The sequence below is a fragment of the Hoplias malabaricus genome, chromosome 6, assembly GCF_029633855.1.
Source record: "Hoplias malabaricus isolate fHopMal1 chromosome 6, fHopMal1.hap1, whole genome shotgun sequence".
Taxonomy (NCBI): domain Eukaryota; kingdom Metazoa; phylum Chordata; class Actinopteri; order Characiformes; family Erythrinidae; genus Hoplias; species Hoplias malabaricus.
In genome coordinates this window covers 23,985,266-24,129,444 of record NC_089805.1, presented here as the reverse complement: position 1 = coordinate 24,129,444, position 144,179 = coordinate 23,985,266, and the positions used below count along the sequence as shown (strand labels likewise).

General features: G+C 39.0%; 2 protein-coding genes across 5 annotated transcripts; both read right to left on the bottom strand.

The window, feature by feature from the left end:
- Nucleotides 1-45,358: 45,358 nt before the first annotated feature.
- On the bottom strand, nucleotides 45,359-48,969 carry edn1 (endothelin 1). Its single transcript, XM_066675325.1, has 5 exons — nucleotides 48,773-48,969; nucleotides 48,118-48,265; nucleotides 47,878-48,024; nucleotides 46,671-46,775; nucleotides 45,359-46,180 (listed from the first exon to the last, which is right to left on the bottom strand). The coding sequence occupies exons 1-5, from the start codon at nucleotides 48,831-48,833 to the stop codon at nucleotides 46,060-46,062; spliced, it is 582 nt and encodes a 193-aa protein (XP_066531422.1). The 5' UTR covers nucleotides 48,834-48,969; the 3' UTR covers nucleotides 45,359-46,059.
- A 4,061-nt stretch (nucleotides 48,970-53,030) lies between these two features.
- On the bottom strand, nucleotides 53,031-117,065 carry hivep1 (HIVEP zinc finger 1). Of its 4 annotated transcripts, none has more exons than XM_066673628.1 (9): nucleotides 116,946-117,065; nucleotides 112,654-112,794; nucleotides 67,941-67,994; nucleotides 59,245-64,997; nucleotides 59,004-59,119; nucleotides 58,735-58,910; nucleotides 57,821-57,922; nucleotides 56,198-56,739; nucleotides 53,031-55,938 (listed from the first exon to the last, which is right to left on the bottom strand). In XM_066673628.1, the coding sequence occupies exons 2-9, from the start codon at nucleotides 112,691-112,693 to the stop codon at nucleotides 54,787-54,789; spliced, it is 7,935 nt and encodes a 2,644-aa protein (XP_066529725.1). In that variant the 5' UTR covers nucleotides 112,694-112,794; nucleotides 116,946-117,065; the 3' UTR covers nucleotides 53,031-54,786. The 4 variants fall into 4 exon arrangements, with proteins under 4 accessions (XP_066529725.1, XP_066529727.1, XP_066529726.1 ...); XM_066673630.1 differs by having other exon boundaries at nucleotides 56,198-56,736; XM_066673629.1 differs by lacking the exon at nucleotides 116,946-117,065 and adding an exon at nucleotides 116,571-116,649.
- Nucleotides 117,066-144,179: the final 27,114 nt, after the last annotated feature.

Genomic DNA, 144,179 nt, shown 5'->3' with positions numbered 1-144,179 from the left:
TGTATGTTTTGCCATTTGGTGTGATTTCCACATAAGCAGAAATGAGAAACTCCAAAATATTAACCCTTTAAAGTCTAAAAGACAAAAAAGAAATATATATTCCACACTTACATCTTCAAAATACATTTCTGGCAGTCAGAGCAGGGAGGCAGGGAAACACAAAAGTCTAGGATGGTATTAAGTGTTATGATAATAATATTGTGTACTGCGGTATTTAAAAACCTGGACGGTATCTGAAAATGAGTATGGCATTTATGACGTGTGTGTGTGTCAAATTTCTGTTCTCTGTCTGTAAGAACAAGGCCATAAAGTTCCTTTATGTGAATTTAAGAGAGCCACAGGGAAGGAGCTTGATGAGTGGTGATGTCACACTCTGAAAACAGGTGGTGGGGGGGATAAACAAGCTCAGTGGCTCACAGCAGTCATGAGTTGAATGAGACAAGATACTCAGAAGATCCTTCACTCAAATTTATCCTCACAGTTATGAGGCTTTTTCCTCTAAATATGTGTGTTTTGAGCCCCAGTTCACTGGAAAATCATCTGCTGTTGTGTGCTAAACCACAAGTGCATGTTAACTGGCCAGCTATGCTTCTAAACAGTGTAGATCCTGCTTTATTTCATTTATTTGCGAACATTTCTGTTCCTTCAGCACCAGTTGCTGAAATTTGCTCTCTCAGAAATGGGTCTTCTATTGTCAACACATGTGTTGGTGTGCACTGTCAGGCTGTGCTGAGCCAAACTGCCCAGTGCTGAAAACCCTTCATTCAACCCACATTCTCAGATATGAGGCTCATGCATCCTGATAATTCACTACCCTCCGCCGCCACACGGAAAATCTGTATATGATGTTAACAATTTGAGACTGTATGAAGGTATGAAAACTGCAGCTACAGCCCATCCATAGTCTAGGTGGAGCTTAACCGGTTTATGTTGATTGTGTTAACCAGTCATGTTCAAACATGCCTGTTGGCTGATAAAATGAACATAATGGTATAATAAATAACATTCAGAACATTGTTGCGCTGTCCTCAGAACCATTTTGAGTAGTGATTTTGCAGATGAGCAAAATCTGCAGATTGTAACGTGCTTTACTGAAAAATAAAGTACCAAAAATTTAATATATAAGCCTTTTTAAGATTAATAACTGAACAATAAACTGAGAGATTTATTTGAATTATTATGAAGTATAAATACTAAATTTTGAGGCTAAAGGTAGTTGATGTTGTCTTCTTTCTGGAATTTTCTCCTCCAACTTGTATACACTAACCACACCATTTGAGGGGGAATCCATTTTAACGAACGCCTGCAGCACCTAAGATATTCTGTAATACATATTGCATGCACTACATGAACACCATTGATTAGAGGTGGTCAAAACAACAATAGCATACTCTTTTGCAGCATGATCTGATATTTCATTTATATGTTGTATCTTTAATATACTAGTATGAAGCACTGGGGTAAAATCAGTGTAATAATTATTCTACTGTCAATCTTACAGAGGTCTGAGGTCTGACCTTGAGCAAATAGACAAAGCTTTTGGGTCAAAACATCACAGCATGCGCATCCTTTGGAAATATTCAGTGTATTGGATTGGTAAACTTTTCAGAACATGTGAGCCACGCATGGCAAACTGTGAAAAACACTCAGCCGAAAGCAGCTTTAATATCTTGCTGCCGATGTGGGAAGCTGAATGTGAGTGATGATTTCTCTTTAACTGTTCATCAGTGTCAGTTATGGCAACTTTTGTTGTCGCTTCCAGACCCATCACTAGGCTCCCTAAGAACTAAATGAAGTGATGAGTGATTATGTGAGCGTATGTTGAATGAGTGGAAGTTTTGCCTGGTAGAAAGTATTCCAGCAGGTGGCTGATATCTAGGCTTGAGTCTGTGTATCAGAGCCCACCCCCCCTCCCCAACCGCTCATGAAGACTGGCTGTACCTGGGGATATGAGTACTACTATTACCGCTCTTCTATTATTTCCTACTGTATTCCTGGAGTCTGATTCAGGGGAACAGTGATGAGAAAGAAAAAATGAGAAACACAGATTTTTTTTAACAAAGCCTTTTGTATACTCAAGCATATATGTGCGTGCATGTGATGGTGTAGGCTGGATATTTCAAACAATGAAATATTGTTAGCATTTTTAGACTAGTTTGCTAATAATATTTTAAGGGTAACCACTATGGTATTATAGCTGTGAAATACAAACTCACTTCTTTCAGTCATATTTTATGGTTACTGAGTCTCATTTTAGGTAATACATACATTTTTCAGAATAACAACTATAGCTAGTTCATATTCTGGTTCAGATAAGCAGATCAGTACTTATGTAATCAGCTGCTGTGACTCTGCCTTTACATCATACTGTCTACATTTTACTCACCCATGGGCAGCTTATCTCAACTCAAACCTCATTTTCCATCCACACTTTCAACTGGGGTAAAACCCATTATCTCCTGCACTGCTGTTCAGCTGTTCAACTGCTCCAGGGGGCAAGTGCATCCATCATCACCTGATATCCACCTGGTCTGGTCCAGAATTATGTTCCTAAGCTGCTTACTATATGAAATGTTCATTGTTATAAGGTAATTTATAACAATGAACATTTCAATTTACAGATTTCTGGACTAGATGACAGGAAATGGCCTCATAGTATTCACACCCACTTGTGACATTGGCACACTGGAGCACATTGCTGTTTGTGTAGCCCACATCAAGGAAAAACCCAGGTGGAGCTGACGGGTAAACTTTGTGGCAAACAGTGGCTGCAACACTACTCTCCTCTGTCTGTTTGGCTTTCTCTCTGTGGCAGTGGAAGTAGTGGCAAATCTCCTTGAGGCATGGGTAGCATGAAAATGCATCGGTATTGCAGTGGAGGCATCCAACACCAAGTAGGGTGCCTCCACTGCAATACATTAGAACTCTTCTAATGTGGCAATCCACTTTTTCTAGTGCTCTGGCTCCATTAAGTTCAAGAGCCAGATTAGGGATGTGTGGTTGGTCTGTAGTGTGAACAACAGAATAGCATATACGTTTTTGGAAATGGTGGAGGCCCATGATTACAGCCAGCAGTTTATGTTGTTTTTTATATTAACTTGTTTATATTAACTTGTCTGCTGCTGGGACTATGGCTGTTGCTCATACTATGGCTCAATTTGTCTCTGGATCTGGTGACCCTGTCACTGGAGCTCTGCCACTGGGGTTGGCACTGTGGTTTGTTCTGCTGTTGAAGCTGCCATCATTGCTCATTCTGCTCACCTCTTAGCACTATCATCACTGTTAATCATGTGGTTGACTGTTCCCATCAGGCCAGGAGCAAGCAACGTACATTATTCTCCAGTTTACCTTGAACTAATGAAATAATGCCTTTCATTTTGTCTTCCACTGAGGTACAGGTCACTCTGTTCAACAGTATCCCAATTCTGACATAATTCGGGGCTGGAAACATTGTACTGTACCTGTGTACCAATTATTTATTTACTTCCATTTTGTTGTTTTTTGTTTATGTTTTTGCTGAAGATATCTGCTGGTGTGGGTGCACCTCTTTTGTCTTCAGTTTGTTTGTCGGATATGGCTGGTCAGGATACACAATGTTATCATTTCCCTTGTCTTATGCAATAATTAAGGAATGCCACTGTGCATTGTATGTGGGTAATGCTAAGGTAGTATGTGTGTGTGTGTGTGTGTGTGACTCATTTGTGGGAATATAAAGGAGGGGTCTATGTTGAGAGCACCTTTCCTTAGGGCTGAGATGTTAAAGACAGCCTTCTGTTTCTTTATCACATTACTTATGCCAGTCTGGAATCCTATGTCCTGCCAGGCCTAGCACTACTAGCTAACAGAGAGAGAGAGAGAGAGAGAGAGAGAGAGAGAGAGAGAGAGAGAGAGAGAGAGAGAGAGAACGAGAGTGAGAATAGCAAAATCCTTCCCATCCATTCCTTTGTTGCTGCCAAGGGAAGGTATACAGTCAATTTTCCTGCTCGAATGCATCTCCCTAAAAGTCAAAGTGATGAGAAATAAAGGTAACCAAACTGTACCAATAAAGGAAGGCTGAATAACAACGAATGCTACAAATGGGCCTTAACACGTCTGTGACTTTTATTGTCTTAATTACATACAACACAGTTGAGGCACAATACAACATTTCTGATGTTCTCTTTCTTTCCCTATTGAATGAAACGTCACGATAGCTGAGACATACACCACTGTTGTAAAAGGAGGCTAAATGTTACAGGCCCACATGACACTTGTCTGATTTCATGTTGACTTATGAAGATAGCTTGAGGTTCATGATCCCAGGTTGGGAAAACATCCCTTTTTTTAACTTGAGCCGACCTATATGTATGGCGGACTAGGATGGAAAGATGGACGTGTTTCTACAGTCTTAAAGTAAACATGCTGGTAGACTCAGATGTTTTAATAGTGCCTTGGAAGGCTTCTAACGGCAAAACTTATTCTGCATATTTGATTTTTTGTTGCTTGGTTTACATCAAAATGGATTTTTGGCTTCCAGGACTTTGGGAATCTGTTTATTCATATCTGTTTCTTATCTTTCTTCTTCTTCTTCTTCTTCTTCTTCTTCTTCTTCTTCTTCTTCTCCATGGACTAAAGTGACATTTGAGACCAGCCTTTATTGCTGGGTGGGCCCATGACTAATGCTGGCTCGCAGCCCGAATATCATCCAAAATGATGGACAGCTAACCTCATAAGTCTCATGAGGGTTTTCGTGACTGTACACTCTAAAGCCTCACCCGCATGGCAGCTGGAGGTTATGCACACACCTCCATGCCATCGCTGTTAACATTACACCGCGTGCCGAACCGGATGTGCTGGAATCACTGCAAGTGTGCCGGGACTGAATCACGCAAAGACGCAGTATACCTAAGTCCCCTATGCTACCAGACATGGCTCTGCAAAATATTTACATTCATGGGCCTAATGCATGAATCCTAATGTTTAACTGCCTGTGATAGATATGTAAAACTGCATTCTTGTGCTGCTGTGTCACTGGTGGGCAGATAAGTACAGACAGTTTGGCAACAATTTGGAAGGGAGATTCACAGGCATATTTAAGACGTGCAACGGTCACAGAGAATTGAGTGGTATGGTGCAATTTGTAATAAATGGTATATTTCTAAAAATTATGTTTATTCTTGAGGTATATTGTATGGTATATTCTTGAGGGCAAAGCTTGTAGAACCTCAAAAGAAAAGACCTGTTCAAAATAATGGGCCAGGTAGGAACAGCTGTAAATGGGTCTTAGGTTACATTGCCCCACAAAAGATCTGTGGTGCTCTGAAAACCTTATCTAAAAACTCTGGGTTTAGTGAGAGTGCTGGGTAAATGAGGGAGAGGGAGGGCCATTTTGGAATCTTGGATGGTTGAGGAATCACTAGTGATCAATCATGCAATCCTCTAAGGATTGTGCCAAAGCTTAGATAGTTAATCACTCAAGGTAACATCAGAGGCACTCAGCACCCCAATGTATCCACTTCTGATCATATCACTTAAAAGAGTTGTTAATACAAAATGTGAGTGGGTCCTAAGGTCAGTGTGTGCTTCAGAAATAAGTTGTAGTTGTCAATACAGACAAGTATGACTTTATGAGTTTCCACTAGATGGTTATAAAAAGTGTTGCACAATTCAAAACAAATAAAACTTCTGGACTTTTAATTGAAGCCCTGGTATCTTCATTGACCTCTATGTTTTACGTAAACGCAGAATCTGAAAGTGAGAGCACTTTGCCAGGATGATGGGAAGATATGCTGCATCCTGCACCCTGTGTGTGTGTGTGTGTCTGTCTGTGTGTGTGTGTGTGTGTGTGTGTGTGTGTGTGTGTGTGTGTGTGTGTGTGTGTGTGAAACTGCTGGTCTGATGTGTTATCTTTGGAGTGTGTTATACCCTCTGCTTGAATGACGGAATCAGTCTATCTGGTCTGGTCTCCCAACCATGTGCATGTTCAGAATTCCAGGGTGGTTTCTATAGTCAGAATTGTCTCCACATGCCTTTTCTCAGGACAGGAACTTTCAGTGGCATTATGCAATACTGATGTGGCTTCTTGCTCCAGATACCCAAGCATATGATGTTCAAACAGTCATAAATTAACAGTCATGTCAGCACCTCATGCATAGGTTCATGATGTACATAAGGTTCATTAACATATATTTCTTTAATATTCATTAGGGTAGGGGGTGGTGGTGGTGGGGTTGGGTGGGGCAGTTACGGTGTGTGTATATACTATATATTATAGGCAACAATTTCGTTGCTGGCTACCTCTCAGTTCTTTTCCATTTGAATTTTATGCTGATGTGGATGGTATTTTTTTATTTGAAATAAAAATATTTTTCCCCTATACAGTCGCAAATTTGACTTGTCACAATAATAATTATAAGTTAGAAGTTTGGTGTGTTCTCCCAGTGTCTGTGTTGGTAGGTGGATTGGCGACTCAAAAGTGTCCATAGGTGTGAGTGTGTGAGTGAATGTGTGAGTGTGTTTTGCCCTGTGAAGGACGGGTGCCCCCTCCAGGGTGTATTCCTTCCTTGCACCCAATGATTCCAGGTAGGCTCTGGACCCACTGCGACCTTGAACTGGATAAGCGGTTAATAATAATAATTATTATTATTCCAACTTATATATTGCCTATCACAAACCCAAGGGTGCTTTACCGTCATAAGTTGGGAGGGGAGGGGTTGAAAAGTTTTAATGATTGGGCTGGCTTGATACCATCAATGTCAATAGAGAAGTTACTCGGGGGGAGTGCACATTTTGTTCCAACTAGCAAAACTTTTTTTTTCTGAATCAAGATTTAGATAATAATTTGGCAGCCACACTTTCAGATCTGAGATGCATTAACTCAGAGCCATATATATATATATATATATATATATATATATATATATATATATATATATATATATATTATTTATTTATTTTTTTTGATAAAGAGGAGAGGTCGGAGAACAGATCCCTGGGGCACACCACAGTCTGCAGGAGCATTAGAGGAATTAGGAATTATGATAGCCAATGTTTATATATTGACATCTATGCTGCTGTCAGGTCAAGGGGAACCAGTATATTAAGAAATCCAGCATCTTTAAATATTAGCAAGACATTCACAACTTCATAACGATCTCAGACACTGTACTGTGAAGAGTGTAAACGCCAGACTGGAAAGGCTTATATAAATTATTAGAAGATAGAAAATCTTTCCATGACTTTAGCTAAAAAAAAAAGGAGATTAGAGATAGGTCTGTTGTTGACCAATGAATACAGATCCAGCCCAGGTTTCTTCGGAATAAGAATGACTGCAGCTATTTCGAGAGAAGGAGGAACAGTACCTGGTGAAAAACAAAGATTTATCGAATGCCTGAGAAAAGAGAGTGCTCTGTGAAGGAAAATCCAGAGTGTCCAAAGAAAAGTGCACATCATACCAAAATACATAGTTCCACTTTTGATCAGTTTATTTTAGAGGGGTTAAGGAGCTCAAATATCATAAGGTTTTCCAAATCAAATTCATATATGCCCTCATCTTAATTATGTGATATACCTTGCTTTGTTTTTATTAATTTACTTCAGAATGATTCTTGAGTGATCACATATTGCTTAATTAGCTAAAGACATGAACACACCATTCAGGCAATATGATGCAAAGGCATATGTAATATGTAATGGATGTATTCACAGGAAAGCAACAAATATGCAAGGCCGCCTGTTTAGTGTTGAAGGACAGAAAATAAAATGTATATGTTTTTCAGGACTCATGAGACAGATAGCAAGTGCAAAGCATGCAATAACCTGTTTAAAAAATCTGCGGCGGCTGAAAGATGCTTATTTCTAAACTCTTATCACTTTCACTTTCCTACAACAGCACACCTGTCAAAACTTCCCCTAAATGTCAGGCTCAAAATATATTCTAAAGAAAAAAACTTAAAACCTTAAGCAGACCCCTGTAGAATATCTTTCTTGCTCATCTGAGATGGAAAGATTTCACTGGAGCAGCAGTAACACCAGCCACAGGACAAACTTAGAGTTTGTAAACAGGCTTTGTCAGAAACATGGGCTTTGGCTGGACTCATTGTTATACAAACGCAGGGAACACAGTGTTGGAGTCAGTGTCAGCTGACCTGGGCTTGCCTAGCTGAGCCCTTGAACTGGAATTCTGTCTTTGCACTGTTTGTACTCTGGCAGTAAGGAGTTAGTTCCTATTTTGTGGCCGTATTGGTTTGACACACCTCATGTACCACAGATGTTCAGAAATGTGAATTATTTACATACTTTAATTAGGCCAAAAGTACACCGAGGTGAGAAGTCATATCATAGCACACGTTCAGAATGCCACAGTCTGGAAAGTTTTGGGTGTGCTTTGAATTTTCAATGTTTGGAGAGGTTAATCAGAGGGCAGACATTTGCTTGTACACTTTGCTGGTTGCTGGTGTTGACTGGTATGCATGAGTGAGCCACCATAAATGCTTAGAGGGGTTAGATATAGGGCACTCATTTTTTGGCACTCACTCACAGTAGCAGTAACATGGAGGTGTGATCAGATTACTGTTGGTTAATAAAATCCATGGCCTTTAAACATTTCACATTTTAACCCTTCAAGGGGACATCTACAATTGTGGGGAACTGCAGTTCTCACTGGTTTGTTTATATTCTGAAGCTCAGTGATTTTAATGTCAAATGGTATGTTTGAGGGGAAAAAAAGATTGGATATGGCTGAATTTTAACATGTCTGTAAATTTGTATTCATTATTAGAATAAAATTACTACAGAAACTCATTTGTTACTCAAGTGTGTAGCTCTTTTGGAGACATTCCACCTTAAGTAATTAGAAATGCAAAAATAAGTATATATCTCCCTCCCATGGAGCAGAAATAGAGAAATATCTTTATCTCAGTTCATGCTTTTAAACACGTTCATTGTCTAAAAAACACCAGATGCCTTTGCTCTGCCTTGAGCAAAAAGAGAGAGAGAGAGTGAGAGAGGAAAATCTTAGCACACCGGAGTATTTTTATTTATTTTTTATTAATTTTTTTTTAACCATTTACTGACACCGGGGATTTGTAAACACAGTAGGCAGGTTTCGAGCATGTGAATAGATTGGAATGTGAGCAAATGGTGAGGAAATCTAAAAATTGTTTTTTAAATTGTGAACATTGCCTTTAAATTATTCATTTTTAATTCTGTGATATTTGGTACAGTTCAATCTTTTCTGGATATTCAGTACATTGTGTCACTCATAGACCAATGAAATGTGTGTTTCAGGTTTATGTTATTATTAGACTATTAAGATTCATATTTACCAGAACAGATATAGATGTGCTGCCTAAGGCAGATGTAAGCTGAAGCTAGCTGTATTAAAAAACTCAAACCAGCCACTCCCTACACTATTCCGTCTAAAATCTCAAATCAGACACACATGTATACGTGTTGACAGGGATAGAACACATTAATGCTCAGAAATAAAATGATACTAACAGATTTTATGAGCATGTGTTTTTTAGTGTAAACAAGTCACTTTAATATCATTTTAATACAGTGGTTCAGTTTTGTACTTTGGTATGAACAGAAAATAATAATAAATAATAAATTATCAAGAAATAGCAAAATTTTAGTTTGTTTGAGCTAGCAAAAATAAAGAGAGAGAGAGAGAAACATCATCAACAACAAAATAGAAAAAGTAACCTGCGTGCATTTACATTAACCTCTAATTCTTATCTTCTTGGTGTGCCTTTGGCATGTAGCCAGCGCCAGAAGAAAAATGCCTGTGATTGCTTGCGTGTCTATATTTATAATAATTCATCTAAATTTGTGATGATTGCAAGGCTATGCACTCTGGGAGGCAAGCCTCAGCATACTGCTGTGTAGTTTATGCCAAGAAACTCTCAGAGCATCTGATTAGCCTTGATCATGCAAATGCTAGTGGTAACCATGGTGTCTGAAGTCAACATTTAGAGGCCTTCCAAAAGACAGACAGTGTTGAAATGTTTCAAGTGGACTAACTTCTGCCTGTTCAAAAAGAACAGGGAATCAAAGAGAAAAACACGGTTCATCATTCTTACATAAGACTTGTGCTGCTCACACATTGCCTCTTGACCCCTCTTTCCTCACTGAAAAAAAATATCCAATATATATCTAGGCCAAAATACATGTTACTGTTTCCATAACATTTTGATTTGGCCAAGTGACAGACAAGTATGTATTCATTTCAGAAGCCAGAGGCAGAATGGAAGGAAAACAGCTCTGTGGTTTCTTGCTTTGTGTTAGACAATGATGATACCCTAATACAACATGATAGCAATAACTATTGCACTATTAGCAGTGGTAGGCATGGAAGATGGTGGCCTGGCATGGCACTGCCATACATAGAGACTTAACTGAAGCTGGTTGGAGATTGGCTTTTATATTGTTAATCATGCTTAGGGCTATGTATGGTTCATTATTTATATGTAAGTGTTTCATTATGTAAGGTAATTTCATTTCAAACTATATAAACATATAGATCTGTAACACTGTGATTTGGTAAATGAAACATACATAGTGTATGCTTGCATTAAGTTGTGAAAACAAACTCACAATGGTAAAATAAAATTGTACACCCACTGAAAAAAAAAAACCAAACAAAAAATAAAACAAAATAAAATGTAGCTTACTACACTACTGCGTTTTAACTGATTTCTTGTAGATGTAAACTACACCAAATTCATTATGTATTTTCCGTACAGAGTTTGAAAACTATTTTAGCCAAGGTGTTTAAATGCAACCAGGACCAATAAATTTTTATTTATTTTATTTATTTTTTTTATTTTTTTTAGAATGTTATTATATATGGTATATTATGTAAACATGTTGTTCGGCTTCTGTCGCATACTGGTGTTCTCCAATAAAATTGGTTTCAACAGAACACATAGTGCTAGAAGATCAGGTATACTTGCACTGGTCAGTCTGACCTCTGAATATAATAAGCAAGTTCCAAGGCAGGATGGCAACATGCCAAGACAATGTGTTTGTATGGCTTTTTAAAAGACACTAAAATTAGACTTTCTGACCTTTATGAATACTTAGTCTAATGTTTGATCACCAGACAGCTATTCAAAATGTCGGAACTCCTAGGTTTTTTTTTATGAATATCAGGTATTGTGTCTACAGGAGTTACACAGTTCAATAGTTGAAAGCCTGTAGGAAAAAACACAGTTGCTAATAGACCTAGACTGGAAATAACCTCCGCTTCTGTGCTTAAACGTCGTCTCATGGAAAACACATTTTATCTGATACATTCTATTGGTTAATGGCATTCCATAGATCATATAAAGATTAGCTGTATTCTGACGGTAGTCCTATACAACCAGGGTGTTATTGATTGTACTGACTCACAGCTCTTTCCTCTCTCGCATCTCCCATCATTTCCCTGTATCTTTAAAAAGAGCAACTTTGTTTAATTTACTACCTGTATTATTAGCATTCCAGTCATAGTGTTTAGTATTATTATTATGGGGCTGTTACAGTAAGGGAGAACTGAGTATTCTATTCAGCATGGCTCTTATCTGCCTGGCTGCAGAGGCTGTTTAGTGGTTCCTGTTATTGCAGTCTCATGTCACAGTTGCCGAGCCATGCGCTGGCCCGGCGAGCTCACAACCTGAAGCTTTTTTCACCACTTCACAATTGAGATTGTATAAAGCACTGTTGCAGAAAATACAAATTGTTTGTTATTACAATGCCAGCCCACAGTAGGCCCAGTGTTTGCTGTTTTGACTTTGAGAACAATAAGTGTTTGCAGTAAAAGAAGGCCCCCCTCCCCCTTTTTCCTTTTCAGCCCCACTTGCAGGTCTTCCCAAATTTTTTAGAAAGTATGACCAGTTTATGCGTCCAGAATATTTTCCAGTGCCTAGAGAGCCACAAGTCCAAAAATGACACAGTCAAAACAACTGTTGTAAGACCCTTACAGGATTTTTTAAGGCATTCCTTTTATATAAATGACTATTGCTTTAAAGTATTCTTAAAATATTACAAACCTAAAACTGCAACAAAACAGGAAATTGTGGTTTGCTGATGTTTGTTTTTTTGTTTTTGTTTATTTATATTTATTCTTATTATTGTTTATTTTTATTTTTGTTTTTTACATTAGTTTACATTTACAAAATGCATTCAAGTTGGTCAAAATATTATAACTTTTTCTTTGTAATTTTGTCAGATAAGAAAAATATTTACAAATGGAAAATCAGAATAAACTTTAAAAATTGGTTAATTGTTCTATTGGGATAAGAGATATTTTCCCTTAGATGTAGTCACCCATAGGAAATTTGCTAAGTATGTTAAAGCCAAATGGTTTAGACCATACCAAAGCTTAAAGCAAACAAGTAATCATTTTTAAACCCTAAATTTAAACTCTCATAAATCAGTCACTTGTCACAAAGGATTGGGTGGGATGGCATAAGCAACATCTCAAATGTGATTGTCCTCTATGGATGCTGCCTCAAACGTACTTTTAAAAACTGCTGATAAGAAATATTCCAAAAATGATGTGCATTAAAGTTTTCAACATTTCCTCTTCTATGTGCCTTAATTTCTAGGAAACCTGGTATGAATATAGCTAATTACATAAAAACTGCCTCAGTAACGTTTTCTCAAAACTCAGTGCCTGCCACACTGTCGTGCTGTATTTTTAGTTAAATAACCTTTGTGAAAAACAAATGGTAATGTTTTTTGCAGTTGAATTTGTCAAACATTTTGCTAATAGTCACCAGAAGCATGTTTTTTTTCTCTGTTGCTGTGCATGCTGTTATTTGTGGAAAACTCTCATATACTGTGACAAAGCTGTAGGCTTCTTATTCAAATAGTCTTTTCAACTTGCAGACATTATGTAACATGAAGAATGCTTCAGGTGGAAAAGGTAAACCATTCAATGTGGAATAAACAATTATAATTGTTCATCAAGAGGGTAATTCAAACCTCAACTGCATTGCACTCTGTGTTATGTACATTTTGTGTATGAGTGTTTGTTAAAGAAAAATTGAGTTAGCCATTTCTTCAGTTTAGCTTCGGTTGAGTTAGCCATTTCACTGATATAATTAATATTATTATTCAAATTGGTTTAGCAAAATCGAATACATTTTATGGGTCACCTTAAAATGGCTCACTCATTTATGACCCAGAAATATTCTTGCCAACCTTGCACCAGCAGAGATTTACCATGGCACGAATGTGATTTAATAACGTAGACTTCATTATGTATTGAACAACTTCAAAGGCTTTAAATAACCTTTTTGACTCTCTATTTTGAAATCTTTTATTTAAATGTCAGACAATAGGTAGAGAGTTTTTGTGTATGTGTGTGTGTGTGTGTGTGTGTGTGTGTGGGTGTGTTGGGGTGGGGGCAGGGGCAGTGTTGGGGCTCGTGGTTAACAACAGGAAGTCCCCTCTTCTTGTTTTGGTTCGTGGGGGGGGGGGGGTGGGGGGGTGCACAAGAGTTTGGAATTTGGCAGTGCTGAATTCACATGTTATGTTCATGCCTGCGCTCAGGTCACACTCCATACACACAGAACTGAATATCTGACATTCCTCGATAAGCAGAGACACGACAAATGTGAAACCCCCAGAGGTGTTGTTTCTGACAGAGAGCTGAACAGACTAAATACGGGTCCCTCGCCCTGGCCTTACATCTTTCCTGTAATGTCACCCATATCATTCAGCACAGAGAAATGTCAGGGTTTGCTCTCAGGTCAGAGAAGCAAAGAAAGCTACATGCCCTCATTCCCTGTGAAGTTTATGCAAGGTTTCAGTTTATCTGCACTGTTTTGGATGGGGGGGCTTTTGTTTGTTGGCACTGAGACTGAGAGCATTTTTGAGACTGAAGGATGCTGCTTATCATCCCAAGCAGATACAACCAAGCGATAGAATAAAACCTGCTGGGACTTGTGGAATAAGTGTTTATTTTTCTGTGTAGTGTGGTTTGCATTTTTGTATTTTTTTCTTTCTTAAGTTGTTTCCCCCTCAGCTCCTGAATACATCACTGTGTGCTCTAGACAAGCTTGTGAGCCTTTGCCACACTTCCTGTGCTCCAGGTCGAATGCAGTCAAAAACATATCTCCCAATTTTATTCTATAATCCCACCCCTCTAACCACACTTGCACTTCATGCACTGCCCCCTCCCCCACCCCTCCAGCTTCTTATCAGTCCTTATTGTTGCAAGAGATGGCCAGAATGATATTAAAGTATTTTAATGCTTCCTATTATTGTGAAAGAATTCCATTTTCTTGAAACCATTGCAGCATTTTCCAGTTTTCAAGGACAGCAGAGGGGAGTATGAATCATTGGCCACTGACGCAGAACCAGTTCAAAATTAATCTTTTTTATTTTCTTCCAAACTTTTAACTACATACAGTGAAGATGATTAGACCATGTGACCTGCTATGTTTAATGTAGCTAAATCAATTTATTAAGCCCTTGAATTCCTACAGTTTATTCATACCAAAGGCTACCACTACTATAACATAAGGATTACATAAATTGCAAATGAAAACGGAGATATATTTATTCTGCTGGAAACAAGTATGGAAATGTCAATATGGTAATTTAAGTGGTTTAATCTGGTATGGTATTGTATTTACTGTAAATGGCTTATGTTCTGTCAACGTTATATAAACAAACCGTGAAAGAATATTGATACTAAGTATATTTTGAGTAAATTGTGCAAATATCCGTAGTTACATAATTATGCAATACAGGAAAAACATTAATTCATTCATTGTCTGCAACTGCTTATCCAGTTCAGGTTTGCTGTGCCTACCTGGAATCACTGGGTTCAAGGCGGGAACACACCCTGGAGAGGATGCCAGTCCATTACAGGGCACACAACACTCACACGTTCACTCACACACTCACACCTATGGACACTTTTGAGCAACCACTCCACCTACCAACCGTGGGAGGAAACCAGAGCACCCAGATATAACCCACACAGACATGGGAAGAACACACCAAACTCCTTACAGACAGTCATGTGGAGCAGGGCTTGAACCCACAATCTCAGGACCCTGAAGTTGTGTGAAAATATATATCTTTGTGTGTCTCCTTAATAATTTTTTTTTTTGAGAGTGTAAAATGGCAGTAAAATTGTTGCGTGCCAAAATTTCTTGACTTGCTCTGAGAAATTGGTGCAGTGTGTGTGGTTTATGCTGTTTTTACTTTAAAGAGATGCTGTCATTATTAGCTGTGTTGTAAAACCTAGGGTACCACAAAAGCAAATCTATTTATTAATGTCCCAGATTAAGCTTTTTGAATGGTCAGCATATGAACGCAAAGTAATTATTTATTCAACCCAATGAAAGTCAGTTTCAATGAGACCATAACAAAGGCAATAAATCCCAGCCTTTCTCACTTTTCTGGCAGATAGATGTCAGTATGTTTATGAAGGGATGTTGTCACTCATGTTCAATAGATTTGACCTCTGACCCTGCAGAAGTGCTTCCAGGTGGCAGCACTCCAGCATCGCCCTTCATGTCACAACGAGGCAACCTCCTGCAGTCAGCTCACACATCACTAATTACAAATATCACATTACCTGCTCGCCCAAATCTCCTCTCTGATCCCAGACATGTTCCAAATTCCTCCAGGAAGTATACACAATTCTCAGTGGTCTCATATTTGAGCCATAATACATGGTTTCATATACTTTTCCTTATATGGAACTTTGGAATTTTGACCAGAGGATTTCAGCAGTAGACAAAAGTGAACACTCAGTTTGGATCATGTTTTCTGATCTTTTTGTGTTTGTGTATGTGTAGGAGCATACTAATACATTATTATGTAATAGCAGTACGCTGTTGCAAAACTATGCATTACTGCCACAAAGCTTAGTGGTATTCTCAATACCCCTGAAAGACAGTATGAAAATATGTTTATTATTGTTCCAGTCAGTCAATTCAGACCTTCTAATAAAGTTATTATCAAATTACTTTGGATTTTTACCATTTAATATGATTAGAATACAACTGTTCCTCTTCATTGTTCAAAAACATACACCACGCTGCCATAAAAGGATGAAATTTAGCCCACCATTTAGCAGAGTGTAATCCATCTTTTGCTCAGCATATATTGTTTCCTCCCATTCACCATCAGGACCCACACAGACCAGCAGGGAGTAGGCATGATTTGGGTGGTGGTATGATTTGGTCTCAGAACTGCAGCGACACCAATGTGTTAGTGTGTGTTGCATTAGTATGAGAGGAGCAGACACAACTTTGTGGTATGTAAAGGCTACATAGTTAAAGTTCGTTTCTTTCCTGTAACTGCATCATCTTGTTTAGGGTCACAGTGGGTCCAAAGCACACCTGGAATCATTGGGCACAATTGGGAACACACACTGGACATGGCACCAGTCAAACTTTCACACTTTCATTCACACACTAATATTATGGACACATTTGCACGGCTTATCCACCTACCAGCATGTACTGGGGTGAACACACCAAATGAGCTACGGTGGGGCTTTAACCCACAACCCCAAGACCCTAAAGCTCTGTGGCATCGATACTCCTTGCTGTGCCAATATGTCAACCATAGTCACATGTAAGACTAGTTATACATTCATTCATTCATTCATTTATTCATTCATTCATTCATTCTCTGTAACCACTTATCCAGTTCAGGTTTCACTTTTTTCTTTTTCTTTTTTGGAACATTCCTTTCGATGCCCCCTCACCATCTGAAATTTCTTAAATGAATTCTTAATGAATCCATTATTAAACATTAAATATTGTAGAAAGGTTTCTTTGAGGGATGACATAGGAGAAAAGTTTTATGTTTCTTTTCAGCAACAAAATGTATTTTCCTTAAACAAATTCAGTGAAGGTCTTTAGGAAACAAAGAACTGCACAGATAACTCTCTGACACCTTTATTATTAAGAGTGTTGGGATGGTGACTGGCTGAAGACATTAATCAGAAGAGAAGCTGTGATTCTGCACCTCAGCGCTTCAGGAATGTTGTTGTGAGGACAGTGAGGTAACTGTGGCAGACAGAAAAAGCGAACGCATGGAATGTTTCTTGCGTGAAAATCTCTGGCAGGTGACCTTCAACATGCACACTGTGTGTGTAATTCCCCCTCGAGAGATGCGAATTCCAAGTCGGTCAACATCAGAACCTTCCTGTGTCTGATGTTCTTTTCTTTCTTTCTTATTCACTTAAGCTTCATTGCTCCAGTGACTCTCCTCATGTATCTTCTGAAGTCCTCCGTATACTAACTAATACCATCGTTACTTAGTTTAAATTGCTCAAGTAAGAGAAGTAGAAGAAATAAATTCATTTGAATTACCATTGCTGTTGGCCCAAACTCCTAAAGAAACCTCTTAATACAGCCAATACCTATCAGAAGTAATGTGTGTTGTTCATTGTTATTTTTGTCTAAATAAAATAATAGTTTTTATCTGAGCAGCAAAGATGCTGTGGCTGAAGTAAAATTAAAGAGAGCAAAAAAATCAGTAAATTAATGTAATTTAGAGCTGAAGAAATTCATTCCCAAGTGTACATTGGTAGGTGGATTGCCCTCGCAAATGTGTATTTGTTAATGAATGTGTGAGTGTGTGTTGCCCCGTGAAGGGCTGATGCCCCGAAAACAAGGGTGTGTTCCTGCCTTGTGCCCACTGTTTGAGGGAAGGCTCTGCATCCCATTGCATTCCTAAACTAAATAAGAGGTTACAGAATGAATGAATATTATTCATTCATTCATTTGTTCATTCATTTGTTCATTCATTGTCTGTAACAGCTTATCAGGTTCATGGTCACGGTTGGTCCGGAGCCTACACATCTTGGAGGGTTCTTGGTCAAATAAATTATTGAGAATTTGAAAAAACTGTTAGAACACACTCCAGCACATGAAACTTCTCCACTGTGCATTCCAGCCTCGCTGAGCGCAATCCTTCATTCTGTCTAACATCCTGCCTCCTGCACAACGTTAGCAGACTAGAGATGTATGGCATTCTAGCAGACGATCAGGACTGTCAGTCATCAAGCATTCTTAATTGCCCTTAAAATGAAGTCAGCTGTAAAATGCCCAGAAGGCTCCTTTCTAAAGAACGAGACACAAGAATAGCAAATCAAGATGTTCCACGTCGAGACTGATGTGGCTAATGTAACACAGATCAGCATCTGTCTCCAAAGATAAATAGCATTAATGAATTACAGTAAAACCACAACACACAAAGATCTGAACATGTGTCAAATGACTAGGGCCTGAGTGCCAGATCTTTACTTAAAAATGTGCCAGAAATTGTTCTTTGGAATGATGCCATTGCGTCAGGTTTTGGTTCCCTAAAACGCCTTTCAGTGAATGGCCCTTATAGAACTATTTTTAATGAATGAGATATGTTTAAAAGCTCTCCAATAAAACTGAAATATTCTGTGATCAATTTAAGTTTTTTTTAAACTAATTGTCAAAGCCTAAAACCTTTCAAGTTGCAGTGATTCTGATTTACAATAATGTTATGTGCTAAAGTATGAAAGTTAGCTTGTTATTCTTTTGATGGCTAACATGAGCATTTATTAGCCAGCTTCATTTTCAGCACATTTGTTTTACTAGCTAAGAGATCTTATTGCTTCTTTCTTCTTATTATACTTTCACCCATATATTTTCACCAGTCATACACAAACTTTCTGGATGGCATGGTGCTGAGTGTATGAATGGTTGAGTGAATGTGTGAGTGTGTGGTGACCTGTAAGAGAAATTCAGTAAATAAATTGTAGGATAATTATACATTAATAATATTTCCTGTACAGGATGTGTTTTATTTACCTATTTGCACTAAGAAAAGGATAAAAGCACCATTGTACCACAGGACTATAGTTTGCTTTCTTTTGCTATTTTTCCCCATCACTGGCCACACAGAAGCACTTTGTAGTTCCATAATTACAGACTGCAGTCCATCTGTTTCTCTGCATACTTTCTTATCTCCATTTCACTCTGATCTTCAATGGTCAGGACCCCACGGAGATGCATGTTTTTTAACCTGACTGTGATAGTATGACCCTATTACTACTGTCCACACTTTTTAGGTTCATCATGTTTTCCCCAGAAGAAAGTTGGAAGCACTGAAACCCTAATGATTACCACAAAAAAATGTAAACAAAAAGAACAATATTGCCTTTGAAAGTTACAGCCTCAGATCCCACTGTACTGCTGCTACCTTCAGTGTAATGCTCCAATTTCATACACAGAGTAATTTCTGTTATTTCCCGTAATTATTGTTTCAGACAGAAAGAGGAATTTCCTCTTCAGTCATCAATCAAGATGTAAAAAATATAGAAGACTTTGCACTATAGATGAAATGACTCAGAAGTTGAGCAATAATTTAAGCACATGCTTTCTGATTAACTTGCAGGATTATTTATATGTACACAGAAAGCTTTCCTTGCACAAGACATTTACATTTCCGAGGCTTTTCTGAGAAGTTCCTGTGAAACTTTGCTGGTGTAATTATACACAGCTCTGAGCTCCAGCAGGAGAAAATGATTTCATTGTGTGTATTGTTGTGTACTGATCTGAGGTATTACAGGCCTGTGAGCCGTACGTATGGCACACTGTTCAGTGGAATATATAAGTAGTCATTTTTTATTATTCCTACTGACAAATGAGGAACTAAAACCTACAGGCTGTTGTTTAGATGTTTGAAATGTGAAAGTTCTGTATAAAAAAATCTAAAATGGACATATAATTAACATCAATAATACATTAAATTTGTCAAATTTTGATTTAATGTCAGAAAAATGTTCCAATGGATGGAGTATATTTATCACAATGTAGCCGTGGTTTTGCAATGATTTCCACTACAGAACATTGTCTTATAATCTTATAAATCTAATCTTATTTCACTGCCACCCGAGGGCCTAAAGATCACATGCAGCCAATGTTGGTTTTGGGCCTTGTCTGTTGCATTTAGAAATTCTCTGAAACTTTTAATGATGTGATGTACTATACATGATGAAATTCCCAAGTTTTTTACTATTTTATGCTAAAAAAATGTTATCCTTGAATTGCTATTTGCAGCAAAATCTTTCACAGAGTGGTGAACACCTCCAAACTTCTGAAAGACTCAGCCTCACAAAAATGCTCATAAACTAGAGATGGGCCCGATCTGATTCTATATTGGCATTGGGTCTGCTGTTGACATCATTCACGGATCAGATATTGGACGATCAAACGTTTTCCAAAAGCTTCTACAAGGTGGAGATATTTGAAAACGCAGTGTGTTTTTGTGGGATACTGAAATTTTGGAATCAAACTGCGAGCTGTGCAGATGTTTATGTTAGCAGAGTGTGTCCAAAATCTCACACTGTTCTGTCTCAGGACCACACAAGTGTGTGTAAGAGAGAGGGAAAATAAAACAGAAAAAAAGTGGTAAAAAGCTTTTGGAATCATTTTGAATTCTTATATAAATATTTGTGGACTGGGCCTGAATGAGCACCTAACATTAGTTGTTGGTTTGACTAGATTATGACCATAATCGAGAATATACATAGCACTGACCTGACAACAAGAGGATAAATGTGTGTGCTTAGATGTAAACATCAAGCTTGCATTGTTACTAATGTTAGTTATTAATGTTAGTGATTTTATCCTTGCTGATAGTATGGCTGAGATAGTGTAGGAGAATGCAACAAGTGTAGGACTGTTATATGATTACATTTCTTTGGAATGCATTTAAATATAATACATTGTGCATATTCATTCATTCATTCATTCATTATCTGTAACCGCTTATCCAGTTCAGGGTCGCGGTGGGTCCAGAGCCTACCTGGAATCATTGGGCGCAAGGCGGGGAATACACCCTGGAGGGGGTGCCAGTCCTTCACAGGGCAACACAGACACACATTCACTCACACACTCACACCTATGGACACTTCTGAGTAGCCAATCCACCTACCAACGTGTGTTTTTGGACTGTGGAGCACCCGGAGGAAACCCACACGGACACGGGGAGAACACACCAACTCCTCACAGACAGTCACCTGGAGCGGGAATCGAACCCAAAACCTCCAGGTCTCTGGAGTTGTGTGACTGCGACACTACCTGCTGCCTCATGATGTAAACTTAAACACAAAACAAACAACAATAATAATAATGTTAAAGTAAAAAAGTTCTTGTATTAGATATAATGTAAATATATGCATCGGTATCTGCAGTTATGTAACAAAATCATTTTGGAACAGAAAAAATGCTGAATGGGCCATTACCGTTTTAAACCCAATTATGTCACTGTTGCCATTTAATTTTAAAAAATTTTTTAATAAGGTATTACACAACTTTACCAGGTGTGTACTAGTCTGTTGTTGCCTCATCCCAGCTATATTTTTGGAACATGCTGCAGGCATCAAATTCCAAATAGGCGTATATTTGTCAAAGTTTCCAGTTTCAATGTCTGAAATACAGTCTTTGTTTTATTTTCAATTAAATATCTGCACATCATTGTGTTCTTTTTCTGTTTACATTTTGCACCACGTCTTCAGTCGACCTCAGCAACACATTTTAAAGCCGTTATATTTATAGAAACAATACTGAAAAAGAGCTGTTCTGAATGTTGTTTTTGTGAGGCCATAAATTTACAGTTTACTATTTAACCTCCTGAATTCATCCTAAAGTAATAAGGAGTATTTCAGCCTAGGACCAGCTGGAAAGATTAGAAAGGAGACAGGTAAAGAGCTGTGTTTTCTTCTCCATCAGCATCCACAGCCCGTGAGTGTGTGTGAGCACATTTCTTAAAGTTCCTCATGTTTTGCTACAAATCTCATACACACCATAACTTATTTAGGTGTAAAAGATAAAAAGTGTCCTTTAAGGTAAGTATCTATTTAAGGGTTCTTCAAGGAAGAAAGTGGTTCTTCCATGGAACTGCTATGGCACTCCTCTATAGCACCTGTGTTTCTAAGAATGTGAGTGAACAAAGATAAATATTTTGATTCAGAAGAATGGAGTCAGAGAAACAGAGAAAGGATAAGTTTGTGTGTGTGTGTGTGTGTGTGTGTGTGTTTGTGAGTGAGCGATAGAGTGATACAGCAGTATCTGATTCAGATGAAGAATGTGGATAAGGAGGTGTTTTTGAACCTGTGGGCACAGAGGAATAAAACATGTCTGAATGGACTTATCGTGTGTGATAGTCTTTTCAAACATGCATCAATGGCTGGAATTAGCAAGTTTTGCAAGGCTTTGCCACTACATTATTCCACTGAGTAAACAAATAGCTTTGGATAAAGAATGTCTGATGGCTTTTGGTAAATACACTCCAAGTGCATTATAAAATAAGAGGATGGTTCATTTACTGCAAGTATTTCTGTGTAAGTGAGTGTGGCCATAGGAGAGGGATTACCAGCATGCAGCTGGGCATGTCTCATGCGGTAGCTAAAACAAAAAAATGTCAACAGTGTGGTTAGTAACAGCGTCTGTTTGGGATTTTTATGGAACCTTCATTCTTCAGGCCACACCTTTCAAAGCAAAACCTTGCTGAAATGCCAGAGTTGCAGTTGATTAAACCTCTGTAAATGACTGGATTGAAGAGGTCTAAAGGCCTATTCACACCAAGTATGATTTGTGAAATAAAAAAAATAACTGATGTGATTATATATGTAGGGTCCATGCACGTAGTGCAGGAACCCTATTATAGTTATCAGTTTCTTCTTCTTCTTCTTCTTCTTCTTCTTCTTCTTCTTCTTCTTCTTCTTTTTATTATTATTATTATTATTATTATTATTATTATTATTGTATTTGTTGGCTACATTTGAAATTACATCAAATACAAAGTAATTGCTTGCATGACCTCCCTTTATCTCATTAACTGCATCAGTCCTATCAGGTAAGAAATACCAGTCTCTGAGATGCTTTTGAGTACTGATCCATTCTAGTTCACTCCTCTATTTCCCTTACTTTTAGAAACTGAGAACTGGACTTGAGGTTTGGTGATATTGTTGTGCATTTGAACTGTGTTGTATTCAGTCTGTTTAGCCAGTTACATACTGAGACCCTGGAGCTGACATACCTGACAGTGTTGTACATTTTAGAGGGATACATTCTGTCAGGAAATTAGCAGACTAGTGTAATCCTTGCCTGATAAGATTGGTGCTGTTATTAAGGCAGAGGGTCCTGTAGCTACTGTTAAACAAGTATTTATGCATGGAATTATTATTGTTCAGAGTTTAGTTCACCGACAACTGTGCTGCAGTGTGGTTTATCCAGTGAACACTAAAGGAACACTAGAGCATTTGAAAGACGAAAATTCATTCATTACCTGTAACCGCTTATCCAGTTCAGGGTTGTGATAGGTCCAGAGCCTACCTGGAATCATTGGGCGCAAGGTGGGAATACCCCCTCGAGGGGCGCCAGTCCTTCACAGGGCAACACAGACACACACACATTCACTCACACACTCACAGCCTGCAGAAATATTTTGTTACAAAAACAGCTCTATTTGTAACACATATTCTTCAACTTTTGCCATAAATTGATTTGTGTAATTTTTATTAATTATGTACATGTTTAAGGGCTAAAACAAATGCTTTGTGTAAGCAGCAACTTTATATCCATACGGAAAAGTTGGATTTCTATGGATTTCTATGAGCTCGGATGACATTTGAAATTTAATTATTTATTTATTTGTTAAAAGTGTTCATATTTGAACACAGAATCACTGACCTCCATCAGGAACTTTGTTTGAAGCTTTGCGATCTGGAATATTTGTGTTAGAAAAGAGAGAGGAGAATAGAAGTGTGAAAAATGTACGTATTAAAAAAAGGTAATGTACCAAAGTAAAATATAGAAGGGTTGTACTCCACAATTTCTTCATATTTGTAAGTAACAGAATCAAAATTTTTCAGTGATATTTTTAGTCATATGTAGTCCTTATGTCTTTGCTTGTGTTTGACTTACTGGGGTCTATGGACGTAGCCAATATTTGAATCCCAATTGTACTGAATCCATTTTATACCTAGCTAACTAACTAACTAACTAAATAAATAAATAAATATGTCACAGTGAGTCGTAGTAATGAGAAAGCTTCTTAGAATTATGACTTAATATGTCAGAATTAAATAAGTCATAATTAAATAAATTAAAACTCAAAGTAAAAGTGAAAATAGCTGCAGATAATGACTTGGATTTCCAAAATAGCCCAGCTCTTTGAAGTACAGATGTAACTCTACACTGAGCTGAGTCAGAAAAGGGCACAATAGGGCCCAACAGTCTATTCACAACATCCAGTGACCAGAGGCCCACCACTGGATTCACCCTAAGCCATAAAGCACAGCCGCCTCCTGGATGTCACTTATCGTTCTGACCCCATCTATGAAAGGACGTAACCCCTGTCTTCGCTCTCTCTTACGTTCCCTTTTGTCTGCTTTTTTTTCTCGTCTCTAAAACATACAGGGTTCTGGTTCACTGCCTCATAGGGAAAGAATGTGAGATGTCAGACAGAATTGTTCATTAAGGGACTGTTTTTGTCATTCTTTATCATTGTGCTGACCCCAAGATAAATGAAGGCTTTTCAGATGTGCAGATTTATTTTATAAAAATGTAGCTTTTACTCTTGTAGGAAGTACATACTAAAATGTATAGCTTCATTCTTAGGTTAGAGACATCCTATATATATTTATCAGCCATAACACTAAAACTAGGTGGCTAATATTGTGTAGGTCAACCTCGTTGTTGTGATGGGAAAATGCAATATAACATTGTAATGAGCTAACAATGATAATAATCCACCAATATATTATATAATGATTGTTATAGACCCATACATCCTGAATGAAGTATAGAATAAATTGTGCTTAAGCTTGTGACCTTAAAGGGCTTATTACACTGTGTCCTCAGGGCATGACCCAAGAGAGAGGGGAACAGGGAGATTAGAATAAGGAAGATAGGTTGGAGATTCTGAGATTAGAATAGGGAAGTGGATCCCTAGATAGATTTGAACTTGACCTAACTGCCTGCAATAATTTTGCTGACAGAAGTGAAATAGAAGATAACAGATACATGCCAGGAAAGGGAATGTCTGGGTTTGTGAAATGAGACATGATGTAATAATGTCCGAATGGTACACATGATGCTTGGTGTATGTACAGAAGGGGCATATGACAGTGGGGTGTACGTGACTGGGGTCCTATATATACTGCATCAAATATTCAAATAAACTAGAGATTGGAGTGAATGCTTGACTTTATTCCTTTGATTTCTCCTCTGGCCTGAGAATTGGTCTTCCTTCCTGGTTGCACTTAGACAATTGCCATTACAGTTGTCATCAAAACAGCTCTGATCTGTCGAGGCATAGATTCCACAAGACCGCTGAATATCTCCTATTAACATAGACCTCCTATTAACATCCTGGCACCTAGACATTAGCAGGAGCTCCTTTCCTGTAAGTTGTGAGGTGGTGCCTCAATGGATCAGATTTGTTTGTCTATCACGTCCCACAGACGTACTGTATGATTGGATTGAGATCTCGGGACTTTGGAAGCCCACTCAACATCTTGAACTCTTTTCCATGTTCCTCAATCCATTCCTGAAATAACATTGCAGTGTGGCAGGATACATTATCTTGCTTAAAGAAACCACTGCCCTTAGGTAATAATATTGCCAGAAAGGGGTTTACTTGGTTTGCAACAATTTGTAAGGATGGTATGTGTCAAATTAACATCAACCAGGATCCAAGATTTCCCAGTAAACAATGCCCAGGGCATTACAGTACATTCACTTGCTTGCTTTGTCCTATTACTGCTTCCTGGTTACATTTCCACACTGAGTGATACATTTATGATCCCAAATGAATCTGATGTGCACAGAGTCAACAGTGTGTGTACATTAATGTGATTGCATTTATTATTTAGATAGGGCATCTGCAAAAGGTACACATAATGAATATTATGACTACTGTTCCATGTCCTAGTCCTAAGACTAGCATTAAAGTAATTAATTAATTAATTAGTTAATTAATTAATTAATTAATATCAAATTGTTATATACAGTAATAAATGTGTGATCTGGTATGTTCTCCTGAAGTATAGGTGCTGGTCATAATATTAGAATATCATGAAAATTTTATTCATTCAGAAAGTGAAACTTGTATATTATACTCATTTATTACACATAGACTGATATGTTTCAAGTATTTATTTCTTTCAATTCGATGATTATAACTGACAACTAATGAAAACCCCATATTCAGTTTCTCAGAAAATTAGAATATTGTGAAAAGGTTCAATATTGAAGACACCTGGTGCTACACTCTCATCAGCTAATTAACTCAAAACACCTGCAAATGCCTTTAAATGGTCTCCCAGTCTATTTCTCTAGACCACACAATCATGGGGAAGACTGCTGACTTGACAGTTGTCCAAAAGATTACCATTGACACCTTACACAAGCAGAGCAAGAAACAGGTCATTGTAAAGAGGCTGGCTGTCCACAGAGCTCTGTGTCCAAGCACATTAATAGAGAGGCAAAGAGAAGGAAAAGATGTGGTAGAAAAAGCCACTCTTGAACAAGAGACACCATCAGAAGTGTCTTGCCTGGGCTAAAGACAAAAAGGACTGGACTGCTGCTGAATGGCCCAAAGTTATGTTCTCTGATGAAAGTCAATTTTTCAAGGTCCAAGAGTCTGGAGGAAGAGAGGAGAGGCACAGACTCCACGTTGCTTGAGGTCCAGTGTAAAGTTTCCACAGTCAGTGATGGTTTGGGGTGCCATGTCATCTGCTGGTGTTGGTCCACTGTGTTTTCTGATGTCCAAGGTCAATGCAGCTGTTTACCAGGATGTTTTAGAGCACTTCATGCTTCCTGCTGCTGACCAACTTTATGGAGATGCAGATTTCATTTTCCAACTGGACTTGGCACATGCACACATTGCCAAAGCTACCAGTACCTGGTTTAAGGACCATGGTATCCCTGTTCTTAATTGGCCAGCAAACTCGCATGACCTTAACCCCATAGAAAATCTATGGGATATTGTGAAGAGGAAGATGCACTACGCCAGACCCAACAATGCAGAAGAGCTGAAGGCCACTATCAGAAAAACCTGGGCTCTCATAACACCTGAACCACTCCATGCCACACCGCATTGCTGCAATAATTCAGAAAAAGGATCCCCAATTAAGTATTGAGTGCTGTACATGCTCAAACTTTACGTTCATAATTTTCAATTGGCCAGCGTTTCTAAAAATCCTTATTTTATTGGTCTTAAGTAATATTCAAATGTTCTGAGATACTGAATTTGGGGTTTTCATTAGTTGTCAGTTATAATCATCAAATTAAAAGAAATAAACACTTGAAATATATCAGTCTGTGTGCAATGAATGAGTTTGACATTTTGAATGGAGTTATTGAAATAAATCAACTTTTTCATGATATTCTAATTTTATGACCAGCACCTGCAGTTTGCCTGATGTAGTTTGTGTGAGGGATCACTCTGGAATGGCTAACTGGTGTGGAGAGGTGAATGTACTTGCTCTGTGTCCCACCAGATTTTCCTCTCTGTCCTAATGAGCCCATTAAATGACCCCTAGCCTCTCCTCTTGAACAAAACCTATGGTGCACAAAGCACTGATCACTGCCAGTGTCTCTCCACACAGACTGCAGCTGAATGAAGGCTCTGAAAGACTGTTTGTTTGGATTCTGTTAGAATAGTTCCTCACTACAAAAGGATACAAGAACTTTGACATGAGACAGCGAAAGGAACATAAACAAACAGTCTGTGTGTATAAACACAGAGTGTGACATGTGTCCTTTCCTCCTTCTTTAAAGGCAACATCTACGATTCTGGGGAATGGCTTTTCTCTCATTTGTTTATATTTAGAAGCTCGGTGTCTTTAGAGGTCGGACTGTGTGTTTGAGGGAAACACGACTATCATTTGTATGCTGAAGTTTAACTTGTCTGTAAGTTTTTATTCTCTGTTTGAATTGCCACAGAAACTCATTTATAAGTTGAGTTGTTTAGTTTTGTAGCACTTTCATTTTGGTTACTTTCATGCAGTTATCAGTGTCTTGAATTTGGCGTCAGATCCATATTAAGTAATGTGAAATAGCAAAAATAAGTCAACAAAAATAAGACCCACCTATGGAGCAGGAATAGACCAATATTGTCATCTTGGTTCATGCTTTCAACATTTGGAGGTCTGTTTTTTTATCTAAACAAATGTTCCTCTACCAGGAGCAGAGAAAGAAAAAACCTAGAATTGCAGTCTGAAACCCAGTGTTTTTTTTTTTTACCCATTTACAGACACTGGGGCTTTCCAGCACACACACAGACTGGAGAGGTAACTAATGGTGAGGAAACATTCTCAGAGTTTCATAAAAAGCAAAACCGTAATGGAATTTTAGATATCTAATCATTCAAGCTTTCATAAATTAGAATTCATCCCCATATATCCTTGATAAATATTGGACTTGTAAAACACTCCAGCCTTGATTTATTGTTCTGAGACATGTTCTGAGACAGGATCCACTGCTCAAGAAAAAAAAAGGGAGCAAAGAGAGTGAAGAGTTGCTTCAATTCTCTCTCTCTTTCTCTCTCTCTCTCTCTCTCTGTCTCTCTCTATCTGTCTCTCTTTATCTATCTTTGGTTTCTCTTTCTTTTTCTCATTTCTCATTTCTTCCTTTCTCATTCTCTCTCTTTTTCCTTGCCCTCTGGTCTCTCTCTTGGTCTCTGATCTATCTCTTGTTTTTCTCAGTTTGTCTTTGTAATTGCCTCTTATTTTCATTTTCTTCCTCCTGGAGAAAGCAGGTATGCAGGTATGCCAGTTTTTTTTTTTTTTTTTTGCCGATTCTTTCTATTGTTGTAACACTGGTACTTGCAAGTCAGAAAACCCCAAATATAACAAAAATAATTCAAATAAAAACAAACAAACCAACAAACAAAATTTTTAAGAACTACCAGACTTACTAAGATGAATTGATATTAGCTCTCTGAGTAAAAAAAAGAAACTTCATATGGTTGTCTTTGCTAAGAGTCAGCAAACATTGCCTGAGCCAGTGCCACAGAATTAATACTGAGTACCAATCTCAGTACATCTTGTCCATTAGTTGATCACTGAGTTCTCACATTGCTTCATGTAACTGTTTGATCAGTAAGAGCGAGCTTGTTGTTTTAACATTTACAATAATAACAAAATTAACAATTTCAGTGATAAAGTATAAAATGGCTGTGATTAGACACACATCCTGATTGCTGCTTTATATCAGTGTTACAGTAAACTGAAAGGAAAAATGTAAATAAAAAACAAAGTCTATTTGAATTTGTGGGACTATCACTTGAATGAAAGCTATAACTGGAACAATAATAATGTCTAGGGGTTGTTTGTGTGTGTGTGTGTGTGTGTGTGTGTGTGTGTGTGTGTGTGTGTGTGTGTGTGTGTGTGTGTGTGTGTCTGAGTGCGTGCATGTGCTTGCACGCAGACATGTCCTGAGTGTCATGGCTAAGTGAGACAAGAGATAATAGAGTATCCACAGAGCAGTAAAGCATACTTTAGCATGAGGAGGATGTGGAAGCCTAAATGAAAGCAATGGATTTGAGACAGGATGCACTGGTCACTTGAAAAAACAAAAGCCAGGAGAGTGATAAAGGTGTCAGTTTTCCTCCTCCCCATTCTCTCTCTCTCTCTTTCTCTCTCTCTCTCTCTCTCTTGTCAGAACTATTTGTCCCCATTAGCTGTGTCCGGCATTCCTTTTTAATCTTTAACATTCTGTTGGAAGAAAGTGTAGAGAACACTGATAGACTCCTCACAAAATTTAAAAACAAATATTTTAGAAAATAGATGAAATATGATAAATGTGTAATAATATATATACCTCTAATAAATGTATACTTTGTCCTTTTCAGCAGAAGTCTTAGATAATATATTCTTATGCAAACGACTGATTCCTTTACTTGGTTTTAATTGGGGCACAAACTTAAATATGGTCTACAAACATCCCCAAAAATATCACAGAGCATATTACAATGTGCAGTTTCCCAGAATGTAAATAAGTAAATGGACAATTTTTGTGCATTAAATGATTGTGCTCTAAAATTCAACAAAACAAAAATCAACAAAACCTACTGAAGCTGGGATGTTCCAGATCTTCCACACTTGCACAGTATTTGTGTGAGATTTTTAAGTTAAAATGTGGCAACACAAAATGAACAAAATCCTGCTCATATCATAATTATGAATGAATGTTGCATGAGTGTATACACCGCTAGCACAAAAAAGAATAGATTCCATTTATTAGTCTTTGATCTTCTCAGAAATAATTTTGAAGCAAAAAAATGTCTTACATTCATGGCTTTATTTTCCTGCTTTTTAAAGCCATGTAGGTGCCAACATATACACTCCATTCTCTCAGGAGCACAGCTTCCTGTCTCCATAGAATTCTTCTTAAACAAACACATGCATAAAGTACAGCCGTCTACCATGCACTGTTTGTCCTTTATAACCCTTTGATGAATGTTAATCATGGGTGGGTTTGTATTAAATAAGACCCCAAAACAATCCCAGTGAACAGGTAAACAAACATGTAGTGGGGAAAGACAGGATGGAACATGAGACCCTACTCTCAGCACATTGTATCCATACGGACTACGCAATGAAGCAAATCTCTGGATGTACAGCAGCACATCTATATTAATAACTTTTCTATAAAAAACTTTTATATATTTTCATTATTATAAATCTTTGAATAATGGCACGGTGGTGCAGCAGGCAATGTGGCAGTCACACAGCTCCAGGGACCTGGAGGTTGTGGGTTCGAGTCCCGCTCCGGGTGACTGTCTGTGAAGAGTTTGGTGTGTTCTCCCTGTTTTCGTGTGGGTTTCCTCCCACGGTCCAAAAATAAATGTTGATATGTGGATTGGTGACTCAAAAAGTGTCTGTAGGTGTGAGTGAATGTGTGTGTGTGTGTGTTGCCCTGTGAAGGACTGGCGCACCCTCCAGAGTGTATTCCTGCCTTGCGCCCAATGATTCCAGGTAGGCTCTGGACCCACTGTGACCCTGAACTGGATAAGCGGTTACAGATAATGAATGAATAAATCTTTGAATATATAAGCTGCTCTTAATCTGTCTCTTAATTTTCAGAATAGATTGACCTTCTCCAAAACCTCCAGTACAAATATTTCCCAACAGGGTCCCACAGGATCACAGGACCACCTTGGAGCAGGTATAATTTGACTAATGGATCATTCTCATCACTGCAGTGGCACTGACAATGTGGTGGTGTGTTAGTGTGTGTTGTGCTGGTATGAATGGATTAGACACAGCAGTGCTGCTGGAGTTTTTAAGCACTGGAGATTCCAAAACATGTTAGATACACCTACTTTGTTGGTCTTGAGAATTTCAAGGGTCAAACAGTTCTGGGTCATCAAGGATGCAAAGCAGGCACATAGTCAGAACATCCACAGCCACTTAAAGGAGAGCTGTTACACATGGGGCATACGGCAGGGCATCCAGGCCATCAGCAACTACAGGATGCGCTGAATGACTTCTACACACTGAGGTGCAGAGCAACGCAGCTGCCAAGAAGATCACTTGTCCTAATTACGACAAGTTGCTGTGTCTTACTGGTGTGAGGAAAACACTATAAAGACCAGAAAACATTCTAGGCAGAGTGCTCAAAGGATGCGTGGGCCAGCTATCAGATGTCTTCACTTGATCTGTGCTCTCGTGCCAACCACCATCATTATAATGCTAAAGAAGTCTCCTGTGTCAGCCACAATGACTACTGTCCCATTGTGCATATATATATAATTTTTTGGGAACTGAGGATTTGTTTGGGAACTGTTGCTATATTGCAAGTGGATTTGTTGACCATTCTCGATGCAAGATATCAGCTGCTGAACAGTCCATGGTCACCACTGTCCACCATTGATTTCTCTTTTCATGATAGTTCAATTCAATTTAGTTTTCTATGTAATAAAGAGTGTTTTTGGAGAGTGTTTAACTGGTTAAACACAATGACATAAAGCAGTTTAACTGAATTTAGGATGATTAGTGTCCCCAGGGTCCCCAAGTGAACATCACAAATGTGACAGTGGGAAAGAATAACCATTCAGAGCATTTGTGTGCCAAAAAACCTTCCTCACAACACTTTAAAATCTCAATATACACCACTGCATCAGTGGTGCAATCATGCAATCACACATATAATCACTGTCCAATGAAAAAAATTCAAGCTGTTCTTCACTGTGTGATTTCATGGTGAATGGACCAATGGAAATGCTCCAAAATTAGATAAAACCATTTCCGTTTCCAAGTTTTTTTTTTATTTCTGCTGTAAATCTACTGGGCAGCACGGTGGCTTTTGAAGTGTTTTGCAGATGTCAACTTTAAATGTTTTTCGAAGTAAAAAATAAAATAATGATTGTCATTAAATAAAAGATTTTTTTTACATTGTTCAATTAAGTAAAGCTTTAAGAGGATGAACAAATCACAGATTCTTTTTTCATCTCCTTTAACAAATAATCTCAACTTTTTAACATGAAATTATAGATAACAAATATTACTGTACATTTTCATTAACAATTAATTGAGATATTATATTTAAGTTGTGCCAGGCTGAAGCTAGGGCATTGCTATTCTTGTTTATTTTGTTGACTGAGTGTTATGAATTTGATCAATGTCAGATACATTTTCATCCACGTCACACTGTTTGGCAATGCTTCATTTCTTATAATCTTTGTTACGAGTCCTGCCAGTCGTTGTGATATTTCCTTACATGTTTATATATGCTGCTTTTCTTTTTGGGAATCGCTGATTTGTTTTGATGTCATACTTCTCCATTTTTGTTTGGGTGGACGACCCATAATCAGTTTTTGGCACACAGCTTGTAGAGTATTATGGAACAGGTTGCTCTTATTTGAAGCACAGCAAGCGTGCCCCAACACAGGCCAATGTGTAGATGGGTTCTCAGGTTATGTCATACATTGTGATGTTTTAAAATGTTCCTCTCTACATGGTAGAGACTGAATTACAAGCAAATGCATTTGTTTCCTTTAAACAGAGGCCTTGCCCTGGCTGGAGTAAAACAGGAGCTGAATAAAAATAGGTCTGGCAGAGACATGGCTTAATAAAATCACAGCATGACACATTGGTTTGGAAAGTCTTTTAGAGCACATTGCATTAATATGCTTTATCTGTGTTGGGTATAATCCGACCAGGATTCACTGTGATCTAATCAGTCCTCTGGAGAGTGGTGGAGCTGACCACTGTCCAAACCACAGCAGCTGTAAGATACCACTTCCCCTCCACTTATACCGACAAATCAGAGTTCCATTTAATACCATTCCTTAGAGCCTACATGAAACAACTGTGAAAAGCTTTGGTGAAATACCACAAGGATTATACAATAGAGCCCCTTCCTCACCCTGTCTAAACAGCTCTGTTCAGTGCAGTCAATTTCAGTATACTTATTTTCCAGCACCCATAGTGTTTCTTTTGCTTTGCTCAACCTTGTCCTTGAACTCTCACATAAACATGGTCCAGTGCTGTGATTGGAGAAACTCAAATGATGAGTAGGCAGGATGATTCTTAAGTGTCTGCACTCTATGTAAGATGCAGCACCACATCAGAAATGCTTATTTTATCCCATGGTTGCAGCCTTAGTCAAAGGTTGTGGTTGGCTAAAAAGTTGGTTTTAGATATTGTTTTCCAAAATTAATTTGGACTGGCATCCTTTCCAATACAGATAAAGATGTAATATTCAGGAGCTAGTTTTAGTTATTTGTAATGAAACATGTATGTTGTAGAATTTTAAAAGTTTATCCACATGTTGATTCTAAGTGTAAACCGTCTCATAATGTTTTCTCACATTTAAAGCAGTTCGCAGATACCAAACTCAAGAAAAAAACAGTTAAAATATTGTTCATCATTTTATATGAAAGGCAACAAATTGGATAGCTGCACAATAACCCCAGGTTCTGTGGAAAGGAGGGCAAAGTAGTAGCATTTAAATATCCATTTGATTATGTCAATAAATAGAAGAGCTATATTATCTTCTTTCTAATGTCTCTCTGATTTCATCTGATAGAATATGAATCAAGGGAGGTTTGATTACCAGAATGGTAAGTGAAAGACTCCTGGCACAAAGTTAGATGAAATCTGTCAAAGATAATGGCAAAATTTACACACAAATACATCATCAGCTCAACATTTCACAGAACACACATATAGTGGAAGTAATTGTTTTGAGGATATGTTGTTCCTTTTTATGTCGTCTATGACAGTGAAACTGGTGTTGTTTGGGTTAATATTCACAAGGAGGAGTTTAGTTGTTGACTAGCCAGTGATTGGCTGTTGATTCTAGGATTGCTATGGAGGGAATAACCCTCAACATCTTGCAGGTGTGCTGGTTAATGTTTTGGGTCATTTGCGAGATAAGATTGTTGCCTTTTGTCTGCCAGGATTGAGTTATGAGAGGAGGAGTGACCTGTAATGTAGACAAGTGAGATCAAATGAGTCCTTCTCCTATTAGGTATATGAAATTTCACATTGTTCAGTTACAGTGACATGGTCAAGTTTAAACACTACTGACCCAGACACTTCCTTGGTTCTGTTTCTATTCTATCTTTATTTAAGTGACTTTGCCTTGAGTAGAGTTCAAGAAAAGTACAATGTGTAACAAAAGAACCAAGTCATGAGACGTGAGGAAGATCAGAGTCCATGTTCTTAAGGTTTTTAATTTCCTCATGATAGCCTTTCATTTTTCCAGGATGTGGTTTAGGCCTAGACTGAAACTAAACCTTAGTTATGTTATTGGATGATTAGTTCTGGATCTCAAAAAACACCCCAGTTCATGCCAAAATTATAGAATGGTATGATAAAGAATGCAGTTCCAGTGCGACACTAGGGGTCTTCATACTCCTCTAGCCTATGTTTTGCTTTGGACAAGTTGAGCACCAATATCTAAATTCACAGATTACAAGACGTATATCCAAACATTTGTAGGCGTGAAAAAGTTGTCTTACTTGTTCACTGTTTGTTAGCATGGAATATGTTTCAAGTGGGGATTTAAAGGTAATTATGTGTAGCAGGAATAGAAAAATGCTGTTTTTTGAAAAGAAACATGGCTGAGAATATTTGTACTGACCTACAGAACAGGATTCCTCTAGGCTAATAAGAGGCTCATACACACACACACACACACACACACACCTACACAGAGAGACACTACATGATACTGTGAGCTGATGGCATAAGCTACAAATTGCAAGTGACTGATGTGTTTTTCTTGTCAGAATTTAAATAATTGCGTGTCAATTGTGCATTTACAGTGTTTTTGCCAGATTTAGATCTCCCTGCTTAAGTGGTGTGTATGGGTTTACACACAAGACTGGAAAATACTTGAGTCACTGTACTTCATTACAGTACTGCAAACAAAATACTTTAGACCAGTAATGAACCTGTGGCAATTGGAAATACTGCCAGCTAAAATCCCTTTGTAAGTCCTAAACTAATAGTGACTCACATGAACATGTTTTGGCTTCTTTAGACTTTACATGGACACTTTTGAAAGACATTCATTTGTGTAAAGTTAGTTATAGGGTTTATGTTATTTAATCTTGTAGCAGTTTTGTAGTAACTCCTTCAGTAAAGAATGCAGAGATAGAACTGCAATTATTTTCTGTTTCTAACAATGAGAGAAGTGTGCTGATCTGCCTTATGCTCATATTTGCAGTGTAGTACTCATAGAGATGTAGGCATATGTTAGGCTTATGAAGCCCTAACCAGTGACTCCCAAAAATTTTGCATTGCCCCTTTGGTAGATAAGAATATTTTCAAGCTACACATATGTATTTTTCTTCAAAGCTCAGTGGAATTTATTGTCAACATTGTAATGAATACATCTTTTTGAAGATAATGTAATGAATCACATTGACAGTGGAATGCATTATGTATCTCATTCATTTGCCTTGCTGTTTATACAGCTGGTGTTGTCCTAAAGCAGCTTAACAAAATTCAAGGTCCTAGCAACCATCGCCTGCCATATTGCCCCCACTTTGGGAACCAATAAGCTACCACAGAGAAAAGGAATCCTCATTGCATTGCTTGTTTTGGGGTGCATTTCAAGAATTTAACAATGTAAAAAATAAAAATAAATGAATAAATACATTCATTATATTGTTGATGTAACTTATCTTGTTGCCTATTGCCCTCAAGATTTTCAGTACTATACTGTAAATGTTTATGCTTATTAACAGGGTCTAATGATGGTTTAGCAGGTTACCCAGCAAGATCATGCACCTGACCAGCCAACCAGCATCCAAAACACCATGGGTAGCGGGCCTATTCTGGCTTTCCTAGCAGTGTCTACACACATTCACTTCACCAATCCACCATGTGTTTTTGGACCATGGAAGGAAACTGGAGCACAAGGAGGAAACCCACATGGACACAGAGAGAACTCACCAAACTCCTCACAGACAGAGAGGAGCGGGACTTGAACCCACAGCTTCCAGGTCCCAGGAGCTGTGTGACTGTTACACTACCTGCTGCGCAATCATGGTGCCACAACTTAAATATGTTAATACAATATCACCACAGTCAGAACAAATCTTCTAACAGCATTTTTTGGCATAAATTTAAAATAAAATATATGGCAAAAAATTGTGGACTGCCTGCTCATCCAACATTGTCTGAAATCAAAGGTATCAATGAGTAGTTTGTTCTTTTTTGATGCTGTAGCAAACAGCCACAAGAAGATTAAAGGGATCAGGTGTTTGTGTGATTAGGTTTTGGTCACACATTTCAATCCAGCTCATCCTAAGGACATTGAATGGTTCCACCACTCCATAGTCCTGTGTTGGAGAACTTCGTATTCACATAACAAATGCATGTAATCCATCTAAGTTATGTGTCATATTTTCACTATGGCAAAGGCAGCTACTTTGTAAGGATCACACCAGGGAAATGGTATTGGAGGAATGAGGGAGATGGCACTGGGGGCATGGATTATGCATTCTTCTACAGATTAGTGCTGTATCTCCATCCAGACAGCAAAGGTTTAGCTGTTGGAGCCTGAAGGAGGCGTTAGAGAGTAAATTGTTACAGCTGCAGGAGGTCACAAAGCTGCCAGAAGCTTCAGTCTTGCATGCTAGGACCCAGTGACGCCACCACAACAAGGTGGAATGCCCTCTGAGCATGTTCTATTTGTGGCTGTTTTCACATTTACATGTTGCTTGGCTGTATGTAATGATTCCTCCCTTCAGGTGCCATGGTGTCAATCTATTACTCGTTTGAGAGACAAGGTCAGCTTAAGCCATAAAAACCTCAATAAAACACTAATCTGTCAAAGAAAAATTCACCTCCAAAATAATCAGTTGACAGGAGAAGGAAAAGAATTTTAACATACCATGTTATATTTACTTCTATCATATTTAACTCAGCAATTAAATAGAATCTATTACATTAGTGATGCGATGTAGAAAACGAGGTGTCATCCAAGTGTACATTATGCTTACCTGAGAAACAAAGCATGTTTACACTTTTAAAACAATGAAACATTTTTTGTCAAAGAAATATTTAGCCAGTTTCATCTTTAGTACACACATGTGCACATCTACACATTCCACTGCATTATTTGCCTTATTGTATACGTGGGGAACTTAACACATGGGGAATGCAAAAACAAAATGTGACGCATGGCATTGTTTGTGTCAGTAGTTATGATGCATATTAGACATGTTATGGATACCTAACAAATTTATCATCACATCAACAGGAAAATGAAAAATATTCTTAAATGTCAATATTATATATTTAATATATAAGTTATTTTAATGTATTTTAACCAGACAGTATTGAACATTTTTAACAAAACTCTTAAAGACTCATTTCTAGTCATTAAATTGATATATTTAGAATATATTTCCAAGATACAAAATACTGTAATGCCTTAAAAGCTGTTGAGATGCAACCCTATACTTTGCTGTCATTGTTTTTACTGGCAGATCTGTGAATATGCAATTAGTCCCTGCCTTTACCTCCACGTGTACCTGCAGCTCCAGATTTACTGGAAGTCCTCACCTACAGGACTGGTTGACAGAATTGGTTCCTGTGGTTTATGATGTAAGAAAACCTGGCTGTCTGAATCTGTCCATATGAGACTTTGGAAAACATTTTATATATGTTTTCTATGAGAGGTTTTCCCATTGTTTTCATACCCAAAACATTGCATTTGACTCTCAAAATTTCTCAATTTTTCGCTTGCTGTAACTTGAAAGCTCTCTAATTCCTTTTTGTTTATACATAGAAAAGACATTTATTGATTCAAACATTAGGTTTTACCATGGTGCCATGTGATTTAAAAAAAAATTGGAGTGTCAGGATTTTTTCTCACCACTTGAAAGGTTGTGGTTTAGAACAGGAATGCTAGCCAAAAGTGAGTCAGTTGTTTCACAAAAAATATTGTATTCAAAATTTGAATACGTGGATAAGAGCACAATCATAGTAATAGCCACGCTGTTACTCTAATAAAGTACTGGTAAATCATAATGGAAAATGTACCTTTAAATTGAACTCTGAATGAGATTACATACTCAATTGTTAAGAAATAAAGAATTAAGAATTGAAAATAATTAAAACCACACAGTGCATCTAACAGTAAAGAAAGTCTTATCCAACTTTCATACAGTAATAGAAGTACCTTTTCAACATGGCCATTTGGTATCACAGGTTTGCTTTTATTTTAAACTGAAAGCTATCTGTACACTTTGTTCTTAAACAGAGTAGACAATGGCTGACTGAAAAAAGAGCTGTAATTTGAATGACATGCAACAATCAAAAAGGAAAAAAAAATCATTTGGAAGCTCACTTGTTTTTCTCACCTCTCTAAAGGTTGTGGTTTACAAAAGGAATGTTAGAATGACTCAGCAAACAGGAACGGTGAGAGGCACTGATTCTTTTTTTTTTTAAACTTAAGTTCAAATATATTTCTTAAAGGTTACTCATTAACTGTACTGTATAAATAATGTTTTTATGCCCACACATTTTTAAACTGTACCTTCTTAGTGATGAATACTCAACTGACAAGACTGTGAATAATATTATCAATGTATACCAAACATAATCTCTTATTGTTTTTTAATGTGAAATATTAATCATAAAATATGGTATTTGTAATGGTGAGATTTATTTATACTTCATTAGTCTTTTTTGTATTCTGTGATATTGTTATAATAATATAATCACTGTCTTATGTAATATCTCCTCCTAATCATATTGGCAATAATGTTGACTCTTCATGCCAAGAAAGCTAATAGAGCGAGAGAAAAAGAGAGAATGAGCTTGAGCTTCAGCAGCTGTCATGTATTTGCTATTCCAAGGAAAAAGGTGATGGATATTGGCACATAGTTTCCAGACCCATATCAGTGTTTTGTGGTCATTTGAGGAATTCTGATCCTTAAGATAAAGATCCTGATGTAGTTTGAAAAGCAGACTTCCTGGAATAGTGATCTAGTTTAATTCTGTGCAGCTTAAAGCTGTTTCGAGGATAATCTAAAGATGTTAAAGACAGTCCAGCTTCCCTGAGTCTAATGATAACACAAAACATAATTATTACTCTGTCTTTGGAGAATTCTCCACTGAAATCAAATGCAGTTAATGTTTTACTTTACTTTTCTCAACAGAGACAAAAGGGATGGTCCCTATTTTATACTGATGGAGTACAGTAATGAAAAACTGCCACCTTTTCTACTTCTGTTATCTGCTCTTTTGAGTTAAGCATGTGATTTCTCAGTGCTGTGGTTTCTGAACCAGAAAACATGTTTACTTACAGTGTTTGCTCTGAGCTCATTTGTTCACTCAAATAAAATATAGTGTATCCAAAAAGAAAAGAAGGAATTTTTATTATTATATGCATATCTTTTATGCAGTGATAATTTTTTAAACCACATTTCCAAAAAGGTTTGGGTTCTAAAAATGCTATAAAAATTAAAATCTGTAATTTGTTAACTCACTCAAATCTTTATTTAACAGACATAGAGATTAAGAAAAGGTTAACTGTGAACTTAACTTCATTGGTTAAATAGAAACTAATATAGGGCAGCACAGTGTCCATATGTGTGAGTGAATGTGTGAGTGTGCGTCACCCTGTGAAGGACTGGCGCCTCCTCCAGAGTGTGTTATTCCAGGTAGGCTCTGGACCCACCGCGGCCCTGAACTGGATAAGCGATTACAGATAATAAATGAATGATTTAACATATTATGATTTTTAATAAAGAGTTCAATCTTTTCTGGAAATGGTGTTTGTATTAACACAGAGTTAAAAGTGTGTTGAGTCAGTGGAACTGAGTTGCTTTGGGAGTATACAGACTGAAGAATACATGTTTGATTCTTGACCTCTCAGTACATTCCAGGCATATCTGGATTTGTATTGGAAACACCTTTTAAGCAACACAACTGTATGTATTGAAGGACTGCATTTAGTGCAGCAGGCATTGGATGGCAATTTTAAATACTGTAATTCTCCAAGGAAAGCGTGGGAAATTGCCTTATTGAATAAGGAATATGATAAAACTATTAATTTTCATTCACTAACAATTACAAACATAAATCAAGGAGTTCCCAATATATGATCTATTGTTTAATTCTGAGGGCAAACAAATACAATAAATATCCACATCTGACTCACTGAGTGGAAAGTTGTCCTTCCTTTTGAAATTTGAAAGAACTGGGTGGATGCTTATTGGCTATCTTCAGTGATTGTGACTTGATAATGTGATGGTTGTAGATCTAAATGTTTTTCCATATCACTGCTGAGCTCTGTAGCATGGTGGTAGAAACAGTAATGTTAGCATATAAATATGGGTGTGTTAACTTAGCTGCACACAGGCTAAGAATTTGCTGCTGACTTCTGATGTATGGTTTCAATGCAAATTTCAGGTTAGTTTGCACTTCTGGAAGAGAAATTCTGTGAATTGCTGAAAACTAAACCATATTTTCTACCTGTTATTCACTGATCCCATGGATCATTTATGCAAATCTATGAAGTTACTTACCAGAGGTTTCTGGGAAAGACTATTAAAACATTTGATGTTATTCTTCTGTGACACATGAAGCAACCCACCTCTTTGAGACCTGCTGCTAATGCAAAGTAACCGGATAGTTCAACATGCTTGCAGGAGAACATAAAGTTCTCTTGTGTGTGTTAAGAATGGCTAGTTAGCATCATGCTAAAAGAGTGTTCTCTTGGACTCCCAGACTTGAATGGCTAAGGTATCATCTGGGACAACAGGGCCAATGTGTAGACGGTTGTATCTGTGCATTAAATATATTACAAAGACAAGCCATTATGCATCTTCTGTTTTATAAATCCATACATCTTAAAGGAAGCCCACCTCCAGGCTGAACTGTCACATGACCTGGTGCTTTTTGAAAAGTCTTGTATTGCACTTCTGTTATGTCTCAATTCTCTTTTATAGTTCTCTTGTTTTTTTTTTTTTTTCAGAATAAAATCTCTGATGAAATGTGAATTTTATTGTAGCTACTCTATCTGACTCAGCAGTGTGTGACATTTTTAAATTTGCTTTGACTTAATGATTTTAAATTCTTTCACACATTTTCAATTGTGCGGATGTTTTCTTTAATTCGGGAAGGCATAAAATACACTGAAATGATAATTCACAGTAAATTGACACATGATATTACATAAATGAGTACGTTTCTTAAAAAGCATTTGATAATTTAACATATTTATTTTCAAGACAGTAATTCATATGTGGCAGAAAAACAATGCTCAATTCTTGCCCAGTATGTACTGGCATTGAATGCAGGAAAAAAATAAAAGCAGGTGGCAATCCTGTGTGTGAGAACATAAAAGAATACATTATGCATATCATGCACACAAACGGTGTATATTTACAAACGCCCTTCTGGAAATTCATATTTCAATGTGCAAAATAATCCTTTTTAATAGTAGTTTTTAAGTTCCCCCAAATTACATATGAACCACTCCCCCATAGCTTTGATAACATTTATTATTTTGTTTATTTATAATATTATTTTTATTAAATGTGGATTTTATTAGCCATTGTTTATTAGTCATTGTTTATAAAACACATTTGGTACCACTTTAGAATAATTTATAAAGGTTTATAAATGGTTTGCAATAATTATTAATTATGTTGCAAATACATTAAAATCATTATGCTCAGTTGAAACACATAGATAGAAAGAGCAACAGTGACCTGTTGTTTGCCAAATTATGGAACCCGCATCCATCTACACTATTAAACCTCAGCTCTGGCGGATACTGACCATATTTTTTCATCAGTCGGCATTAAGCCTGTTGGCTTCAGCACATATTTGTTAATAAGTTGAAATATTTTAACTTATTTTAAAGAAAATAAATAATTAAAAATAGTGCCTCATCATATATCAGTGATAATGTGGTGTACCTCAACATATGAAATGGTTCACATTCTCAGGTGTGGGCTTATTCATTACATTGATATTTTCAGCAAATTCTCTGACACTTTCACTATTCGACAAAAAATAGGTCATTGTATTCCTTTCTATAGATGTTACCAATGATTATTAATTACTTATAAAGTGTTTTAAACCTAATTAATAACCATGTAATAAATGGGTTTGTATACTACTTTTAAACCTTTATAATAATAATCTTATTTTAAAAGGTACTATGTAATTTTAGAATATTAAAAATCATTTGTTGTGGCAATCAAAAACACTTTTTATTGCAAGAAAGATGGAGGCTCCCATTTCATTCCACACTGCTCACTAATACTGAACCACAACAGTTTACAAATTGGTTTACAGAGAGGGAATGGATGTCCAGTCTTTTAGTGTTATGACCACAAGGGGGCCTGGGGAAATCTACACCTGCCTAGCAAACAGGAGTGCAAAGCAGTTATAGCAACTGAGCTTAATTTTTCATGCGTGCTAAATCTTATTTGCTTCTATACTTTTTCCTCTCCTAATCACTGACATATTTTAACAGATTGCTTACATACCTATCAAGAGACACAGATTAAAATGTAGATCTGAATACAGATTTTACACCTTGATATCACTGACGTTCAAACTTTTCTAAGAATGGGCCTTATCAAAGCTTAACAAAGAGCCTAAGCATGAGTCAACATCTGCCTGATGGACCTCCCATTGGTAGAAATGGCAAACAGTGCTAGGTGTGTTGCTTGGTGCTGAAGGCTTCTCTTGTTATTTGAAGTCAATATGTGGCTACAATTCCTATATATATATATATTATTATTATTATTTATTTATTATTACTGTGAGATTTCATAGCTTGTGAACCACAAATTTTACCCATAATACAATAATGAGCTGATATTTTAGTTATTTGGCTTTGCAGGTAGTGTTTAATCTATGTGTTCAAAATAAACCCTTTAAAAAAAACGTATGAGCTGTCTGAACTCTCAAATGAGGGCAGTGTCGTATTTTAAGGGCCTTTGCTCATTAGGCCTTTCTCCGAATGCCATCTGTCAAGAAGGAATTCTGACAATGTCTTGGGGGATATTCCATCATGCATTTTAGTGTATGCCTTAGCGCCAATGGAGATGACTGGAGGCTTAGTGGAGAGGGTGCGTGCATGTGTTTGTGTGTGTGCCCGCTGCTGAGAGGGGATTAGAATCCACAGACAGTGTGTTGAATGATGCTTGTGCAGATTCCCATAATTGACTCTATGAAAAGTATGTCAGCACCTGTAGCTAGGTGAGCTGGCAGAGGCAGATTAATAAGTGAACCTGGGCAGCTTACTTGGTCAGAAATATACGCTACATGACTAAAGGTTGGCGGACATCTGCTCAGCCAGCATTTGGTCTGTAATATAGAGCATAAAGAGGTATTTTGTCCCCCAGTCTGGTGCAGGTGTTGAATCTGTGAGCATGATTTCCTTCAGCTGCAAGAACATTATTGAGATGCTGAGTGATCAGTTCTGGATTCAACCGTTCCCAAATATATTGGGGTGTGTTGGGAGTGGTACTCCATTGGTGTTATTAGGATTTGAGGGTTGGTCAATACTTCTCTCATTTTATGCTTTCACACAATAGTCGCCTCATCACTTCTGGCTCCAGTGAAGTTTGCGTGATATTAGCCTCCAGAGGACCCTGGAATTTAAGCTGTCTCTGCTTTCAGGCATCGTCTGATTGCTTGGGGCTGTGTGTGAATCGTCCAGAGAGTATGCATGTGTGTTTGTGTGTGCAGAAGCTAGAAGGTAGCTCGGGGCGGTGGTGTGTGTTGGCAGTACTCAGGGACGTCAGAAAGCAAAAGCCTGCTCACCCCTCCCAGAGCTTCAGCCATTGTTCTCCGCTTGTGAGCTGAATTCCTGTGGAGTTGAGGAGATTCCTCGCAATGTAATGGGCTATTATGTGTGCTCAGCTTCTATTCAAGCTCTAATGACTTACGCCAGCACTAAGGTCCTTGGAGACTTCCATGCATAGCACGCTAGAAGCAGGCTTTTGTGCCTGGGTTCAGTGCTCTGTCAGAGGGTATTCAACCTCCTCCATGTCCGGCACCAAGCAATCTTTTCCGATTCCCTAGTGGACACATATGTTTCTTTAGAAGGTGTCTGTAAATGAGGGATGTTTTTGTAGAGGAGAGAAGGAACAATATAACAGAAGTAGCCATACAGAGTAACAGAGTATCAAGGTATTGTGGGTACAGCTGGGATTCTACTCATGGATGTGTACTGGATGTCCAAATGCCAAACAAATGATTGACAACTGTGTGCAGAGAATGAGCCTTCACTAACATACCAGCTCAGCAGTGGTCTGTCCCTTTTAGTTCACAGCTGCATTCGTGACATTAGGTTCATATGCAGCTTCTCCAAAGCATTTCTCTGGAGATTATATACACTCTCTGTACAGTGGAACACCTTTGTCAACAATGGGTAGTATACCTAATAAACTGGCCAATGAATGTACTTCAGCAGGCTTTTCTGACAGACCCCTGTCTGGAGCATTGAATATTCTGGGGGTTCATTCTAGAGCTGAAGGGTCTTGAATCAGTTCCTAGGTTTCCAGTGACTTTCCCATAACCCCTACCCCAAATTAAGCATAGCTGCCATGAGAAATAGCTTAAAGTGCTCAGTGTGAGCTTGTAACCCATAAATCCAGTACATCAAATGGTTTCTTTTGTGTTTGGGTTTTACAGCTCTGTTGGACATTTATAACTCTTCATTTAGTTTCACTCTTAAAAGTGAGCACATAGAAGAATGCACTGTCATTATCTTAATGACATACCGTTCAGACAAGAGAGTGTCAAACCCTGTAACTCAGCTTCTGAGGCAGTCAGTTGACAGAAAGTGGGATTTAAAAAATATAATAATGTAAGACGCAGACAACAGAAATCATGTTATAAATAAGGATCATTATTTATTTCCTAAAATTCACACCAACAGTGTGGCTTCAACATGACAGTATTTCATAGAAATGTACTAATGGTCAAAAGGTGGGCCAATATGGCTTGACAAATACAGCATTATTTACCACAAATGCTTTAATAAATATCTGTTCGCCTTTATTATAAAATCAAAGTTTCAGAGCTACGTCATTATAGAGCACAGAGAAGTGAACATGGCGGAGATGCTAAAGTACATTTCCAGTTTTACAGAGAGACTAGAGCCACTGGCAGTGAAGGTCTTGGATGCTTCTAGAGCAACACCACACCCAGTACATCACTCTGACTATTTCCCCAAGTGTAACATTGTTTCATCATAACATGCTTGTTTTAGAGATGTTGAGTTCACTTTGGTCGCTATGGAACTTAAGCGTCCCTGCTTTCGTCCCAAATAAAAAGGTGTCCATAAAAATGGTTCTCCCACAGTGGCCTTAAAACGTAGGCCTGACTGCTGAAACTCTTGGTCTCTTCTGTCTACCATGCGATGTTAACACACCACAGCTTACTAGCCTTGAAGACTACTTTGCAAAGCTACAACCTTAGCAGGTTCTCTGCGTGACGACCCCGTCACACCTCAGGGATTGCAAAGCATCTTTCTCTCAATTGACAGCTTGGGGAGAATGGTCCATTGGCTTTGGAAACCCCTTGCTGAGTCTGGCACAAAGAAGTTCAGGACCTCATTTCTGCCTCTAGGAAGCAGCGTTTTCGGCAGCCCGAGCTTGTGCGTTGTGAAGAAACCTCAACCTCAACTTCTCCAGGAGGACGTGAAGCTGTCTTTTGACCCGTGAGTGGTCAGTTCTTTTATGGACCCTGCACACAAGAAAAAGCAACAAGGTCAACCTATGGATATTCCAGTTCTTTCAACCTGAGAAATAAAAAATGTTGATGTTTCTGGTGATTGTAGATGCCTGTGTAAATTAGAGCCTGTACTGTGATATCTGAGACTCTGGAGTTTGTTATTTGCAGCATAATGATCTGCTAGGGTAAAGAAAAATGTTCTATGGCCTCTTCCTCATACCTCGTAATAAATGACTCGCTCAGTTGTCAGACAACAAGGGAAAATTCCATCACAGCACTAAGTAATTTCTCCTAAGCTATATTCTCTTCAGTGGAATGCTGTGCTTTCATCACATTGTAACCTTTGAAAAATTGTCTCTCGCTATCTAACTCGTCAACCACAACCACAGAGGTGAATTGTGCTTTCCTAGAAAAGGCATGCGCCTTACAGCAGTTATAATTACACTCTCCAATTATTTTGCAAACAGAGCTATGCTAGTCATTTTTCATTGCTATCTCTCACCATTTCATGCTCTGTGTCTGGGCTGCCATGCCGTGTTTGCGCTGTTTTTCGGCACAGTCATGGCCGCAGGCACTGGGGATCACCTTGTCAGGAGCTGCCTTACGCCTAGAGAGAGAGAGAGAGAGAGAGAGAGAGAGAGAGAGAGAGAGAGAGAGAGAATGTAAGTGCATATGTCAGAAATACAAGACGCACCTTCAGTTTTGTGAGAGCTCTCACTAGGCCTGGAAACACACTGCATAAACAGAACCAGAACTTGTCCATGCAAGTCTGCCTAGTTGCACACATTCAGTTCTTTGGCTGCTGGATTTTAAAAACTGTATGCATCTCAGTTATGAGCCAAATACATGCCTTTTAGGTGAGGTTCAGTAGTGTTCAAAGACTGTAGCACATGTGCACAGTTTGCATAATCCTTCATCAATGGTCAGCTACTGACCACACAACCACTGCTGACCAGGTGCTCAATCTCAATACAGACTGCAGTGTGTCTCATACAGTCTCATACCCGAGTGACACCATGCAGCAGTAAGCACCACAAATATAATTAAAAATATAATTGTAATATTGAACAAAACAATAAACTGTGCTCTGCTGCAGTCCTGTGGTCAGAACAAGCCTACAGATGATGAAGTAGACAGCTGTCCAAAGTGTGGTCAGTGTTAGATTGTTAGATATAGTCTGAGAGCTTCTGGAATCTCACCACTATCTTGGGAAATATTTTCCTATTTGTTTTAGTAATACAACTTTCAATAATTTGATATATTTCCGAATTGCAGGCCTACCACAAACTGCACTATGGCCCTCCAAGGCAAGAAAGGTTCAGGCACTACTTTTTTTACCTCTTACCTCTACGTGTTTACCTTGTTAAATCTGAAATACATGCAAAAGTATGAACACTCTTCCTCAAGCCATGTTGGATTTTCACAGGTTCAAATAAGTGGCACATATTAAATTGATTATACGCGTTAAATATTGAAAAAAGTAATAGAATACAAAATATGCCACCAATTTTTTTTTTTTTGCACAGGTTTAATTTTTCAGTGTAATAGATAGATGTAAATAAAAATCAACACATCCAGTCATGACAAGGTGTGCCCACGCTTTTGCATGTTCACAGGGTCTTTATAAGACATTTATCTAAAACAGTGAATGGAACAGAGGTGTGCTAAGCCGGTGGGCTAAGACACGATGAGCGCGTGTCATTCTTTACCTTGGCGGGTAGTCTGCGTTGCAGAAGGAAGCGCAGGCGCCGTCTCTGCTGTCTGCACACCTGCAGCGCGCGGACTCGATGCTGACCGCTCGCGCTACAGAGCGCTTCCTGCGCGGCGCGTTTCCCAGCCCATAGGACACTGTCCTCCTAAGAAGAACGAAGAGAACACGTGTTAGACCACGAGACTCCGGCTAAAGCGTGTTGAAGCCTCTGAAAATAAAGACAAGGACTTGTACTCACTCGGGGGTGTTAACCCAGATGATGTCCAGGTGGCAGAAGTAGACACACTCTTTGTCCAGGAACGTGGAGCACGAACAGCGTTTGGACCTGGCGTGGCGCGCGCTCGCCGGACTCCCCGCTGCCCCGGTCAGAGACGCGGGTAGAGCCGCTACAAACAGTGAGAAACATGAGTGAAACCCTGAGGCACGGAATATTATTGCCTCTGTTTCTTAACAGACTGCTTCAGAGAGGAGGCTAAGTTTGAAAAGTTCACGACAACAACTTTAACAAAGTTTTCCTGATTTAATTCTAATTCTACATCGTAGATTCACACTCCTCCAAAAACTAGTCCTCAGATAAAACGCTTAATATATTTAATTGTGTTGAATTAGAATGCGTACAGTGGTTCCACACTAAATACAGTAACACTAGCATGGTGTACAAGTGACAGTGTTTAAGTCCATTCTTGAGTCAAGAAAAATCACACCTGACTGAGCAACTTTATACTCTTAAGAAAATTCTACTCTCCACATATTCATTTATTTTCCAAAGCGTTCAGCTCTGTTTTCCAGTAAGATTGTAATAGCCTAATTGTAAGTAATTACATAAATGATCTAAACTCATGTTCTAAGTCACTGCGACACACGAGTCCTAATGGTCCAGGTGAACTGTTTACCTGTGTGGAAAATGCCAGAAGAAAGCATCGAAAGCACGGGGAAAATAATCCGCAGCTCCATGATGAAGAAATGAGCTCCGGTGTGTTTCTCTGAGTAATAATCCGAGTTGTTTTCAAACTCTTACTGAGTGCGCGGCAAAGTTGCGCTCGCTCTCCTCTTACGCTCTCGGAGATGAACAGGAGGTTGTGTATTGAGCTTTCACACTCTCTCTCTCTCGCACACACGCCTGTGGCTCTTATATACCCGCGGCATCACCAACCCCCCCACACCCCCCACCACACACACACACACACACACACACACACACCTCTCGCGTGTAAACAGTGCTGTCTGCGGCTCGTGCGGGGACAATGCTGTTTGTTAACCGCCGCAGAAAACGTGGGGCTCGAGATAAGAGTACAGCCAAGTTTCACTCCGCGCGAGATAGGAGCAGTGAACCGGCTGCAATAACACGGAGTCTCCGGTAGATGGAGCCCGAGCACACGGGGGAAAACGAGAGAGGACAGAACAGACAGGATATATGCCTTTGGAATAACACTTGAGTCCCACTGACCGATAATGTATAGTGACAATATAATTGTAAATTGAAAAGGAACGTCCAAAAGTTTCAACAGTAAAATATCCTTCATAAATACTTATGTAAAATACTTAAAAATATTCATTGGATTAAAAAATACCTTGGGTATTTTTTGGGTAAGGTATTACATACGTTTCACATTATTATTATTATTATTATTATTATTAATAGTAAATGGTATTAGGTACTGTACATATCACTACCGCGCAGTGTCTTGGGGTCCTGAGTTTAATCCTTACCTCAGGTCACTGTCTGTGAGGAGATGATGTGTTCTTCCTGTGTCTGTCCATCAGGAGATCTGTTTTCCTTCCACACATGTCGGTTTGTGGATTCGCTGTGCGAAGCCGTTCACCGGTGTGAGTGTGAGAGGGACAGGGTGACGGTGTGTTGGAGTAGTGTGCAGTCCACTGTGTTCATGGCTTGGGCTTAAGTGAGGAGGATTTGAACTCACTCTGACCTTGATCAGACTGAAGTGGTTACAGGAATTAAATTAATATTATTGCAGCAAAGACCTCAGAGTAGAAGAGCACAACACCGTGTTTTCAGGTAGAATGATCATTCTTTTGTAATAGCATTTACCCACACAACAGCTTTAACAAAGGCCATTAAGGCTCCCAGCTTAGTGTGTACTCAACACAGAAAATGGGGAATACAACAAAAGGAAAGACATTTGAGGAGGGTTGATTACACAGTTTTACCACACAATCACCGTTCTTAACACAAAACTTCATAATAAAACTGTGCAGTAGCACAGTGCACACTGGGAGTTGCTTTGGAGCACTGACCCCTGACCCCCACTGCACGTGGAGCACATAATAGACAACAGATTATATTAATAACTAGTTAAACTATAGCTGGTGATAAGCAGGGACAGTGCATGTTTGGTTTGTTTAGGACACTGATAGTCTGGTGAACCAGCATGACCATCTTAACCAACAAAAGGCCAGCAATACTCCAGAATTCATACTGTTTCATACTAAACGCAATCTCCTCTATACTATGTTCAGCTACGTTAACCAACATTATTCAGCATAGAATTTAATTAGAACCTAGGAATGAACTCACAGCCAGGGTTTAAGGTAGTTTCATGAGGCCTATGACCACAAGGTTTGTTAAGCAGGCCTAATTTACACTTCATTTAAATGTAATGGTTTAGTTTTAAAAATTACATTTACAAAACAGAGATGTCAACGATGAACTCTAAAGAGAGAATTACCCAATAAACATAAGTGAAATACCAAGCCAAAATTAGTAATAGTACTGCCTTTGGGTGATACCTTTCCAAAAATAAAAGCTAATCCAACATATCCCAAAAGATGGCGCTCTCTCCACAGCCTACTACTGGAGGCTTTGATATTCCACAAGCACACATTTGTCATTGGGGCATGGTGACCTAATCCACAGTGGGTGCATCAATAATTAAAATGGCTGTGTACAAAAATTTGAACACATGGTGTTTGTGAAATGAGAGGTGATTCAAGTCCAGTAGACCTGCCCTTACTGTAAAATGGATGATGCCCAGCATGTTAACAAAAGCTTCAGTCTGCACTATGTAAGCTCCTCCCAGACTCTGCAGTTCACTGGAAAACTGTGTTCATGGAAAATGATGTCCATCAGCCCACCCTCAGACAACTCAGACTGTGTTCTAAAAGGTGGGCCTACACGATACAACTAATCTCACATACTTTATTAAGTGTTACATAAGCAAGATCTCATGCAGCCTGTGTCTGCTTGTTTCTGCAGCAGAGCAGCAGTTTATTACAGAATTCATCCTAGTTCTGAGGATACAGCATGAAAAGTAATTATGAAAGTATGCATTAGGCTACAGCTGAACTCTTTCTGTGTCCCCAGGCTTGGGTGGTTTAACTGTAGATTTAGTTTTTAAGATCCTGACATCACCAATGTCATTCTTCACTAAGCTTTGTCTGTCAGTGCCTCTGTTAATAGCGCCATTTAAAGTGCCCCCTCCCCTCAATTCTCTGGTTGATATGTTCACAAGCAGTAGCCTCAGCACCATTAAGTAATGATGGAAAATCTTGTGTGGGGAGTAGGAAAAGTGGAAAGTTTGGAGTCAAACATGGCTGACTCCACTAATCAACAAACAGTGTTGTTCTTTCCACTGGAACTCTACACTGATGGTAATAGGTCTGTGCTGCACCAGAGGTAGTATAAAAGGAAAGTAATATGGTCAATCATTAAAACAGTAGACTCAGGTAACAATGTAACATTCTTGTCAAGTCTCTGCGTTCATACTGTCCTCAGATAAACTGAGTGTTCCGTGGCATTTTAGATTTTCTCACCCACTCTCGGACTCTCGGAGGGTCTGGTATCTAGGCAACATCCTCCCCACCCACCTGGTTACCTCTCCGCATGTTCTGTACACCATGTTCCCAGCCTTCTGCAGCAGTAATATTTCTCCACCACTTGGCAGCGCTATGAACCAGTCTCCGTGTACTGGAAGTGGCATGCACCGGTAAAGAGCTGAGAGTCAGTAGTGAGGGTTAAGGAATACTTCTGCTCTGAAGCCTGTGGAGAAAAGCACTCTGAGTCAAGGTCAGTGCAACCTCCGTCATCCTAAAGCAGCTTTGAAGGGTGACGTCGGTCACCAGTCCTCGAGGAACAATTATAAAAAGCAGAAGAGACTTTGTTGTGTTTTTAATCAGGGTACAAAAGAGGGGTTTTCCCCCCACACAATTATATGAACAGTATATTGACTTTATGGATGTGATTGAATAAATTAAGCCACCACAACTCAACTCCTTAAAACAGAACAACTAATGCATTTTTGTGCACATTACAAGGCAAATAAATAATTGTAATCAATTATTGTAATTGTCAATTACTGTAAGCTCTTTCAGACCTCCAGCTACTGCTGCACATCTCCCCTGCACACACAAACGCTGGCCTGTTATCATTCTGAGACGAATGTCATTAATAGTTACTGCCTAAATAACAAGCCTTTTAAAGAAATTATGCTAGAGGACAGTTGAATACTTATGGATATTACTCTCACAATACTTGACAAATGTGTAAATGTCAATCCACAAAGTATACACAAGTAACAAATATGTTTCACTGTTCACAAATGAATACATCCCAATCTCTGTCTCACGGTCTGCAATTTGTACAAGTACAGTTACATTCATAAACACGTTTTTGTTTTACAGATATATAATAATTTTATGCGAAAATAAATAGATTTGCTTAAAGTTACATTGCATATATTTGTAAGGTCGAAGTCTCAAATTTAAAATTTATATATAAGTTGTTGAATCTACGTTTGTGGATCATGTCTATGGAGTGAGATCACTGTATTTTATGTGAGGGCGCAAAAACGACACTAAATCGAGCAAGTCAGACTCAACGAGCGCACACAATCAAGAAAACCGAGCGAAAACAGCCACAGCGAGAGCAGAAAATCAAGCACTGTGCTCGTTTCCTGTAGCTCCGCGCTCTCGTTTCACTGTTTTCAGTGCGCGCTTCAGTTTCTTCCTCGCTTCAAAACAATTGAGCTCGCTTCTCAGTTTTAACAGGAAATACGTCACAGATTCAAGGCCTGGTAACAGATTCCTAGTGAGCACAGCGATTTTCTGCTCTCGTTGTCGCTGTTTTCTTGATTCTGTGCGCTCGTTGAGTCTGACTTGCTCGATTTAGTGTCGTTTTTGCGCTCTCGCATAAAATACAGTGATCTCACGTGTTTTCCGTGACGTGTATTTGTTAATTTCCTCTCGCGGGTTTTTGGATTTTGAGACTTTCCTTTCGCATTTCACCCGATCCAAATATAAACGTAGCCTAATCCACAAATGTGTCCAGCAGGCGAACAAGCCACCGCTAGGTGCCACTGTTGTTTCCCCCAGTGTTTCAAGACTGACCTATTGCTCTCAGGGCCGCAGCAAACAACCCCCTGTAGGCGGTACTTTGACTCCATTGGCTGCCGCAGGACAGCTAAATGTGGCTGCAGATTGGCTAAATAAAAGTGATTACCAATGAGAAACACATTCTGTTTGAGCCGTTGGGCATCTGTTTGAAAAAAATCACCCGTCTTAAAAATCCAATCTCAGAAATATGGAACGGTAACAAAATTAGCGTCCGTATCAGTCCAGTACGCAACACATCTTTTAGTGTCCAAATATGGGATTATTCTAAAGTATTTTATTTGACAACCCAAGTCTGCAGAGAAATTAGGAAATTTCTGCTGGACTTTGTCGTTACATTTAGGGCACCTTCAAAAATGTTCCACAATGATAACCCGCTCCTGTCTGTGATATGAAGCTGAATTCAGCGGCTTGGGCGGCATTTTGTTTGAACTTCCACATTAAATGTTACGCAAAAGCGTCTCCGTTTAAGTTGCTCCTCCATTTAAGTGGTTCCTGTCCTAAACCACCACCTGCTCGCCACATTTGTGGATGAGGCTCCATTTGTATTTGGATCGGGTGGAATGCAAAAGGGCGGCACGGTGGCACAGCAGGTAGTATCGCAGTCACAGAGTTTCAGCGGACTGGTGTTGCAGGTTCGAGTCCTGCTCCGGGAGACTGTGAGGAGTTTGGTCTGTTCTCCTGTGTGGGTTTCCTCCCACGGTCCGGATCCACCGTGACCCTGAATTGGATAAGCGGTTTCAGAAAATGAATTCTACAACAACACAATACATTGTTATACTCCTGATCTCCAGCATCAACAAGCTTCTGTGAATCCCAGAAACAATAAACAAACAGACATACAAGATATGAGTGCACTTGTAAACAAAGTTTTACTGATACATTTGATTGTGTAGATACATCAATGTAAAGCCACAATTTTACACATACCTATGGACTTATGGAGATCAACTGGGCACTAAATGGAATATAATAAATAGTTGAACACAACATCTGTACACAGAAACACTGCCCCCAAAGCCATAGAAATGTTCATATATCAGTACAACATTTATTTATTTTCTTAACATAAATTTATGAGTTGACATAAAACATTTCAAAACAAAACTAAATTTCCTCCATTCAGTTTTAACTTCCATTTCATCTAGACTAAACACAGGCAACTACTAGATTTGTAAGAGAATATTTACAGGTTCCTAATGAAGAAACTCCAAAAAAGGCACAAGTGTCTATACAACATGTACAAAAATGAGAAAAATAAAGGAAATTGTCTGGAGTTGACAAACAAAAAAGTAAAAAATAAAATAATTGGTCATATTCATTATCATCATTTATGATTGCACGTACAATTATGAATGTCAGAAAATGTGCTTTTGGAGAGGGTCAGCAAAGTTGACAACCCCCTTGAGTGTTTTTAGTTTTACAAAGTGACAAAGTTTTACAAAAGAGAGAAAGCAATAGAGAGAGGGAGAGAGGGAGAGAGAGAGAGAGAGAGAGAGACAGGGACAGAGAGAGAGAGATCAATGGAAAGATAGAAGTATTGAGTTTCCAGCATGGACTCTCAGGTAGCAATGACAAGTCTGTCTTCATCATCGCTGGAGGCATCATTGTAGTCATCAGTTACTGGTTGCCTGGTGATGGGTTGTCGTGGTCGTCTTGCCTCAACAGTTCCCACTGCTGGTACCTTTAGCGTACCCTCAGACCCTTCTTTGGAGGGCTGTGGTTGTGGTGTTGATTTTTCCTTTTCTGTCACAGCTGTGCTTAGTGCTGTTTCAACCTCAGTGGTTGAGCTGGTCTTGCTTGGTGAGGTCACTTCCACTAAAGGCTGTACAGTGACTGGGATTACCGCTACAGGAGGTGCTGCTGCTGCTGGCCTGGCTGTGGGGGGACTGGAAGAAGGGGAAGATGCTGGGGAAGACTCTGCTACTTGGGAAGGTAAGGAGACAGAGGCCACTCCCTCAGGACTGCAAGGCTTATCCGGTACCAAAGGGAGAGGGCTTAGAGCAGAAAGGGGACTGAGGGATGGGATAAGGGCAGGGAGGGCAATATTGAGGATCTGCAAGCCAGGGATGTGACCTGGAGAAGCTGTGCTGGTCTGAGGTGCTGGACTGGCTGCTAGGACCTGAACGCCCAGAGTTGCATTAAGCGCCAGACTCTGCTGGGGAACAAGTTGGGTGGAGTTAGTCAGACCCACCACGCTCAGTGTCTCCATGCCTACAGGCTGTAGTGTGGCCTGGGGAGCACTGAGGGTCTGAAGTCCTGTGACCTGGCCCAAGGGGAAACAGGGTAGGACACTACTGACAGGTTCTTGGACCACCAGTGGCAGAGTGGGGGAGCCCTCAGGACGAGGTGGAGTGTTGGGTGTTGGCAGAGGGCTGCTAGCTTGTCGGTGGATAACACTGACTGCTGGGATGGTAAGTTGGACAGGCCCAGCCTGGATGGGTACAAATGTGGAATAAGCAGCCAAGCCAGCTGGAACCAGCTGGATGCCACCAACTGGTACCATGCTATAGGGGGAGCGAGAAGGCTGCTGGGAGTGCAGAGGGAGGTGGCTAAAGAGGTGGGTTGTGGCTCCAGCTCCGGGTTCATGGACTGGACCTGGAGTTGGAAAGTGCAGAGGTCCATGAAGGGAGTCAGATGTGGTCTGAGTGCCACGGTCAACGTTGGAGTTGGATTCATTAGTGGGCAGGGAGGAACTGGTCATCGAGCCGTCCTGTAAAACAGTATTTTTAGGAACGGATTTATCATAAGCATTCACTTCTGTGCACAGCAGATAGATATAAAATATTAAAGATTTAAACTCAAACGGTTAGAAATCTAGTCACCTTTCCATGCAATCAAAGTAGCTTTGCAGAGGTGCCAGGCATGCAAGACTCAATGCATTTGTATGGGTATGGAGGTGGGTATTTGTATGGATATGGATAGACACGTAAGGAAAGGGGAAGGCAAGGTGGGAAGGACAATGGTCTCACCTGGCCGAGCTTGGAACCCTTGCCTGGCACTGGGGGACTAGGAGGCACATCAATGTCCGGATAGTCGATTGACATCTGCCTGCAGGGTGAAACCGGACTCATCATGTGTACAGACTCTGTGTCAGAGGCATGGGATTCTGAGGCAGGGGCAGGGTGGGAAGCAAAGGAGATGCTTGGGCCAGGACTAGAGCAGGAAGCGGAGATTGACATCTGCCTGACCAGTGAAACAGGACTGGTCATGGCCACTGACTCTGAGTCCAATGCATGGGACTCTGAGGCTGGAACTTGAGGGAGGAGAGCTGGGCGTGGGTTTGGACTGATGGACATCTGTGCAAGCAGGGAGCTTGGGGCCGGATCGGGCTGGCTGGAGGGAAGGTGCTGGGGGCTGGCAGAGACAGAGGGTGTGGCAGAGACGCCTGATTCTGCCTGGCTGTCTTCCTCGTCCTCTTCTTCCCCATCATTATCTTCGTCATCAGGGCCATCAGAATCATCGCCATCTGAATCTTGCCGATCCGCACTGCTTGCTCTTCCACGATCACCTGCTTAAGGAATTAGAGATTAATTTGCATCGTACACATTTGGAAAGAAGGTGATTATGGACATCAAAACAAACTGATTTTATGCTAGCATCAGTCTAACACAGTTTATTGTGAATTCCTCAATATAAATTTTATTTCACAGGCCAGATTTAGTATTATACACACAAAAAGTATCAGCCTCAACAGTTGGAGATGTTAGGAGTTTTATACTTTTAAGTCTGCACATAAACCAAACGAGTTTGCTAAAAGAGAACAGTTATTCTTGTTTAAAAAGGGGCAACAGTGAGTGGCATAGATGTGTCTGCTTCTGCGAAATCTAGATACCGAGAGACAGAGAAACAGATATGCTTTGAGCAACTGGGACCAAAGAAAGCTTACAGCTTTTCACATTCTTTTTTCAGTCTCTAAAATTAGATACTGCAATTTCCCCTTGGTAAAGGCCGCTCATACCGCCCACATGTGCTTAGAGTTAACAAGGGAAGAGGCTGCATTTAGAATCTTTAATTACATAGTAGCAACGCCATTGATCGCAAATGCTACTGAACACAGTTTGGGAAAATTGCTATTTAATGGCTGTTATTATTATTAGGAAACCTATTAATGGGCAGGGTGATCCTGTTGTTAGTGTGTTCAGCCACTGGTGAAAACATACTGAGGTGATTTTATCGTAGATTTTCTATTTTAATAATCTGTGAGTCAAGAAATTTCCTTGTGTGTTTCTTATAATTGTGTGTATTTAAATACTTCAACTACCTAATATGATTTAGTGACAACATATATCCTCAAAAACAACACCATTTTTAAACTAGAGTTAGACAAATGCATCATTAGAAAATCATAACCCTGGAAATCTTCAAAATTTTCTATATCACAATTTACTGTGATAAACTAACCGTGAAATCTTTGAATGTATATGGTATTAAATGGCACAGGAAAGTAATTTTACAGACTAAACTGCACTACTAATCATTTTGTACTCTTGTAATTAATAATATATATTTATATATAAGGCTTTTCACTAGATGTTCTCAAATCTTTTAGCTATTCTCATAGCTAACTCATCCAAGCCTTCTGTTAATCCTACCTGAGTCTTCCGTATCCTGGTCTTCAATAACACCAACTGCAACGCCCATTTCCATACATTTCTTACTATGGGCTTTGGACTTCATGTGCTTCGTAAGGTTTCCTGAGTGAAGAGCGGGATGAGAGGGAAGAGAAAGGGTCAAAAAAGGTAGGAGGGGTACATTGGCAGAGGAGTGGCTTATATAAGTCAGACATGTCTCTGAGCCAGAGCTCCATGTTATGGGTGAGTAACTGATAAAGAAGTTCTTAAAGGAACGTGGGCTGCTCTGACACTGCACGCCGATCTGCAGTGCAGCGTGGGTAGATGAGTATGACTGGGATGAATCATCTATGTCTTTTTTGAGAGAAGCAATGGATTAAAAAAAGACCTGGGAACATTTTGCCGGAGACAGTGTTCTTATCTGTGTTTTGGACAGTAAATTCAAACTCACTAATACCTAATGTAAACATATTAGAGGACAGATAATATCCCAATTTTTTAAACAAACATTTAGCTTGGAAGTAATTTTCCACCATAGCCACTAGCAAATTTCTAAATGCATAAAGTCAAAATAACATACAAATATTATTTGCATATATTTTCAGTCTCTGTCTTACACTAGGATCTCCCTAAACTCTCACATTTCAATGATTTACCCCATCTTTTATGGGCCAGTTTAGACACAAATATATTGTTTGAGTTGTAATTTTCTAGTAGTTTCGTAGGCAATTGTCATTCACAAAAGAAAACATAAAATCAAGCAATTTGGAAACTCCAAACTGTAAAATTCTAAATGTAATGTAAGCTTATATTCTGTATGTAGGATATTATTGATTTGTTTTTGAGCAGTTTTATTTGCTCTTTGACAATAAAAAAATGGCATAATAAAGAAATGATAGTTAAGTTACTCATTTCAAAAAAAGAAATGCACCCACCTTTAGTTTTGAAGGAGAAATTGCACTGCACACAGTGATAAGGACGCACATCCGAATGAGTGCGAATGTGTTTGCGCAGCATGCTTGGCTTTTTACAGCGTATGCCACACTCCTCACAAATATACTTCCCCCTTCCACGTCCTCTCACATACACATATTCTTCATTTGATTTGTACCTGCAAAGTAGAATATATAAAAAAAAGCTAAACAAAGACACCCTAAAATAAGGTGAATGTTGTGGTTTAAAGGATAAAATTAGAGAGACAAACCCTCCATCAAAGATCTTCACTCTTCGAGGCTCAGCTTTAGCAGTATCTGCCTCCTGACTTGACTGAACCTCTGGTTTTGCTTTCTCAGATGACAAAGGCTTTTGTTGGGTCAAAACCTGACAGAAGCCAATTGTAAAGCACAATAGGTATGAATCAATCAATTTATTACAATATTATTTACTAAAGCAATAGTAGACAGAAGTTGATTGTTTCCTTGTTAGTATTAAGGAAATGCACTTACCTTGGATAAGATGTCCTTTAATTTGCCAGAGTACGTCAATATGTCAGATTTTAAGCTTGTTGTTATAGCTTGTGTATAGAGTATTTTCTTGGAGGTCTGTTTAGAATCAAAAAGAGACATAACCACCTTGGTGGGAAGGCCAAGTGGATTAGGGTTATTTGGTTTGACTGCCCAGGTAGAATAGGCTGAGATTCTCTGATCGGTCTGTTGAATGTGCAGAGGCTTTCTTTTCATAAGGAAACACCATGTAAAGGATGTTGCTGTTTTGAGGCTTGGGAATGACAGACGATGACTGTCTCGTGTGTTGACAACAGATACAGAAGAAGCCAACTTCACTTGTCCCTGAAAGCTTGGAGGCCTCACTGGTGATTTAGAGGGAGACCATCGCTGCTCCTCTGGCTTCTCCTGTGATTTCAGTGTACTGTTTCCAAGATGGCTTTGCACTGCTGAAGGAAGTCCAGAATGACTATGGACACCTGGAGTGGTAACCATGTCTGACCCTGGCACTGCCTGCACTGTGGTAGTGGGTGTTCTACTCTCCATTTCTTGTTCAGTGGTTTCAGGCATCGTTGTGTATGGACCTGATGTCTGATTGTCTTTTTCAGCTTCAGTGGTTTCTGGCAGTTGCACAGGGGCATCAGTTTCTATTGGGCTGTCCACTGGTTCAGTGGTGCAAACTTGTCGAACCAGCATTAGTTTACGTTGCCTGGTCAAATCTGACATTTTTGTGTTTAGGTAGTTGATGGATCGACCGTCTGTCAGGCATGCAGCACCATGTTCATCCTTTGCCCGCTTCTGTGTTTTCTCCATGGCAATGTCCAGGCTGTTGGCAGGTGAAAGCATACGTTTACTTGAGGAAGTGGGCTCTTGTTGTGGGCAAAGGCTCACTGATGCCAGTTTTTGGGTACACTGCAATGAACCAAGAGATGAAGTACTCTGGGTTTCACCAACATGCTTTTGGGTAATTGCCACACAGTTTTTCATTTGGATGCCAACTGATCCAAGTGGCCTGATATTTTTGCTCTCTAGCCTGATTTTTGGATCATTGTCCAGTGCAGACCTGGGAGAAAAATTTATGTTAGAAGTCACTGTAGAAGGTGGAATTGTATGTTCATGAGTGATAAGAATCTGTGGAACAGCAGTAGTCCCTGCAGAAATCTGAGCAGCTGTGTTCATTTGAGGATCAACAGGCAGAACCACTGAGGCCTTTGTTATAGCCTGGTGACTTGGTTGGGCCACATAAACATTCTGTATTCCATCATTTGATTTTGATACATTGATTTCATTCGCAACTGGTATGGTTATAACTGGCAGAGTAATCTGAGCACCCTGAACACCAGTGAAAGAATATGCTGGACCTGTTAATACTGGATACTGCAGTTGGTACTTGGGTACAAAATTCTTCTTGTTTTGCGCATCCAAAGACTTCTGAACATCAGCTTGATCAGGCACAACATGTACAACAGGTTGTAACATTTGACATTTGACAACCCTTGATGTCTGGTGCCATGGGTGAGGAAGACCATAAACTTGGGGTTGTTGGGTTTGGCTTCCGCTTCCCAAATTGATACTCTGAACCATTTGCTCATTCTTCTGCAGAGGTACCTCTGCAGTTGGAAGGATAAAAGACTGAAATGTAGACTTGCTTACATGTAGTGGTTTATTTTGGGATACTGACATAATGTTAGTAGAAGGTCCTCTCTGAAGGGAGATTGTTTGTTTCCCTGCTAGTTGCGTTTCTGGTCCGATCTTCAGAGACATCTGACGTACAAGAGGCCCTCGTCTTCTTTCAATAAGGGGCACCTGGGAAGCTGGAGCACTCTGTGTAGATTTTGGCAATATAGTCATCACTGGTGACAAAGATCTGCCAGGCGACATGTTGCTGCAATCAAAGGATTTGCTACGGTAGTCACAAGAAATTTCTACAGATGGTTGAGTACAACTGATTTGCTCTGAGGCTGCCCGTCTCATCATTCCTGGAACTCCTAGAGTGTTATTTGCTACAGGGAGCCCTTGACCGTCTGGTGGTTTCCTAACACCCTCCACTTTAGATGGGCTGTCTGATCTTGGAGGATCATCTCTGTCAAATGAGGCTGAAACACTGGAGCACCTTGACAAGCTACTGTCTCGACTGAGACTACGAGACAGACTTGAGTCAAAGCTGGACTCCCCTGAGGAATGTTCAATTTGAGCCAGTCTTATCCGCTTTTTCTTTGGTGGGAGTTTTTCCGTTGGCAATTTGGACAAACTCTCACTTCTCTGAGGCCAACTAAATGTTTCTTGGGATTTCTCTGTTGATTCAGTCACTTGAATTTCATGCTCTCGATCTGGTTCCTCGGTTACAAGGATTTCAGGGACTTGAATATTGCTTTGCCGCACCAATCTTGATTGAGTAGGTGCATTGTTGTCACTAGTACCTGCTGAAGTTTGCTTCTCATGTTGGCCCATTCCTTGATTGGCACATTTAGGAGTTGACATCTTTTCATGGTAACTTTGCAAGGATGAACTTATTGTACCATCAACATGGCTTTTGGCTGAACTCTTGGCATCTTTTTCTACAGAATCAATTGGAGATGATCTGTCAATAGACTCGCATGTTTCAAAAGAGTTAGGTCGGCTGAGAGAGTTAGTGTGCCGAATGACTGAAGTCCCACTTCCTTGTCTCTGCAGTTCTGCCCTTTCATTATTGGGTGTGCTCATTTGGGTCTCTCGTATTGGAGACAGTCTTGACTCTTCACTGCCTCTTGCAATAAGTTGAATTTGACCAACAAGAGGAGTGTTGCTTGAGGCATGTGGAGGCTGAGCATATATATTTCCTGAAAAACCCATAATCATTTGGCAGGAGTCAAAACTTCTTGAACATGGAGGGGTAGTTTCTGTTGGAGATTGGTCATCATCATCTCCAACACTTTTCATTTTCCGTCTTTTTCTTATCATCACTGGCTGCTCTGCAATGCTCTGAATAATCGCAGTTCTGCTCAAAGGTGGTTGCTGTGATACACGCACAAACACATCTGGCTCGGTATCTCTAATGGGCAATGGTTTATTCTTTGGACCATGCAGTTCAGAGCAATAAAACTTCTTGTGATTTTCAAAATTTTCTAATTTTCTGTACCTGTTTCGGCAGGTCTCACATTCATATGTTGCCCCTTTATTTTGTTGTGACTTTCTGGTTCTTTCAGGTGCATGATCAAATGACTTACTTCGAATCTCATGTGTAATACTTGGTCCATGACGACTCTCATCCATTGACTGTACAGAAAGGAGGACATGACCTTCATTCGTGGAAGAATCCTCAACTGCTATCTGCCTAACTAAGGTTCGATGTACTGGATTAGGGGTGGAAGGGGCTGAAGAAAACACATCATCATTTAGGGAGCTAATCTTGTCATCAAACGAATGGCAGATCCTTAGAGGATGTGGCTGAGGAGTGGCATTGGGGAGGACAGCTGACTGACCAGGTGTTGTAGGCATGGAATTACTTCTAGTAATTGGTAAACAATCCATAGCCGGATATTGAGGAGGTACAGAAAGAAGAAATATTGGTTTGGATTTATCTGTAGGTGTGAAGGGAGACTTTGGTATATCAGAGTTGGAACTGGATCTTCTTACTACTGGTTTTAGATCAAACTGAAAAGAGTCCTTGAATATGTAAGATTTGGGGGAATCTATGCTACCTCTTCTGGAAAGAGAAGTTCGTCTTGGTTTAACACTATCAAGTTGCTTGGCATCAACAACAGCTTCATTATCTGATATCAATTTTGAAATGCGCTCTTCAAGAGAAAGAGCTTTTGCCTCTAATGGAGGACGCATCTGTCCTTGCAAAACAGGAGACTTTTCAACAGGTGCTACATGCATTACTGTGGCCACTACAGTGGAGGGCTGAGCTTGTGGATTTTTCATAATGTCAGTTTCTGTTGGTGGAGTAATCTTGACAAAAGGGCTAGGTGGACTCATAGCTTGATCTGCACTTTCAGATCGTGAAAAGTAACCAGAATCAGTGCTTCCCAGACTTCGGGGACTAAGCAGGCATTTGGCTTGAGGTTGCTGAGAGTAGTCAGTTGCTTGTTGTCTTTGAAGCTGTGCGTGTCCACTAGCTGATGGAGATTTACATTGTTGATCTTCATCCTCACTTATGGAGTCTTGTAAGGGACTCACACAATCCACTTCTTTGAGTGAAGACAGGACAGTTACGCTGGATCTCAGACTTGCTGTCTGGAAGTCTCTTTGTCTTTGGGCAGCTGCTTGCTCTGGTGTGGAATCTGTTACTCTTGGACTATCTGCCCTCAAAGGTGAAACATTGACTGGGTAGACAACTACTTTAGGAAGAGCAGCAGTTACCTTGGGCTCACAGCCTTTCTGAGAAGCCAAAGGTTTCAGATGTTCAAACATTACAGATTGTTCTGCTTCCCCTTGGCTGCCTGGCACAGTGCCTGAACTCTGCAGACTGCTTTCAGATAAAGCAGTCAGACTGCTCTGTGAAGAATCAGGGTCAAAATCAACTGTGCTAACCTCCTCATCACTTTCACCACTTTCGTCTACATCTGAATGTGGACCAATGCCTCTGTCAGACTCTTGCAAGAGAGACCCACTTCCAGAGTCTTTTGAAACAAGCCCTAGTTTGATGGCATGCGCGTGAGATTTTTTATGCTTGTAGAGGTTGCTCTTTGTCTTAAATGAGAAACCACATGTTACACAAGGGTAGGGTCTTTCTCCAGTGTGAGACCTTATGTGCTTCAGCAAAACACTTGGCTTTGCACATGCTCTGTGACAGTACTCACAAACATACTTTCCTTGCTTCTTTGGTTTCTGGTCCTTTGCTGATGCATCACAAACTTGATTTATGCTAAAGTTGACAACAGTTGCCATCTGAACAGGGTTAAATCCTGGTGTCACAGGAACTTGGATGGAGTTGGGAACACTGGCAGAGAGAGACTGGCATGTCTGCACTACAGGTGGCTGACTTTGGGGCAAACCACTGGACCCTGAGGGAACTGGAGCATGTGTAATGGTAAGAGGTGGACCTGCACTGTAGCTTTTCTGGAGACCTTGCTTGTCAGGCTGGCAGCAAGAGGTTACGGACAGCTGTTGTTGTGTAGACTGGTGCACTGGAGCTAAAACTGCTGTAGATGTGCTGCTGTAGAATTGTTTGGGTGCATCATACTGTTGCATTAGTGGAGGCTGTGAATGGGGACCAAAATTAAGTGCTGGCATAGCCAATGAAACTTCTGAATGGGCAGCAGGAATTGGGATAGAGTTCATACTGCAGTTTTTCTTCTCTGTCAGAGTGTTGAAGTCGGGCTCCATAGCCTTGAGCAAGACCTCAAGAGGAGCAGCAGTGTGAGAAGGAAGTGTACTTTTGTTGCTGGTTTTCTCACTCCAGCTGTTGGTCTGCAGTGATGCTCCAACATAAGTCTGTTTTGCCCCACTTTTGTTGCCAAGAGCCCGTGGCTCTATGATGTTCAAATCTTTGCTCTCCACTTTTTCTGTCCTTTCTCTCACTTTCTCCTTCTGATCATCTTCAGAGTCATGGATTGATTTTGGAGAACTGTTGCCCTGACACCCCGAGAACACACATGAAGGTGTGGCTTCCTCTGATGACGTACAGCTTGCTGAAGCAGCAGATTTCTTGGTCTGTGACTGCTTTTTTACTGGAGACTTGGGTATCTTTTTCAACAAGTTTTCAGCCACAATCTTTTTCCTTTTTAATCCTTTAATGCCATCAGAAACTCTGGCAACATTTTCATTTCCGGCTGTTGGAAAGAATTGAAACAATAATTAACAGAAGCCCTCCACATAAGAGTGTATGTGTTCAGTTGTATAGGATAATGAAAGGACTAATAGAGTTTTATAACTAACAAATACCATTGATTAAAGCTCTCCAGGAAATTTCATCAATGGAAAAGTTATTCCTGATATGAAATACTAAATTTAACGTCATCATTCATTAAAAATGTTTAAAAACCCATTACTATCAATAATGCAAGAAAAACTGGATTAACCTTTTGTACATGACAACTAATAATGGTTTCATGTTTCACTTCATTTGGTTAAGAATATTTCACATTTAACAGTTAAGTAAATAATATCCCTGTACAATACCTTAAATATTGCAATAAACATTAGAGGCTGCTTTCATAAAATATATGTAATTTTCAAAATATTCACAAATTCAATTTTAACATATAAAGGAATTCAATTATGGAATGTAATTAATTTGACTTTTAAATTATATTAGTTATTTAATCATATAAGATTTCTGGACACACCTTTACCATGAGCATGATGAATAAGTAACAGTAGGTGAATTAATTAATATATTTCATAAATGTACAATAGTAATATTCATTTGTTATTTTCATGTTATGTTACAATATCACTGGGGTGCGAAAATGGCCCCAGTAGAATTTCCATAACAGCCCTTGCTCTATGGGTTACAAAAGAATAAATAAAAGCTTGAAAATATTCAATAGGTGAGACAATATTTTAGAATGAAGCTAAATCAATATTCCCAGCTGTTCTTTCATACCATGGGGCATTAGTGATAAATCCGAACAATTTTAGTTAAATAAGTCACCTACGATACAGAGGTATCTTTTATATTTTGTATTTTACCAAATACAGCTTTTATATAATTATAACCTGGAAAAAGCACCACTCAAAGAGACTGCATACAAAATATAGGTTTATAGGTTTTTGATGTAAATATAAAGACATCAGTCACAGTCTGATAGTTAATCTAACTTCTTCCACAAAACAGTTTAAATTGAATCTCTGTATTTTGTTTCCAAGAGCTAATGTAAATGCAAGACTCTGTTTTGGTCTCTGGAAGTTCTCCTCTGCTGCTCGATCTCTGAAGCTACTGAGGCCCACGCATCATTACGTTGAAAACCCACTCTCTGTCTCCGTCTGTCTCTTTTACAGTCACTGTTAGAGATTGGTAAAAGCTATGTGAGACAGAATGAACTTGATATTAAGTAGTTAGGTCAATTCTGTATTCTGTATTAAAATCCAAGGACTCTAGTCAATGCCTAGTGCATAAGTTAACATCTGGCACAAACTGAATTACACTTAATATGGCAAGGGAACTTAAAATATGTATGAATAAGGCTCTAATGTATTCATAGCTGCACATGAATATAAACATTTTCCATGTTGTTTCACAAAGTTGTAATATACAGAGGGGCTTTTGTGCATGTCATGTCTAGTGTTTATAGAAATATGTTGCTTAGTCTTAACATCTGAAGCACCCCACCCCTGAAAGTTGGGGTTCCCCTTTATTATTTAGATTGGCACCAAGAAGTTAAAGAAAAGTGGCTTAGGTTAGTTATGCATGGTCACTATATCCTGAACATGCAAGCAATTCTCCAAGAAATGCACAGTATAGGCAGAATTAAAATAGAAAAAGAAAATGTATTTCTAGAACTCAGTATTGCAAAACAACTTTCTTTAAATGTACTTTCTCCAAAAGCAATAATCAAAAGCACATTGTTTAAAACAATGCATATCCTACTACAATCTCTTTAGAAATGATTAAAGGTTCACTTTAACCAGTTAAGATTTTTGAGGAGTCAAAACTACTACTTTTAAACTCTTCCAGGATTAGAACATGACTGACAGGCCAGTTGACATCACTGCGGTATTTTGAGAAGGGGTTTACAAATCCCTGGTTTACCTCCAATTAGAAGACCAGATAAATCTGTCCCCATGCTGAATGCATGGCAAAGCTAACCCTGGAGAGGCTTAACATGCTCTAAACAAGAGCTTTCTAAATGGATCTGCTTAGGCTGATGAAGTAACAAGATGATGTCCAGCTCTGTATAAGAATAAAGTAAGGTGAGAAGGCTGACCTAAACCCCTAGTATTTCACAATTACTTTACACATTACAATGCTTTCAGAGGAGTTTAATACAAAAGACCAGTTCAACGTTTCCAAAACAACATTGAACTCAAATACATTACATATTTTCATGGTTTATCATTTAGTTGGTTGCCTTAAATTCCAAAAACTTGGAATTTAAAAGGATGTACTGGATTTTGTGGTCAGCAAGAGACTCTACAGTGGTCACAGTGTGCAGCTTTCCAGTTCTAATAACACGTCTAAAGCACACATGGAACTTAGTGTGGTGGCTGCAGCTGGAAGAAAACAGCTCTATTCACCACTGCAACACAGAAACTCTTCAGCGCCATCAACAGCCAAAAGCCCCAACAAACACCCTGGCAACCCAGACCACCAGAGCATGCGCGCACACACATGCAAGCCATGACAATAGGAGCAGCCAGGAGGTGTGGCTGTGCATCCACCTCAGAGAAGCAACACATCGCTATCTGCAAACAGTCCCTAATGTTCGTCTAGTTTAATGAGCTGCTACTGTCAGATGGTGATTGCGCTGTTGTGCATTTTTGCATTTTTCAACAAGGGAAAAGGAGACACGGGGGAATGTTCGGAAGCTTTGTCTAAACAAAGAATTGTGTTGTGAAACAATTTCAGTCATGGCAGACTAACTGGAGGAAGCCAAAGTGTTTTATGGATGAGAGGTTTTGGTTTGGCTTATTTCCCCCTCAAATTAAGCATTCTACTACATGTCTGGCAACATGGGATGCAAGCTTCTTGAATAGGTTTGACTTGCAATAGGTGTACACCCTCTTCTAACCTGAAGCTATGGTGTGCACCACTGGAAAAGAAATAATTTTACCTTTCTGAGCACCCCCGGGGTCTTTGAGCTCCTTCTGTGCTTCCTCAATCTTATCTGCAACACAAAAAATGGAAAGCATAATGTAGAGGATTCTAAACCATGGGTAAGGACAAAGATGATATATCAGTGCTTATAAAGCTGTACAGCTTGTACCCAGTTCATACCCAGCTTCAGATTTTGATAGACTTAAAAATTAATTGCAGTTTGAAGTTGTGATTAATATTTATTTTATATATATATATATATATATATTAAAATGTCAGATTATCACTTCTGATTTTTTAACCAGCAAAAAATTCATTAGAGAAACAAATCAATAAACAAGTGTCTACATTTATATTCTATGACAAAAATACATGCAAAAGTAAAAGCCGTCATTCTTTCCGTACATATCCTTAAATGCACACCTTATCCTGACTTTCCTTAAATATCTCCTTCAAAGGGACAATCTCCTACATTCTCATATGCGTAGGAGACATCTCTTATTTTTTTGCCTCTCTCAAGAGTGTGTAGGAGGGTGTTACATATGAGTATCCACAATATTGGAGTGTAATTAATGATCATTATATAAGCTGGAACTAGCTGATACAGTGTGTGTAAGTGTGTGTTTTAACAGGGGAGTATGGGATGATCTTCTTTCACCAATTTCAGTCAAACCATGCAAACAGAGAATACAAAAACCAGTTCTGCAAATCAAAGTGGTCCAAAGAAAAAAAAAAAAGGCAGAACAAACTTGCCGTAAAAGAGATGTCTCGGCCACAATGGCTTAACAAAAGCATATATTTAGACCTGCCACAATCATGAATTTTCTTGTTGACAATTGCTACATTCTTAATTTTGTTCTCCATTCCAAGCTTAAGCTCAAATAGACAAACATCAATCTCTTCATCTCAAAATGGCTTCTGCTTTTTCCGCATGCATTTGCCTCTACCCAGCACATCCCGTTCTCATTCTAGCTGTTGTATTGTAAACATATGACTGAAAAAAAAACGGACTAATAGAATTTGTCCTAAAAAAACTGAATGGTGCTGAATGATTTTTTTAAAACACATTTAAAGATAAGAATATTTCCTCTCCTCTGTAAAGTTTCCATTTTGGACATATGAGGTTAACGACAACAAGCACCCATTTGTTTTCACACACCAGACTACAAGGACAGGCAATAAACCAGCATCGGAAAAATCCTGAGGAAAAAAGCTGATGCTTCTGAAATGGCCATGGCAAATGTTTGTCACCCTGGACCTTGTGAGGACTCTGTGGTGTTTTAAAGTACACAAGGCTGCCGGGAAGAGTTTGGTGAGGGGTGGGGGAGACAGAGGGAGAACCCATGGCCGAGGTCACAGGATTATGTCACCATGAGTGTTCTACAGTCACACCCTTCGCTCTTTCTCCCTCCCATTTAACCACCATCCTGCTCCAGGAACACTTCTGACATTACATAAGCCCAGCCTGCCTCAACACCCCCCACCACTAACCACTGTGGCATCTGTCACTAAACAAAAACACAGTAACCAGGACACACGCACACTGTTACAGGATGGTAAATAAATGTGCGTGTGAGTGAGAGAGAGAGATAACATAAGCACGGATGCCAGAAGCACCTACAGTTTCATAAAATCTCTCACAAAGGGCTGACAAAACTGCGCATATACAGAATCAAAACTTGCATGCAAGAGAACGAGAGAGAGGATGATGCTTTCACGCCACAGAACAAAAACCAAAACCTCTAAAATAAACTCCCTACTCATCCCTTTTGTCCTTCATCCTACGCTATCCATCTTTTTTGGAAGGCCAAATCTGACCCCAGGCAGACCTGTGTCATGGACAGTGTCACTCAGCCAAAGACTGTTTAATAAAACATTAGAGGCCAGTGAGGGGATTTCTGAACTGTTTCTCTTTGCACTTTCTCAGCCCATCTGTCTTGTGTTTAACCACACTCCCCTGAGTTAGCCTAACCGCGCATGGTTCTTATGGGCTAACAAATGAATAGCTGTAAATGAAGGCTTGTATTACAGCTATTAAATAACCAACCACTAACGGGAACCCCCTCTGGTGACAGTGTTCTAGACCTGCTAGGGTGAGGCCGAGGTGCCACTTTACATGTTAGAGTTCAAGTGTTAGATATTCCACAAAGTTTCTGAAATTAATTCTGAGTTACTGTTAAATGACTAGGTGCCACATTTGCATCATTAACAGAACTGTTGCTGTAATACTTCTCCTGAAAGAGTGAGAAGTTCCTGGAGGTGACAGTGTTGTAGCAGGGGAAAAACTTTTAGTCAATCCTCCGAGCAATCGTTAGGACAGTTTTACAAACAGTTTTCTGTTTATAGTTGAGCCAAGACATGTTTGCATTTTAGGTTTGCATTTAACCTAAAAGAGTAATGCAGCTAACAATAATGGAAAGTTATAGCCACATTGACATGTAAAAGACTTCAGAGCAGTTATAATGACATATCTTTGCATGTTTGCTGATGTGAAAGGTTATTTGTTCCTTGTGGGTGAGTTTTTACTTTGAAAAATCTCTCACGTCATGATGAACTAATCTGTCTATATATTTGGTTGATTTACACATCAGTAAGTTAGGTGACAAAATGGTTGGTTTTTGGCCGCATTAAAACCCCTGGGAACTCATTTTTAAAATACACAAAACAGAAATATCATATAAATATTTCCTCAAAATGACCAGTACTGCTCTCCTCTCAATGTAGAATGGGCAGTCCTAAAAGTGGGTAATGTTTATGTCTCTATTACCCTAACCAATCACAAGGCTACAATAGCCATAACTCCTCTCTGTATCAAAGACACTGGTGAGCTAAAGCTTAGGAACCATCTTAGTGAGTGAACAAGCTATCCAGCTATTCACTGAGCTATGGGGAGGGAGGGTTCTTCTGAACAGCTTAGAATTAGATGAATTTCCATTGAGTTTGAGTTTATAAAAGCACATAGACTCACCCAGGAAGACATCATGACTGGAACACTATGACTACCAAAACAGTCGTTTCTGCTGGAGAAACGTACTGATTCGTCGCTAACCACAAGTGCAAGTTATTTGCTCCCAGAACTTCTGAATCATCTTAATAATAGTATTAATAATAATAATATACCTTACATATATATATATATATATATATATATATATATATATATATATATATATATATATATATCTTAAGTGCTTTCCAATAATTCAAATACGTTCACAATCATCAAGACATAGAAACATTGAAAGACATAAACAGAGCAAACACAGAACACAAAACAATACAGAACGAGCATGAATGGAATAAGTCCAAGTACTACAGAGGAAACATCAACATTTGGTCTGCATGTATAACAGAGTAGCAGCGGGAAAGGCAGACCCACTTGGTCGGCAGTATAGCGTAGACAGCAGCCACACTGGGCCAGCGTGTACAGCAGAGTAGCAGCAGGGATAATAGTCAGGCTTGGTTGGCAGTACAGCAGAGTAGCAGTGAGGGAAAGCACCAATTTGGAGACACTCTTGAAGGTATCCCATTCGTACAGTGATGTTAACAAAATAATAACACAAAATCACACCAAAGACACATTAAAGACATCTGTATGTTCACACATGAATGGCTGTATAATGCCAGTTCTACCTGCCGGCACCATTTTATTGTACATCATGTGTAAAATGAGAACCGCAATTCAGAGTAAAAACCCAGGGAAAAAAAAACCCTTCTCTGTCTCGTAAACAGCATTCTGTTCTCTGGCTTGGCTTAATTTACTAGAAACAACATAAGCGACTGTATTTACTTCATTACTTGAGCAGTCCTTAGTGTAGTCTGTGGATATTCTGTTCCGTCTGTATTGTTCTCATGATGTTACTGGGTAATTAAAGCACAATCTTTCACTTGCTAACTAACTTATCTTTATAACTCCAGTGTAAAACTGATCAAAGCTGAAAGTTTACCCATGTTTACCCCACCATCAGGATGGAACATGCATTAGCGAGAGTCCCTAAATAATCCTATTGAGATATGGAGTTATTAAGACAGGAAAGGGTGATTATAGGGCTTGTTCATATTTCCCTGATGTTGAGCAGAGGAGCAGTTAAGGATAGAGCACTACACCGATCAGAAGGACAAAGCCGGACATGTTTTTAAAAGGGGATTTTTATGATGTTGTTCTGACATGGAACAGAGTTCCAGCTCCATCTTTTACTGCTGAGACAGCCATTTACATTTACAGCTGTTCTCACTCGGCTCTAACTGTCCAAAGAAGCTATTATACACAGACATGATGCAGGTATGGTTTGCAATAATAAAATATAGCACCGTGTTTTTGGGCGCCGCCTAAAGCTATTAAAAGGAAATTCCTCCTGAAGAAGTGCAGAAACTTTAAGGTCTGGTGACCTCGCAGGAAGTTGAACCCAAGGCAAAATAAGAATGAAACAAGAAGTGAAACAAAACCAAACAAAACCATTAAGGTGTGACTAATATACAGTAAATAAAATTACATTTTGCATCTTTAATTAAGCATTGCTTACAGTAACCTTTACTGTAGATTTAATTAAAGCTTCAACAAAGAACCTTAATTCAGTGCTGCTTAAGAACAAGTTTAGGGATGGCTGTAAGCATAATTAAAGCTTTCAGTTTGAAGGTAAATTTTAATTATGATGTAAATTTGACATAAAATTACTCTTGTGAGTCTTGTTTTGCAGAATAAAGCCTTTATATTTTGAATGTAACATCAAAAACATAAAATAGGCAGGGGAGCAGAAGTTCAATGTAAATAATGTATAATTAGGTAATGCAAATGTTGAATTGTTACGTAATGGCAAGTTAATTAACTGACTCTACTCTGTGTATATTAATTTAAATTTAATCTCTCTTTCTGCCTCTTGCTTATTTTTATCTATTCCTTCCTATTAACAAAACAGCTCTTCCACAAAAACAAACAGGGGACAGATATAATCAGTGCTGTTTATGTGGGAGGGGAAAAGGAATGTGTGGCCCTCTGGTAAAATGCTCCTGTGTAGAATGTAATTAAAGCGACATCCTTAGATGTGCACAGCTGGATATTTGGAGGAGATGGAAGAGATGTTGGACTATTGCAAACAGGCGCCTTGCATGAGTGAGAGGTTAGAGTTCCCCTGGTTACTGCTGCAGTGACGGCCAAGAATCTGTCTTCTCGATTGTGTCCTATGTCGTCACCTGCCAGTGGTGCATGTGCACTAATGAGCCGGCGGCTGATGGACTTTTAATGTGCTCAGAGTCTGGCTTTTTAATGACTGAGAGTCAAAGCAATGCGGGGGCGAGAGATGCTAGCTATAGCCACCGTTTCGCAGCCTATGACGTCACAGCTGTTGCTCGTCTGTTTAAATTTGGTTCCATTTGTGTCATAGCACCCCACTAGCAGGTGTCATTAAGATAATTTTAGCACCATGTTGCTACGATAAGAGGAAAAGTCCAAAGTATTTAATCACTGTTGCCAGTCTTGCAGTATCCACATAGAAGAGGTCTGTGAAGACAGTTAGCAGAGCCATGAGAACATTTCTAAACCCTGACTTCATGGTACAGTAATCTGGAGAGTGGAGTCAAAGAGAGAGAAATAATAGCAGACTCTTAATTGCTGGGTGAAGTGAGAGGTGAATCAAGCCTCTCGAAGTTTCTCTGTACTTTAGACTATTAAGCAAACTGGAGCCACTAAAAGTGACCTCTTTACAGATATAAAATCTATCAATTAAACAATAAACCTAAGTTAGACATCTACTTATAGATTTTTTTTGTTTGTTTTTTAAAATGTGAAACAATGATAGAAATGTAATTCTTTCTTCCATTTCTTGAATTAATTGTTTTTGTTTTTTACATTTTGTGTGATATTTTCTGATTCAGGTTATGATATTCAATGTTAGATTCCTCATGTGGCATGTTCAGACAAACAGCAGAATAGATGGCTAAAGGTTAATATGTCTGACAACTTTATATGTCACACTCAAAATGACGGCTGGCACAGACACACACATGCACACTTATAAATGGAGCGTAAAGACACCATCATCACACCTGACATCAGGGGATGTACAGCCTTGCCTGACCAAGCAGGAAACAAAGTGTGTGTGTGTGTGTGTATATATATAGAAAAAGCAGAATTGATTCTGGATCAAACTATATATTGGTTCTTTAAAAGCCCTATATCCTTTCCCATGTACTAAAATCTTAACATTTCAAAATGCACCACTTACTCCACAGTCCATACATGGGGCATAGTTTGCAAAAACAATCTTGTTTGTTTTGAATATATTGTTTTTGTGATGTCACAAAAGCCAAACACATTCATGGGCATGATACCAGTTTAACATATAAATAAATAAATAAAAGCATCATTTTGCTTGTTCCACTCACTTTAACTAATAGGTTCTATCATGTTCTATCACAAGCATAGCAAAGCAATATCAAACAAATCAAACTGAAAGCTTAGATAAGAAAAAGAACACTACTAAGAAATGTGGAACCAGTAAGAAATTGATCTGTTTCATTTATAGCACTTATCTGACTTGTATAGATAAGTTGCTTGTTAGCACATGAAGTCATTGTTTTGGAGAACGCTCATGGAAAGATGAATGAAGACTGTTTTTAGTCCATAAATCCTTATTAAATGTCAAGAGTGGACCTCAGGGAAATAATTTAAAATGCAAAATAAATGAATACAGGGCCTTTAACAGTCAACCGCCAGCTATGGGAAACAGCACTTAAAGAGGAAACCTATTAACTGCAATCTTTTTTTTAGCAGGGGAACAGCCTTTTTGCTGTATGACATCACAAGCTGTGAAAAATGTGTGTACGTGTGTGCTCAACAACCCCCTCCCCCAACGCACATGCCACAGAATTCCCGGAACCCTAAACACACGGCATCCTCCATCCTGGAGTTCCCCACATGTGTGCAAACACACACAGACACACACTGCACTGGAGCCATTCTTTTCCACTCTGTCTGCGCAATGAAAAATTTGACTATCGTACCTCAGCCATTCCATTTTCATAAATGGTTTATTTCATTTGAGATTTCACATTGGTATTGGGTCAGCGTCATATTGGCGGTATGCAATCTCTTCTTATAGTTTTATTAGACAGCTCTGTTTCTATTTGTGGTGAACCCTGATAACTCCTTCACCCTCCTTTGGGAAATTTACATGGGCTCAGGATACAGTGTTTTTTAATCATAATCAATGCAGGGGGAGAAAATATAATGATAAAGGAAACAACAAGAAGAGTGCAGGTTATAATAGAGTGGAAAGTGGGAAAGTGGGAGAGAAGAGGCTTCAGCCCAGCTGCAGTTTAGGGGCCCAAGGGACAGAATGAGGACTGAGGACTGAACAGAGCTGTGCTTGGAGGGTCAGAGTGTTTCAGAGAGGCTTTCCCAGAACTGCAGTCAACTGCTTTTTCCCCTCATCATTACTGTCTCTCACATACACACACGAGTGAGAGAGAGAGAGAGAGACCACAACTAAAATAGCTTGATCATTACCACCGTCATCAGACTCCTCCTCATCCTCACTCTGCACCACAACAACAGAGTTCCAACACCCATTTCTAATTATACAGAGGTGTCCTGATACATGTAGCATTCACCGTTCAACATAATTCTCAAATCTGAAGGTGAGCATTAAAATATATTCTACAACGTCTTGGTTTGAAAAACAGGGACCAGAATCTGTTTACACAATGTCCCCATGACGTAAATCATTATATTTAAAGGTGAAAATGTTTTAAGATTAGTGTTAATGTGTGTGTGCGTGTCACTGTCCTATCAAAATCTTGAACCCTTGGCATCTATTTATGTATCAAGATTTTTAACGAATGCGTCAGAATACCAACAATGTGGTTGTTGACTGTGTGTGATAGGTAAAGCAGAGAGAGAGCGAGAGAGACAGAGAAAAGAGAAAATTATGCAGTACTTCTCTCAACGAACCAGACATTTATTTCCCAAACCTCTCAGACTTCAGACAAACACACAGCAGTGCACTGTGCAGCGGAGCATATATGCTTCTTACTGCAGTTTTGGGGAGGCTCACTGAACAGGACCTGGAGCCTCTTTTTCATGTGTGTGTTGTGGTAAGTTGTGGAGAAGGCAGGACCATTACTTGCTGCCCAAGGCTACACTTAATAATGCATGGAGAGAGAGAGAGAGAGAGAGAAAGAGAGAGAGAGAGAGAAATAGAGAGAGAGAGAGAGAGAGAGAGAATGCTTAGAATGCACAGCCATATGTGGAGATATCACAATACATCTCTATGCAGCTGATGATAGTGTTTACATGAACCTTCTATATAGAGCCATGACAAGGCTATTATATAACACTAATTGCCTAAAGTTATATTCATGCATATTCAATAAGCTCTATGAATCTGTATAACTTGCACATTACCTCTGCAAACGGCAAAAGGAAGACACCAGAAGAGTGTATCACAATTACATGGCTGATATTTGGATGCACACACTCAACAACAACAACACACACACACATACACGTGTGTATGTGTGCAACGCAGCTGCCCCCGCAGGAAGCAGTGGGCGGCAACAGCGGTAGACAGCAATGCTGCTGATTGTTGAGACTGCGTGGGCACACTGGTGAAAAATTGATACAACTCGTCGTCAGGAGGGGGAGAGAGAGAGAGAGAGAGAGAGAGAGAGAGAGAGAAAGAGAGAGAGAGAGAGAGAGAGAACAAGGTGAGGAATAGGAGGGGAGAGTAGCTGAGGGGAGCAGAGCTAAGACTTGGGGGGGAATATGGGTGGGATGCACTGCAAGATATATTTTTACTCCCTTAAACCATGTTTTAAATTCCTTTTTTTTTATTTCACACAAGAACTTGAAAAGGTGTGGTAAGTAATATTTTCACTGTTGCCTAAATGCAGCAAATGGTAACATATTTACTAATGCCAGGTATTCAAAGCAAAAAACTTCTAACAACAGCCATTAAGTTGTAAAAAGACCCTAATCTACAATTTATTTAAATGCTAATGCACCAGTAGTGTTTAAAGGGAAGAATATGCTTTGAACAGATTTTATATTGTTTGCCTGTGTGTGATTTTCACGCAGTTTATTCATGAAATAAAAGTGGCTTGACAAACAATCAACTGTGTAAATATATTTTCATTGCATGTTTTTATCTTATAAAGCCAGATGGGGGGAAAATGCATCGAAACACTGCTAACAGGGGCATCATTGAATAACTTCTTCCAATTTAATTTTTGCCTCATTTTCATTTCATTTTGGCAGTAAAACCATGAGTCTGAAGTTTTGCTAAAGCTTTTCAGGGCTTCACCCATTTCAGGGCTTCTTCATGGCTATGACTCTAGAATTGGAAAATGAGGAGAAAGAGGCTGAGCATGAGGCTGTGATGTCTTACTTGAAGCACCGACCAGTCATTTGACTGCAGTGACACCCCCGCCCCACCAAATTAATAAATAAAATCTTTGCACTGGATCAAGGCCCAAAATACACTCCTTCCATGACCTTTCCCAGAATTGTCTTTTTGATAACATGTCTGATATTGCTCTTATCCAGGTAAAATAGCCCATTTATTGTGCATTTCCAAGCTGTAATTTTAAAGTGAAAAGCAAATGTTCGTTCATTCTATTCTTCTGTTATTCAGACACGCATTAAGCACACACAAAATAATCAGAACAGCACCTCACCATCCAGTTTTCAGTTTTTGTTTGTCACTGCCTATACAAATCATGATGAAAAATTATCAACGTAACAAATTATGAAAACAAACCTGCCATATGCCTTATTCAAGGAATTAACAAATCATTCCACTGATTTTATAACATTAGGTGGTGTAGTTAAAGCTAGAACTTACAGTAGGCTAAACTGAACTTTAGAGCAAACACATACTGAGATTGGACAAACAGAAACATGCCCTCTAGGGAAACATACTACGAGTTTAGTTTGCCATTTTACATATTTAAAATTTATTGCTAAAACAATTGACCTGAGAGCCTTCCAATATCTAACATTGTACTTTTAATTTCTACTGACTGCATCTTTAAGTACTATGACAGGGTCTTTATGAATGAATGGCATCTGTGTGCACCAGTGTGAGTCACTCTCATTGGGAGCTCGTTCAGTTTAATTATTCATCAGTGTCTGCTCTACCTGAGAGACTAACACTTGTCCTGGTAAATAATTCATCTGCATTTAACAACGCAGAGCTGAAAGGAGAGAGAGGGAGAGGGGGGGGGGAGACACACATACACATAAAACGTGCCCTGTTTGTTGCCATATTCACATGTTAATTTAGTTTCAACTGTTATACATTTATAATTTCTTTTAATGTTTAACATGCTCCTTGACTCCCACTGTTCTTTAGATTGCTCATTTATCAACATAAACATTATTATATGTATTGTTTATTTATTATTATTTGCTAATTATTATTATTATTATTTCCTTTTAAATAATCAATACTGTTGTATTAATGCTTTGGCAATACTGTATGTAAATATACTCATGCCAATAAAGCTTATTGAATTGAGTTAAATTGAATAGAATTTAATTGAATTGAGAGAGTGCAAGAGAAAGAGAAATACAAGCTCTCAAGCTGCCGATTCGCTTATCTTCAGCCACTTCTGCTGGTCTTAAACATACATGCCCTGTCAGAAGTTTTGGGACACCTTACACTTTTACATAATGGATTAAATGGATATTGATGGCAGGTTTCTACATTTATTATAAAATGAAAAAGGAATTCAATAGGTTTAGATTTGACCATTCACTTGGAAACACAACAAAACCGAAGGAGGTAATAAAGTAATAATTTGGGGTTAATGCTAAAAGCCAGACATTTCAACTCTGTGACGTTTGCACTCAGACCTCTTAGCTGTTTAATCCATTAGACATCAATATGAGCTTTTAAGAGCAGGTTGGGAAAAGGCATGCACTAAAATTAACTTCTTCAACAAAGCCACTAAAAATTAATCCAAAGTATTACTACATTTTAGACACAATATGCAGATTGCAATTATATTGCTTTAAACTGTGATATGTTATAAATAAACAGCTGCACCTTTAGCATACATTATTAAAGGTCTGTGTGTGTCATCTGAGTATTTTCTGATTCATACAAACTCAACACAAAACTCATCTGGAACATCTGAGGTTGAGCAGGAGGTGCAGAGCACACAACCAAATCATTTACTGAACTGTCATGGGCTCATTTGCATATTGCAGGCTTCAGTGAAGCGCTGCAAAGTGATATATCTCAGCAACAATTAACATATGATATTTAACATAGATCTACAGTGCAATGGCTCTTACTGACATCAGTCATTCAATGAAAAGGAGGTTAATTTACTAACACAGAAGAATGCATGGTGGGGAACACAGCATCTTGTGTCTGAGTTTACAGGAGATGCTGGCTCGCTGCACGCAACACACTGCACACCCACTCGCCGTACATAAAAAAAAAAACACAAACACAAAAGGGGAAACAGCTCTCGCTGCGTCACACACTGCTGCAGTCAAGCATTCCCCGCTTCCCTTTCATAACAGGGAACTTTACAAAAAAAGATGAGAGACAAATACCCTTTTAACACACAAACACAGAGCCAATGTGTGGTTAAAGCAAGTCTATAGACACATGGTAAACAAAAACATGCAAATAAACTTAATTAGTAAAACCTATGGTTCTAATGAAATATGATTACATATCACAGAACGCATACTTGGCTTTAGGTATCACTGGAACAAGAGACCATACAAAAACAAAGAGCCGGGCAAAGGAAGAAAGCCTGCTATAGCTTGCTGCTCTGATGACGCTAATTAATTAGTAATTCTCTGCTTGATAAAGGCTTTCTGCACTTCACACGAGACATGCTTCTGAGCTTCATACCAGTTCAGAAAGTCCTTCAGAAACATAAACTACTTCTATAAGTTTGCACGAACAGACAACAACATTAAAATAAACAAATAAATAATAAAAAAAGAATTATAATAAAAATATTAAGATTATTGTTTGTCAGAACCCTGATTAAATGACATAAATTATCAATTTTCTAAGTCAAAATATAGTAACACACCTGAGGATATGTAGCACTTTTCCGCTAATTGTAGGGGACCATTTCATTTTTTTAATTTTTTTTTTAAACCTAATTGGGAAGGGAAAAAAATCCAAATCTTTCCTGGCCGTCCAGCATATAAAATTCTCAGTGAAAGAATTCATTTTGAAAAGAAAAGAAGAGGAAAAATTGTTCTCCCAAGCAGTGGCCCCCAAACTAAAAACAATGTTCTAAAAGGATTATGAGTGGAAGGACTTTCTGGAACAAATCTCAACACAAACACAATCACCACATTGGTCTGATCTTTGCCTGGTAAAGAATCTCAACCATTTAAAGAGATGACTGGAAATCCAGCCCAATCTCGGCCTTGTAATGAGCAACTCTGATATGAAGATGTCACTATGAAGAATCAAACAATAATATCAATTAAATATACTGGGATTTAATTATATTAAGGATTACATTCAAATTTGAAAAACGCGAGAATACATTTGGGGAAATAGTTGTAAGAAGCTGACCTGTTTTTCTTTGCCTGGTCCAAGAAATCAACCCATTTCAAACGTAGCAATCTCTGACATCTCTCTCGAATCACTTATCTCAGTCTTTCCCCAGTCTCAGAATGTGATAAATGTAATGTAACACAAGCAGCATCGGCATGTGTGCGTGTATATGTGTGTATAATGTGTGTGTTATAGATAGAGAAAGAAAGTGACTGTCCATTTACTGTTGAAGCTGCTGGTGACCGAGTGACGGAACGCTGACTGTTTGCTGTCACTTCCTCTTTCATCACACCCTCTATCTGTGCCGTGGCACTTCACAGCAGGCAACCCTACACACACACACACACACACACACACACACACACACACACACACACACACACACACACACACACACACACACACACACACACACACACACACACACACACACACACACACACACACAGCAGTCTTTGCGTTCTCTCAAGATAAGCCTTCATTGCTTGCTTTGGTTTGGCAGTTTGTGTTTGTGTGTGAGAGACAGATAATTGTGTTGCAATTTATAAACAGTATCAAAAAATCTAATGTAAAATATGACCAAAACAATCAACAATAAGCTGCTCAGTCTCTTCCATAAGGCTTTAGGCAGATGATCTTTATATTGAGAGTTATTAATTGCTGAATTAACACACACACACACACAATATATATATATATATATATATATATATATATATATATATATATATATATATATATATATATATATATAGCGTTGCTGTTAAAAACAAAACATGTATCTCCATTTTTGTTGATTTTTTTTTTGGTTTATTACATCATTTGAACACAGCAGCTGTTTTTCACAGTGTGTAAAAAAATCATGATTATGAACCAATAGAAATGCTCCAAAATTACTGGATAAATTGTATCTAATTTGGGATTTTAGGCATTGTTAAGCCTCCTATGTGTGTTTGTCTTCTGTGTGCATGTGTGTTCCTTGTTGTGAAGAAGCCCATTTCTACTTCCCCAAACTTACCCTTTAACCCATTTAAAAACAACACTCTATTCAACTGCATTTCTCTGTCCCGCCTCACATCAGAAGACACACACACACACAAGGGAGATCCCAGTGCAGGCCGGCCAAGCCAGTTCTGACCAACCAAAGCAATGATGTCATCATGAGTGCAGTGGCACACTGACAACTACACAAACACACTGCTCCTAAAACTGAAGAATGAGCCCTACAACTGCCAAGTTCTCACACACACTCACACACACACACACACACACACACTCACACACTCACACACACAGACAGAGAAATCCCACTGAGCTAAACGTCATAGTCATCTATTTCATACCTCAGCAAACAGTCCAGAATTTCTCCACTAAACCATCCAACAGAGAGAAAACAGAAAACATCTGTTTTACTCAAGTAAGTAACAAATAAACCAAAATGCAAGCAGAACTGTCTGCTTTAGACACACTGCATCTGTCTGTATGTATCTGCTGTTTAAAAACACATTCAGTCTAATCTGGAGACTCTGCCTTAAACAGACTGCATTTAATGGAACTCTGCGTAAGTGCACTACTACGCAATGGTGACACACACAGGATACATTAAAGTTAACTTTTGCAGTGCATGCACTTCTTATACAGATGTTGGAAAGCAATAAAACTCCAGCAAGCACATAAATCACTCTCATTAAGCCTTGTTTCAGCATGGAGAGTAAAGCATTTATTATTTCCAGTTCAGGTATAATGCTGTTGTTTATTTGTTTTCATTGTGTTCTTCATTTTTAACCATGAAGACAGATGCGTTTGTTGTGTAGGCTTAGGTCTGTTCTAAAGAATTTAGTCTTTCCGATACACATATTGGTCGTGTATAGGCTGCGTTGTTTGTTTGTGTGTGTGTGTGTGTGTGTGTTCAAGCGTGCGTGTAATATTACACATCTACATAAACACTAACACTATAAACATGACCAACATAACCAGTAAACAAGCCCTCTTTTCCTTAATGGTGTCAAGAGATAATGGTGTAAGACATTTGCTTACTGTACAAAGTCGTGTTTGCGCACACACACACAATTATCATATATATATATATATATATATATATATATATATATATATATATATATATATATATATATATATATATATATATATATATAACTCCTGTTTCCTGGTATAATGGGTTGCCCTTCTGTAATCGGAAGGAAGGCCTTAACTAAACACTCTTCACATGATTATCACACAATGTCTTACACACACACTAAAAGTTTCCAAGATTTCATTAGAAGCCACATTTGGTTTCTGAATTATGGCCTGTTGAATGGGGATGTCAAGTCAAGATACCCAATGCAATTTGTCATCAAATTATATTATATGCTACATAGAGCTCTATGTGCAGTACCATGTAAAAATCTTAGGGATACGTGAACATATTTTATTTGTAAACATTTGTAAAGCTCCTCCAGGACACCTAGAAAATCCAGTATTTACTCTAATAACATCAAACTCATTCAGCTGATCAATCATTCATTTATTATATGAGCTGCAGCTGAACTGAACATTTATTTAAGGACAGACGAATAAGAAGCCAGGAGCCAAACCTCTATTTGTCTAACCAAAATTATTAGCAGTACCTCAATTCTACTTTTCTTCTGTTCATTTGTATTTATTTAACAGCCCAAAAACACTTATTGGACAAAGTTATAGCTTTAAGTTTATTTCTTTACTGATAAGGTCTTTTTGATGCTGTTGTACCTGAAAAGAATGAGACACACTGAGTACATTCAGTAGACTACCAGCCACTGTTCTAAACTGAGCAACACTGTATATAATGGACCAGTTCTGGCTTGATTATGTACATGCACAGGTATCGTCTCAGATGCAGACAGATAACAACACACTATAATTTAAACTTCACCTTAATAAGCACACAACATATTACTGCTAGCTCCAGTCTGAGGGTCTGTCTTTGCATATGAATCTGAAAGCAAGCCAAATGCAACAAAAGAAGTGAGTAAAAAAAAAGAAGGTGGGAAAAGAATTCAAGCAACCAGACCATACTTTATTACCATTTGCTTTCAGCAACATTGTCTGAGACCCCCCCCGGCAAATCTCACTCTCTCTCTCTCACACACTGCAGCATTTGTGTCAAATGCAGCAGTCATCAGGAGCGTATCAGAAGAACCCATAGGCCACATTCAAACTAGTTTTGTATGACCCTGAGGTAATTTTGATTCACCAAACAAAGTCTAAAAGACTCTCATCAAATATTAATAATACTGTGTTAATAGGCGAGGCAGGTAATCTGTCCTACTGAAAACGAACTTTTGAGTGTCACCAGGAAGGAGAGAATAAAAAAGAGAAAATGTTTAAGATGCCTGCTGGAGTTATGCTCTTAACTAACTCTGAGTGAATTTACAAGTTAGAAAACCTACATTTTCATGGCCTAAAGCTCAGAGTTGTGGGCTTGAGACCAAGATGAAAGATGGGGGCAGAAAAGAGTAAAGGAACAGCATTTTATCCTCCCTCAACATTCATTGCTGAAGTGTTTTATCCTCCCTCAACATTCATAGCTGAAGTGCCTCTGAGCAAAGCACCCAATACCCAAATGTACCCTGGGCTGTTTGCCCGCCTCTACAAGTGTGTACGCTGATTACACCTCGTACTATTGTGAGTGTGTGTGTGTGTGTATTCACAGATACAGTACATGCAAAGGCAAAATTTAGTCATAGCGCAGTGCAAATAACCCGAAATGACTTCTGTGCTTCACAATAGTGTCTTTTAACTAGCAGTTTTTGATGTGAGGTTTGACCAGTTTCATATAATGTTGCCATTTAATTGCCATAAAATAGAGTTATACTGCCATACTACTGTCTTTCAATCAAGAATCTATAAGTCAACTGAACCCATGTTCAAGAAGTTGACTGCTAGGTGACACTGCTAGTTATCATATCTAATGTGGAAGTATAATAAAGTCAGTTCATTTCCTTTAAATGTTGGGACAAATACATTTTGGGCAATAATTGATTTGAATGATAATAATGATAAAAGAACATTGTTGTGAAGCCTGCTAAAGCTTTACTTCTACACATTTTAGATTTACACTTAAGGACTATAGTTTAAATATAGTTTAACGCATTCATTATTATGACAAAGAAGCTGTTATAGCTAATAAACCCTGACAAAAAATTGTTAAATATTAATGCACTACAGTTAATGTATTAATGTTTTATAATTATAGCCCCTTTCAGAAAATCAGTTAATTAATGAATCTTTAACTTTAAAAAGGGACAATTTAATAACTGTAATTACTGTAATGAGCATTGTCACCAGATCCATTCAAATTTCAGTCAAACTATATTTCATTTTCTTATAATTCCTTTAAATGGCAATAAAATGTTCAACATTGACATGACTTGGACATTCTTTCACTTTGTTTCAGCGTCCACAGCTGCTCTTAAATTCATCAAAGTGAGCAAAAACACGTCTGCATGGCTGCCAAAATACACTTCCTGATTTGTTGGAATCTCACAGGAAAACCTTCTCAGTTTTCCAGCTAAATTTAGAGAAGTTGCAACACATCTGTTTGAACGTGTGAGTGTGTCCTTAACTGTGTCACTTTCCATTTCACTGGCAAGTTGGAGCATGTCTACATGGGACAACTTTACCAATTTCACCTTTCAGCTAGTTGGTAAATTAGGTGGTTGGTGAAGAGTAGTGGGTAACAAAAACACTCAATCCAAATCCAGGGGAGTGCCCACCTGCCACTCAAAGCTACACCAGTAAGAGACAAGACTGCTTACACTTTACTTTCTGATTAGAATTGTAAGCCATTCTGGATAATTTATACAAGCTGTATATGTTAGTAAAAATCAGAAAATCCTAGCCACTCCTTTACCCATAACAACTAGACCCTTCATAATAACAACTAGCTGAGCACAGCCTAAATCCAGTAAGCTCTATGCAGGCCAACAGATGACAAATAGCTTTGCTAGTAGTTGTGACTAACACTAGTTAGCACTCACACAGTGTTCACGGCATGACTTCCATGGCTTTAGCTGAATCAGGTGATAGCAGCGTCATGGTGGAGCACCACCACACTGAGGGATCTGGAATTGCAGGATATTAAAAGGCAGCCGGGGACAAGGGGGAGGGGGGGAAGGCCTCGGGAGAGGACGTGTTTAGAGGGAACATGCTAATCCCTTACAAGCTCATTAGGGCAGGGACGTTTAGCGTTCATTCACAGAATTCTACCCGCTCGCTCCATATAGGAAAATCAGGCCAGGACAGCCCGGATTACCAAGTGTTATGAAATGCAGCGGTACAGGAAATTCTGATTGTGTGAGATAATGCTAACATATCAGAGACGGGAGGAATGGTTGGTTGGAAGTGCACAAAATGTTTTTTACAAAGGCCCAAAAGACAGAACATTGTACCTCCTAAACATTTACTGATATTCTAACATCAGTGTCTAGGAGATCACAGACAACATCCTGGAGCTCCTTCACTCCAGAGCACCCAGTTCTACTGCTCAACAACCTGACTCTAGAGAGTTTTATACCCCTCTATCCAGTGACTGGTATTGTGCATGATGACCTTCAGCTCATGTGCAGCTGCCCCAGAGTGTCCCATTTAGTGTTCTATGCTTTTCTATGGACATGATACAAGCTATGGCAACACAAGGGGTGTCCACTATGGGTGTAACGTAAGGTTAGTCACAGGGAGTTTACCCATTTTATACACAAATAATGTATATTACAAGTTGCCAATGTCATTACAAAAGCTTCTATATAAAAACAGTTCATAATAGGAAGAATACGCACAATCTAATGTATGTTCACTTTTTTTTTTTTTTGTTTTTTTTTTTGTCTACCTGAAGAGGGAGGGATTTACCGTCAGTTTCATTCTATGTGTTTGTTTACGTCTCTGGAGACAGCTGGCCGATGTGCCTCTGTCCCCCAGGGCTTGCCCAGTGTTTGTTTGTGGCTAAATGGAAGACTGGAAGTCCCTCGGGCTGGTTCACTGGGAGTTCAGTCTCCAGTCCATTCACAACAGCCCGTGAGCAGAGTGGAATATATGACAAAAACATAACATCAACATAAAAACATAACAGTGTACTGGCTACATCTGTAGACTGTACACAAATAAATAATTGATTTTAATTTTAGTATCTTCCAAAAGTAAACCATTTAAGAAGAAATAAGAGGAAACGCCATGCAACAGATGACATCAATCTAGCAATTTGTTAATATGCAGTTTTGGAATTGTTTACTCACTATAAACATGCAAGCATTTTTTATGATGCACACCTATGCAGTGTTACAGAAAAGACGAAAAAAAAAAAAAAAAAACAACAACAAAAAAAAACCAAATACAAAAAACCACAACATTGGCAAACATCCATGTCATATTTCAGAAACTGAATGGCGAACAGATGAACTCCTACAAGTTTATTCACAATTTATCTGGAATACACAGTATATTACCTGGACTGCTGCTTGCTGGCACACCGAGACTAGGCTCTAAATTCTGCGTCCCCCCCCCCCACGATCAGGACTAGTACATATCTCTGCTGCCAAGGCAAGTTATTTATCTCCCAAAAATTAGGACACCTGCTTGCTCAAGCGTTTTCTTTTCCCAGAATCCGTTCGAACAGCTTGCGTTGAGGTCCGCTCGCGTGACTCTGCTGCCTTCAAAAGCAGCAGGTTGCCAAAGGGCTGACAGTGGCTCTAAAGCGTTCTGTAAACAAATCTGACCAGAGATCACACCTCATTAATACGCTACTGTGTCACTATCCTGCTACATAACTTGGTAAATAAGACTTATCCAACTGACTACATTGTTTATGTATTTCATTTTCATTCACAATTGCATACAACTAAATATTTTAAGTAAAATATAACTTTTTACAATAAATATAATTATTTGTTGTAAATAAATGCAATGGTAGACTATCTGCCTTGAGTTTTGAAAAACATTTTAGAATGATGAACCATTCTGAATGTATTTAATTATAAAATAATCTACAATCTATAGGAATCAAGGCAGCTAGGAAGGTCCAATATAATATACTATTGGAAAAAGTATTTTTATCTTCAACCAAATTGGTTTTGAAGCACTGAAAACAATGACTGCCATCTTCTGAGTGGTAGTGTGACACTAATGAGTAAACAGTAAGAAGGCTGATGAAAAATGGCCATGTCAGTTGGCGAGCTCTGTCTGTAGAGTTGCAGAAGATTGTGCTGGCATCCCAAGCCACCGCCTACATGGCCAAAGGAGTACGAATGAGTGTATGTCTCCAACTCTGAGCCTGAGTGTGTGCGCGTGTTCTCCTTTCTGTGTTTTCCTGTGTCGATCGGAGCCTGGCTGGAGGCCGCATTATGTAATCCAAGACAGCGGAACACCCACTGTGAGACGAGAGGCGAGGAGCGTGTACTAACGCCAGCCCTCCCTCTCCCTGTCTCTCTCTTCCTTTCCATCCTTTATTCCTTCTATCTTTACCTCCCCCACATTGTACCTTCATATTTCCTTCTACCTTCGCCTTCTGTGTGTCTCAGCTCCACTGTTCACGCTTCATTTTCCATTTCGTCATCTTCTGTCTCTTTATCCTTCATTCTCCATCAGTTCTTCCGTATAGTTTTACCTGAGAATTCAACAGGGATGCCAGAGAAGAACTCTTGATGGTTCCAGATCAGTCAGAGGAACACAATCAACCTGTCCGTTTATTGCTCACAGTCAGTGAGAGAAGAATAATGGCAAATGACCAACACGCAACATAAGTCAATAGTATGGAAGGCTATTAAAGCAGCTGCATACCAGCTTTCATTACAAGTGTGGGTTGTGTTGATATGTTATCGGTTCTACTAATAAGTATCGGGAAAATGACTAATGTCTTGTATTTTCATTGGAAAATTAAAACTGCATTGACTTTTGCCTGGTAAAGTTTGAGGTGTCTCACCTCGCGCCAGTGAGTGAGGAACATTATTTACCTGTAATATGAGTACCAATAAAAAAAAAAAAGCTTAAAAACAAGCAAAAAGTTCCAGTTAGCTCAGAAACATCTCAGGTATGCCAAATATGCCATAAGTATCATGCTGACATTAGCTAATGGTGGTAATGCAAGACGGAACAAGGTTACAGACTTTCTCTTACTTTCTACCACATACAATCACTGTAGTTAATTGACTACTGCTGAGAAAGGCTTTATTTGGGTCTAGACAAAACAACACACAGATATTAACCTCACCATTAAACTATTGCACACATTGGAAGCCTGAATTTACCACTGAAGATAATACCACATACCATCGCAGACTCATACAAGCATACCATCCCTCAAATGGCTGAGAGTACAGCATCTCTCTGGTTGGATAGAAACCCTTCGGCCATAAGCCTCTAGACAGGTTAAATTGGTTGCGTATGTGTATGTGTGCGCCCAAGTGTGCACTGAAGACCACCTCTATCCCTGACTCTGGTTACGTAATCTGTGGGCTCATCCACGCAGGACTTATCGTGCCCATCCACTCCATGACTCACACAGCCCCCGAGAGAGGGGGAGAGAGAGAGTTTGAGAGAAAGAGTGTGTGTGTGTGTGGGGGGGGGGGGGGGCAGATGTAAGCTGGTTGTCCTGTTTGGATCTGGGATGCAGGCTTTACCCCATCCATGACAGACTTTAGACTTCTCATTGGCTCAGTGTATCTGGCTCTCTAAGGAAACAGCAGATCTTTCTGGTAGTATCCAATAGAGAACTGCCAGGCAGAATCAAGTTCCAGATGATTTCCTTCCAGGACAAAACCGGACTGGGGGTGAGACTTTTTTATTTTTGAATACAAATATGAATCTGAATGGGAAATGAAAATGAAAAAATGGCAAATTCAGATAGACATTGTATGTCCTCACATTCATGAGATGAATGATCTCAATGCTCCACCAGAGGGCAGTGAAAAGCCTACCCCTTATGACTTGGACAGAGGAAATCGCAGATAAACAACAATATAAAGCTTGTTTTAGAGTCAACGTTTTTAGATGATGTGGAATGAAGTGTTTACATCATTAAGTTTTGTCAGCATGCTGTTGTTGCAAATATGCAGTGAAAAAAAGCTAAGCTAGCAATGTCAGTTCATATCCTATGGATTTAGTCAGTGTGAGTGTGAAATGTAGGCTTTTTTTAAAATAATGCCTTGCTGATTTGCATATCAAGACTTTTTTTATTATTCATATCCCTCATAGTCCCTCATGAAGAGCACTACATACAGCTCAATCATAAAAACACCAAATTTTAACAGTGAACTTATGACTTTTGTACATATGTAATGTACCCTTTTCACCTGCCTTAATTTGTAACAACACACTCAGTTAGCTTACAGTTAAATTATTATTATAATTATTATGTATCATACCGATGTATTAGTTTCTTGGCTTCCATAAATTAGATGCTATTAGAGTTACAGCATGGACAATGACAGGCTATGGCCGGACAAAGTGAATAGGTGAGACTTGAGAACACACAATCATTGACAATATCCTCCATCAACAACGCCAGCAACAACAGCAATAGCCACAAAAAGGGAAGAGCTCTGGACACACTTCTGCGCTAATTAGGTGAGTCTGCTAAGACTATTATCAGTGAGAACAGTCAGAGGTGATTCATGAGGATGTGCTGAGCTGATCAACAACACTCTATTAGCTTCACAAAGAAAAGCCGCAGCCATTTGACCTGACAAAGGCAGACGAGCAAACAAAAGACATTTAATGCTGCTGACGACAGAAAGGAAAACTAGCTCCCAGGGAGTCACACTGCCAATCATAAGATGAGTGACTGAAATTATGTCCATGTATAATTATCACAACAACAATTACCCATATTAACACTTTCAGAGCAGAAACATATAACATCTCCATAGCCTGAGTTTTCATTGTCCTCAAACATGCAGATTAAGAATGGATCAAAGTTTAATTATGTTAATGCTCTGAACTACATATGATAGCTTAGTAACTAAATAACGCATAACTGTACTGTAAATAGTGGTTACATATTAATTACCGAATAAGTCAAACTAAGACAACATAGTGGAACATGAGTAAAACAGCTCCTACTTACACACACAACTATATCATGGATGTAAGTATAGAATCTGCACATTCAACAACATAACTCTACCTGTGAGTGAGAAATAATAACAGAAAATGACAACAGGTGTGTATTACTGCTTCTGATTGTGACTCCTAAGGGTTAAATACATTCACTCACTCACTCACACAAACAGCATGTGAATAATCTACCTGTTGAAGCAGCGAAACTGAGCGGTGGTTACTGTCAGGGTTTCCTCACAAGCTGAGCCGGATTCCCCCGGAGCAAAGCAGAGTCCTATTGGGAAACACCTGGAGCTCCCCGACACACATATACAAAACGCACCATACACTCTCACACACCACAGTTCAGACCACAACACACACAGCCAAGATCACCACCTCGTCAGTGAATTTGCCCGTCTCTTTCGTTCTTTAGTTCTGTCTTTCTATGGCTTTTTCTTTCTTTCTTTCGCTTTCTCAATGTTCGCACTGTCTCATAAAGCTGAGGCTGTACTCTCTCTCTCTCTCCCTCCCTCCCTTCTCCCTAGCTACTGTTTACGAGCCACCCCTCCTTCCTCTTTCTCTCTCAACTGCACTCTCCCTCCCTCCCTCCCTCCCCTGCCTGCCTTCTTTTTTTGGTGTTTTTAATCCCTGCGCTAAATCAGGGAAAGCCCTGACTGCCACTGCACTGAATAGTACACACTCAGAGAGAGAGAGAGAGAGAGAGAGAGAGAGAGAGAGAGAGAGAGAGAGAGAGAGAGAGACATAAATAAAGCGCTCTGCCTAATTCCTCTCAGTGTGACCAGTGGCCGAGTGAGGCTGGGTGACTCTTGGAGAGAGAGGGAGAGATTAGCTGCTCTAACCCACTTGTGGTGAGCCTGCACCCCCCCTCCCCAATCCCCCGCACTGTCCGCATTGCTGCTATTAATACACACCTCCAACTGAGACAGCCCCCGCACTGCACACACTGCCGCAACACACAGGCGCACGCATCGATCTTATCACACACGAAGACAACTTTACACCATACAACGCTGCAGAACCCAACACTGCCTCCTGAATAAACAAACACCGTCGGGCACAGACTTACACACTGGGACACTCCCGCACATTCATATTAACGTACATTCTCTCACATGTTCTCTGACACTCCTGGACATTCAGTCTCATGGTCTCATGGACACTTGGACACCAAGGTACACGCTCACATTCTCTCATGCAAACAAACTTGGACAATGCCGCACGTTCAGCTATTGATGTCCATAATGTTATGCCTACGCCGACATGCATGGACATTCAATCACCAGGTCTCACACATTCTCGGACACTCCCACACATGAACACTGGCTCATGCCCTCATTCAAACTGTGATACTTGGGCTCACTTGGACAAACACTTAGGCACACGCACACTGACATACCTGCTCTCACATACACGCGGACACTCACACAATGTTCTCACAAAGAATAAAAAGCCAGATACTCACACTCATGTTCTCATGCACATTCAAGCACTCGCAGGCACTCGGGTACGTACACTTGTGGTCACTAACGCGCCCTGCCACTTTCACGCACATGGTCACACCCACACACACACATGAAATTTGTGCATACTCAGACACGCACATGCTCTCACCCACGCAGGCTGTTAGACACACGCTTTCACTGGACACTTCTGCATACACAGACACATGCTCTCATACACATCAGGACGCCAACACACACACACGCACAGATACTAACATGGTCCGACACACTGACACACAGAGACTCATGGACACACACTCACACAATCTGACACACTGTCACATGCTCTCATGCATACGCTCTCAAGTCTGCAATACAGACCTTCGACTTCTACAAGTTTGTTACACTTCTTGTCCCTTTAGAAAAGTGCTGGCTAATTAATTCACATCTTCATGCACAGAGAATGTGCACACACTCAAAACCTAAAATGAAGAATTGCTTCACACTAGCTGAGGTTCAGATGTGTTCTACAAGGTGGATGAGAACAGCAAGCCAGCACTCGTCTCACACACGCACACACACATTAACAAGCACACACTGCTGCATGAGACACACCTGAGGCATGGTTTAGTCATACTGCAGGGCAGCAGTTTCCCACACTCTACGCACAAAGACACACTGGCTGAGGAACAGAAAACACCTCAAATCGGCTTTCGCATCAAGCCTGAACAATAACACACCGCACAGAACCACGACAGCAACACATTACACAGAAGTAAAAAAAATTTAAAAAGATAATAAATAAATGGTTAATGTTCGTAAAATCATACATCCCTTTCCTGTCAGTTAAATCGGTTAAACAGAAAAGAGGAACACTTGACAGAGGGGGTAAACACAGTAATACTCAATGACAGTCACAGGCTGTTGGATAAAGTTAATCTGAATAACAGTTTAAGGTTTTGTTTTGTGAAAACATAATAATAATTTTCTGTTACTGGGAACCTATATTTGCAATTCCTGCTTCTGCAGTGATACTGTACACAGTATACTATGAGTACAGTACAGTACTTTTTTACTGTTTTATATTCAGTATAATATCAGCAGCGTGCCTCCCACTTGTTTTATAACATTAACAGAGTACTTTTCACGTTCTGTACTCTGTGTAGTATCAATAGTAGTTGTTTTTAGTATTACAGTCGATATATTATCAGTACAGTGTACATATAGTTTCAATACAGCACTTCTTACTTATTTGAGTATCAGTAGTGTGCTTCTATACTCAGTATAGTATAAACCATGTTTTATACTTGCCTTATATTGATTATAAAATTAATACCACATTCTTTATTTATAATATACTGATATTCTAATTAGTATACAATAAAACATTTACAATATACAATAAAACACTACATGTATTTACTCTTTATAATATAAATACAGCATTTCATATTTGTATTATATTCTGTATAAAACAAATAAAGCTCTTTTTACTAGCGTTATACTCACTTTCATATCAACACATTGGTAAAATATTAATACCATGTTCCTCACTTGGTTTGTAATCTGTATATATGTATATATAATGTATAATATATATATGCTTCTCACATGCATTATATTCAGAGTAATTTCATTACAGGGCTTCTTACGCTTATTAAAATTATATCACTTGTATTGTATTCCATATTCCTTAAACACACACACACATATACATATACATATATATATATATATATTTACACATATGTGATGGTGTTGACGTTTGATAGATCATGCATTGTATTTGAAGTTTAACAAAGAGGTTGTTTTAGATGTGGATTAGAACAGTAAAAGTGAAGTCGCGGGGGATTCCAACTCGAGATTCCAGGGAACGCCACCCCCCTCCTCCCCACAATCAGAAGTCCCATGGCAACAGCTGCCAAAGGAAGAGCCAAGCGACGTCCCACTTCTTACGAAAGAGGACGAAGCTGTGCCAGAAAAGGCACGCGCGCACACACACACTACCTCTTCTTAACCCCATGTGTATCTGCTCCTCCCTCCATCTCGCCTTTCCTACAATCACTCCTTCAGTCTATAACTCATACCCTTCATTCTACCATGTTTATCTCAGATATGAATATGAAAGGGATTTTCTCACCATACATCTCTTTCCTTCTCTTAGAGAAGATACAACACATTGTTCAATTGCTCTATAATCAAATATCAGCATATTTCAGAAACGTTTCCTTAAATCTTAGTCCTAACCTGTCTTTACTTTATCCACCTATCATCTTTTCATGCAGTTTGAAATCAGCCATTCAGCTGTAGTCTTAATCATTCTCATATCTCCTCTCCTCCTGAGTATTTTAGTGGAAATACAGATGTAGAGACATTTCTACATAATTAAAATCACCATTTGTGAGTTGGCCTTTACTGAGTCAGATTTCCTTACAAATGTTATGAGGGGAAACAGGGGTCATGGTGCAAATACAATAAAAATGCAGTCATCACTGGATAGTTTTATTTACTATATAACACAAGGAGTTTTATATATAAATGCATTCAGCAAAAAACTGGAATGTTTTCTTTGGTTATTATTTTGCATTACGCACTGTGCGTACATCTAAATCATGAATGTTGCTTAAAAAAGATGCTGTAATTCCATATGCTTATTTTAAAGCGGTGCATGAAGCATCTCGCATAACTTCACAGTAGACTTCAGTGGAAAAGCCTGTGGAATTTTTTCATATTTAATGCTTTCTTATATTTTCTTAAAGCGCTGCAGACACTTCCAGGTTTAAATTAATCTCTGAATTAATGCTCTTAATGAATAATGCCTTGAAAGAGACATTTATCATTTATTGTTTAATATGAGAGCCTGAAGAGTAAATAAAAAAACATGGTAGACATGTTCTCAGTTCTGAGGGACTGGGTATGTGTGATGCTTCTCGAAATTCAGTCCGACAAAATAAATGATTCAAACTCATTCCTTACAGGCCTTTTGGCATATATGTATGTGTGTGTAAGTGTGGTGAGAGAGAGAGAGAGAGAGAGAGAGAGAGAGAGAGAGAGATATGACTTCAAACAGTGGCCTTTCTGAGGACAAACACAGCAGACAGTTTCCAGTCACTGCCCACAGCAAACTTTTAACAGATTTTCTCTCTCACTCACACACACACAAAACACCTCCATACAGTAAGTTGCAAAAGTCAAGACCACCCAGTGTTAATTTAGCTTCCATTTAAGAGCCCCTAAGTACAAGTTACTTCCTTTTAGACATTCTGAGAAAGAAAAAAAAATAAAGATTCAAAAATCCACGATAAGATACATTAAAAAGTTTTCCAAAACTTTCTGAAACTTTTAGAAAATACAGTGGGGAGAAAGAGAGACTCCTAAAAACAACTTTCTAATATCTGGTAGGCCATCACAATAGCCACCAATGAATCAGAGATCAGAGAATGGCTATTAACTCTTAGTTCAATTGAGAAAAAAAAGTAAGACTATACCCTGGTAATATAGAAAATAAAAAAAATGAAATAATAAAAACGTACATAAAATAAAACAAGCAAAAATAACTGATTTTTCTGGTGCCCTTGTTGATGGTGAGAAACAGAAAATGAAACCAACTTCCAAGCCTGAACTTGGAAGATGTGCAGAAAAATACTGTTGCTTTATTTGAAAACACAAAAGCAAGTCTCCTTAACAATGGAAGCCGCTATGTGAAGGAAGAAAGTGGTCACCGCACATACTTCAGCAAAAATATTTAGATGTTGAGGATGCTGTGTTTATTTCGGTTAAACACATGTTTTCTGCTTTTTCCCTGATGCCGAAAAACAACCTCGGTCACTAAAATATGCCGTTAACTCACTCACCGTTTATAAAAGCGCACCATTATGCTCGAGTACCGATTTACACAGTACAGATTTGTTGAGTATTCATTTAAAATAAATTAGCATCGCTTGAGTTACTGCGCAGCTGATGCGACAGAATCAGAAGGGCGTCTAGCAGATAACCTATGGATTGCAAAAAGGATAAGAAGGAGAGAATGAGAGAGAGAGAGAGAAATGACTGAGGCACTCATTAGTATGTCCTTCAGGTGGGCAGCTTGAGAGAGGTCAAGAACCTCTTCCTCCCCTCTTTTCCCTTTTTCTTTCTCCTCTAAAACTATCAAGCCTCTCAGAGTAAGAGCACAGACATGGTGTCAGTTCTTTCCCATCCACACAGACACATTCATTAAGCAAAAACTGATCCTAGGTCAGCATTCTCCTTCAGAAAGCTTCTCTTGTTGTCGCTTTTGGTGGTGAATCAATTGGAGAGGGCATTAACAGTGCTCGAGCTGATGATATTCACTGCTGCTTTGTTTTCACAAGAGGGCTTAGGTGAGGCCTGTGGCAATCAGAAAGCAGGTGAAAAATCAAGATGGAGGTGAAGAGAGGGGACATATTTGTGTGTGATGGACCATGTGCCTATGGACCACTCCACTGGGGCTGCACAATCAAGTGTCATAATTCGCGATGCATTACTGCTAGATATTAACAAAATAATGCCTGTATCTTATCAAGAACTGGGGTTTTCTGTTTCTCTAAGGAGCCATCTACATATGCCAAGAGTCTCACCTTTACACCCACTGTCTAGCTGATGAGACTAGGATTAACTTGAACTACTCACTCTTCACCTGCCTCACCTTACACTCTATTAACACAGTTCATAACTCACACATACCATGACACTACAGACGACTGTACACTCATAACGCCACAATTCTTAATTTATCCTGCTCTTTGTTTTTAAACGGTTGTTTGTCTCTTCTTTTACTCTGGTGTTGACTAGGGAGGTATTACACAGAGCAGGATTTCTCAGTTTAGCTGGATAACTTAAGACAAAATGCAAGCATGTACAATGGGAACAGAGATGTGGGAGATTCCTATTGGATAGTCCTCAACATGGGGTCACCAATTTGGTTGGCTAACAGAGAACCCTGCTTTGTGGAACAACCCCCGGATGTGGAAGATAGGTTCCCACTTGGTTTCTTGGATCTCAAGGTTTCGTCCACAGGTTCTTGCAGACATTTTCCTTGCCAATGTTGCCAATAAAAATCAATTTCATGTGAACTGATATTACCAGGTTTGCCCGGTCAAAACAGTAAACATAAAGCCCTTGTCTTCTGACAACTGACGAGGCTGATAATTTTGATACGTTACCAATAAATGCATCTTGGATGTGTGCATCATTACCATGCAGTGTGTGCTTGGTTGCTCCGGCTGCAAGCAAAACATCAGTGTGAAACATCTGATTACTTAGTTAAGATATCCGTTTCAGACTAATATAAATTTTTGCTGGTTCTGTCAAGGTAATTTACCTATGATTTACCATCAAAGTCATAACAATTTTGTGCAAAAATGTATAAAAATCACATACACACATAGTCACACTGCCTCTTGTCATTGCCTCATTGCCTTTCTTTAACTGGCTCTTTTTGTCCTCACTGCTCTGTTGTGTGCGTGTGTGTGTGTGTGTGTGTGTGTGTGTAGCGGTGGGATATCCCACTCTTCAGTCCGTTCCAGTCCAGAGCCGTACTTCAGGACTGTCCTTCTGCAAAATTATCCTCTCTTCCTCTGCCCCCCCCTCCTTCTTCTCCTCTTTTCTCGGCACTCCATCTTCATCCTGCGCTTTCTCTCCCGGGTCTCCCTCTGTACTTCATGCGCAATCTTTCATTCAGCCAACATCCCCCCCGCCTTAATTTCCCCCATTTTCCCCCTCAAAAAGACCAATCACTTATCTGCCCCCCCACCCCCCTTTTCCCCTCCTTTCCTCCCTCCCTCGCTCCCTCATTCGCTCTTCCAGTTGGATTCAAGGAACTGCACCTGCACAGGCTGCCTCGTGTTGGCTCTGTTGCCCTAGCAACTGCTACACTGGCCTTTGCTGGTGCAAACCATTAGGTTTTACTAGTGCTGTGGCCATGCACACAACCACACACAATAACACAAACACTGCCCCCACACAAACCTTCCTACAAGGGTTTCCGGGCAGAATACGTCAGTCCTATTATGGGTGGGCAATTCACCAATATTCATCATTATTATCATGATAGTAGTCATACCTTGGTACAGTTTTGCAACTTTGTGTTTATAGCTCTTTTGTTTTATAGGTGGCATTACTGAGTGACTTTCAGTGGCTGCAAGTTTCCTCTCCAACCGTTGTCATCTCAACATTGATACTACTACTCACATCTTGTTGTGAGAGAAACTGCTGCTTACAATTTTGTTTTTTTAACTGCACTCAGCTGTTGTTTGAATATCAGTATATAAATATCTAATTTATATCCAGGCATATATGGTCTCACCAAACCTAATGCAAGTCACATAGTTTCAAAAGTTACAAACCAGCTCCCTCGAACTGCTTTTCTAGGTTCATGAGGCGTATGAAGTAATTAATCAACCAAAGACCTGTTATCAGCGGATGAATAAAATATCGGGTTCTGTGCGACATGCCCTCTTCGTGTCTCTCTCCAGCTCTGAGTGTTTCCTGATCTGAATTTCATCAGCAGACTTGTTTATTCCGCAAGCTGTTTTAGTCAAACACAGAACCGTTATGCACACACGTAAAATAAATAAATAAATAACAGTCAGATGGTGGGCCCTGCTGCCACCGCACCGAGCATGTGCTCTTCTGACTTAGTGTGAGCAATGAGCGAGAGACCGAGAGAAGAAACAGAAGAAGACAGGATTCAGAGAGATAGACATGTGTAAGAGAGCATGAGAAGATGAGTAAGGCTTTAAATAGAATGAAGTACAAAGCTGTAAAGTAAACATGCATCTCATTTGCTTTGTCCATTTTAAAGATGATATCAGTGTGTAATATAATGTCAGAAACCACATATGCAAGTCTATTTATGATTACCTATTTTAGGGACTTATTGTTACACTTGATGTGAGTGTGAAGCTAGCGCTGTGGAAACTACATTAACAGCACTCTTGTTTTATAAGCCTGTGTTACTTATTAGATATAGTAGATTCTTTGCTCCAGTGCACAACCAAAGAAGCATATTACAGAATATAATAGATAACATTACTGTGTGTTACAAGAGATGGGGGAAAAAAACCAATATAAATCCTGGAGATGAAATGGGGCATATGAAATTAAAGCAACTTAAACATCTACAGTTAATATAGAATGGGGTAAATACAGACACTGATTAAGGGGGAAAAATGCATAACTCAAAATAATATAGACTTATAAAACAGTGAAGCATTAACACTGAATTTTATGCAAATGAGTCTGAATGGCATAGTGGGTTTCACCAAGCCAGCAGGAGTGGAGTAGTCTTAATCATAAATGGCAAACATTTATGCTGCATTTGACTAGAGGTCATAACACAGAATTTCCAACTTGTACCTAGATTAATTGAAATAAAAAAAAAAATTCCTCACTGGTAATTTTTCTACACTCTTACAGTTATGATGTCAAATCAACATGGCTGCTTGCGCAGTCAAACTTATAAAGCACTGCATCACTAATTTAAATGAGATAAATAGATGTAACCAGATCAGTAAACAATCAGAGAGAGGCTGGTTAAACCTAAAACAATGACCGTAAAGTTCATTGTTTTGAGAAGATAAATGCATCATGGAGGTTTCATTGCTACAATGTTTACAGGCTTGTTTTTAACGCTCAAAATAACATCTGTAATGAAGGCGTACAAATTGTGTCCCACTTTGTAGTTTCTTGGTGCGGAGGTCAAAAGGACATTAATCTGAGCTCTAACTCAGTTTACGAATGCAGATTGAAATTTGAGGTCAACAACAGGTTTCTTTCACTGCACTAAACCAATTACACTGGTGATTTATCAATAACATATCCGCTTTCACAGAGAACTGTTGAAAAGACTCAATCAGATGTAGTAAACATGATTTAGAGTGGAAAGGGAAATTTTAAAACATTAAAACCTGTGTATGATTCATTTTGTATCAAAATTATGGTTGTACGTTAGTCATATTATAAAAGCCTCTGTGCAAACCAGTAAACAGCTCATTAGATTGTTTACTGCCCTAGATGTTTTCAATCATTTCCTTAAGAGAAACAACACCAAAGCACCCACCAGTAGCGGAAAGATTGAACACTATGGAACGTGCTGAGATAAAATGGACGCATAGCACAACAGCTACATCGAAGGCTCTGATTGACCCAGTATTACGACAAAGAGAAGGGTGGGTGTCAAAGCATGACCGGTTTACCTGTTTGAATTTGTGTGCATCTGTGTGTTTATGCTTGTGGCTGTTTGTGTTTGTGTGTGTTATACGTCAGTAGCATGAATAGTGTGAATTACACTTTAATACAGCACATCCTCCTCCTGCATATCTGCTTGGCTCGGGATGTTATATGTTAGCCAGGCACAGCACAAAAATAGACATTTCTGAATCAATTCCTCCCTCTGCAGTGAGGATAAGGCAGCATGTAGGCTACAGTACCAGAACACACACACACACACACACACACGAACACACACATACACATACAGCCTTTTCAGCCTATAGCAGGTGGGTGGTGTTGGTTCGTTATTAGTCACCCTAGTCTGATAAACAGTCAGTGCTTGACAGACATTCAAAATGAAAGTCTGAATAGAGTTCAGGCTCCGAGAGTGGGTGGAGAGAAGAGAGTGAGAGAGAGAGAGAGAGAGAGAGAGAGAGAGAGAGAGAGAGAGAAAGAGAGAATGAAAAAGGATAAAAAAAAAATAGGCCACTGAGAGAAGGAAGCACGGAGCTAAAGTCTTGCTCTGACTTCATAGTCGTGAGTTAACACCTCCAAGAGCAACCAATCTAAAGGAATTAGGAGGACCACTTGGGAGAGCTGAATGACTCACACATGGTTCATTGTGCTAGAGCTATGAAAACAATTCCATTAAAAACACCATCTTTCTTTACCCTCAATGAACTTAATAAAATATCTTGTGAAGTTATGTTGTGTCTCCACGCTAGCCACATAATAAACTGACAACTGAAAGAGCATGCCCTTAAGAGCATAATATCCTCATTGTGTCCAAGTAATCTCTTTCTATAACTATTATATTGAGGAGGGGGGCGGGGCAAATCACAAACGCGCCTTACAACAAATTCTCAGAATACAAAGTTCTCAAATTTTAAAGTGTGCAAATATAAGTTGTCATAAGAGACCTTAAATAGTGAACGATGAACGATGATCTACATTATAAGAAAGTCAAGAGAAATTTAAGAAGCTTTTAAAGAATGCAAAATAAACATTGGAAAAAATGTTTAAAAAATTATAACAAATTTCATCTCTGCTATACGTGTACATATTAATTAATGATAGTTTAGGCAGCATTAAGCAGTACTCAATGGTTAAGCCATGTTGAAATTAAGCATTACCTAATAACAGCTATCATAACATTATTTTAGATTTCGTAAGAAGTTAAAAAATTAATTCTATTATATTATAATAAAAATGAGTATGTTACATCATTGCTGTCATTTGTTTTTTGACTAAGACCATACTTAACCATATATTAAGGCCTTGTAGTAATAATTCTAATAGTAATAATATTATAAGTACCACTTAGTGAAATCTGTTACCGAAATCTCTGACTCTAATAAGAACTAACAGTCACTCTGGAAACCTCAGTTTGATGTTCACGCTGTGACCTTAGCCCAGTGGCTTTCGGGGAAATCACAGTTCTGAGGTAAGCAACCTTGCTGCTCATGGTCAATTAATGCAGCCCAAAGCCCACTTTTGCAAAGCTCTTCTAATGACGGTCAAGCTCATATTGGTTAAACAAAGACCCTCGCTGTACAACGGAGAAGCCAAATGTGCTGAATTCTCCCTCCTTAGCAATAAAAAACACACTTTTTGCAGCAGAGTAGTTAAATTTACAGCTTAATTACTGGAAACAGTGACTGCCTTCCAATGTACAAAATACAAAAAGGAGAGAGAAGTCTGTAATTATTTCACATTTTGGGCAGCCATTTTCCTCCTTTTGTTTCAAGGGGGATTTTGGTGGAAATGGTCCAAGTGGGCTCAACTGTGCATGTCACTCATGACAAAAAGGAAAAGCTGAAAATGTTCTTCTTCTACATTAATCCTACAATCCCCAGAGAAAAAGAGAGAGAGAGGAGATAGAGAGAGAGAGAGAGAGAGAGAGAGAGAGAGAGAATGAGTGAGTGAGACACACACACGTGAAAGTGAAAGTTTTTTGTTAAGTTTGCAGCAAGTTAAACATACAGGGCTGAACCTGTTGCAATACATCTGTTGTAGTTACTGTTGCTAAAACGGTGGGTAATTCCAGCCCTCGGGGAGGGAGGGAGAGGGAGAGAGAGAGAGAGAGAGAGAGAGAGATTCCCTTCATACAAACTGCTGGCTTCACACTCTAATTGTAAGGTACAGTGCAGAAATACTGGTTTGGCGTCATAAGCATGACACGACATGTAAAAAAATCCCTCCATCCCTGAGTAATCTGAACTTTATCTCTCTCCCCTTCCTCACTCAAGACCAGCACAGCCCTTCACTCTACTCCACAATTACTCCTATGGGCTCTGCAAATTAACACAGAAATGCCATTGAACAGCAAAACAACAATAGCCAGGGTTGCTTATCACCACTGTCTTAATAAAAATAAAAACATGTTCCTATAGGGGCACCCTGGCCAAACTAACATACAGACAAATAACAAAAAACACTGCTTTGTCTGTGCTTGTCTAAATCTATGCTGATAAATTAATACAATGAGATTTCCCTAGTTTACAGAAAACTCCTTTGCTGATCTTGGTAGCACAAACATTTGGGCTGATATTCAAGCTGTATATAAATGAAAAAAATGAGGAAGTAAAAGATGATGTATGCAATCATAAGTAGTCACAATTTCTTCATCACACTGTGGGGAGGGTGTATTCTGAACATCATTATAATTATGTATTTTTGTAATATATGCGGATAATGAGTTTGAATGTGTGAGTGTGTATTGCCCTGCGAAGGACTGGCACTCCCACCAGGGTGTGCTCCCGCCTTGTACCCAGTGATTCCGGGTAAGCTTTGGACCCACCATGACCCTGAATTGGATAAGCAGTTACAGACAATGAATGAATGAAGTAATTAATTAAATTATACTTCTGAAGCTGAATACATTGCAACCGATGCTAGTTTAAGGTAGAACTTCAATCTGGACCAGGTTTCAAGGTCTCGGAGGGAGATCGGTGGTTTGCTCAATGAAGGTGTTGGGAAAGAGACGTAAAACGCGATATTGTTGGTTTATTATTTACCCTGCCTGCTGGAATTTTAAAACAATAAATTTTATGACGGCTATTTTGATTTCTTGCAGACTTTAAAGTGTCATTAATTCCTGAAAGGTCCAAAAAATTACACATACACTGTGAGAGAGAATGATTTAAAAATATTTAAACAACAAGAAAACATAACCTCACATTAACTGATCACAAAAGCAGTGCATATCACTGAAAAATCAATTTTGTGGTGGCATTCCTAGTGGATCTACACTGTCCAAACCACATGCAGCCATGAACCCATCTTTGTTACTTAGTGTCTATTCACCACAATAGAGGCCAAAGACTGTGGTGGACTATGCAGTGGATAAGTTACATTGTGACTCTGACCTCAGTTTATCCTCATTTGTGACCTTTGACCACCTCCCGGGGGATCGCTTGGGCTGTCAGAGGAGCAGGGTGGAACGGGTCACTAGAGGTCATGCTGAAAATGGCACAGATTCCAGAAGCCAAACAACGTGCCTGACATGTGACGGTACAAAGCAAGGTTTGCCTCAGTTTCCACCCCCAACGGGTATTGGTCCTCCTTAACAAATGGGAAGTGCTGATACACAAGGCCAAGTGTTTTCACTCTGTCTTCCAACATAAACAATATATTTCAGCAATGACTAAATGCAACACAGAGGATGTATTTAACAATAGCAAAGACAGATCATCACACCTTGGCGTGACACCAAACAGCTAGATTCAGTAGTACATATCATAATATCTACTAGTGATAATATCTGTATTACATTAGCACAAAATGCCTCTGATAAAACACTGTAACTGATTAAAAGGTTAAAATAAGAGCCCATGCACCCACAACGGTAAATGCATCAACAATGTGGGATGCACTCTAATTGTGTCCATACAAATTTTGTTTTATTTTTTTTAATTTTCAGCTTTTTGCCTGTTTTCGTTTAATAAATATGTGATAACTGAGCTGACAAGAGTACTGAATTATTCCCATTTCACAATCAGAAATGAAGGTATTGTTTAATCTCAAAACTGCTTGTATTTTATAATAAAAAAAGGTACGCATTTAAAGTAGGTCTTACTTCATCAGGCTACACAAAACCTTCATAGGCATTTCATCACAAAAAAAAAAAAAAAAAAAATCTATAAAGCTAATTCCAAAAAGCATTATCTGTTTTATATATACAGTACTGTGCAAAAGCTTTAGCACATGCAAAAATGTAGAAAAGTAAAGATCTATTACTTGAAAGAAAAAGACAACAATGTGCAGTAATCATTAATAAACAAAAGAAAGTAAGTATTATATGTGACAACCATTTGCTTTTTTTTTCTTAAACATTAGTCCTAGGTACACTTTATACAGTTTTAAAAAGAAATTAGATGGTTGTTTTACTGAGTGTTTTGGAGAATCTGCCACAGTTCTTTTAAGATGTTGGATTTTCAAATTGCTAATTTTTTTTGTAACATTATTATTGGTAAAGTAAATCTAAAACGTTTTGTACTTACTAAATAATGCAGAATTCATAAAATAAATATCTATAACAGAATCTGTACTGGGGTGGGACGGTGGTGCAGCAGTGTCGTAGTCACACAGCTCCAGGGACCTGGAGGTTATGGGTTCGATAATAAGGAGTGTATGTGTCAGTACATGATATCATTTATTTTATAAGTTTTACAACATCTTTGTGCATGAATAATTATAATTAATATTTAAAACATTTTCCCACACTTTCGTCCATTTTATGTTCATTTTCACATTGTAAAAAAATATCTATTAAAATAAAAAAGTACATATATATTAATGTATTAATAAAAAACACCTTTCCTTTATTCACAGTCAACAACACCAAAAACCACCATCTTTTAAATGGATTAAAACAAAACTCATATATTTTGGACGCAATATTATCCCCATGAACACAAGAAAACAATTCACATGCTTTTGCGGAGATTTTCATTCATGAATGTACTTGAATTAAATGGCAATTGGCATTTTTCATACTATAGTAACAGATACCATAAAATAACAAAAGTGAGAGAGAATGTGTGAATTTTGAAATACAATTATAAGTTACATTTGTACACCGACTAAATTCATAGGTTTAGATCCAGTGTAACAAACAGTAAAGGTCAGTTGGTGAAATCATCCTGGTTTTCTTAAAGGTTATAAATATCTTCAAATGAGCCCAAACTGCCTCATGGTCAAAATTGAGTATTGAAACCGAACCTAATTGTTTAAAGAGGCAAACAAAGGCCGCTTTACTGTAAATGCTGATTTTTTTTCAATCCTTGTGATTTGTACAGTTTCAACACATCTGACTTGACACGGCAGCTGTATAATAAGCTCTTAGGGAGTATTAATTGAGTGTGTTAGAGCAGGAAACACAGTAAAACATGCAGTCAAGGGACTCTCTGGGACTAGGATTGGGAAACCCTGCTGCAAAAATAATTAAATGCTGTTGCTGTGTACTGAGTCTACACAGATAATGTACAAGGCCTGACCCCGACCTAAGGACAAGTCTGACTGCATTAGGTAAATCCTGTCTACTAATGGTGCAATTTCATCTGCATGCTGATTTAGAATCCAAGGAACAGCAGTGTTGCCGGTCAAAAGTCAAAAAGTTTGGGAAGAGTTCTAAATAGTTGTGAACAGTGAGAAAAAGAGAGAGAAAAAAAAATACATAATGTTTTTAAAGCATAAAATGTTTTTTTTTTTTTTATTTGTTTTGTTTTAATCATTTCCAAACTAAAAAAAAACTCAAATTAATTCAGTTATTTTCTGTAACTGCTTATTGAGGGTCACGGTGGGTCCACAAATATATTAAATCCTTGCATACTTACAAACAAGCTCATGTATTAAAGCATGCTGAAAGCCAAATGCCCCTTACAATCATGCAGTGAGTTTAATACTCTCGACTGCAAAATGCCAAGTTTCATATTACACGCCACCTGTGGGAAAACACAGATTGTGTGTGAGTATTTAGAAGGTAAGATAGCAAAGGAGGTGCTCCACAGCCTAGTGATCTTGTGAGGTCAGTGAACAAGCCCAGAAGCTGATCATTAACAGGCTGTCGTGTCACCAGGTCATGAGTGCAACTTGGGTAAAAATATTTAACCTTGAAGCCTTGGGACAGGAGAGCCCTGGATTATGACACTCTTTTACTGAATTATAGTGCAATCTGACTGACTTTTATGAAGGTATTTTGAACAGCCTAAAATCACTGTATTATTAAAAGATTATAATTAAAACAAAAAATACAACGATGTGTAACGAGATCACAATGTGTATTCCAATATAAATACCTTCCCGTTTTAAAATTCCATATTTATAAATAAGACTTACTTTTAATCAATTATTAACTGTGCTGCTCTTTTGCGCTGCCTTCACACTAGGAAGGAACTAGTCTTTTAGGTGGCCTCAAGTTTGCCTCTTGTGGGTGTGTTCGAGGCTGCTTGTGTTGTCATGTAGGGGTGTACAGGTCCAGCTTCTGACAAGAAAATGTAACAACCACAATAAACACTATAATTGTTTCGCTATGTTTCACCAGAAACACCAACAACTACTTTTCTTCCAACCATTTTCCATGTTTTCTCAAACTGCCACTGTATATGTGCAAAGATTTACCACCACACTGCTGAGAAAAGGAACAAAATTTTGGTTGAAAATGCCAAAAAAATGTAAATAGTGGCTACAATTCACATTCTCCCATAGGAACTGACTGGTTGGAAGTTTGTCTGTCACCTGCTAGTGTGACAGAAATCTCTGCATTTAAACTTACAGTCCACCAACAATAAGCCAAAACCTTAGGTGGGTGACACCAACTAGTGGACTACTGTCCAGACACAGAACCAGCAAAGTACTGCAGCAGGCAAACCAAATTACCTGAAAACATTTGATGGCAAAGTCAACCAACATCCAAAATTATGTTTGTAATTCTGTACCTGCAGGCTCATATTTAGTCCAATTCAGTCCAATCACTTCAAAGTCAAAAGCCACTCATCTGTCCCATATTTTTACAGCTTTATTTCCCGGTTCTAGTCTCCAAAATGAACTGAAACTGTGGTGTATAAAAGGGCAAGACTTAAAAAACATTCTTTTCTTCCTGTTTCAAAACTGCTGAAAAATGATGTTTCATCTTCTCAAAACATGTGGCACTAGTCAAAAAAGTGGAAACAAAGTGTCAAAACCAAAGTGAAACAAAACCTAGCCAAAAAAGTACAAACAACAAAAGGCTATTTCTCTTTTCCGACTATACAGCGAAGGTTATTTTATATAATCATATAGCACCCTAAAACACACGGGTTAGTCTAAACTGTCTTAATTAAGACCTGGATGAGGTTTGAGTTGAGAGACGTTTGTGGGCAGGTATTTCCAAAGTGTATGTGGGTGACTATTGACTCTCAGTGTTTATTAGAAACGTAAGTCTCAACAAAAACCCAACTATAGTTACTTTATTACATACAATATTTTTATGCATCTTATTTGATTAACTGCCAAGCCTGATCATTAAACTCATGTAAAATGAATCATTATTGCTGTTTACTTAAGTTAGCTGAATTAGCCTGAAGACCCCCCAGCAAAGACATATATTGCAAGCGTGACTTCCAGTTGAAATGAATAATAAAGCTGATAAAATGTTCATTAATAGTGCAAGAGATTCTTGATAAATGCAACTAAGCTTACTGTGACATAATTTATCTTTATTATTATTATTGTGATTTTAGATCATCCAATAGAGAGCCTTAGAATTCTAATGTCTGACCTCCTCTGTATCTCTGCAGAACACTGTCTGCGCTCTGTAAATGGACATTTCATACCTCAGGTGTAACTTACGCCATGCTACCTCCACAATGTGCAGTTCCTAAAGATCTGCAGCGCTAAATCATCTGAATCTCAGGCTAAAACTGTCTCGAGCTCTGCGAGCTAAACTAATTTTGGAACTTAACAGCTTTGAGAGGCACCAAGTCAGAATTTTCCAGTGATCCGTTTTCCAACATTTACACCTTCTGTCCTTTTTCAAGCTGCATTTAATAGTGGAAAACTACTCCTAGGCTACAGTAGGAGCTTTCGCAGGCTTTTGGGAGGCCGAATTCTTCCATGATCTTGAAAGTCAGGCTAAAAATACCCCCACAGAGCAGGGAATGGGGCTATACTCCGACACACTTTAAAGACATCAATTAGTAAGACAAAAAAACTCTAGTTGAAAGCCTCTGAGGGAGCTGCTGTGTAGTCCATGATCAAAGTTTAGACTCAGTCATTCCAACATTTCTGCATTACGATGTTGCCTCAGACTTGTTCAAAGCACTTGGTTGTTTTAAAAACTTGTTGGAGATATAAAGCCCCATGATGCATGGACTGCTGTCTCTTCAAGCAATGTCTTTTGTGAATAACCAGTTGGCCAGAGTTTGGAACAGCTGCTCTTTTTGTAAAGTCGGTTTAGTGTTTGAACTAATGGGTTTGTGTGATATAATAGAGCAATACTAATGAAATAAAAATTGTTTTACTGACAAATGGACTATCGGCATTCAAATATTATTAGGAACAAGAAAGAATTAAATATACTATTCACCTACTATTATACAATACCTGACACACAAAACTGTTCAATTATTTGAGCAAACTTTCAGGTCATGTTTTATAATAAAGACCTCTGATGTGATTGTGCCTATTTTTTGCTATTTTAGTTTTATATTGTGACCTCATTCATTTTAGAAACAGTAAGACCAAGTTAATATGTCAAAATTTAATTATGTTGCTTATAGCTTCCTGAGTTCCTGTGAATCTGAACAAGATTACGGACATTAAAATTGGTATTAATACACCAGTAGTGTATTTACATTTGTATTTGCAACAGAAACAACAGTTGTGACGTGGTGGTAAGAAAGCCCTGAAAGCTGCTCTGAGTGCTCAGCGACCAGATGTTTGACAAAAGTAAACACAAATGCCTGGCAGGGGGCGGGAGTTCCTTACTTCCTGTCTGCCCGCAAACTGTGTCACAACAACATTCCCGCTCAGCTCTGCAGGCAAAATTCACATACACAAAGTCACACACATGCAAATACATACACACAGACACATGTATACATACACGCTGATGCACACACATTCACACATACATACTCGTACACAAACACAGACAGACACTCACAAACAGCAGGTTGGTAGAACAATAACAGCTTTATGGTTTAAAGCAGTGAGGCAGGATTACAGCCGGTACAGGAAGGGCGTGTGCTGTTACTGACCAAATGACTAAGGGAGGTCCCCTCTGTATCCATGACATCAGAATGCTACACAAACTCAACAACACACGGAGAACTCAGCAATCCTCTCTGCTCTCTTCATCACCATCATCATTACCCTTATTATAGTTTTTATTATTACTACTGATATGATTGATAATACTATTGAAGTTTTTTTGTTGTTGTTTTTTTTTTTTTGTGTGTGTGTGTGTGTGTGTGTGTGTGTGTGTGTGTGTCACCTAAACTAATTTCACTCTCAGGGCCACACAATAGAATTCCAAGTACAATAACACCTGTATTACATTCTTTAGAGCCTAGTAACAGGCAAAAACACACCATAAACAGCCTGAAGTCCTTCATGTGTCCTTCAAGTGAATGTGTAGAAATCACAGTCACAATCACAGTAAACAGTTAAAGCCAGTTATTGATTTCCCTTTGAAATATGTTTATTTTTTTATTATTTCCACAATTTAATTTTTTCCCCACACATAAATACAAAATCAACATCATTAACAATGTCGATAAAAAGAATAACAGCACCAACAACAATCATAATAATAATAACAGCGGCAACAACAACACAGTAATCACCACATTAATGCGCTGGCAGCTGAAAGCAATCAAATCCCCAAAAAGCACCACTTCCAGTATTTTGTGTAAAGCCTTCCTAGAAAGTAGAGTTTGTGACGTGGTAATCGCTGAGCTAGAAGTGCTACCACAGCTCCAGCGTTCCAGAGCTTCCAAGGGCAAGGAGGCTGGAGACTGACTGTGGCTAAATGGGGACAGACTCCTAGTTAATAAACTTTATACTCAAAAACTAGAATAAACAGACGTACATAAGCTATTGGACCTGAAAATTCATGAAAGACACATTGGGACTTACCCTTTTATTCTCCCTTGGGTTTTGTTTTTTTTTTCTTCTTACTAGTTTTTAGTGTTTCATTTGCACTACTTTTTTGTACTTCCTACTCAGGACTTGAATTAAATGTAACATATCTGACCACAAAAGTAAGATTCAGACATTTGTTGTAATTGTAAATTTACCCTTTCATCTTTCGTTTACTCTTTTGTTAATTATGCAATTTTACTTGTAATTTCTGTAATTCTATATTCTTAAGGTATTTGTACTGTCTGCTGTGTTTGTAATGGCACTATGATTTATTTCTGTTATTAATTTTAATTTGACAGTACTATATTTTATTATTTTCAATTATCTTTTTACATATTTTTATATTGTAGAGCACCCTGCATGACTTTGATACACAAAAATGTGCTAAATAAAGAATACTTGTCTTGCCTCCACTTCTTTTATTTATGCATTATCAAATATTTTAATATAATATTTAAATATTTAAACCCTTTGAAGGCTTTTACTCATTTCAAGTTTATCCAAAATATGATATTTAAAGTAAAACTGAAAAACGCATTCAAAATAAAGTGGGATTCAATGGTACTGTGGAAACAGAGAACCTAAGAAAGGCTCACTCCTAAACTTAAAGAGTGGCAACAGGCCGATTGCATAAGTGTTAGGAGAGGGCGCTGCAAAGGAAATCGTCAGAATTCCGGAGGAATGCCACTCAGTGCAGCAGAATGTGGACGTGTGACGGCACGCACACACACTTTACCCGTCCGACCCGTTCTGCTCTTGGCACAGATGTGTGTTGTGAGAAGAGAGAGAAGACGAGAGGAGGATGTTCAAAGAGGTTAAAAGGCAGTAGCGCACACACGTGTTCCACAAGTCTTGAGCTGAGTGCAGTGAGTCACCTCAATCAGACTGAAGTAGAAACATAACAGCACTCTTTAGTGGCCCTATTCTACACTCTGGCTGAATGGAAAATATATCAGTGAATCACCATCAGTTTATGACCTGGAAACTAAAATTTTGTTGCCATTTTGGGCCTTTATTGATAATTTATTTTCTTAATTAATGTGCTGTTTCAGTCAGATTTCTCTATGACGGCTTTTACTGCTATGTAATGACTCCAGTGTGAAGAATGTGTTCTCAACAGGCAAGGCACAGTTATGAAACTAAATTATTTATGTTGTTTGTCCACCAGAGCTCAGAGCAATAAGTATGCGAGAGGTCTCTACTATAAACAAACGCCCCAAAAATCTGGGCTGCACTTTTTCTAAGTCTTAGCATCTTACATTCCTATTATATCAATTATAAGTGAGAAAGGTGTGTACAAGACAGACCACAAAATTACAAAAAGAAACATGAGGCTATGGCTTGAAGGCACATGGCCCTGGAACAAAAACTTGCAAGGACATTTGTCAATGTTTAACACTAGGGCAGAGTTTTTCCTTAAAGTTATGCAAATGCCTAGCACACACATTTTAACAACGCTGAATAACAGCTGCACACACTTGTGTTATGACTGGTGCATAATAGTTGAGTTAAATACCCAGTGTTGTACAATGGAATATTGTACATGCAGAAGAAAACCGAACCTCTGGAAGGTCACGCTTTGCAAAAGAGACACAGGGCAAATGTATCTGATGAACTATGGAGAATGTGCAAATGAAGGATGAATAGTGAAGTAGAGAGCACTGAACCCATGAACTTTCTTGAGCGCTGAACAAATGCCTCAGGCAGCGTTACATCCTCCCAAACATTCCAAAATGCTCTTCATAAACTAAGGAGTAACAATTTCAAAGTTTAAGCGGAAAAGCAAAATAGGATAGAATTTGCAAATGTTTTATGAATATTGACATAAAATATATTTTCATAGCACATGTGCTTTTAACATTTTACATTAGGTCTATGTGTGTCATATATGCCTTAAACTTAAACTAACATTTCCTAAAACACAAGAACATGAGGCATCTTGTTACCCCAGAGGTAAAGCACAGGGGGACACCTAATGGCCATGAAGTGAGCAGTGGGGGTGGAGTGAAAAAAAAAATGACTGTCATACCACTGTCTCCCATCCACTGAACCTCCTACTCCATACCTAACATCCTCCCAAACTTTCAGCTATTTTGACTTTATATGCCTCAGCCTAAGCTCAGTTGACACCACTTGTAGAGACTTCAGCACTTAGTTTCTTTTTTAAACAAAATCCAGAAAAGCGTTCATTCCATTCTGAAGGCGGACACTTCAGTGTCACAACCTGCTGACACTGCAGGTCAGAAAAGTGAGAGAGCTAGGGATAGGAATAAAGAGAGAAAGTGAGTGAAATGAAGCCTACCTTTCAGGTTTTTGGGGTTGTTCTGCTTGGTACGCGGCATTTTCCGTTTTTTTTCTACCCAGTCTGGCTCACTTAATGATGCATCATAAGGAAAGGACGCTGGCCGGAACACTGGTGTTCCGGGAACGGAGAGGCCAATTCCTAGTAAAAGGGAGAAAGAAAATCGCTAAATAAAAACACAAGGAAAAGATTATTTTTTTTAAGTGTAATCTCAATCAAATAGCTCGACCCAGGGACTGTGATTTACCACAAACTACAACTTTTAATGTGCATGAATTGGAAATTGTTTAGGATCACAAATCATTTCCTTATATACTGTGACGTATTTCAGACTGAAGTTAAAGAGGGTCATTGAAAGGGGTCATTTTGTCTAAATGATGGATAGTGGTGGTGAGATGGAGAAGTGAAACATGGTATTACTTCATATTATCTTCCCTCTCTCCACGGTATGTTGATGTAACCAAAACTCAGAAAACCACATGCAAAAGTCATTACTTTGTGACGGAAGATGAGAACATAATGAACTTTTAATGACTGTTATGTTATGATTGTGTTTAATATGACCAGAAATATGAACTAACCAAGTAAAACGATCTGTTCTGATTTCAAGTTGAGAAGTACATCCCAAGAATATTCTCACATGAAGTTGACTTCAAATAGTCAGAACTCAACCTGAACATGAGCACCATCACGCACAAATACTCTAAACCCTTAAACTAAGACTCCTTAAGGGAGCTGTTAGCCAGCATTAAATTTACCATTGCACAAAAGAGAAATGCTGCCTTAACAACATAGAACTGGACTGTAATCAAACTCACACAGATTCAGATGAATATTTCGGTTGTAGCACCGACCTACGTTTGTGCCCAATTTCTCACAGAGCCACCATAGAATAACATTGTTTAAATGTGTTTGATTACACTATTCCATGCACCATAAAATCAAGCATACAATTGATATTATGAGAAACTAGGGCTGGGCAATTAATCGATAATTAATCAAAATTGACGTTCAGAACTTCTAATCGACCTAAACATGTCTATATAAATTATATTGATTATTAATAAATCATTAATTCTTTTATGTCCCCACTGTGTGTTCATGTACTATCCCTTTAAAACCACAATACCAAGCTTTAGTCACATGATCTACCCCTGTCTGCCACATAGAAGCACCCTAAACGCAGAGGCCGACTGAGCAACTCGAGCAGCTCGTACCAAAGAAAAACACAGTGTCTGTGGTTTGGACGTGCTGTGTTTTGACTACAATTAAGATGACACTTAATAAAAAGAAGTCAAATTTAAATACTGAGAAAAAACAGTTCCAAAGCACAATCACACACCAAATATAAACAAGAGAGGAACAAGCTCCCAGCAACATTAGAGAAAAAATCCCAGTGTTTCATTACTGGAGCATATTTACAGTACAGGCCTCGTCACTTGAACTATGAGGGTCAAAAATACAAAAAACAAAATAATCGTTTATTAATCGTAATCGTGGTAAAATGTACAATTAATCATGATATTGGTTTGCCCAGCTCTATGAGAAACTAAAAGTTTGACTGATGTCAACAACATTGTTCTTTCTTTGATTGCAGTTTTGTATCTACATGTCAAAACGTTGTTATTATAATCATACACAAGATAAGATCCATTAGAGCTTCACATAGGGCCCACCCCACTCTCTTTCTACATGCAAAACATTTTTAAATGTTGTAATATTATATATTTATCTTACTGCCCAGTCTTAATGGTGTGTTAATCTGGTTTTCCAATGCCACTGACCATATGAGTTTTTCAAGTGCCTGCAACTTTCTTCTGTAACTTTCCTGCCACATTCTTTCTAATGTTCAATAAACCTCTCCACACTCTGAACCAAACTCAGTTTTCAGGCCTACTTTAATATAAATTCCTCTTTATCATCATGTTGAATCTGTATGGCCATGTGGTTTCACGCATTTATAAATCTTATTGTGGTTCACTCTGCATCACATTATACATTTAGTGACGTTCCACAAGCAAACTCTGATGGCATCATTCTACTTATGGCTAGACTTAGGACGCTCAGCAGCCGGTGGACTCTCTTGGTCATACACATGTTAAGTCTGCTTGTCTGCAATAAGTCTAAAGCAAACTCGATATAATGACTGAGCAAAAGTTCCACCTGAGCAACAAGTGATATTTTTTTTACTCTATGCTGCAACGAAACATCCAAAGTCATATGACCACCATGTCGATCTGCAGTGTACTGCAATCTGTTAGCATGACCTTATGCATCATATCAAAATTACAGAGTGCTTTCGTTTTAGGTGTACGATGCAGTCACATTTATACACTGATGTTAGCAATGACTAATAAACTTTGTTTGTTAACCATTTCAGTCCTAATATCAGGAAACATCTTTACTCCTTGTTGTTCCTGAGTGTGCTATGCGAATGTCACACTTGTGCCCATCACGTGTCTGCTTTGCTTTGATGAAAATTGACCCATGGTGACGAAGTGTACCAACAATACGCCCTTGTCTCTAAGAGCCCTGCAGGCTAGAGCCTGTGGCTGCTGGTGAGACTCACCTCGTGAAAAGGCTCGCTCACTGCATAACAAAGCATCAGAGCCATGCAAATCAGCAAGGGCAGTCCCATCAAGGGCGTCAGGCGCATGTGCTTCTAATGGCCTTTCTGCAACCGCAGATATGGAAGACCCACATTCTGGGGTCCTATGCAAATCACAGAAGTGAAAGAAAAAAAAGGCGGGGGAGCCTGTGCTAAAATGTTAACAAACCTCACCCTGTTTATTCCCCCCCCAAAAAAAAACCACAGCCTCTCTGGACACCTAAGCAGGGTTTGATTTAGCAGCGGTGTGATATATGAATGTAAATGAAACCAGCACATGTGTTTTAGGGTCAGGTGAAAAATATCTGATGTGCAATGGCTCTTACAACACGATTTTGTTTTTAATTTTTGGCCAGTATGAGTTCAACATTCAGCTGTGGTCTATTGTTGCAAGAAAAGAGAGAGAGAGAGAGAGAGAGAGAGAGAGACAGACAGACAGACAGTGAGTGGGGGGGCTGACTGGCAGCCCCTCATTGCCTCGCCCAAAAGATACTCTGCACCACGCAGCCTCCTTCTACAAATGCTTCGACTTAGAGATATTACATAATATTTTACTACGAGTGCATGAGGCTACGGCAATGACATCACCTCCTCCCAGCATCCAGAGGGGACGTGCGACTGCTGCTGCTGGGACTAGTAGGACCAAATGAGACATGTCATAGTATCACAGCTACACAAACAAGCACGCCCACTACGACCCTTTGCCAAACGAAATGACCCCTAAACAAGGGAAGAGGGTAGTCGGGCTACAGGCTACAACCTGACAGACAACGTCAATGTGGCGTGTCAACAAAACCAGCAAACAACAAGCGTGGACGAGAAAGGGCACAACAACATTTGTTTGGTTTGCGAGGGGCAGAGGACAGACCACTTGACTGAGAAACTATTTCCCACCACACGTAGCCCCATAATATCCCCACAGCACGTATAACATATTTAAGTTATAACCCAGGCGCGGCTATTTCGGATAGCATGCGTTAGCACGCGCTGCTGCTGCACGTGCCGTAGCCTCTGAAAGGCGGTAAAACGGTGTCGTTGAGTGGAGCGCAGAAGAACGCGGTGCTATATGCAGTCGACGATGGAGAGAGACTCTATAGCGGATAATTTCTCTAAAAGAAACCTGAACATGCAGCAGTGGAGCGGAGGGAGGAGCCGGGGAAAACCCCTGCGAGTCCTCCGCAACAGCTCCACCACAACACTTCCTCACAACGAAAAATGGCTTTTAAATCAGCGGCCAACACTGCGACAGAGTAACGTTACAGCACACGGTTTGTGTGAGAGAGAGACAGCGCTAACGGAGCCCACCTACCGTCAACAGCGTCTCTTCAGCAGCACTCAGCTCTGCAGCGGGCTTCATAAACATTACACACACACACACAGCGAGCACATTAAAATGCTGCAGACGTCTGCTCCAAAACAGAGGCGTTCCGGTGAGCTACAAAACACGGCCCGGCTCCGGGAAGGTCTCTGACTCTGAGCAGAACACCGGTCCAAATACTACCCTAAAACTCGTACTAACAACTTTTTAAACAGCGCCGAGCCCTGGAGCTAAGCGACTCGTTTGCTCCAGATCACGGTCACACAAACAGTCCACTGTAAACACCACAAAACAAACACCCGCCACACACACGAGTTCAGCACCAGCACCGAGACGAGCTCGGGGCGAACAGTCGTCCGTACTTACAGGCGCAGTCCTGAGGGTTGTGAACTGTCTACTTTCATACACCTTAACGGTCAGAGGGAAAGGTCTGGGCTCTGCTTTTTCTTTTTTTCTCTCTCTCACTTTCTATTGCAGGAAACCGACAGGCCCACTGACGTCAGCGGGGGTCCCGTCTCCGCCCACTAACCAAAGGAAAAGCGAGCAGGGAGGCTCGCGACACACGACAAAACACGATAGAGGAACCCGCGGTGTTTTTCCGGTTCCTCGTCGTTTAGACTCCGATTCATTAGCGATGAAAACCGAGGAGTCAGCGACAGAGCGGAACCGAGAAACAGTCCGCCGAGGTCGGGTTAGCCATATGTTTCAAGGCGTCGTTGCTCGCGGTACCCCCTCAGCGCCCCCGCCCCTCTGTGCACATAGTTTAGGACTGACGGTTTTCCCGGAGGTTCCTTGTTGTCAGGTCACGTTGTGCCCCTCAGCGCGAGCCTGGGCTTTCCCTCACACACCTCACCAAAAACACAATGGCGAAGCCCGGTCGCGGCCTTTTGACGCTCCAGAGTTGCGAGGGAAGTGTACACGGCGCGACGTGTGTCGATGTGAAACAATGAAGAGTGTGAGAAATGATACAAACACGAAGGAGTGGTTTTAACTAAGCGTTCTTAGCAGAGCCCATCTTTAGCGTCGAGCTCGTCGTTATCGTCGTAAATGAGGAATTTTAACGACAGAAATTCACCCAGCTGCCCTACAGGCAAGGCTCCACACCGGTCCATCTCCACGACACACCAGCTCCTCCACAGAACCAGACCAGTCAAAGACACATTCAATTAATTAGTGAAACCGAATGAAATCAATAACTGTTAAACAAATACAGTAATTTCCCCAAATTAGTTAATGCGAGTAATTAACTGTCCCATAAAATCTAAAATAACATTCGTCAATGCAAAACACGTGTCATTTTTTGAATACACGGACCTGCTCATATACAACGTATATTTGTCACATACGGACATGTGACATTATGAAAACGTATTTGAAGTGGCCCATATTCAAATAATATGCATATTTTTATTCATATGCGAGAATATACAAATATCTATTTAACACATTCAGTAAAATACAACTGGGTTTTTGGTTGCTTTTTAAATTACAGAATTATTTTAAGGTAAACTGTAATTGATTAGATTACATACACACACTCACCTGTAAATTATTTTGCATACACAAACGACCTAGCACTACTCGCTCAACATGTGTAAATGAGCTAAAATGATTTTTTTTAGTTATGCTACACAGCTGGATGTGTTTGATGACATTTCACTGACATAAGAAGTATATATAGCAAATGCTCGAGTATTGCATAAATGTAGGTTTATATCAGAATCAGATTTATTGGCCAAGAATGCTAATACACACAAGGAATTTGGTTATGGCTGATGATGTCTCTCTATAATAAATACAAAGTGCAGATGGTTTACAGATAATATTTATACAATATACGTAAAATTTATACACAATATACAGACCCTCAGATGATAAATACAGACAATATAGCAGCAATGTATGGAGAGTGTGCATAATGTATGTTTTACATGCAGTGAACTATAGATACTGATAGTGAGGAAGCAAGAGGGATGGAACAGCAACAATATTTAATATATGTTGATATACATGTACACTGTGAGTGACGCTTGTCCTAAGAAAGGACTTACCACTGCCTGAAGAATCCAGTCAGTTTCCTACTTTAATGCCGAGCCTCTGCCCAGGGATCATTTAAAACAGGAATAATGTCTGCAGCATATTTAGGGCTTATTGTAATGCAGTGCATATTAAAGCCATGTGAATGATTTATCTGTGAAGTTACCTCACCGCCTACTAAAAAAAGTCCAGCCATTCATTTTTTATGACCAGACAACTGTAATGAGCAATGAGCTTTACTAATGGCACCATATAGGCTCCATGACACATGATGAGAGGAATAAACCACTGAGTATATCTGAGATGTACAGCATCACCACATGTTTTCCTTTGGAATGGCACAAATTATGATAACCATCAGCGCACTGGCTGCAAGCCATTCGAAACCTTCTCAAAATATACAATGAAGCGAGCCATGCAACTCTATGCGTCTAACAATATGTCTAGAGGCGTCTGCGTTCGGTGGTGACACATCAACTAATGAAAAAGGTCAGAGCATTCCAGTCCTGAGAATATAAATAGTGTTTTAATGAGCACTGTAGAGGTGACTGTCTGTTCCGTCCTCACTGCTTCCCTCATTGTAAAGCCCATAGTGGGAGAATATGTATGTGCAGGTGACAAGGAATAGGTAACAAACAAACGGCAACACGTGCCAAAAGGACCCTTTTTTTCGTATATATTTTTTTAACAGATTTCGTCATGAAACCCAAGTCTAATAATGCTGTCGCTGTGGTGTCAAACATTGTTCTGTTTCATCTTCATGGCAACTAAAAAGTCTTTGTGAAACCTTTGTCAGCTTGACAGTTCAAACAGTTCTCTGAGGATTGTTGTTAGACACCACTGTATCAGACAGGAAGCATTATAGGAATGGGTAATGATCATGCCATATGGTAATTCCTTATATTTATTAATGTTGTTTTTGTTGCTATAAATCTTTTACATTTAGGCCCTGTTGGACGTGCTAAAAGCGTAGGGGGAAATGTTCCATTCAGAGGTTGCCTCTGTGACAGCTCCCGCCTGCACACCCTCACACTCTCCATATTGAGGCACTATGTGAGTCACACGCATTCAACCGCTGTCATGAGCAAAATGGCATCCTGCACCTGATGTCATCGATGGGCTCCTACAAAGTTTGCAAAGAAAAATACTAAGAAAAAAACACAATATATAAGTGTGCAAGCAGTGCATATGTTTCGCTGGTGTTGTTGATATGATTCACAGCTCATTCAGTATTGTGAATAGGTTAGTGTGTGCAGTTTTTTTTTTAGAGTTTCTGCTTTAAAAGTTTTCTGCAGCAGTAATGTTCTCTGTTCTGTGTATTTTAAGGTGGAACGGTATGTTTGAGGAAAAACAACAACCGTTTGTTCGTGGCTGAAGTTTAACTTGTCTGTAAGTTTTAATTCACTGTTTGAATAACCACATAAACTCTGTAATTCGAGTTGTTTAGCTTTGTAGCATTTTCAGTCTGTGTTTACTTTTATGCAGTGAGCAGTCTCATTTAATCCAAGTAATTTGAAACAGCAAAAAAGAAAAAAAAAGTTAATAATCCTCAACGTTTTTCATAATTTTCAATGTTCTGAGGACTTTCTCATAACACTGAAACATTTCTGACAACATTTCTTTTTTTTTTTCTTAATTTACTGTGGGAGGATACCAGAGCACCTGGGGAAACCCGCACAGACAGTGGGAGAACACACTAAACTCCTCATGGACAATGACACCAGCCAGTATTTGAACCCACAACCCCAGCAACCTTCAGTCCATATTATTGTTTAAAAAGTAAAATTTTTTACCAATACAATTAAATGATGTTCAACTATCTTATAATATTCTAACAAAGGTATTAGTATGAACCAGATTGGATAATTTGATTCAATACGTGGTAATTTAGCATGTTTGTGCATTTGATGTTGCTATTTCCTTCCCAAATACTGACGCTTCGATTAACCATTGAACATTTTTTTTCCTGAGATCACAAAAAAATGCCAGGCTGAAAATCCCTGAAAATCATCCATGCATCTGGAGAATTAGTGTGAGTCCATAATTTTCCATGGCTTCCAGTCAACACCCACTTTCTCATAGTCATCTGCACTGTGCTACTGCTAATGCACAGCTCGCTAAAGCTCCATTCACAACGTGTCAAAATAGTGCCACAGCTACCTCAGCGCTGGGGTTTCCAACGTTCAACCCGTTGTAAGTACATTATTATACATACAAGTGGGTGTGTTGTTGATATTCAGAGGTTTCTCTCATTGCTAAATCATGGCCTGCCAGCTGCAGCCATTTACTAAATGCGTTTTTGAAAAGTTGCAATGAGATATTGTATGTTTTTTTGGATTGACATCCCGCATACAGAGTCTGCTTGCTGATTAGACTAAGAACTTTCAGGACTGCAACTGGACATATAGTAGAGCATGTGTGTAGTAAAACAGGTGGGTTTACTTTAATATTTAATAACAAATTATAACTACACCCTCAGATGCATCCAAGTCTTGGAGATTTACTTTCTGAGTCTAGTTCCAGCCGCAGTGTGCTACAGGTGCTGAATGGCTGGCTCACAGAGGCACTGGTGCTGTGTACGGAAATTGGCAGCACATTAGATTGGAACTAAAGTTTGGAATTGTTCCAGCTATCAGGCTGAAACTAAAAGTAGTAGGAAAACAGGCCTCAATGAGGGCTTCTTATTTATGGATTCGGAAACTGGCTGATGAGCTACTATTTGGTCCAAGGTTTGTGTATATATTCTTTTTTAGCATTTCTTTTTTTCCACTGACACCCATTTGATGCCATATCAGCTTTTACTCTTTTGTGAAGGCTGTGGAAATTGTGGGCATTCAGCCACAAATTCATTTCTGAATATAGGATAATTAGTTCTGGACCCCAAAAGCAACTCCAGCGCACCATTACTAACTACAGAGACTGCAATTTCATATTTCCCAAACTCAATGTCTTGGAGATTAATACCCCCCTTGGCTCACACTTGGCATTAAGTATAGTGACCTTAGGTTCATAGGCAGCTGCTCTAGAGCATCTTGAAAATTAGTGTCCACTGTAGATGCACATTAAAAAAAATAATTGATAATTAAAAGGATTTATACTGTGTGCTTATATATGATTGCTCACTGTATGTTGCCATTTTAATGTGTTTATGTTTTATATTTTTAAAAACACATGCTGCCCATTCCATTGTTTCAAGATTAATTTCTAGATGAATGGATTAGCTGACACAATGCAGGATATATATGGCATTTCTTCCCCCTAAATTTCCTTTCAGATTTAATTTTTTCTATTTTCTTGTTAACTTTCCCTTTTTGGAGATACAAGCTTTTGCTCTGACACTGATGATATGATGAGGATGACAGAATTGTTCATCTCCGTTAAAGTTAATAATGAAGCAAGGCAATTCACTGCAAACTGCCAAATCAGCATTTGTCTGTACATTCCTATTAAAGGTGACATCTATTTTGGGGAACTGAAGTTCTCTCTGGTTTGTTTAAACTTAGAAGGTTTTTTTTTAACTGTTTACAAACACTGTTTTTTTTTTTTTATTTATTAGACTTGTTTCCAGCAAGGAACCACACGGGAGAGTTAGCCAATGGTGAGAAAACTAAATCTTTAGAATTTGATAAAAAGTCATTTTTGATTAAAACCTTAAACATCGCCTTTAAGGTCACTACATGTAACCTAAACTCCAAACTGAACAGTGCAGGGCCAAATCTGCATTCTCCCGTGTGTTGCGTGAGATGCCATATGTTCCCAGTCCGGCTGTTGGAGACGGCCGGTCTCGGCTTCAGCACATTCTGTAGCCAATCGGAGCTTCCTTTGGGAGCAATCTTGCTGTAGCCTTGCCACATTGAAAATAATAAGCTATATTTGCGTGCTCCAGCAATCACCTCATCCACTTGCACAGTGGCAATGGTGTCCACTTACGGCAGTTTCAACTACATGTAGGAAAGCCTACACCTCCCCAATGACCAGTCCCATGTTTCTGGAGGGATTTGTGCCTGATAACCCATGCGCTCCCTGGCAGCTGCAGTGGAATTACACACAGCAATGATGTACAGACTGACTGGAAGAGAAAACACAGACCCCGGTGTAGCACAGCTGAGGTTTGCAAATTAAGCTTATAGAAGCTAATACATGGATTTTTAATACCAGTGTCATAAAATACACCCTAAATATTTAGGGCTGTCATTTTTCTTATGTGGATTAACCCTAGGCTGCATCCCAGTTGTGTACTATACAGTATATATTGTATATAAATGTATAGTATAGTATTCATATAAAAATATGAATTTGGCAGATGAGCACACAAAATATAAACATATTATACAAACAGAATGTGATGAGCTGTTGCTATGACAACGTATGTCATACCAAGCCACAGCTGCAGTTCTGTCCACCATTTTTTCAAAGGCCAAAACTCGAATACCTCCACACAAAGTAGGTCATAAAATAAAAGTTTCTGCACTAACATAGTGCAGTGCATGTCACATAATAATACTATATATATGGATATATATATATATATATATATATATATATATATATATATATATATATATATATGACTATATATTTGATATATCTGTCTAACATTTAGTGCTCTCTCTCTGTCTGTAGTTGTATTAGATTAGGTTCTTTATCTGTAAAGTACATTACGTAGGGAGTAGGACACTATTTTGGGACAGAGGCAAACTTTTCCAGACATGAGAAGCCTCTTATTTCCGTTTCCCATTGGATTGTGGAACATATTGGATATTGCTCTCTTCCTGCTGAATAGGTAATACTGACTTATTTTTGCTGTAAATGGAACTGACTTTAAATTCAACCTGAAAGAAATACAAACGAGTTTCTGTGGTGAGTTTAATAGTGAATAAAACAGACAGACAAGTTCAACTTCAGCCATGTCTTTTTTCCCTTCAAACAACGTTCCACCTTAAAACATGCATAGCTTTATTCATTGTCCATACCCACTAATCTGATTCAGCCTACCTGCAATCACTGGGTACAAGGTGAGAGCACGATCTGGAGGGGGCACAAGTCACAGGGCGACACACACTCACACCTATGGATATTTGTGTAGTCAATCCAAATACTAATATGTATTTTTGGACCATGGGAGGAAACTTGATATGGGGATAACACACCAAACTCCTCATAGTCACCTGGAGCAGGGCTTGAACCCACAACCCTAGGAGTTGTGTGATAGCAATACTACATGTTTCATGACTGTGCCACCTGCATAGCTCCATTTAGCCAAACATTACAATAAAAGAACCTAATGTGAAACACTACAGTGGTCAACATCTCATTATTATGATGGGTTTAGTTTAGATCATCATACTGAGCTGACATTAAGAAAGTGGCAACTTTTGATTTTGTTGTTTCTAACCTTTCTAGGTTTGATAATACACAGACCATCTCATTAGTATGTGTATACGTTCCAAGTTGGGTATTTTTTTTTCTTTTTTTCGTCATGTGCACTTGAGGGCAGTGAAGATTCATGCAGTGGGTTATTAAAAACAAAAATGTCCACTTGCTTATATCACTTAAACAATTTTTTTTGCTTCAGCCCACAGCCTACAACTCTAAAGATAATATGTTTGAGGGGACTACAGGACTAAGCATGGACATTTATAACAAGGTATTGATTTGGGAAATGGGTCCACAAGGAGTCAGGATTATTGGCTACGGGCAACTGACCTATTGAATGCTATCTGTATTTGATAGGTCAGCAGCAGGAGCACATTACTTTAATGCTTTTTGCCCAGTATAGTCTTTCCATACGTACTCCAAACAGTACAGGACAAGACTTACTGAATTTGAAGTCATTCTTCTACAGAAACTTTTCTGCTCCCCTGTAATTTGATTGCAGAATCCAGAATAAACCCCATTGTACTTATTGAACTATTTATGTAATAAAAGCTAGGGGTGGGGGGCACTGTCTATCAGCACAGCACTGCCTCTTTTGTTTACACCGTACCATATGAAGTTATGTAACTGAGGCTGTTGCCATGGAAACTCCCCAACTCTGGCTCCTCCCCACAACCCTCCTCCCCTCCACTAGAGAACATTCTGTAGCTGCGAGTGAGCGAGTGAATGATTTTGAGTTCAACGCTGCTCTCCCTTAATGAGAACACTTGTCTCTGTTTAAGGCTCCCAAATGATCTTCCCCGCAGAGGGAAAAAAATGGACACTGAGACTTTAATTCTCTCCACTGAGATATGGGCATTTGACTGTTGCTGGTGAACATATTTCATTCCTACATCAACACACATGCACTCTCTCTCTCTCTCTCTCTCTCTCTCTCTCTCTCTCTCTCTCTCATTCTCTCTCTCTCTCTCTCTCTCTCTCTCACATACACACACACACACACACTTTTCAAATTAGTCTATAGGGAGGTTTGTCTGTAATTGTGTAAAAGCATTTAAAATCAGAAAACAACTTAACCACCACTGTAAATCTCATGCCTCATGTACTCTTGTCCTTTTATCAGTTTTGGTGCATACCATAATAAAACCACGAATAAAAGGACGTGAGGGAGGCTGTGGAGATACTAGAAAAGAGGGAATAAGCAACCACCAATGTTTGAAATACAGCCCACAATGTTCCTTTTATGTTTCCCACTGTTACGATCTGTTTACATTTCCTGAGGTATAATGAATTCATTTGGAACAGCCCCGGAGGGCCTACCAATGATGTATCGGTTATTTATGGAAAATCTCAAAATACACCTTCAGTATCATAAACAAGTGCATTGGCTGGGGAAAGGAAGAGGAAGCTGGAGATAACTCCAGCAGTGAGGGAAGACTTCTCTCCTCAGCCACAAATAATATTTGATAGTAGCGCAAACACAGTAAGCCTTTATATGAGCCAGACACTACTCAGTCCACTTCCTCATACTGTGTCAAGGTCACTGACTCTTCTCTTCCCTTCTCTTCTCTTCTTTTCTATTTGTATCCCCTTCACCCCTCCTGTACACTCTATTTGTCTCTTATGTTCTCTTTTCCACTGGCCTCTTTGCTACTCTTCTCATTTGCTCACTTTTCTTCTCCATTCTTCTGTATGTTTCTTTCTTGTCTTCTTCTACTCCTCGTTGTTGTTTTCTCTCCTACCTTCTCTTCATTTGTACATTTGAAGCAAAGGACAGTACCTAGTGGTACATGTTTTTTTTTCTGGCTTAGCAACTTGATAAAAACATCAATAAACGTACTTTCGTTTAATTGTGAATTTCCACACCCCCTGGAAAGAGTCCAGGTCAAGTCCTTTCTTTACCTTTTGAAATACTTTCCTTTATTACATCTTAGAGCTCAGTGCTGCCTTATGAGGAAAAATTCATGTGCCTTTTTGACACAGCAGGTGACTCATACATGCCTGATCAGATATCAATATTTTCCACCTATCAGGATTCAGGCCATGCCTTGTGTTTAATGACATATGTTTTACAGTTACGTGGAATAATTCCAGAAGTAAAGGGAGCTGAGGTGAGCAGACTAGAGGTCTAGAACAGGGCTGGATCTCTGTCATAAAGCACAGTTTTTGCTGGAATTTCATTGTTGGGACTAGTTATATTGGCTTAAAACACTCCGGTGTAGTTTAGAGGGTTTAACAATTCATATGCATGTCATTGTACCAAGTGAAAGTAATCTATGTCATCTGAAAGGCCCAGAATGTGTAGAATTGTGAAAAACATGTTTGCGTTCATGTCTGTTTTTCAATTTTTGTTTTCATTTTGCATGTTTCAATTTCCTATTTGACATCGTGTGTAAACATAGTTTAGTATTCCAAAATACCATTCATTTCCAGGGCCATAGTCTAAATATGTAAACTAATCTATAAAAACAAACTTTTTTCAGTATAATATTTTTTATTGAGGTCAAAGTATTGTTCATTTTGGACTTAATCATAAAAACTAGAACAATAAAAGTATGTAATAATTTGCACTGTTCTTATTGGTGGTGTGTATGTTTATTTACTTATAATTATTAATAATTATACCCATAATACTTTTTTAAAGACATTTGGATCAGTAAAAATAGACCACAGAATGGATAAAAACATAAAATTACAATACAGAAGTGTGCATGTAATGTACAAATGTGATGAGCATGTGATGAGCAAACCAGTGAAAGAAGCAAGTAGGAGGCAGATTCTGTTTTAAGTGAGATGAGTTTTAAGATTATATTTAAATATAGAGAGAGTGATGGATGGGGGAATTCTGGAGAAGGCTTGGTCACTTAAGGTCATGTTACTTCTCATCTACATTAGCTCGAATGAAACTTGAAAGGAAACTTTGAACATCAAACCTCATTCACTACATGTTTATAACAAAAATGTGTTAATTTTATTTGTTACCAGTGGAATAATAATAATAATAATAATAAAATGCCATTGTGGAGTAGGATTTGTAGCTGGACAGTCCACAAAGCATCTCATGTGTGATTTGTCTTGGCCTTGACAGCCCCACAATGCTGTGTGCTGAATACATCATGACAAGCTTGTCTGTACTTGGCTTTCTTTGTTCTTTACTGCTGCACATGCTTTTTGACTAAGGGGGCACATCCAGTATATTCTGATTCTGATGAGAAGATGTGGTTATGCCTTTGAAATTTTTGCCAGTTGTATTCTGGACTTCTGTGAGCTTGGGTTAACAACAAAATACCATATGTGCCATTCAACTATAAATATATATATAAAAAAATTAAGTGAATAAATCAGATTTGCACAGTTTTCCTTATAATACAGATGTAGTCAAGATATAGATCGAATTTTGTTTCCTTGGTTTGGAACGGGTGCTACAAGGCTAACGTTGCTAACAAACACACAAACTTAATAGATTTCCAAATAACCCAGATCATTTCATGTCTCCTAACCCACTCAAACCACCTTCAGGCATATAACAAAGTCACTGTGGTGGGACACATAGCACAAACTACAGTGAATAATTAAATTAACCAAACTTTGTAGAAGAATGCTGCAGGCAGCCATTTTGGACAACAATGTGTGTATTTTTAGACTATGTCCAGAGTAGGAATACTGATATAGAATCATTTATGTATTGATCACTATCATAACTACTGAGGAAATTTACCCAAAATTGGTCCTACATTTTATAAATGCTTTGTGAATAGTACAAATCAATTTTTCTGAAATGGCTGCCCATAGTGTTGCAGTTATGAATAAGCTATTATTTTAATTATAATTATAGTTCACAGTAAGTTACAATCTGTCATAAACCAAACCAAGATGTCTGGACAACCAAGGTGAAGACTTGGATGCTGTTTAAATGTGTTGAGAGAAGGTTTGGTTATTGTTTTTTTGTAAACATTTTGGGCTGTTCTGGTGACTACTGAGTTCTAGTGTATGTTAGGAACATTAGCTAGGCACAGCATCCGTTCTAATAAAAGAAGGACTACATCTAGGATGAGTGGAAAATTGTGCAAATTTGATTGTTCAGTCTGTGAACGTAGATGTATAGTACTGTGGGAAAAAGTGGGAAATCCCATAACCACTCTTATGCAATCAAGGAATTATTTGGTATTCCCTCTCCATCGCTTGGACTCAAAGCAGGGTTCTACTAGCCGCAGAAGACTGAAACAACCTTAACCTTGGTGCTAACCCTGGACAGAAATCACATTACATTGCTCTGTGGGAAATTAAAGGGAATTTAAGGTGTGTAGCTGTGGTTAAACCTGATATCTCGCTTTCACTCTACCCTTGCCACGCAGTTCATCAAACAGGCCTAGAAAAACGGCTGGCAAATCCCCATTATCTTTACTCCAAATCTGAGAAATGTCAAGAAGAGAAGCAAGATTTCTCCAGCCGTCGGCTCTTCAGCTGCGGTCAAGCAGCTCGGAAAGTCCCCTCCTTCTGCGCGGCCCTTTCGCATTGCAGAATCACTGCCACGGCAACTGTGCCAGCTGGTGATTCCAGTTTTGCTATGTTTGCCATGTTACCAGGAGAACTGAAACAAGAAGGCATCCACTAACACTAATACTGTGTGGCTGTAACGCTCAGACCAAAGACATGCAGGTCCGAGGCAGGACAGAGAGTTATGGAAAGGCCTGATAGAGAGTCAGATTTTCCAGCTGGATGATACAGCCTCAGTAAAGGGAAGATATATAGATAGAAGGATTTCAGGGGAAAATCTAAAGCTGGGAGATTCCAAACTATTTATGTGGTGCTTGCTGCACTGTTAGAAAAAAATAGGTATGGTACATGTACATTATATTCACTAAAGTTACAACAGTTTGTCCCTTTAAGGGACAACAGTGGTTATAAAGTGCAGCTACATTACATTCTTGGTGAATATTTGTAATCTTTCATTATAGAAAGTGTAAAATAATTTAAAAACTAAATTTAAATCCTGGAAATCTTAAAAATCATAAAAACTTAAACATATATTATTAATACAGATTATGAAACAATTATCTTCCCTAACTAAAAGTTAGGAATATGTGCCCTTGAGGGTACCAGCCAGTGACACAAAAACATATTTTTTTATGTTAGTCAGTTGTTTCATCAAGTTTTTATGTTGACAGAATAAGAATCTCTATTTTCTTCAGTCTGTTAACTTATTATTACTATCTAACTCCAAAAATTTAAGGCAGCCCTGTTTCTTCACTACACTTTTTTTCAACTCTATCTATTTCTGTTGGTCCTGTGTCTTTTGCAATGTTAGAGATATAAAACATCTGGGATGAGCTGGAATGAGGGTTGTGATCCAGAACAAATCATCCAGCCTCAGTACCTCATGTTCTTGTTGCAGAATACAATCCAATACACACAGCAATATTCCAGCATGTAGTGTAAAGCCGACATGTGCTTGGACAAATTTGAGAGGAGGTGTATGTGAAGACAAGTGTGTTCAAATGAAGAGTGTGTAAGGACAAGCGTTTTAAGACCAGTGTGCTAGGATGAGTATGTGATAAGGAGGGAGTGAGAGCAAATGTGCAAGGAAGATTGAGTGAAGACGAGTATGTGAAGACAAGAGGGTTAGGACGAGTATGTTTGAGGATTAGGTATTAGGTATAGTGTGTAAAGATGAGCATGTGAAGGACAGCTTGTAAGGTTGAGTGTGTTAGGATGAATGTGTTAAGATGACGTGTGTCAGGATGAGTGTTTTATTGCGAGTATGTGACTAAATGAGTGTTAGGAGTGTCAGGGCAAGAGTTAAGCAGTGTATTTCAAGTGTGTGATGAGTTAAGCAGGAACCAGGGTGGTTCTATCAGGGTGGTTATATAGTGTATCTTTCCACTGCCAGAATGCAAATTCAAATAAAGGAAGTATTCCAGAATATTTTATCACCAATTTTTCCCATTATTTAGCTGTTTTCTTGTTTATTGTTATTTCAAAACTTTTGTATTGTACAGTTTGTGATTTTGTACAATTTTTAAACAATAATGCATTAGTTAATCGATAACTCAATAATATTTCACTCATTAAATCAATGCCATATCAAAGTCTCACAATGATACGGGACATAATTATTCGAATAATTTACATTAATTTGTCACATTAATTCACATTAAAGCTTAGAGGAACATAGAACCAGAGCAGTTGCAACCAGCCAGACTCACGTTTCTGATTCAGGCAGCGTATGATATCTTCCCAACCCCAGCCAAACTGTACTGCTGGGGTTAAGCCAACAACCCATTGTGTTAGGGAAGTGGTTCCTTGGAGCACATCTGCCCAAAAGCCATGGGAAAGGGACAGGTATAATTGGTGCCATGACCAAGTGCTGAAGGAGGTAGCAGGTGCCATCTGTACTGGTACTCAGCTAAGTAAATATCAGCTACATACAAGGCATAACCTCAGTTGCCTTTTAAAGAGCTGGAGAAAGAAGGCATAAAAAGGGCCTTGCAGCTGGAGGTTGACCTAGAGATATAGTTGAAGGTCCCACACCACATTGGGAGGATGTCACTCAGACTAGACTTAACATCAGACTCTTCAAAACAGATGGTGTTAGTGAAACCTATGTCACTTGGGAAGAACCTATGGCGGAGGCCAATAAGCAAAAGGAGACCAAGTATCCAAAGCTCTCAGTGATCTGTGAGCCCACTGAGGTTGGCTATAAGGGCTTTTCAGGGCAGTATCTGCATCAGGCACTCAGCCTCCTTGGAATAAGAGAGGTGCATGAGAGTAGTGCACCAACAACAACACTGATGCAGCTGAAGGCACATCAATATAGCTGTGGATCAAAAAGGGTGCTCCATGTTGTAGTATGCAACTTGGACACAATTTGGGGGCAGACCAACCCGAACTAGGTCACCCAGTTGAGGGTGTCTGATAGTCCCAAAACACCCTATGACCTTGCTGGATTCATCAATGAAGATGATATCCAATTTTCACCATATGGTTTTTGTTTGTGGTTATGTTCACTACAGAGATCACAATGTTAAATCAAATGGGGATCAGCAGGAATGCCCAGTCCTCAATTAGTTAAGTACCTTTATTCTACAAAATTTGTAAACACCCTCTTAAAATTAGTGAAGTCATATACTCTAATTTGCACCCTTTATGGACACCGTCATTCAGTTCAAAGTCAGTTTTGTGTAGTCTCTATGGAAAATACCAAAAGTGGGCAAGGGGTTGGGTTCTGGAACAGTTGAATTGTGTTCTCATGTCATGCAGTAGCGCACAGTAACTTTGGAATGTTTTGGAGTGGCATTTGTATTCAAGAACAAATTATCCAACATTAGTAAAATTTTTGTGGCCAAATGCCATTAAACCCCCACAGAAATGCCCCAAAATCAGCTCCCAGAAAGTGGAAGCAGAAGAGAGGGCATATTTCTTATTAACAATTTAAAATTTAGAAAACAATATTGGATGAGCGGCCACAATGTATATATTTGCCCTGTAATGTATGAACACAGAGAACTGCTTTTTAAATAACACTAAAAATAGCTCTTGAGAGAAAGAAATGGTGAAAGAAATTATTTTTTTTTTTGTCACATGCAAAACCAACAGGCTAAACATATTTGCTTTTAAATTTCAGTGTTCCAAGACAGTCTCAAACAGGTGAATTCAGACAGCTAGTGATGATTTATAAGTCATAAACACTGTCAGCCATAATGCTGCACATAAATACCACAAATCTATCAGAGACAGAAAAATCTTGTGTACATAACAATATCACCGCATATGTTGTACTGTCGAATGTCCATGCTATACTTAAGCGTACCATAGTAAAACCATCTGATGGAATTAGCATGGTATATTTGTAAGGCTTTGATAAACAGAAATGAGTTTTTATGGACACGATTTATAAAGATACTATTAGGGACATATGATTTAAATAAATATTAGATGTGTAAGGAAATTACACAAACATACAGAGGCCAAACTTGGTAAATGTGCTCAGTGTGACCTCATTGTTTTGCCTTTCTTGTTAATAAATGCAGAAAACTTTAACTGAATGTATTGCACATCATTAAATGACAACCAGGGTAATTAATCCATACCTGAACGGTACTTAACATTTGGTGATGGAAGGATAGATATGAAAGATTAGCAAGTGTTAGCATAAGAAAATGTTAGCACAAACATCTTTAAATAAACCCAGCAACCAAACATATAAGATAAATCAAACAAGGTTAGGTTGTTTTAGCGTTCATATCAGAACTGAATGTAGTTGGCAAGTTATCAACTGACTTTGGAGATTGTTTGAGAGATGTCTATAATATTCTTAACGTGAATTTACCAAATTGAAAACAGTAGCATGTTAGCGCCTCCTGTGGGTGATATTGTGAATTACTGACCTTTTCTCTCAAGAAAAAACGAAGAAATATTATTGCTTAGATGTCTCAGGTGCTGAAGAATATTTGGAAAAAGTTATGCAGTGAAAGTCTGTGTGTGTGTGTGTGTGGTGTGTGCCTGTGTACTTTTAATATCTTTTTTGAGGGACTGGACCAGATGATCTAGGCTTCACTCCCAACATGCATCACATTATCACATCCATTGGTGCACATTACCCTTCAGGGGTTGTCAACCGTGGACCACTTTTGGTAGGTACTAACTACTATCACTGCACACTGTGTACCCCCAAAAAACTGTTGCAATTACTCTTGCAAATTTGTCCTGCTTCCAACACATCAGCTTCAGTAACTGGCTTTCAATTGTTGATTCATATATCTATCTACCACTCGACATGGACCACAGGAACGAGAAAATCAATATTCACTTCATCAGTGGGTTTAAATCGTGGCGGATCAGTGCATATGTAAGATGTATACATGCCAAGGTATGAACAATTCATACATCAGAGCCCTAAATGTAATACAGGTGACTACCATGGTCATAGCTTAACATTAACATATTTTAATACTCATCAAACCATTCAATGACACCCTGTGCCCAGTGGAAGGGCATAGCCATCTTAGAAGAGATTATCGCTCTCAGGAAAATTTTCATTGCTAAATAAAATGATAAGACAGAAGTGAAAAATAATTACCTCCACAGTTTGAGAGTGTTACCTCACACTAAAATGTGTGTTCTTCTTCGTAACGAGAGTTTAATGCACTGCAGCTTAACTTTGAATGACAGCAGTGTATTGTGTGTAGGGGCAAAGGAGTATAGTCAGGAAACAAGAGGGATGTGAAGGGTGACACATCACTGTTCAGATGAATCCCACATTGATGAATTAAACATGCCAATCCCAATGCCCCCGCTTCAGTTTATGTAATAACCCCTTCATGCAGAAGCGTATGTGCTGTAACATAGGTTTGTGTGTGTGTGTTTGTGTGTGTGTGTTTTTACTCAAACTGGGCTGGAGGATTGAGATGACTCATAGGCTTTGCGCTTTGCTTTAACCCCACTATACACGTGAGAACAGGGATTGAAGATCTGTTGGTGTAGATATTTCCCTATTGAGCTAGTGTCAAAACTCAACTACTATTTTTAGCTGGAGTAATACCACCACTAAAATGCACCAATGACAGACTATACTACAATTTACTACAGCTGAGTATTAAGACCTTCAAGCACTAGACAGATGTCCTTCATTTGATTGGATGAATTTGTTTCCATGGAAGAAAACAATAAAATATTATTAACACAATTATTAACACAAAATTGCACAGAAGCTACAACTAAATATATTTTTTTCAACACTTAATCCTACCTTTATTACAGCAAATCTTTTCATAGTTATAGGTGTGGCCTTCAGGATAAACAGGATAGCTTGAGGCCCACAGGTCTAAGTTTCAAATCCCAGGAATGGCAGGAAAAATTCATACACGCATTAAGTGCCCTTGAGCAAGGCCCAAATCACATGTTTACTACCACAGATGGGTTCTCCAAGTGATCTCAGTTGCATTCAGTGATGTTTTTCTCTGGGTTATGGAGTGGCCAGTCCATTGTTTTGAGATACACCTATTATATTTAGAGAGAAAAATCAGAGCTGTGTCTGCCACTTCACTTATAAAGACTTCACTTATAAAGGTTTATAAATGGTTTAAAAATGTGTTTATTACATGGTTATTAATTAGGTTGTAAACCTATATAGTACCAGAGAACTAAATTAATTATCTTAATATGTATTGTTATTATTGTTATAATAATTATTGTTATATATATACATATGTGTGTGTGTGTGTGTGTGTGTTTTGGCCTGGTCATTGCATATGATTTTTACATTTTTGTTAAATCTAGATTTGGCTTGTACAAGCTTATTCAGAAAATGCCAGTGTGTCTACAGTTGTTTTTTAAAAATAACTAAGAATAAGTATACATCCTAATGATTTAAAAAATGTTTAAAGGGGTTTGAGTAATAGAATTTTGTCTGGAAAGAATGAATATAAGGAGGGCATGGGGTAGAGCAGGACCAGGGAAAAGTACTTATATCTGAACAGTGAATGTCCACTTTACTGAATGTCATGGAGTTTACTGAAACCGCTCTAACTTGCTTGGTGCTATAACATGTTTAGAGGGCAGCAGGGAGTAATATTTGTTTATTAGTTGTTGCTGGATAGGGAAGATACCTCATCAGCCAATTTCCTCACTGATTCTCATAGGCTTAGTGTGACATTTCATGTCCTTAAATACATTTTAGAAGTTGATGAAATCATCATCTGGTTCAGAGAGAGATTCAGAGAAGTCAGATACTGGAACTTGGATGGGGGTTTCCTCAAGGATGAGGGACCTGAGGAAAGTCCCTCTGTTCAGCACCCCCCCCACACACACACATATATATACCAGCACAAACCCAAACCCCATTGCCTCTGTCTGGGGGAAACCTACTTTGGTCCTGAAAAGGGACATAAGACAAGTGAGAAGACAGCGCCACCTGCCAATTGACAGAAGGATGACCAAGTTTGGTAGTTCCTCTGGCAGAGTCAGACAGGTCAGAGGAAGGCAATGACTTACAGAAGAGACCTTTATAAATTTTTTTAACTAATAATAATAAGTGAAACGCTGAGATAAGCTACGTCTGTGTCATCTAGACTCTTCACCTTCATCTTGCTCCATGTCTCCACAGGTCATTTATATACTGTACAAACTGGCAGATCATGCAATCAAGCTGACAGCAGACTGTGGCTTAGCCTGAAGGGCTTTTAAATAAATAAAACACCGCCTTGTCTTCAACATGCCAAAAGCTCTTTCAGTGATGGACAGTGCTTTTGCATGATGGATGTTATAATGCCAATGTGTGGCACCGCGCGCTGATTCTCGGTGCAGAGTCATCAGCAAGATGGGCTCTGAAAGGCAAGGATAGACTCCATCTCCAATGAGGTAAAATCCCTTAAGTTGGTGCAGCTACTGAGTTAAAATGGAGCTGTCCTTAAACATATATGAATCATACACAGATCGAAAGTGCCCTGATGGTCGTACAAGGCTTAAAGCTGAATGGAAAACTATAGCTTCCAACTGAAATGAGATTCGGCATGCTCGGATGGTGGTTTCATTCATTGATGGGAAGCCATCAATACTTCCACCAGCTCTAGCAAAATCATCATCACCAGACAAATGAGCAAATCAAGCTTCATTTTGTGTCAGTTCTTGTGTTGAAGGGAAGTAATGACACAATCTCATTTTGATGTTCTTTTTTGTTACTGTGGGTTCAGTCATAGGAAGGGTTGATAGGGGCATTTGTATTTGTAGTATTAAACAGTATTTAGTGCTGTGTGTAAAGCAAAATATCAAATCTAGTTTCTCATACCTATCTCGATCTGTCGCCATCATGGAAGCAATTGTTTACCTTCTCAAGACGCTGATGAACTAACAGATTTAGCTGCAGGGTCTTAATCCTTGCCAGAGCATGCGTCTATCTCTGCCTTAGGGCATTAAATATCAAACACCAGTAGGACTGCCAGTACAACAGACTTGTTGACAGGTTTGGCAACACTATTTCATGTGAGTCCAAAAGTAATGGTCACAGAATTTGAATGTAACACAAGCCAGAAAACAAAAAAGTGCTCAAGAAACAACAGATGAACAGATATATTTCACTTAAGTGTTTTTATTGATAAAATATGGACATGAAAGTAAGGTAGGTATTAAAAAAGTCATGTCATAACACATTTCAAGCCTTAAAACAATGCTAAAATCTCTTAATTAAAAGTATGCTGATGTAGAGGATATTTTATGGCCCAAAACTTCACAATAACACACTCACAGTTTCTGGTGAAAGTGAGTGTTGTCTGAATTCTGTCTGTAGTCTCACCCACTAGTTCTCTTTTAGAACAGTCTGTGTAGTGTTGCATTGTGTTGCAGCAGATAGTGTCTTTGCCTCAGGTCACTGTCTGTGTGGAGTTTGGTGTGTTCTCCATGTGGCAGTGTGGGTTTGGTCTGGGTGTTCTAGTTTCCTCTCAGAACTGGTTGTGAGAAACTGCCCACTGGTGTGAGTCTATGAATGTGTGAGTGAATGGGTGATTGTGTGATGCCCTGTGATGGATTGGAGCCCTGTTCATTATGTGTTCCTGCCGTATGGCCAATGATTTCATACATGTTTGTGGGCCCATGCCAACCCTGAATGCGATAAAGGGGTTAAAGAAAGTGAATGAATCAGTGAATTAATATATAGTGGTTAGTGAATGAGGAAATGCATGAAATCCTTACAAACATCACCAAGGACAATATAGCTGTGTCCAAAACTACGCCCTATTCACCACATATTGCACTATTTTGGGTTTTCGCCATTTTGTAGTAGTGTCCGAAAACATAGTGGACAGTTTTCAGTGCACTCAAACAATCCCACTGTCACAGGAAGTACTCACAGAGACAGAGGTAAATGCAGGGTAGGTGTTACTAAAGGAACGGGACACAAAGGAAACAAAACAAATAAAAAACAACTATAAACTACTAACAAACAGAATGTGACACTTCATGACAAAAACACTAGACACAGACCTGAACAAACCTAAAACCTAAACCTAAACATAGAGAGCTAAAACTTAACCTAAACCTAAACACAAAGTGCTACAGCTAAACCTAGAAAGGCTGACTAAGACAGAGATACTAGGACAAAAGGGACTTGGATTGTAAAATGATGGACAAACACTGAGACTCAGGACAGGGCTTATAAAATATAGAACAGACAAGGAACACCTAGGAGGGGAAACAAAAGGGCAGGACCACAAAGGAACACAGGTGGAGACATGGACTAGAAGGCGGAGCTAAGGACCAAGGTGAGGCTAACGCGGAGACAAGGGAGGAGAACAAGAACAAAACAAAACAAAGAGCCATGTGCTCCTAAGCATTTGAAAAACAAGGGAAACGAAGGACAAGGCCGAAATACACTAAACATGACCTTTCATGACACAATGCACTGCAAAGAGTAGTGTACCACCCATATACACAAACAGATAACAGATTACCCATGATTCAATGCGTTGCTTGGTAAAAACCCACATGAGGTAGTGTATGAAATCACTCACTTCCGTCCTGAATTTAGTCACATATAATAGTAAACTATTCATTTTCATTCATTCATTATCTGTAACCGCTTATCCAAGTCAGGGTTATGGTGGGTCCAGAGCCTACCTGGAATCATTGGGTGCAAGGCAGGAATACCAAGCCAGTCCTTCACAGGGCAACACAGACACACACACACACCTACGGATACTTTTGAAGTTGCCAATCCACCTACCAATGTGTGTTCTTGGACTGTGGGAGGAAACCGGAGCACCCGGAGGAAACCCACGTGGACACGGGGAGAAGACACCAACTCCTCACAGACAGTCACCCAGAGCGGGAATCGAACCCACAACCTCCAGGTCCCTGGAGCTGTGTGACACTACCTGCTGCGCCACTGTGCCGCCCAATAGTGAACTATATAGTGAATAATATAGGGAATAGTGAATACAGAGCCATTTCAGACACAGGGTACGTATTATTATTGTTAAGCACAACAGCAAACCGTTTTAAAGCAGTTCCTAAATGTGAGTATGTATGAGTAAATTACAAACCCAGTCCATTAGCTACACATAATAACATAAAATTCTATTACAAATGTAGTACAATAAATAAAATGCAGATATTTTAGTGCAATAAACCTGATATCACCTAAACATTCTTTTCCTCTGAGGTACAACAAATCCAGTGCCAAACATCAGTCTAAAATATCTGTCAGATATGAATGTTTGATACTAATCATTAAGCAAAGATCTACTTATTTACATACCAACATAGTATGGTTGTTTTTGTGTACAATAAAGCATGCATAGTGATGCTCAGAGAAATAATTGAATACAGCTCTTGAATACAGCCACTGGTGACTTATGTGTGAACGTGTGGTTCATAGGACACTCAGTCAGTACCTCACATTGCTGATGACACAGAGTGCTTAAGTGCACAACTCCAGAAACACTTTAGCACATTTTAATCTGAGACTGCATAATTTGGATTGTTCCATTTTTCCAATTTTAAGCTTGTCAAATATGCTGTTTGGTACATTGTGTCCTTTTTGTAGACTGATAACACTGACTTGAGTGCAACTGAACTTAACTAAAAGGGTTTCTTTCATAAATGAAGCATGTTAAAGAATTTTAAAAAAAGTTTGAGAGATATTTTCTACATAATCGACATAGTGTGAAGTAGGCCTGGTCTGTACCAGAAATGCATACAATTCACATAACGTCCAGTTCCAGTCAGCCAACAATGCTAATGGTCATTTAATTCCATTTGTGGAAGTCTTGTCAAAGGTCAAAGCAACCGAAGCCACTCTTTGGAACGCCAAGGCTGAAGACTGATATGGAATGAGGGGACTGTAGTAGCCTCTTAGTGAAAGTCAAACACCTATACTAAATGGCAAAGCAGGAAGAAAGAGCTTGGACAAAAAGGTCTGCAGCACCTGATACTCTTTTCCATTGTTCAAGAAAGCCTTTAGCTTGCGGAACAGTGCCATGACCCAGACTGGCATTTTCATTTTTCCTCCTCATACCTAAAGATGGTTGCATAACATAGCCTATTTGAGGAGGAACTGACTGGAAAAGAACAGAGGTTCTTGGTTGCAGAGTTTTGAATTCAACTGCTGACTCAAAAAGCCCATCTTGAGTGGTCATCTTAGGTCAGTGAGCATGCTGTTCTCTTTGGAGAGAAATGCTAGAGAATGTGGCAGTCATAAGGCTACTGCAGTGGTTCCCAACCATGATACTAGGGTATACCTGATCTTGCACAGTTTAGCGTCTTTTCTGTTTTGTATTGTAATTTTTTTTAAATACATTTTATTAACTACTTTCTAACCTTGTACTCCAGGTTTGAGATTTTCTGTATCAGCACTTACTCTTCTTTCTGACAGTAGATTGTGTATTCTATCTTCACCAATATCATTCAGTGTAGGCCTATCTAAATTTGACTGAATTAAATGACTTTTAAAATAATCTTGCAGTTAGGTTACCATGCAAACAGTGAATGCTAAAAGAAGTATGTTACAATTTTGTCACATGGGAGGCATGAGTGATATTAGCTTTTACTGGTGTTGTGGCTGATAAGGTTTACATTGTTTCACATTTTATTTTTTTAATGAACTGCTTTCATGCTGAAGCTGGCCTGCGGTATTTGAGTCACAAAACTGCAGACAGGCGCCCCCCCTCGTGGTCGTTAGTGGATTTTCAAGCAGTATTTATACGTTTTTGAGTTGAACGTGGAAGGGTTGCACACAATTTAATCATCTACTACCAGAGGTATACATTGAGTAAAATGTACACATTGTCAAATTTCATTTCTGTATGTGGATGATTTAAATTCACGCAACCTTTTGACGTCAACATTTAGTCAATCCAGAGTGTCGTTTTTTCAGTGTATTGCAGTACTTTGAATTGACTTATATATGTAAAATAGTGAAACGCACCAATGTTGGGTTGGAGTTTGTTTCTTTCCCAAATGTTTAATGGAAGTGTTAAATGCATATGTTTGGTGTAAAAAATAGATTTTTTCCCCCATATATGTTACCTTGATAATAAATTATAGTGGTCAGAAAGTATACTTTTTTTCTTTAGAACACAATTTTAAGGTATAAACTGTATTTATACAAATACACAGTAGTTAAACTGTGTTTATTTGGTTACTATCACTATTACCGTGACTAGATCTGACTTCAGATTTTCTCTATAGGATTTTATGGCTAAAGCTTCTATACCCACACCAAAAAAAAATAAAAAAAAGAAAGAAATATAGTTCCAAGATGGGTCGCAAGAAAGTGTACAGACAGTCTCACACACACACACACAAACAAACACTCTCAGTGTGACACGCGCCTATTTCTCTTTGGGGTCAGTGTGTGTCCGGCGCCGTGAGGGCGCGCGACTGTGTTTGGACCCCTCGCACGCGAGCGCCTGTGGTCATGCAGAAGGCATTGTGTCCTCCTCGCGCTTCAGACAAAAGCTGAACACCTCGGCAGGCGCCTGCGGACTGGGCGAGGTCCACACACTGTCCACTCCGAACGGCGCTAGAACTCCTTCAAACCTGCGATAAAAATAACCCTGATAAGAGAGCCTCGACCAATCAGAACCCGCGCTGTCGACGTGAGGGGCGTGGCGCGTCATTCAAGCTTCGACACGGAGCGTCGTTGTCGTCAGTTGACCTTTAACCTCCATGAGTCTGGAGGTCAGTTTAAGATCATCTGAAGGGGCCAGAGATCTGGTGTGCTTCCAGACATTGTTGTTGTCCCTCCCTCGCTCTCTTTTTTCCATGTTCAATCTTACCAGGGACTCTTTATCTTCATTTAGGAATATTTCCTGAGCGGAAACTATAAGACAATAGAGACGCCTGGACACAGTAAATAAAGCAGGGGTGGGATGTCTCACCGGCTATATATCAAAACTTAATGGCAATGTTTCCATATTTGGAGTAAGTCTTATCATATGAGTCGCCCGCATTACATAAGGAACCAGCATTTTTGAATTATCAAGTCTTGTCCTGGAGAAAAAACAGTATTTTCACCCAGTTTTAATCTTTGTCAGGTAAGAATCTTTGGTGACTGTCCATGAGAAGGTTGTCCTCTGACCCTGAACAGAATTAACTGGTTACAGAAAATGAATGATACATGTCTGTTAAGAGATAATGGCAATGTTGCCATATTTTGTGTGAAACACATTTGTTTTTCAGAGACAAAAAAAATCTTGTCTGAACATAATTCCACATTTCACTCATTGTACATTAGTCTGGTCATTTCTCTAATAACAAGAAAACACATGTTCTACCAGGCTCAGTGTACTTCCAGAAACGTGCATACGTTCCGCTCTGTATACCACATTTAGAGGTTAATGGGGTCAATTCACTGTTGAGAGTCCTATTTCTTTTAACTATGAGCATCTTTCAAACAAACTCTCAGGAACAACAGGAACAAAAGCTTGAGCAGACATCTGTCCTTTGTCTTTGATTATTGTAAAAGCAGCTTGGAAAAAAAATTTAAATAAAAGTGAAAATGGATACTCCTTACAGAGCGGCAATGAGTTCATGTTGGGTGAATGTCCAGTTACATTTCATCTTTCATACTTATTTACAGATAACCTTACATTCAAACACAGATAACTTGTTTTGTCATCAGAGATCCCAGGAGCATATCATATTACAATGTAGATTAGATTAAGTGCATTTGAAGGAATGTTTACAGCATATCCAGGTCAGAATTCCGGAAAGTCCGGATCGCTGCTGCCGCCTGGAATGCAATGATTCAGCTGCTAATAACAGGAAAAATAACATGACATTGAATGGACAAATACATTCTTCTACTGCTTGAAATAAAGCCTATTTGTGATAAGCATCATATTCTCAAGCATACTCAAACACACACACACACACACACACACACACACAAAGCATGATAGCATCAAACATCTGTTAACATTGCATTCTGGACTAGAATTAAAATTCTGTTTTGATTTGAGAGAGTGGACCTTGCATTGTGGAGTGGTACCTTGCATTGTCTCAGTGGTGGTACCCTCATGGTTATATCTGCAGTCACTGATTTGTACGTTGCACTGATTTCACACTGCTTTTCAACTTCTAAACTTTTATTATGCTTTTCAACTTCTAACATTTTATTATGCTTTTCTGTTTAAAAGAGTTAGGAGGAGGTGGAATGACCCTAAAGTTACGGCACTTGACATAAGATCCATTGTGTTCTGTTTTCTGACCTAGGCAACAAAAATATGACTGGGTTGTTTTACTTCACAGTTTGTGATAAGAGCTCCAGATCCCAAAATGAATGTGCTAATGCTCACAAAGTGATATTTATTTATTAATTTTTTGGTCATAATACACACTGCTTGGTTTTCTTCAGCTACGAAGTGCGACAAAGCTTTCATTATTTTTCTCGCAAACACACACAGGCATTGTAACCAGTGGAAAGTTTTGTTACAGTTTTGCTGATTAAATTCCTCCAGTGTGTGTGTTGTCCTGCTCTATTCCTCTCTGAGGTCTGTGTTTAGACTAATGAGCAGAAAGCTCTGTCAAAGCCCTCAGTCACTTACATTCTCCACTAAACAGAGCAGAGGCTTCAACACAGGATACTTTGCCCTCAGTCTTTTGTGTTTAGGGCTCATTTTAACGAATGCTTTGATCAAGCCAATGGAACCAAAACCCAGATGATGTGACTCAGCTGACTTTTGTTTCGATTCACAGCTCCAAAGACTTTTTGAGGACGTTGCACCTCTTTCACCCATTGTGGACGCTGCTCCCGGATTGGACAGAATGATGCCAGGCAGCACGAGCCCACTTCCTCTGACCTGGGCCTGGCATCAACCTTTAAACCTTTAGTGTATTAAACCACTCCTACAGCAGGCAGACCACGTATTGAACTGGACGCTATAAATAACTCTCTCTCTCTCAGGACTGTGTCCTGAGCACAGCACTGCGCTCTTACTCGACACGTCCACGCCACATTAGAAATGTGAAAAGTCATGTTCACACAAACACCTGAAGAAATCTGCCATTTTGTTCTTGTCCTATTCAGTGATTCAAGTATTTTGTGGAGAATAAGACATTATTTTTGGAAAAGCTCTCACTTTTCAAATATTAGTCATGAGGATTGTGAATATGTCATAGAGCATTCTCACTTCATTTAGAATCATCTAAAGCTCTGTTTGTTTATTTACTTTTAAAAGCCCAGTTGTTTTTGCTCAATTTCCATCCAACCATTTGTTGTATACTATTTCACTTTTTAAAGGATCTTACAGTAATTTTTCAACACAATGCACAATGTACAATGCTGTTGTATGGCACCATTTGCCAACACCTCATATTGACACTGAGCTGACTTGGTGGCATTTGCAATGAAAAAAGTATAATATGTAGAACACTTTCATAGGTCAATGTTTAAGCGTATTAACACAAACACTGGGATAACACCAGTGTTGATGTTTGTTTTCTTGTAGGTCTTCAGGTTTCTTGGTGAAAATATGTGGGCCGGGATGTGGAACAGTCTGTCAACCCCTGTTATAGAGTATAGAGTAACATTTTAGCATATTGTTATATTATATATATATAATTGGTTTTACTGTGGAAAAGTATGGTTCCAGTCTTTTTAACAATAGCAGATGTCATTAAACTCTGAGTAAGCTGAATTATAAATACTTGTTCTCTGAAGCATGATGGCTGGAGGGGGCGAGGGTGAGGAGACATTTAGTCTGAAATCTGCTGGACAGAGACTAAACAAAGAGCCGAGCAGTGAGGGAACGTCTGGAAGCTGTGATTCAGAAAAGCACAGCCAGCGTCGGTTCACTTTCAGAGACGTGAATAGAACATATTCCATTGTCTGTTAAAATCTCATTAGGAATCTTCATTCAGGGTTTATTTTCAGATCATTAACTGAGTTTCAGCGCAGCAGTAGCCGAGCCCTCCATTTCCTCCGCGTATAATGGACCCAATAATGACGAATGGCTAAATGGACCGCTGGTGCACAAATGAGCAAAGGCTGGTTGAGTTTTACTGCAAATGTCTTATTGTTTTATTTCAATCGACAGCAGATTATTTACATAAGAGCTATTGTACATAAATAGGCAAGTTGTAAATCCCAGCTGTCTGCTGATACAAAATTAAAAAAAGAAAAGGAAAAAAAAAAAACATATTATACACTATCTACATGTGCCACTTTTGTAGAGCGACGGTTAAGGAGGATTG

Coding starts and splice junctions, on each gene's coding strand:
- hivep1 (XM_066673628.1), bottom strand. CDS start 112,693: ATGCCGCGTACCAAGCAGAACAACCCCAAAAACCTGAAAG. Junction 56,740..57,820: donor CCAGGATACGGAAGACTCAG/GTAGGATTAACA, acceptor TAATTCCTTAAG/CAGGTGATCGTGGAAGAGCA. Junction 55,939..56,197: donor AGGGTTCCAAGCTCGGCCAG/GTGAGACCATTG, acceptor ACTGTTTTACAG/GACGGCTCGATGACCAGTTC.
- edn1 (XM_066675325.1), bottom strand. CDS start 48,833: ATGGAGCTGCGGATTATTTTCCCCGTGCTTTCGATGCTTTCTTCTGGC. Junction 46,776..47,877: donor AACGCAGACTACCCGCCAAG/GTAAAGAATGAC, acceptor CTCTCTCTCTAG/GCGTAAGGCAGCTCCTGACA. Junction 46,181..46,670: donor CAGACACAGAGCATGAAATG/GTGAGAGATAGC, acceptor TCTTGTGTGCAG/GGTCCATAAAAGAACTGACC.